The following is a 144,179-nucleotide window of genomic DNA, read 5'->3' as shown; positions in this document are numbered from 1 at the left end:
TGGGTAATGGGAAGATATCTTCCCACATACTATAATATCCTCCAGGGTACAAAGGACTTAACATTCCCACATCTAGCTGTTGCTGCCATCTGTGGACTAGAATTAGAAACATGTGAAAATTCCCGCCGCTGCCAGCAGTCACTATGGCAACAACAGATGGTGTACTATATGTCTGTTGTGCTCCATCTGGTGGCAAGTAGACGTCGTTTTGATGTAATTTCATGATTATTGCTTGTGTATCTGCAGACAATGGCATTTGTAAGTAACTCCACAATACTTATTCGATATTTTAATGCATGAAAGAAATTTGCTAGTAAATTCTAACACATCAAAAATATGTTGTAAACATGTGGTAAAATTTGCTCCCACGGCCCAAGTTGGTCATATGTCTGGCACTATTTCAAACTTTTTGTGTAGATGATATGTTTACTGATGTGTTAATAGGCATATTCACTTAGCTTAGGTATTTCTCATTGCAGAATAATTTTACCAGAGAGGAAGATGTGCTGGAATACCTCTTTTCACTTCCTGAGACTGAGTCAGTTTCCGACAATGTTTCAACTGATGAGGAAAGTAAAATACTGAGCATCCACCCACAATTTCCTCCAACTTTTCTACAACAAGTGCCTTCAGTAGGAAACAATGTTTCATTCCCACAGTCAAAAAAAATTCCAGATTTGAGTGATAGTCATGAGAGTGCTGAAACTGCTTGGGATGAAACACTGCCTCAGTGTTTCAGTGTTTAGACATAGCTTCTGTTAGAGAAAGCTTAGCATTGCTAAAGAAAGCATTCTCTAAAATGAATTGTCCATATGAGTATTTTCTTGAGATCTTCAATAAAATATCATTCAGAATACTGTCTAACAAACAAACTTGTATGGATCCCAACGGCGACACAATTTTCAACTGAGCTCAAACACCTGTAAGAAGGAAGATCTGGGTGGACACGACAGACTTTGAAATAAAAGCATTTATTGGGCTGGTTATCATTATGAGCATCCACAAATTGCCACATTTATCAAATTAGTGGAGTTCAGATACCCTTCTGCAAGCTGCATCAGCGTCGAAAGTGATGATTATAAAACAGTTCAAAAGAATTTTAGAAAACCATCATCTGAACTATAATACGAAGGCAGTGGGGAAGGGTGCTCATGGATATCAAACTATATAAAGTGAGATCCCTGACTGATGCCCTAAATGGTCATTTCTTAGAGGCATATAACCATTCAGGCAGATTATCTGTTGATGAAGCAATGATACCCTTCAAGGAAAGATCGAGCATAAAAAAATATATGCCCATGAAGTCTATAAAAAGGGGGTACAAGGCCTGGTGCCTGGGGCTGATGCTAAGACAAGCTATCTGCTGAACTTCGAGATCTATTGTGGAAAAGGGGAAGACAATATTGTCAATATTCCTCTTGGTGAAAGGATTGTACTTGAATTGTGTTCATCTTTGAAAAACAGTAAATGTAGTGTTGCATTTGACAACTATTTGAGAACGATATGAAGCCAGACAGCGATTGCTAAAATGGTGGCGCAGAATTTTTTATTTTCTGGTTGATGCTGCCATTGTGAATGTGTTTATAATGGATGCACCAGTCACAGGAAATGTAGAGCAGCTAACATTCCGTTTACAGGTGGCAAGAGAACTACTATCAGGATTCTCATAAAGGAAACAACGTCCAGCTGTATTCATTTTAAAAAAAAAGCAGACAGCATTGGTGTTCCTGATGAACTCAGACCTTTCAAATGAGAGTGAACGTCTGCCAAAGAAAATTGTGAAGTATAGATGTTGTTGTATGTGCAGTACAGGAAAAGAATTAAAAAGAATGAGAAAAATATGCTCAAATTGTAATGTTGCTTTCTGTGTAGATCCATGTTTCAGACTGCTGCATAACATTCAGCAATTGAATTTTTGTTAATATTTTGTGAGTAAAAGATAATCTAGCAATGATGTAAATTTTTTTAATTTTGTTTTGCAGTGTCAATTATTTACAATAAAAAATTCCTAAAAATTTTATAGTATCATCTCGCGGTCTGAGAGAAGCCATCTTCTCACATAAATTTTCAATATAATGGGTGCCTAAAATTTTTTGTTTTTGCACAGTATGACATAGTGGTTCATAGCAAGTCACTGAACTACAAACTGTCACCTGTAACAAGCTCACAAAAATGTGCCCACGAGAGGGTTAATCCATCCTGGACTTTAAATTGTTTGAAATTAGCAATTTGTTTTACCTTATACTGACCCAATATGTGTGTTACAGTTTACATCTCAATCACTGTTGCTTCACGATATTTGTACAATCTGACCGATGATCATTGTGAAGAAAGAAAATTAGAACTGACAGTAGCATGTCTTTAGTTTTAACAAGTGTTAATTTACGGTGTTTTAAATATCTAAGGGTAGACCTTTTATCATTTTTTGAAGAAAAAGTAAGACCAGATGTTTTATGTACTTGTGACCACTGGCTGATTGAAACAGAAGGTGACAACTACAGTTGAATTGAATATTTGGATATCGTACTGAATAATTACAACCCATGGTGGTGAGTGCGGTATGCCAATAGAAATCTTAGGCTAAAGGAAACTGATTTAAAAACTTTTGTACAGACATGGATCTTGCACTGGTTGCACTATTGATAAGAAATTTTGATCCCATTGTTATCTCTGAGCACATTCACCAGTCGATAACTTTGAAAACTTAGAACCGTATAGAACTGTATAGATGGAGAACTGTTTATCTTTCCTTATACACCTTAAGTCTCACATTGTATTGTGTAGTGATTACAGTGCATATACTGGTGGTGGAAGTACTAAAGAGATGGTATTTATAAGCGTAACAAACAGCCATGGGCTGTTTGTAGCAAACCACCTCCCAACAAGGAGTGACACCTGTATAGACACTTATCACCAACCTCAATACTTGAGCATGTAATATCACTGTATGCCCTAGTTGAACTATTGAGAGCAGATCACAGTGTGCAGTAATCGAACTCAGTGTGAAGAGCAAGAGAGGCATATGACACTCCAGTTACACATCCAGTAAAAGATTTATCAGAGAAGAGAGACTAAATGATCTGAAAGCAGCACTATCTGGTGCAAACTGGCAGAAGAAAATAGCAGAAATAGGGGTCAGTGACTCACTTCAATGTCTGTTACAAACCTTAAGAACAAATTTTGATTACATGTTCCAATAACTCCATGGACAATCCCGTATGCACATCACAAGGTAGAGAAGAACTATTGAGGAGAAGATATGGTCTGCACCTGAACTACATGAATTTGTTGTTTATTATTTGGAGACCATATGAAGAGTTGTAGAACTTCCAATTGCAGATCTACTGTATGTTACATGAACTGTAATTACTTACAAGTCACGAGAATTTACAGAGAGTGAGAGGATGGTCCAAAAAAGAAATGCAATGACAGATTTATTATGGAGGCTCATAATCCATATAAAGCAACTTGGTATCTGATAAATGAGCACAGGAAGAAACCTACTTCCACCAGAAATTCCTGCAGTACTTTGTTATAATAGTGAAAAATACCATGTTTAAGCCTCAGACCCAAATTTAGATCCTACAGATCATAAAAAATAGGCTTTTGGACTATTACACATTGGAAATAAGTACATCCTAACAACATCATAAAAACAGTGATTTCAAACAAGCGTTGAGAGAGTGCAGATATCTATGGCATGTTCTATAGAAAATTATGCTGGAGCTTGCTTAACCTCTACTCACAGTAATCAACAAATATTTTATCCTTCGCTGTCTTCCCAGAATTTCTGAAAATGGAACAGACAGAACTAGTCTATAAAAAAGGTTACCATGTGAAGTGTTCAGTTTCAGAATAAATTCAATAATTTCCCTTTTGGCTTAAGTTACAGTGTCTGTAAAGAAATACCAGATTAAAGTTGCTCTGAAAAAACTATTCCACAACACACACTGTGATGTTCATAAAGGAAAATTGACAATTACAGCAATAATGGACTTAATTAACACGGAAGGCAGGGCTTTGAAGACACTGACACTGTGAACCCAGCAAAGCATTTTACTGCACCTCATTTGACATACTGCTTAGTAAGCTGAAGTGTTATGTAATTGAAAATGTTGTTATAACAACTCTCCAATCTTATCTTGAAAACCGAAGACAGGTATGTCAGTCCATGGAGCAATCTCTCAAAAACAAAACTTAGAGCATGATGTATACCATGAATCTGATATAGAACCTCATCTGTTCCTTATCACTGTCAATGACAAAGTTTGTAATAACAACATGTTATGGTTTGCTGAAGATGGTTCAAATGGCTCTGAGCACTATGGGACTCAACTGCTGAGATCATTAGTCCCCTAGAACTTAGAACTAGTTAAACCTAACTAACCTAAGGACATCACACACATCCATGCCCTAGGCAGGATTCGAACCTGCGACCGTAGCGGTTTCACGGTTCCAGACTGCAGCGCCAGAACCGCGCGGCCACTTCGGCCGGCGTTTGCTGAAGACCCCATACTCTTTGCCAAAGGAAAAACTGCTGCACAACAAATTCTAACAATAGACGTGTTCTTTGAAAACATCGCAGAGTGATTCATCAAAAATAAAATGGAAAGAGATTTAGAACAAACATCATCACCTTATGTGCAGCCCCAGTAGCACTGGAGGCCAGGATTGTGTCAGCTAAAATTTGCAGTGCCACCCATCTGGTTTGACTTGTGACAAACAAGTGTTGTGTGACATCATGGTGGCATGGTGTATTTCAAATAAATTGTGTTTGCAGAGGGCATGTTGGAGTATGCAATGGTTCTCTCTAGGGTGAGATGTTTATGTTTCTAATTCAATTGAGAGTGATGCAGTTTGTACGCTGAAAGTATTTGTGGCAATTTGTTAGTTAATTATTTTGATGTTGGCAGTTATAGGCAATAGAATTGTTTTCATGATTGGAATTATTAGTGTGGTGTGTTACTTGTGATTGCAGACTGAAAAAGTTTCATTTTTTCTTAGTTACAGGTATGACAACGAAGTTCACAAGTAGATTACTGCATGCATGGAAACACTCGATCCCACCCATCTGCTTTGACCCGTGATGTAATGGTGGTGATGTGTGTGACATCACAACGGCACAGAGTCTGAGTTGGTTGTGTTTGTAGATGCCATGTTGTTGTATTTAATGGTGCCCTTTGGTGGTGGATGTGGATGTGCCGAGTTTAACGTGTGGTATTGGATTCATTTGAGTTTTGGTTGTCATCATGCTAATGTGGTTTTGAGTTTAGGTAGTTGGTGTGGTAACTTGAGTGTGAGAGTGTTTTCAGTGAGTTATGGTTTTTTTAATGTGTTTGGCATTTTTGTTCGGTCTGATTAGTTTGGCTATTGTTGTGCAGAAAAAATCTTTTTTATTGCTTTTTGGTTGGGTATGGATATGACAGTGAAGTTAATGAGTCAATCATTACATTCTGAGATGTGTGATCATATGATGCCTGTCATGCAGTTTCTGTAGAGGTTCGGACTTATTGGTGAATATGTTATGCATCGTATTTATGGAAACGACGTGGGTTGTTTTGGTCTTATTCTATAGTAATTGTGATGTTTTGTGTGTTGTATATTTAGGCAAGTCGGTTGTGTTTTAATTGATGCAGTGAATATGGGGCATTTGGGTTTTCGAGTTGTTGGCATTTTGGTTCCACTTTTCAGGGCTGTAGGTGTTGATTTTTTGGTATCGGTAGCTGCGGTTGAGCTATATGTGTCAAGGGAAATGTCCGATTTCTGTGGTTTTGTTGGTGTAGGGGAATGCTGTAATTTAATTTTTTTTATATTAATTACTTTGCGATGGTGAATATTTAGCTTGTCCCTGCCCTAAACCCCCAATTTTCCGTGGTTGCCCCATTAGTTTCAATTTATTTTTGGAGTAAGCTGTTAGTGTATCATTTTTATTTTTGTTCACATTTGATGGCGTGTATATGTAATGACATCACTGTCGTCACTTTGTATACACTAGACGTAGCAATTTCTGCCATACCTGAGATGTTATGGGCCAAAACAAACGGGTTGGAATCGGACGCTTCTGTAATGCCTACAGAATGACATGTTGAGCACGATTAAATTCCTACAGTTGTTTGGACTAACTGCAGATTATGTAAGGTGTCCCATTTGTGGAGAAGGTATGAGATAGAGCAAACTGCTGCATCTCAGACCACGTACCACTATACGCAGAGAGAGAGAGAGAGAGAGAGAGAGAGAGAGAGAGAGAGAGAGAGAGAGAGAGAGTTTCGTGTACTTCAAAATTGGTATTAATGCAATTTTTATGGATTTTAACAACTAATTATGTTGGACAGTGACCGATAGTTATCAACGCTGGTACTGCGAATGACAAAGCAAGGAGAGACTACAGCTATAATTTTTGCCAAGGGCATGCAACTCTACTGCATGGTTAAATGATGATGTCATCATCTCGGGTAAAATTCTCTGGAGGTAAAATAGTCCCCTATTAGTGTTTCCAAGGAGGGACTACTAGGAAGGACGTGGTCATCTGAAGAAACAAAACTGGCGTTCTATAGATCGGAGTGTGGAATGTTAAGATTATTTAACTGGGCAGGTGAATACAAAAATTTAAAAAGGGTAATGGATCTACATTTACACCTACATCTATATTATGCAAACCATCATGAAGTGCGTGACAGAGGATATATCTCATTGTACGAGATATTAGGGTTTGTTCCTGTTCCATTCACATATGGTGCATGGGAAGAAAGATTGTCTGAATGCCTTTGTGCATGCTGTAATTATTTTAACCTTGTCCTCACGATGCCTATGTGACCAATATGAAAGGGGTTGTAGTATAATGACTGAATCATCATTTAAAGTCGGTTCTTGAAACTTTATTAATAAGCTTTCTCAAGACAGTTTGCACCTAGCTTCAAGAGTCTGCTATATCAGTTTTTTCAGCATCTCGGTAACACTATCCCATGGGTCAAGCAAACTTGTGACCATTCGTGCTGCCCTTCTAAGTATACATTCAGTATCCCCCGTTAGCCCTATTTGATATGGGTCCTATACACTAGAGCAATGTTCTAGATTGGGTCACACAAGTGATTTGTAAGCAATCTCCTTTTTAGATTGATTGCCCTTCCCCAATACTATACAAGTAAACCAGAGTCTACCACCTGATTTACTCACCACTGAGCTGATGTGATCATTACATTTCATATTCTTACAAAGTGTTACGACCAGGTATTTGTATGAGTTGACCGATTCCAACTGTGACACACTAATGTTATAGTCATAGAATACTACAGTTTTTCATTTTGTGAAGTGCACAATTTTACATTCTGAACAATTAAAGCAAGTTGCCAATCTTTGCACCACTTTGGAATCTTATCAAGATCCAACTGAATATTTTTGCAGCCTCGTTTACGGAGTTCTTCATTACAGATAAGTGTGTCATCTGCAAACAGTCTGAGGTTGCTATTAATATTATCTGCATGACAACATGAACAGCAATGCTCCCAACACACATCCCTGGGGCACGTGTGAAGTTACTTCTACACATGGTGATGATTCTAAATCCAGGATAACAGGCTGTGTCCATCCTACTGAGAGGTCATCAGTCCAGTCGCAAATTTTACTTGACACCCCCATATGGCCGTACTTTTGACAGTAATCATATGTGTGGTACTGAGTGAAATGTTTTTCAAAAATCAAGAAATACTGCATCTACCTGACTGCCTTGATCCAAAGCTTTTAGTATGTCATGTGAGAAGAGTACAATTTGAGCTTCGCATGACTGATGTTTTCGGAATCCATGCTGATCGGCATTGAGTAGATCCAAGATAACTCGTTATGTTTGAGCTCACAATATGGTCCAAGATTCTACTACAAATTGATGTCAAAGATACTGGACAATAATTTTGTTGATCACTTCTACTATCTGATTGGGAGTCCAACAGTCCTTGGATCTTTGTTCAATTTTAATGATTTTAGCTGTTTCTCAGCACCACTAACACTGACACTGATTTCCCTCAACTTTTCAGTGGTACTAGGATTAAACTGGGACAATTTTGCTGGGTTTTTCTTTGTAAAGGGGTCATTCCATGTCAATTCAACCAATTTGAGAAAATGTTCCAGCTGATAGTCTCAGATTTGGCTGAAATTTAGCACACCAATGCTACCAAGTGTGGAACACTCATGTACAAAATTTTAAGTTCCCCTGCTTATTAGTTCCAGAAATATGACTTGTGAAAGAAGGTGGCGTGACCCGGAAATTGCAACCCGCATCTGGCAATCTATCTTCAGACCCAACTTCAGGTCTTAATAACTTTGGAACACTGCTAAAAAATGAAGAATATTCTGATAATTTACATGACAGTGATGAAGAGTATCAGCCACCTACAACCACTGTGGATGAGCAATTAAATACTACAGTGACTGCTCTTGGTTTGTCTCCTATGAAGACACACAAAGTTGGGAAAAGAGACAGGGCCAGCTATGGTAGAAGAAAACTACAAGAAGCTCAAATGGAATTAAAACACAAAATAGCTGACACACTAATGATGGAAGAGGAAGAACTATTTGCTCCAAAGGAACAGAAATCATGCCAGAAATGCTCTGATTTGGACAAAATTGTGCACGATTTGAAAGAAAAATGTGCCATATCCACATGCCAGAAATAGTAGCTATTCTCACCCTTGCACCTTCCAGCTGGTCTATTGACTACACTGCAAAGGAATTCAATGTTTCTACATATATGGTAAAGCAAGCTAGGAAAATAAATGCAACCCAAGGAGTGCTTCCACAACTTCAGAAGGCTCAGGGTAAGCAATTGAGTACAGAAATAAAGGTGCTAGTGTCGGAGTTTTATGAAAATAATGACTACAGCCGAATAATGCCTGGAAAAAAAGACTATGTAACGATGAAAATGGGAAATGTACACGTACAGATGCAACATATCAGAACTATATGTAGAATTCAAGGAAAAGTATCCCAATACCATAGTAGGTTTATCATATTTTTTCAATCTTCGGCCAAAATGGTTTGTGCCTGTAAGTGCAAGGGGCACACACAATGTTTGTGTATGTGAAACCCATCAAAATGCTCAGCTGATGTTTGCTGCTACAAAGGATTCTGGTTTGGATTACAAAGATGCAATGAAGCTGCTAGTGTGTGACATCAGTTCCTACCAGTGCATGATACACAGGTGTGAAAAGTGTCCTGGTAAGGCAAATCTTGCAGAAAACACGAATAACAAACTGTATGGTGAACTCCTTATGGATGACGATGAAATTGTTTCTTATAAACAATGGACACACATGGACCGCACAAGTCTTGAAACAAAGCAAAGTACAGTGGAAAATTTTGTTGAAATGTGTTGTCAAAAAATGGACAAACTGACACACACAGCTTCACAGCAACAGCACAATCGGCTTATCTTGGGTTTTGTAAGGATAATTTGAAACAAGATGAAATTATAGTAATACTAGACTTTTCTGAAAATTATGCATTTATAGTTCAAGATGCCATCCAGGGATATCATTGGGACAACAGTCAAGCAACTCTCCAGCCATCTGCGATTTACTATGGAGGTGAATCAGGTGATGTGTCGGTCATGAACCTGTGCGTTTTTAGTGGCTGTTTAATTCATGATGCCATTGCAGTTCATGCCAACATTCGCACTGTCATGGCATATGTGAAAAACAACCTGCCTCACATACATTTTGCGAAATACTTCAGTGATGGGGCAGCTAGTCAGTACAAAAAGTGTAAAAATCTCAAAAATTTATGCATGCATTAGCATGCTTTTCAGATTCACGCAGAATGGAATTTTTTCGCAACAAGTCATGGTAAAAATGTATGTGATGGTATTGGTGCTGCCATAAAGTGCATGGCATCACGAGCTAGTCTGCATCACCCTACAGAAGGTCACATTCTAACACCTCTTGAATTATTTTCCTGGGTACAGAAAAATATCTCTGGCATACAATCATTCTGTTTCGAAAGATGAGGTGAAATCAGTCTGAGAGTTGCTAAAAAGCAGACTAGAACACGTTAAAACTGTTGCAGGCACAAGGAGCCATCACCACTTCCCTCCAGTGGACTCTGACAATGTGCAGATGAGCAGACTGTCCGGTTATATCTATTGGTTCATGCACAACATGTGTCTTCACAGTGTGTCTGACTCAGGATTCAGAAGCAAAAGCAGCAACATCAACCAGGTTGCTATGTTACTGCTGTTTATGATGACAAATGGTACTTAGGATGTGTCACAGAGTGCTGTGAAGCAGAAGGTGATGTATCTGTGAACTTCATGGCACCAGCAAGATCATTTCATTGGCCACGTTTCGCAAACAGGTGTTGGATTCCTTTTGAACATATTCTTATGACACTTCCAGTTCCTACCACAGTGTCAGGAAGACAGTACAATTTGCCACTCAATGTACAGAGTACAGTAGCTAAAGTGTGGGAGAACTTCTGTTCGGAGCACAATCTACTGGTTTTTAGCAGTTAAGGTGCAGTAAACATTAATGATAGGTTGTGTTAACTTGTCTATATGTTGTTGCTTAGTGATTAAACAGTTGTGGGAGAGGATAAGAAGAGGCAGAACAGTTTACGATATGTTTTTACAAAATTGTGTTTTGGAACAATGGCCACATCACCAAATACATCTGTCAACTTCCATTGTACACAAATGTCTTGCAATAACATGCTGAAATTTTGAGATATATATCATTATGGTCTCCTTATGCAGTGTGTGAAATTTGGCTTGGATACCACTTGTCCCTTTTGTGCTACCACACTTCGAAAATCCATGTTTTTCAGGCAATTTTTCAAATTTTTGTATTTTCGTGTGCATGTAACTCAGTTTTTGTGACTGATATGGGCATGATGAGTTCTGTGTGTGTTTCGGCCACATTAAGCTTACCACAAAAAAATTTATACCCTTTTTGAGTGAATTATATTTGGCATAGAGGGCATCTACAATATGTACCTTTTAACGTATTACTTTTTTTAATCACATTTTGTAATTTTTTATTTTCCCTCAGAAATATGTTGTTGGTGTTTTGATTCATGGACTGTGTTCTCTAAATGGATGTTACTGGGTTGTAAAAATTTCACTGGACTGTGTGGAGTAGTTCCAAAGTTATTAAGACCTGAAGTTGGGTCTGAAGATAGATTGCCAGATGCGGGTCACACCACCTTCTTTCACAAGTCATAATTCTGGAACTAATTGGCAGGGGAAACTAATACTTTGTACACGAGTGTTCCACACATGGTAGAATTAGTGTACTGAATTTCAGTCAAATCTGAGACTATGATCTGGGGCCCCTGGTTGAACTGACATGGAATGACCCAACGGAATATCTGAAAACAGAGTTAAGCATTTCAGCTTTTGCTCTGCTACCCTCAATTTCAGTTCCTGTCCCATTCACTAGGGACTGGCCACAAACTTTGGTGTCACTAACAGGTTTTGAAAAACAACCAGAATTTCTTTGGGTTTTGTGAAAGATCATCTGACAATATTCTACTATGGTTGTCACTGAAGGCTTCACACATTGATCTCTTGACAGCCAAACATGTTTAATTCAGCATCTGCCTACCTATAGCCCTACACTTTGTTTTATACCTATTATGCAATAATCTCTATTTCTTTAGAAGTGTCTTTACAGTGACTGTATACCATGGAGGGTCCCTCCCATTATGAACTGATTTTCTGTGTACATATCTATCCAGTGCATAGTCAATTATTCTTTTAAACTTGAGCCATATTTCCTCCACATGCTTCTGCCCTGTGCTAATAGTTTCAAGTTCCTCACTCAGATATGGCACTACTGATTTTTAATCTAGTTTACTGAACATATATATCTTTCTGCTTGTTTTGGTTGTTCTTTGTACTTTGGTAATCACTGTTGCCTCAGGGTCACTGCTATCAGTTTCAGTGTGGACATCCCCAAAGAGATTACATCTATTTGTAGCTATTTGTTTCAATGCATATCCATCATGAGTGGGGTTTCGAGCTACCAGTTCTACGTAGTTTTCAGAGAAGGCAATTAATCATGTCTCACAGTAACAGTAACAAAACTGTAATTTTTCAAATTGATTGTTGGATGATTAAAGTCAACATCTATGATTATAGTATGATCGAGGAACTTAAGTACAACTGAAATGAGGTTCTCTCTAAAGTTTTCAATTACCTCAGGAGGTAAGTCTGGAGAGCGACTGAAGAATCCAATTACCATTTTATGCCAACCCCTCATACTGAGTCTTGGCCATACAATCTCACATGCACTTTCTATTTCTATTTCAGTGGATTTAAGTTTCTTGTCTACTGCAATAAATACACAACCTCCATTTCCTCCATTACCCATTACCCTATCTTTCTGACATGCAATTAAATTTTCCCCAAAATTTCACTGCTCTCATTTTCAGGTTTCAACCAGCTTTCTGTACCGAATAGTATGTGAGCTACACTGCCCCTCAGGAGCACTTAGAACTCTGAAACACTGCTGTGAAAGCTTCAGCAGTTAACATCTAGGATTTTAATATTCTTGCCTGGGTCAGGCATTTCTTTCAATCTTACACTGATACTTCTGAGTTTCCTACAACCACCATCATATTGATTGGATGGAGTGTGATCTAATCTAAAAAAAAAAAAAAAATACCCTGTCTGCACCCCACACCCAGTCAACTAGGATAGGTTGAAGTTAAATATAGTGGGACACAGTGAAGTTCGGTGGCAGGAGGAACATGACTTCTGGTCAGATAAATGAAGAGTTCTAAATACAAATGCATGTAAGACTAATCGAGTAGATATAATAATTAATAATCTAGGTAAGCCATTATGAACAACATAGCGAATGCATTACCATAGCTATGACAGAAATGAAGCCCGCATCCACTACAGTGATACAAGTTTATATGGCAACTAGCTCTGCAGATGATGAAGAGATTGAGAAAATGTATGATTAGATAAAGGAAATTATTCAGGTAGTTAAGGGAGAGAAGAACCTGACTGTGACGGGAGAGTGGAATTCAGTGGTAGAAAAAGGAAGAGAAGAAAAATTAGTATATGAATATGGGCTGGGGGAACGGAATGAAAGAGGAAGCTGCCTGGTAGAATTTTGCAGAGAACATAATTTAATCATCGCTAATAGTTTGTTTGCGAATTATCAAGGAAGGCGTACAAGATCTGTTCAAAAATTCTGGAACATTCACAATTTTTGCGCCAATGGTGTGTTGGTGCGAAATACAGGTGGCATCCCTGCACATGCCTGTTTTTAATGTGTAACTGCTGAAAATTTCATTGTTGTATATCTGTTAGTTATTGTTCAGTGCTGTACTGAGTAGAGTGTTGAGTCACACAGTTTGCGAATTTTGAGATGGCAGAGTTAGAGGAGCAACTCCATCTGCATTAAATTTTGAGTGTAATTCAAGAAAATATTTACAGGGAAACACCAAATGATGCAGGGAGCCTACTGTAATGGTTATTTAAGCCATACACAATGTTACCAATGGTTCACAAGGTTTAAAAATTGTTGGACAGAAGATAAAGATTGCCCTCATTCAGGATGCCCTTCAACGTCTACCGAAGATGCTCACGCCAGGAATTCATGCCACAAGGACAAACTGTTAATCGATGGTACTATCAGGATGTGTTAAGATGCCTGCGAGAAAATGTGAGAAGAAAATGGCAAATCATTGCTCTTGCATCACGATAACACCCGCACATTCATCCCTGTTGGTGCACGACTATTGCACAAAAAATGAATCCCGACAAGTTCCAGAGGACCTTTTTTTTTTTATTTCCAAAGTTGAAAACCCCACTAAAAGGATGAAGATTTACAATGATACATAAGATAAAAGAAAATTCGCAGACAGCACTTCACACAGTCCAGAAGAACCAGACCAAGACTGCTTCCAGAAGTGGAAACGGCATTGCGAGCGGTGTACCAATTGTGAAGGAGAGTATTTCAAAGGAGACCACACACAATAAGTAACAGGTAAGCATAGAAAAATTTTGAGGACAAAGTTTTGGAATTTTTTGAACAGGCGTTGTAAATGTGGAAGAGACCTGGAGACACTAGAATGTCTCAGACTGATTAGATAACAGTAAGACAGAGATTTCGGAACCAGAATTTAAATTGTAAGACATTTCCAGGAGCAGATGTGAACTCTGACCACAATTTATTGGTTATGAACTGTAGACTAAACCTGAAGAAACTTCAAAACAGTGACAAATGAAGGAGATGGGATCTGGATAAGTTGAAAGAACCAGAGGTTGTTGAGAGTTTCAGTGGGAGCATTAGGGAACAACTGATGAGAACGGGGGAAAGGAATACTGTGGAAGACAAATGGGTAGCTTTGAGAGATGAAATACTGAAGGCAGCTGAGGATCAAATAGGTAACGACAAGGTCTTGTAGAAATCCTTGGGTGACACAGGAGTTACTGAAATTAACTGATGGAAGGAGAAAATATAAAAATGCGGCAAATAAAGCAGGCAAAAGGGAATACAAATGCCTAAATAATTAGATTGACAGGAAATGCAAAATGGCTAACCAGGAATGGCTATAGGACAAATGTAAGAATGTAGAAGCTTATATCATTAGGGGAAAGATAGATACTGCCTAATTAAATTAAAGAGGTCTTTGGAGAAAAGAGAAGCAGTGCCATGATTATCAAGAGCTCAAATGGAAAACCAGTCCTAAGCAAAGAAGGGAAAGCCGATAGGTGGAAGGAGAATATAGACGTCTTTACAAGGGAGGCAAACTTCCAGGCAGTGTTATAGAAATGGATGAGGACATAGATGATGATGAAATCGGAGATGTGACACTGTGAGAAGAATTTGACACAGCACTGAAAGATGTAAGTCAAAACAAGGTCCCAGAGGTAGACAACATTCCGTCAGTCCTACTAATAGCCTTGGGAGTGACCACCATGACAAAAGTCTTCCATCTGGTGTGCAAGGTGTACGAGATGGGCAAAATACCCTCACAGATTTCAAGAAAAATATAATCATTCCAATTCCAAAGAAAGATGGTGCTGACAAACGTGAATATTACCGAACTATCACTTTAATAAGTCATGGTTGCAAAAGACTAACACAAATTCTTTACAGAAAAATGTAGAAACTGGTAGAAGCCGACCTCAGGGAAGATCAGTTTGGATTCCAGAGATATATAGAAGCACATGAGGAAGTACTGACTCTAGAAAATAGATTATGAAAAGGCAAACCTACGTTTACAGTATTTGCAGACTTACGGAAAGCTTTTGACAATGTGATTGGAATACTCTTTTTAAAATTCTGAAGGTAACAGGGTTAAAATATAGGGAGCAAAAGGTTATTTACATATTGTACAGAAATCAGAAGGTAATTATAAGAATAGCAGTATATGAAACAGAAACAGTGGTTGAAAAGAGAGTTAAGACACAATTGTAGCGTATCCCCGAAGTTATTCAGTCCGCACATTAAGCATGCAGTACATGAAATCAAATAAAAATTTAGGATGGGAATTAAAGTCCAGGGAGAACAAATAAAAAACTTTGAGGTCTGCCAATATCATCTCTCGAGGCTCTCCCAAGGCTATCACATAGGTCTGATGGAATGTCGTCTACCCCTGGGGGCTTGTTCTGACTTAGGTCTTTTGGTACTCTGTCACAGTCTTCTCACAATGTCGTGTCTCAGATATCATCATCATCATCGTCATCTCTGGCCTCTGCCTGCAAGTATGTCTCCATTCCACCTTTCCATTCTTAGCTTAGGACTGTTTCTCCATTTGAGCTCTTGATATTCATACCACTGCTTCTCTTTTCTCCAAAGACCTCTTTAATTTTCCTGTAGGCAGTATCTATCTATCCCCTAATGATATAAGCTTCTAAATTCTTACGTTAGTCCTATATAGCCATTCCTGGTTAGCCATTTTGCATTTCCTGCCAATCTCATTTTTTTTAGATGTTTGTATTCCCTTTTGTCTGCTTTATTTGCCGCAATTTTATATTTTCTCCATCCATCAATTAATTTCAGTATCTCCTGAGTCACCCAGGGATTTTTACCCGGCCTTGTTGTTTAAGTTATTCTATCTTCACCTGCCTTCATTATTTCATCTCTCAAAGTTACCCATTCATTTTCCACAGTATTCTTTTCCCTCGTTCTAGTCAATCATTCGCTAATGCTCTCTCTGAAACTCTCAACAACCTCTGGTTCTTTCAACATCCAGGTCCCAATTTTAATTTTTTATCTTTTTGCAATTTCTTTGGTTTTAATCTACAATTAGTAACCAATAAATTGTGATCAAAGAGTCCACATCTACCCCTAGAAATGTCTTACAATTTAAAATCTGGTTCCAAAATCTCTGTATTGCTATTATATAGTCAATCTGAAACCTTTCGTTGTCTCCAGGTTTCTTCCACACCACCTTTGATGATTCCTACACCAAATGTTAACGATGGTAATATTATGCTCTGTGCAAAATTCCACCAGGCAGCTTCCTCTTTCATTCCTTTCTCAGAGTACATATTCACCTACTATTTTTCCTTCTATTCCTTTTCCTATGGTTGAATTCCAGTCCCCCATCACATTAAGTTTTCATCTCCCTCAACTATCTGAATAATTCCTTTTATCTGATCATATATTTCTTCAACCTCTTCATCATCTGCAGGGCCAGTTGGGACATAAACTTTTACTACTGTGGTGGATGTGGGCTTTGTGTCTACCTTGGCTACGATGATATGTTCACTCTGCTGTTCATGATAGCTTACTCGAGTTCCTGTATTTTTTTTTTTTTTTTTTAACCTACTCCATTAGTCCTATTTAACTTTTGAATTTATAATACTGAATTCATATGACCAAAATACCTGTTCCTGCTTCCACCAAATTTCACCAATTCTCACTATATAATCAACTTCAACCCATTCATTTCCCTTTTTAAAATTTCTAACCTACCTACCCAATTAACATCCCACACTCCAATCCGTAGAATGACAGTTTTGTTTCCTCCCGAGTAGTCCCCATCCGGAGATCTCAGTGGGGTACTATATTAACTCCAGAATATTTTACCAAAGAGAATGCCATCATCATTTAACCATACAGTAGGCTGCGGCCCTCGGGAAACATTATGGCTGTAGTTTTCCTTTGCTTTCAGCAGTTCGCAGTATCAGCATAGCAAGGTCATCTTAGTTGATGTTACAATGCCAAATCGGTCAATCATGCACCTGAAATTAAGTGTTTTTTATTTCTGTCTGTTTGCATGTGTAATACAATGTCACAATCACCACACTGTATAAGCTCAAAATCGGGGTGCCCACTACGTTGATAGTATTTACTGGTCACAGATAACTGGTGGCACTGCAATCTCCAGTTATACCCAGGATAAAATTGAGGCTCTGAAACTGCTGGACTTCATGATTGACAGCAAACTGTCAACGAATGAGCACACCGTGTATGTGTTCTCAAAGTTCTCCCATGTGATATACCTTCTGAAAAGACTAAAGGGTGTAGTAGCTGACAAGTTTGTTATAATGGGACACAATGCAGGCTGCAATGAAACTTCTATGCTAAAAAAAAGGGGGAAAAAAATAAGCTGTGAGGTTCATCACATCAAGAGAAAGACTGGATCACTACAGACTATAATCATCTGGTTAGCAATAATGTTAATTTGCAGTTAGTGTGCATTTTGATGCGTCATCAACGTATAAGAAAACCATAAGGAATACATAACAGAAAACACACCCACAACAAGAGAAACATGGGTTTACCAAGAGACGAGGATAATCCCAAAAGTAAGGTCTCCCTTTTTTCTTTTTTTTTTTGTAAGTACATAGACCTGTTTATTTCTACAATGGTTTACATCAGTTTACAGCTTGAACATTTAGCTATTTTTTGACATAATCACCATTTCTGTTGATGCATTTTTGTAGATGCTGTGGCAGTTTTTGTATGCCCATGTCATACCAGCTCACTGCCATGCTGTTCAGAAACTTATGAACCTCTTCTTTCACCTCATCGGAGCTGAATCACTTTCCGGCCAAATGTTCTTTTAACCAAGGGAACAGGTGATCGTTACTGGGTGCCAAGTCAGGACTATAGGTTGAGTGGGTGATTCTGTTCCACTGAAACTGTAGCAGGAGAGCAACGATTTGCCGAGTGATGTGTGGGCGAGTGTTGTCATGGAGAATGTGTACGCCCTTGCTCAACATTCCTCTTCTCCGGTTCTGAATTGTCCGTTTGAGTTTTTTCAGAGTCTCACAGTACCTGTCAGCATTAATTGTGGTCAAAATGATTCAGCTCCGATGACAAGGTAAAAGAAGAGGTTCATAACTTTCTGAACAGCATGGCAGCGAGCTGGTATGACATGGGCATACAAAAACTGCCACAGCATCTACAAAAATGCATCAGCAGAAATGGCGATTATGTCAAAAAATAGCTAAATGTTCAAGCTGTAAACTGATGTAAACCATTATAGAAATATACTGGTCTATGGGAAATACGGAAGCATCCGATCCCACCCATCTGCTTTGACCCATGACGTCACAAATATGGCAGAAACAAAAACAAACACACACACTTTCCACTAGAAGCCTAATGACACTAACGGGACAAGTGCGGGAAATGGGGTGTTTTGGGTGGGGGGGCAACTAAATATAAACAAATTTAGACGCCTTGCGTAGCTACAACGTGTAAGTGAAGACAGCCATGCATGAATACCCACCCACCTCCCCAGGGGTCGTAACCCCTGCAACCCATAGAAGATAAAGATGCTTCAGTAGCTGATTAGTGTTTTTTGTCTTTTAAAAAAAAAAAAATCTCACGGGATAGAACGAACAGATCAGAAAGATAAATATAATAAACTAAAACAGAAATTCGAGGAAACAGATAATTAAAATAAGTAATAAGTGTTTTTAAATTTAAAAAAATAATCTCACGAGATAGAACGAACAGATCAGAAAAGTAAATAAAATAAGATAAAACAGAACTGGAGACAGCCACACTCAAACCAAACTCCGTGCCGTCATGACGTCACACACGACAACACCCTTACATCACGGGTAAAAGCCGACGCATGGGATAGGACGCTTCTGTCGACCCGGTCCATGTACTTACAAAAAAAATGGGAGACCTTACTTTTGGGATTACCCTCGTATAAACACATGGCAGTTTTCCAATAGTTGTTCTAAAACGTTCAACACAGTGCCTCAAGAAATACATCATCTGCTGCCAGGATTAATCAGAAGGAAAATTGTACACAACTCGAAAGAGCACCCATTACATTCTGTTGGAGAATTTTTCAATCGTGATTCAAGTGATTGGACAAATTGATATTGTTTTTCCATCTGTTTTATTTCCTCTTGTTGCAAGTAATTTTCTTTATATGTGATACAATGAAGAATGTTATTTTTACTCAGTAAAAGGATGCAGATCTAGTAACTATGTAATAAATGATTGTTTCATATTTTGATAGTACCACAATACGAAACAATCACACTTTTCATTCGGGGCTATCAAGAATTTTGTTGTAATAATTTGAAAAAACCACAGGAGGTAAAATAAACCCAGATGACTATGTGGGACGATGACTGACTGATTCTCTCCAAGGTCTTCCGACCTGATGATTTCTCATGGAATTCGATGTGACCCCCTTGTAACAAACTTAACACCGGTTAAATTGTCAGAAGTTCAGTTCTGCTCTAGCCATAAAGCTACTATTCAAGAATTAAGACATCATAAAAATTAAACATCATGCTAAAAAAATATTAAAAATGTATAAATGAATCCACATTAATGGCACAGTCCATGTATTATGCCTCTTTTGCACAACTCACCACCACCATGGCCAGAACAATGAGATAGAGTGCGGTGGTATGGACTGCAGAAGTACAATACTATTCTGATACAATCAGAGAAACTAAATTATCAATAATTATTTCCTGTATTTTATAGCAATATACAGTTAACTTTCATTCAAAATCAGAACTTTTTTAAAAATAATTATCTACCAAGAATGTTAATCTTGGCAAGAAATACTTACTCTCTTTCCATTATGTGAAAGACGAGGTCTTGGCATTCATTAAAACAATCAATTCCTACCATTCCACCTTCTCTACAAATTGCAGAAATCATTCTATTCCTTATTTCCTCTGGAATTCGAATACGGTAACGGGCATTGTGAGTAAAATACTTCCTAAATATTCTAACTGCATCATGCAAAGTTGCTTCAATGAGTTTTACAGCACGTGTTGGTGATGCTGCTTGATGAATTGGACTGACAGCTCCACTTGCCCATCTTGCCACTGTTCCACTACTTGATTCTTTTTTGCTTTCGTAGCCATCACCAATAGTCTGTAGCTGGTAAGTATTTATCCTACTGCCAGCATCAATGTCTGGGGTAACACAATTTGTTTTATTTTCAGAACTATTCGAAATATCACTGACATCTGAACAGGTCTCACCACAGTCCTTTAAATCTGATGGTACATTTTTGTTCGATGCTCCACTTGCACAACCAAACATATGTGAATGAGCATCATAATATGTAGTGTGTGAAGCAGTTGATAAAGTACTACTAACTATCAAAGAGTGAGTGCTACCCTTTGGTGCAGTGTTCGCACTCTCACTATTTTCAACACAATCCACAGACAAGCTGCTATATGCTGTTTGTAGTGAAACAACATTACGTTCCTCGTGGTGTGGCGATTCTTTGCTGCTGGAACACTCGGCCTCCAACATTTCCCGTGTCACCTGCACGTCAGGTGTGTCAGTTGAACATCTAATCTCGGCGGATGATGCTGCACGAAAACTTTCTGCATCAAGCCAAAATTTGATGAGTGCAACATATCCTCTTGCTTCCAAATACTGAATAAAATATCCCAGGGCACCTTTATCAGCCAAGACTTCTGCTAGAGTTTTAGATAAGCGTGAATGGGAGTTATTGCCTTTTGTTCTCTGGTCCGACTCGCCTGAAAAAATTACAAATATCAATTATATTAATAAGCAAGTAACAAGAAACATTGCATATTTCATATTGTCATCTCTAATTGTTGTGCAATGATTACACCAGCTGAAAGGTCTATTTGCACAAAACAGTACCTGCATTAAAAGTGCGTTAAAATACAGTACGTTACACAACGAAGAAGTACATAGGCCACAAACCTAAATCGCCAATTGTCAGTTCACTTTCGCTATAACATGACAAAGGCCCAGAATGCAAAACATCATTTGATACATCTCCATTGTATATGGATGGGTTTGGTGCATCGGTCGTCCTCGACGGAGAATTTGCGTTGGAATGACTGGCATCCTTCATCCCTACGAAATATATTGTTAAATACATTTTACAGTTCAGGGATTGTCAGCAATATTACAACAAAAAGTTCAAAATATAAAATTATTCTATTCGCTTGCAAGTGTAAACATTGATCATAAATATCCGAAATACTTATAAATATTAGTCTTTTTTTATAAATTTAAAGTCGTACTGTTATGACAAACCATTTTTCTTCCAAAACTGCAGCATTTTTCATCTTATTAATTTAACATTGACAACAGTGATGACGGTGTTAATTTCCTTTATTGCAATGTAATGAACACATCGCTCTAACGTATGTTCAAACCGTCCCATGATTATCACGCGCGTTTACATTCCCGTTGACAGCTAAATCAAGTGGCAAATAACACACATCAAAACACCGGATATGTTTAATTCAGCATTCCGAGTGCAGAATCGATATAAGAGATCGATAGATTCAAACAAACATTTGTAATTCTATTTGTTGATTTGCCATCTATACATTCTGCTTATGTTCAGCTGTGTAATTTTCGTAAAACAGCCACAGCCTGCAACAAATTAAACCCTTCCACATATAACGCTTTATTTTATTTTTTATTTTACCTTTTCCCATAAATAATGAACCCATTAAGAGAGTTTTTAAAGGATAAGTAAGACCATTAAACCTAAAGTTTTCAGTTATTTCCTAAATGTGTCAATTTAAAACATCAGTATTTATACGCCAGTGATTTATAACAGCTCTTAAGGGGAAGTGCTGTCAGACAGTTAAGCTGGGTTCACACACGCATCTAATATGGCGCCACAGCTTGTGGCATCGTGAGCTACTGTTCACACAGGTTGCAGCAAATCCTACGCAGTTGCCCAAGAGCTGGGCGTTATTTTGGAGTAACCTCTATCGCGGTTACAGTCATTTTTGTATAACCGTTATTTTTAACGGTTATAAATAATTGACAGTTATATTTCACTACCGAATACTCCAGAAAGGGTTACAGTTAAATAACGAAGTAGGTGGAATCCACCAGTTTAGTTATCAGTATAACTGTGAGTAGTGCAACGTGGCAGGAAGGTCGCATGAATCGAGCCATAACCTTAGCTAATTAGCTGTCCGGTACACTTCAGTTGAAGTTTGGATGGTTATTCATGTTTTTACAGTAATGAGGAGAAAAAATGAAGTATGGAATCCACAAGGTTTTGTTCGAGGACCTGTCCTATTTCTGCTGTATATAAATGGCTTGATTAGTAAAATACATGATGGAAGCACTGTACTCTACCGATGACACTAATGTTCTAATTAAATCACAGAATGAAGAAAATCTGCAGAAGGCTGCAACATCAGTTATGCATACCTTAATGCACTGGTTCAGGACCAGTGAGCTCATCACAAATTTTGAAAAAACTGTGGCAGTTAACCTCCACACCACAGAAAATCTCCATCCTGCAAACCCTGTTTTCACTATCAAAGTAAAAATTTATCGAAGGTCAGTCATACAAAATTTACAAGTATTCATCTTCAGGCAGATCTGCAGTGGGAGGTGTACCTAAACAATTTAAATAAGAGATTGAATTCACTACCATAGCTGTTAGGACCCCACTCAGGATACAAGCTGCTCATCAGTGCTGACAATGTACCATTGTAGTCTACAGTGGGTATTTATGTATGGAATAATTTTTGGGGGGGGGGGGGGGGGGAAATTGCACAAATTCTACAAAAACCTTTAAAATACAGAAGATGATTGTCAGTTTGATAAAAAGCGAAGTGCGCAGATTCCTGTAGATCCCTTTTTAAAACTCTCAAATGCCGCTACCTTGCTTGTACATATACAAAATACTAATTTTCACAAAAGGGAGCATCTTAAAAAAGGAAAATTTCTTCAGAAACAACTATGATATACACACGTATCAAACTAGTAAGATGAACCTACACATCAACACAATAAAAACAAACTTATGCAAAAACTATGTTATATAACCATTTGCCGTCTTACCTAAAATGCATCCCAAAATTAAATGCATTTAGAATAATGTTAAAACAGTTCCTGCTTGACTACTGCTTCTATTCTTTGTCTGAATTTATCGAACATCCTTATGAGTGAACCTCATTTTCCAAATTTTACTAATTGTCAATTCATAATATAGTCTATTACTGGGAAGGATTTGTCAAATCCACATTAGTTTGAACAACCAAGCATCATGGAATGTCGTCACAGAAAGGACACTACCCCGGGTAGTACCTCTTTGAGAGAATTTACCACTCTTAGGAGTGCAATCAGGACTACGAAATGTGGGGAGCCTGAACCTATATGCTTTGAAGTCACGACTATGCACACAAAAATCAAGGCAAAACACAGCTACTATTGTGGGACTTTGAACGTCAATTCTCTATTGAAAGCTGGGAAACACAAAGAGTCGACGATAATGATGGACAAACATGACATAACCATCTTGGTCATTGAAGAAAACAGATACCTAGATTAGTACACAATGGATATTAAATGTTACAGGATTTATAAAGGCAAAAGGATAGTCAAACTAGGTAAGAACATGCCTGCACTTGGCACAGCTTTTGTTGTTCGTAGGAAGGTTGTCAGTTCAATTGTCGTGTTCTTCAGCCCTTCTGAGACACTTTCTATCCTAACTCTCAGCTGTGGTAACAAAGGCACACACTGATCAATAGGCATGCACCAATCAATGAAGACAACAGACGCAATCCCGAGAAAGTTGAACAGTTTCAGGACCTTCTTGAAGAACAGTTAGAGCAAATACCACATAAGAACATAAAGATCCTACTAGGTGATTTTAATGACCAGCTGGGAATAGAACCGCAATTTAGATCAACAACTGGTAAGTACCCTACTCACAAGCATATTTACTAAACAGACCCTTTCGAAATGCCTTCACAAAAGAAGACAAAGTGGATATTCCAGAATTCGAATTGAGAACAGCCACCAACATGAGTAACGTAGAAGTAAATATCCTCGAAGTAGTGAAGCAACTCAAATCACTTAATAAATTCTCACGAAATGCCAATCACCAACTTTCTCCTCCGAATGCGAACATATTTTTTGACACCGACCTACATAGGGCGGAACGATCACCATGACACAATAAGAGAAATCTGAGCTTGTACCGAAAGATATAGGTGTTTATTCTTTCCGCACACTATACGAGATTGGAATAATAGAAAATTGTGAAGGTGGTTCGATGAACCCTCTGCCAGGCTCTTAAATGTGATTTTCAGAGTATCCATGTAGATGTAGATGTAGAAGATGACTAAAAGAAAGACTTGTCAATCTTTGTCGATCCTTCAATCTTCAGATAATGTCAACATTTTACAAACACAAGCCAAGTAAACAGAAGACTTGGCGATCACCAGGCAATGTGTGTGGAGAGAAGCAGATTGATCATCTAGCAATTAAGGAAATAATTAATGTTAAAGTACAGAGAGGTGCCCAGTTTGACTCGGATCATTAACTCTCCAAGATCAAAATAAATTTCATCCCTCTCAATAAGGTATTGAAAATTAGAAATAAAATTTATAAATATGACGTTGCAAAGCTCAAAATCAATCAAAACGTATTGGAACAATACCTTCAGCAACTTACATTTCAATCCCATAAATGGGTGGACATCACCTCCAAGATCCAACAAGCAGCTAATACTGCAATCCTGAAAGCTAAAAATAGAAAGCATAGTTGGTGGAATGAGGTTTGTGATGTGGTGGTGGCCCAAAGAACAAATGGAAAAAGTGGAACTCGACCACGAGATGTGAAGATTTTGATGTATTCCGTGAAGTTTGAAAATATGCAGCCAGAACTCTACGAAGGGCTAAGCGATCGTTTGAGAAACATCAGTTAGAACAAATCGATCACTATTTCAGAAAAAACAATGCCAGAGACTTCTATTAGATGTTCAAATCGAATTTGAAAGGATCCCAAGCCCCTAGTTTTTGTTTTAGAGACGAAAATGGAAGCTCGGCCTGACCAACAAAGAAAACTGCATGATCATGTCTCCTTATTTTGAAAACCTACTTAATTGTGATGAACCGAAAGAAAGATTCCCTGTCTGTGCTCTGATCCACAAACTACCCATCTCATCTCCACCTAGTAAAGGGAGATCAAAGATATCATCATCAAACTTAAGAATAATAAGGCAGCTGGAGAGGATTCAGTAGTGGTGGAAGTACTGGAGCTGGCAAATAATGAAACTCTTGATGTACCAGTCCCACTTTTTGAGGAGATCTGGAGAACTGGGTTGATACCAACTGAATGGCTGTCAGCTTTAATCCATCCTCTACACAAAAAAGGCGATAAAAAGAATGTCATTACCTATAGGGGCATCTCATTAGTATCTGTTCCATATAAGATCGTAACACGGTCCCTGACTTCAGCCGTCGCACGGACGCCAAAGTGGAAAATATTGAAATAAACGATATCGGAATTGAAAAACAACTGCTATCACTTAGTAGCGGAAAAGCATCCGGACCAGACGAGATACCCTTAAGATTCTACAGTGATTATGCTAAAGAACTTGCCCCCTTTCTATCAGCAATTTATCGTAGATCGCTGGAAGAACGTAAAGTACCTAGCGACTGGAAGAAAGCGCAGGTCGTTCCCATTTTCAAGAAGGGTCATAAATCAGATGCGAATAATTATAGGCCTATTTCGCTTACGTCAATCTGTTGTAGAATAATGGAACATGTTTTGTGTTCTCGTATTATGACGTTCTTAGATAATACAAATCTCCTTCATCATAACCAACATGGATTCCGCAAACAGAGATCATGTGAAACTCAGCTCGCCCTATTTGCCCAAGAAATTCACAGTGCCGTAGACACTGGCGAGCAGATTGATGCCGTATTCCTGGACTTCAGGAAGGCATTTGATACGGTTCCGCACTTACGTTTAGTGAAAAAAAATACGAGCTTACGGAATATCGGACCAAGTTTGTGATTGGATTCAGGATTTCCTAGAAGAAAGAACACAACATGTCATTCTTAACGGTTCAAAATCTGCAGATGTAGAGGTAATTTCGGGAGTACCGCAGGGAAGCGTGATAGGACCTTTATTGTTTACAATATACATAAATGACTTAGTTGACAACATCGGTAGCTCCGTGAGGCTATTTGCAGATGACACGGTTGTCTACAAGAAAGTAGCAACATCAGAAGACTCGTACGTACTCCAGGAGGACCTGCAGAGGATTAATGCATGGTGCGACAGCTGGCAGCTTTCCCTAAACGTAGATAAATGTAATATAATGCGCATACATAGGGGCAGAAATCCATTCCAGTACGATTATGCCATAGGTGGTAAATCATTGGAAGCGGTAACGACCGTAAAATACTTAGGAGTTACTATCCGGAGTGGCGGGAAAAGTTAGAGTATAGGATATTAAGGAAAATCCTAGGTAATAGGTGGGATGATGGACAATGGCGAATGAGAGCAAATGAGGACTTTTACAGCAAGGGAGAACCTATCACAGCATCCATTAAGAAGACACGATTGTTATTTTACAGTCATCTCATGAGGATGGACAGTGATTGACTAACAAAAAGAATATGGAGTTTCATCCAATCTAAGACAACAAGGGCAAGATGGTTCGAAGAATGTGAAAAAGATCTTAGGCAGATTGGTATCTCAGAGAGAGAAATTCCAGGCAGGAACAAATTTAGAAGATTGGTGAGCAACTATCAAGGTTTTGAAATGGCACAACGTACAAAAGACGGAGGGGACCATTATCTGAAGAGCATAAACAGGCACTTCTTGGTGTGCTCAGAAGATGCTGGCAGGAAGTCAAAGATGGAACAGGAACAAGACCTGGACACTAGAGTGAAGTTGGTTGTTACCATGCAGTCCATAGAGGCTCAACTTCGTAATAATATATATATATATATATATATATATATATATATATATATATATGTATATGTATATATAGTCTGTGTTGTGCTTATGATGCCATCTCAATTAATAACTTCTATTATCACATGTAGAAGCAATGTAGTACACCAACCTACATAATTATGCGTTTTCATTATGTCAAAAATGAAGTCAAAATGACTTCTGTATTGTAAATTAACTAGGTTTACCGTTGTCCTATATCACATGTACAAACAATGTACTAAATTGATTCTTGGACACATAAATAAATAAATATCGGTCGCTATTAGAAATATTATCCTTGAAGCTGCAACAGAAAGTAAGAGGAACCTCACCACAGCATTGTTTAAGTGAAATGTTAAAAAAGCACTGTTTTAATCATGATCAAATAAATAAGCTGACTAATATAGGTAAAATTCGAAGCTTAACTTCTTGTGCTGTTCACTTAATAGCATAAGTTTACAGCCACGTAATACAACAACAAAATTATACATAGCATAATAGATTTGTTTACTCTTGTACAAAATAAACCATTTGAGGGAAGCGTGAGTAATCCGAGTTTTATCTGAGATTTACAAAATTGCCCGATTTCTTCAGCTACCATGAGAGTCTTAATTGTTTGGTGGGGCAATGGCTAAATTACATTTCTCCAACAATTCAGTTTGTTGTGTTTATCTTACATTGAGCATTATTGCACAGAATTCCAGTGGGTGATTATTGTGTTGAACTTGTAAGGGTAACAGATTAAAAAGCTTCAGACGACATTATGAGACCATTTTTACTCTGCTGATCTAATTCTTTTTTAGGTATTCAGATTGTGAGAGTCTGAATTAATAGTATTGGTGTAGGGAATGCGAATTTGGTTAAGTTTTCAAGAATTTCTCAATAACAAAATTTCCTACCCTGAGGAATACTTTATCATTCGATTCAATGTTTTGCTTTTTCTTCCCCTCCCATCACACATATGAGGCAATAATAAACACTTCATCTGTCAATTCCATCTGCCTGCTTTCACTGCTTTTTCTTTTTACAATATAATATCATGATAGTTAACAGCCTGAATATGTAACAAACTAATTCATGGATATTACAGGTAAGCACTCAAAATGTAGGGTTAAGTTTTGCATGTAACACAACCTCAACATAGCAATGAGTCCACCTGACAAAGTCTTTTAGTGTTGCTCAATGTAACAGAAAATTAACTGACTCGAGCTTTTTGAAAACAAAAAAGCATATATTATTCAAAAATGTTCATGTAGTATGCGCAAGTACTAATAGGCCTTACTATAAGTAAACCTATACTTTTATTTAAATATCACAGACAAAGTATCTGACCTGATTATTGTTACAAGTGTACCTGTCTTCATTCCCAATACACCTCCATCAAATGGTTAATTCGCTATACATGTGTCTGAAGCAAACGTATTCCATTCCATACAATTCTCCTGTATAAAATTGATGAACCCAATAGTTCATAGAAAATGTTTCAAAGTCAATGGCCAAAAACTAATTAAAATAAAAAGCCCATTTGCAATCGATGTGAGCAAACTGAGAAAATATATTTTCTCTTAGTAAAGCTGCAAAGCTATGTTTTACCGAATTGCACAAGATTTTTTATACTCAAGTTGATAAGATACGCCTTAATGAGATTCATTTGATACAGCACCAGCTCTTTTTCATCATAATGATGCCAGTAAACATTAGGGATATGATATACTTTGAGAAGATGCTCAACCATCTTTAGATCACCTACAAGACTCAAATACTTCAGTAAGTGTAAAACCTGTAAAAATATTACAATATTTCATTACTTTCCATGTATAAGAGTGTTGCTAGTACTATTAACCTAGTGGCAAGAGCACAGAGAAAACCAAGAACACGAAACGAAAGTCATTAGGCTCTAACACAACCAAAGGCTGGAAAGAGAGTGACATCTGTTCCGGAACTATGTAACGCCGGAAATGCATATCCTCCTATTTCCATCTATTGTACTATTATTTTTTTTCCTTGTTTTGTTACCTCAAGATGTGACATTTCTGTCTCTTTATATATTGTAATTGTTTTACTGTTTGTATATATATATATATATATATATATATATATATATATATATATATATATATATATATATATGCACTTATGTCGATGTATAATTGGTTTGTTTCGTAAATATTATTTGTATTTTTACGCTGGGTCTTGCCTAGGGAAAACTGCTATCGAACGATTACATCGATAGGTCGTGTGAAGAATCAAAGTGTGTAGGATCTTTGATAGTGAACTCTGCCCCGTGGAGCGCGGGCAGAGCATGGCAGAGTCTGGCTGGAGTAGCGAGTGGAGCAGGTGTGTTGTGTGAAGCTCCCGCGAGTTGCCGCGCTTTCGGGGTTTGGCAGCATTTAATTGCGCTCGACTTGCGATGATAGTTTCTGACATGGTGTCGCGGACGGGAAGCATTAGCTGGCGCACATCAAGAGCCCGTTTCGTCTGGTGACCGTGTCGAGAAGAAGGCGCGCCAACATCCAGCTTCTGCAACAGCGACGACCGACAATGAGTGACTGTCGCCACCTCCTCGATCGACGGCTTCAAACCATCAATCAACCAACAAGGAAGACTAAAAGCACGTAAAGTTTCAGAACTGTATGGCAGACCTCAGCTTTTCAAACTGTTCAAATCGCAAAATTACAGCAACTTAGCATGAACCTTTGTTGCTCAGTGTCCCAATTGCATTGCCAAGCAGGGTCCCTTCCTTTTCCGAAATGAACCTGAGTGTCGTTGAAATTCAAACGTCAGCATTAAAATAATATAATTCAATTTCACTGCTTTAATTTCAAAGTTCAGTTAAAGTATTCATAGCTGGCTACAATATTTAGATTACACGAGCACAAATTAAGAGTGCGAGTTTTGTTACCGTATTTTAGCTTACCTGTGACTGCAGCTCAGCTTGGTACGTACAAAATTTTACTATTGTTAATTGTTCAGAATCATTTAATTCAAGTTCAAAGTTAAATCTCTTATTTCTAAATTGCGTAGAGTCAAGTTGCTTTTGAAATGATTGTTGAGGTAGTCCAAGACTAACCGTATTTTACTGAATTTCGATGTGCTTCAGAAAGAAAGCTCACTATTAACTTCAGTCACTAAATTAACTTTCGATTTTCCGGTTTTATTAATTCTTTTGCTAAATTATGTCAGAGTGTAGCGAAATTTATTACTTCTGACAAACTTTCAGTTTTAACACTACACGTGTCAACCTTCAGTTGCCACGCTTCTAGTGCTAATTATATGTGTAATAACCATTCTTTTTCAGTTACTATAGCAATTGTCCTTAGGACTGGCGACCGTAATTTCCCCCAAATCTCAAATATCTAATTACCGCTAGTTAATTGTTAACGTAACGGCCGCACATTTACTTTCTTTATTAACTTTACCCCTTTTCAAAATTAATTTCCACCAGTTTCATTTGCATTTTTCCTTTCATTTAGATGTAACCCTTTCCTCCCTCTTTACCGACAGATTAACTTCGGTGACGATTGCTTTTCCCAAATTTCCATTAGGTACACGTGGTTTAATTTTTCACTGTCATTAAGGTCGATAAGTGAGGGGGAGGTTACAACTACAAGAAATGGAGAGAACAGAATCCAGTTACTTGTCAACTCTCTAGAAACCCTGATGGCCAGCGGTTATTTCCGTAGCAGTGCGAAAATATTTTGTTCACTCCAATAACTACCCTCTCGGGAAATGTCACCACCTTTTACGGACTTAAACTGGAGTCATGAACACAGTTACCAACTTCCAGGTTACCTATGGTGGTACCCATTAACTGTCAGAGAACAAGAACTGTGAGCAAATACGATAACTGACAGAGAAAAATACCGTCCTCTGATGTTTATTTCCATAGTCACTCGAATTCGCAAATGTAAGTGACTCAAGGAAACGACTTTACATGTGCAATGCCTTTACTGTCGCCCCTATCAGCCGCCGCTCTGGCATTAACATTATTTAAATGTTTGTGCTGATGGCAGTGAGAGCGCTCAAAATAGTACACAGTACTATCAACAGATAGCACGCAGTCGCACAATTATTTCCATGGCGTATACAGCATCTTGTAGATGGTCTATCCCTCTCCATCATAGCCAGTTCTCAGATGAGTTGATGCAAAAGTGTAGTATGATCTTCAGTGAACAAATGGCACAGGGCACTGTTGGAAGTTATTGAAATAATTGTTAGTATCAGATGAGTGGTTATCACAGTAACTGCTACTACTCAGTAACTTGTTATTTCTATCAGTTACGTTATTTTCCACTGCTCTCAATATGGGGGTAATTGAAATCATACAGGAGGGTATGAGTGTTATTGTGCAGGTTATGGCCTTAGAGCTATGACAAGAGTTAAATACATGGAAGGCGATACGCAAATGTTGGATCCGAAAATAGAGACTGCACAGTGATAAGTCAGGGAAAACAATTACTTTTACAAAAGAAATAACGCACAGAGACGAAAATGCTGTGTACAATGGCAAGACATGTATACAGCTAGCTTACACACACACACATACACACAACACACACACACACACACACACACACACACACACACACATACACACACACACACACACACTGCTGTGGATAATCAAACATGGTTTGTTGTTCTTTTAGTTATAGAAGCTGCGGATGCGTTCCTGCCGACCATTGTTTTCACTTTTTTCAGAAATAAAATAAAAATACACTTAACTCGAATGACTTGCATCAGCTGTTACATCATATAACTGCGACAGAAACAGAATGCTGGTGTTTCAAAATACTGCCACCAGTAAGCAGTGGTGGCGCAACAAAATACAACCACAGTCCAACGTAACAGTCGCGACCCTCTCTACTGTAAAAGCCGTTGCCGTTTGACAGCTGGAGCGACAGTAGCGCTTCAAGCAGCGAGAAAAGAGAACGTAAGATGCGTCATAAGCATAATGTTTGTTATTCATCCCTTTCCTAATTTTAATCATTTTCTTGCCTCAAAGAGTTTGTGTAATATCAGAAGACATAGGTTCTTAAAAAGATTCTAAAATAAGCGCATGTAGGGACAACAATCATGAATCCAGTGGAAAGCTACAACAGATTCATGAAGAAACACTTGTGACGTTGGATAGAGCTACAGCTTACCACTTTGATATCAAAGGAATATAAACACACAGATTCACATGTAATATGCACAGATATGTGCCTCTATGTGCAAAAGGGATCGACGCCCCATTTGTCGTTCCGTAGGCCTACTGTGTTTTAGTCATTGTCGCTTGTTGTCACAAGTATGACGTACATCTTTATATTATTCTATGTGGAATAAGCAATTGCCAAATAGTGGGAGAAATATGCTGTGCGTGTAAACCACAAGTCCTCAAAGCCAATAACACTGCCAGATGTGCTGTCATATGTTAAATTTTTCCAATAGAGACATTTCATCCAATGACATATTCACTAGCTTATCAGTATGGATAAATGCTGTACCTTCTGCTATAAAAGGTGCAATACGTTATCATTTCTCCCACTTTTTATTTGTATGCCTTCCACATACGTCTGTAATGTATGTGCTAATGGAAGATAAAACATTCTGACAAAACCTGTATGCCTGAGTGCTGTAATATAACAAATTTAGAGCAAATAACTTATTTTAGATCTTTCCATTCTGCTGCAGTTTTCTCCTTCAATGGAAAGCCAATCAGGCCTAACAACAAGTCAAGAGCATCTTTTTTTTTTTTTTAATATTGGGATCCTATAGTCTTCAAAATTTGTGTGTCCTTCTTCACTAGATCCTTTTGATACAATTTCAGTTACTGACTGTACTTAAAATGATAGGCATATTCCTTTTCCCTTAAGGGGATACGGAATCGGATTTTGGGTTAAAAAATCGAATTTTTTTTATTGGCGTATTATATTCTGCCATGTTTCCTCTTTAAAATGACGTATCATACATAGCTCTACTACAATTATAACTATTTTATGTTTATATATTTGTGAGATCGGGTATTGCGCTTTAGTTATACACGTCTCTCGTGGCTGACCATGAACTTTTTGGCAGTACCTTTAAAGTGACATGAATTCAAATATCCCGGTTTCCAGCGACTATTTATACACTAGTTGCCCGAAAATGTTTCTCTCTGGTTTCCTCAAGTTACTCTTTGACTTTGTGGCGGGACTGTTTTGTAAACAGTGTGATATAAGAAAGTAGTAGTTGTTGAGTTATTTCGTATTTAGTGCTTCATTTTTCGCAGTGAAAATGCCTAGAGCTAAAGCAAAAGTATTTAAAAAGCGTGTGAACTGGCAAAAGAAAAGAAATAATGATTCATTAGCAAAGCAAAGCAGTTCATCATCATCACTGTTGGAAAATGTGAATCCACTTATTACTGATTTGCCGAACGAACTTACACCAAATGAAAACAGTGCTGCTCATAAAAAACTAAGAGATTTGGAAGAGAAATATAATTTACTTGATAGAGGGAATGAAGTTTTTGAACTCATTGATACGAATATATTGTGTGAAGCTCTTGAAAACAGTTTGTGCTGCAAAAAATGTCATGGAAACGTTTGTCTGAAAGTAGAATCCCATGTTGGCCTGGCTGCCCAGTTTAATTTAATATGCAGTGTTTGTAAATACAGCTGTAAGTTTCCAAGTTCGGTTTCAGTAACTGTAAATAATGGATACAAGAAAACTGAACTTTATAGTGTAAATATTAGGTTAGTTTATGGATTGCGAGCAATTGGTAAGGGCAAAGCAGCTGGTGATATGCTATGTGGTGTTCTAAATCTTCCAAGTGCACCTTCAAAGTTTGAAGCTTACAATTATGTACTAGGATCTGCAGTTGAAGATGTAGCACAGAGGTCAATGCAGGTTGCTGTGGAAGAAGCAGTGGAAGAAAATGACGGCAGTCGTGACCTCACAGTGGCGTTTGATGGCACGTGGCAGAAAAGGGGCCACACCTCCAACAATGGTGTTGTAACAGCAACTAGTGTTGATACTGGCAAGGTTATTGATGTTGCAATAATGTCTAAATACTGTAGGTGCACAGGCAGGCTGAAAAATGAACACAGTGATGACTGTATTGCTAATTATTATGGTAGTAGTGGTGGCATGGAGGTTGCTGGGGTGAAGAAAATTTTTCATCGCTCTTCACAGTGGTATAATGTTCGCTATGTCAAATATCTGGGAGATGGTGACTCTAAAGCATTCAAAGAAGTTTTGGAAAGCAAACCATATGGGAACAGTGTAAATATAAGCAAACTTGAATGTATAGGACATGTGCAGAAGAGAATGGGTGCCAGGCTGAGAAGGTTAAAATCAGTTATGAAAGGGAAAAAACTAGATGATGGGAAAACCTTGGATGGCAGAGGAAGATTGACTGATTCCATAATAGACCACATTCAGAACTGCTATGGCCTTGCAATCAGGCAAAATACAGGCAATCTTGAAGAAATGAGGAGAGCTATATGGGCTTTATATTTCCACACCGCATCCACGGATGAGCATCCACAACATGGTTTGTGCCCCAAAGGTGAAAACAGCTGGTGTAAATACAATAGGGGACTAACAACAGGAGAGAAATACATTCACCACCACAGTCTACCATCAGCCATCATGGCAGAAATAAAGCCCATTTTCAGAGATCTGGCTGACAGAAGTCTTCTGATGAAATGTCTTCACGGAAAAACGCAGAACCCCAACGAGTGCTTGAATAGTGTGATATGGCATCGTCTCCCAAAAACAGTGTTTGTCGGAATTAATACACTACATTTTGGTGTGTATGATGCTGTGGCAACCTTCAATCTTGGAAATATAACTAAATGCCAGGTCCTTCAAAAGTCGGGTATGTGTGTTGGTTCCCGTACGGTACGTGCTATGTTCTTTTTAGATCAGCACAGACTAAGGCATGCTGATAATATAATCAAGACATTAGTGAAAAAAGCAAGACAGGTGCAGAGGGGTGCCAAAAGAAGACTTGAAGATGATTATGAAGACTGTGAAGGGGGTATTAGCTACGGATCAGGAATGTTTTAATCTTCTTTCTCCGTTTCCCGTAAGTTTACTTTTTACTTCATCTAGGAACATTATCTCAGGTACTGGTCAACCTAGAAGTCTGAAATTTTTATGACGTAGTGACATAGGTCCCTATTACATACTGAAACAACGATTTTTTAATTACTTGATTTACAAAAGACTTAGGGGTGATAGTCTAGTAAAAAGCGATGGAAAAAATTTACTTAAAAATAAATGTACAATATCTCTGTAAGAAAATACTTTGACAATAAACTGTTGTTTCAGTATTGTTGTAACATATGAATGCACATACAGTAAAATTTTTACCTCTCTGTCTCCAGTAGTTTGTGAGAAAATGTTCCCTATAGTAGGCATATATTAACATTGCGGGGATAGGTGATTCCGTATCCCCTTAATAGCTTTCCACGAAAATTAGCGATCTGCACATTCTTGACACTACACACGCTTTTGCAAGATACGAATAACTGCACTTAATGTAACCAACTCATGTGAAAGCAGGTCAATGTTGACGATTCACATGGGTCTGGCACAGCTTTAGACGGATTGTTGAACGTTTGTGGCAGTTTCCTTTTCATCGTCAGTTGAGGTGGCTTATTTGGGACATCAAACAGTGTGACTGCTGCATTCCACACGAGTTTATTATTGCCTGGATTCGTGAACTGGTTTAGTTCGAAGTGTCGCGAACAAAACTTAACATTATTATGAAGGTAAACAGGAAATTTCTCGTAATATCTTCTTGTCTGCTATTCACTAGCCATTTTCCGCTCCTAAAACGAAACATAATCATTAATACACATCTTGTTTACAAGCGAATCCCGACAACACAGTTTAGTAACATGATATGTACCTCTTAGATTCCTTAGGAAACCTAAAAAAAGACAGATGTGGTGCCTTCTTCTTGTTATTGTTGCAATTTATTGCGTTACAGACACTCCCGTTGTTAAAGACCATCGTACAAATCAAAATAAAGAACTGTTAATCGCTTTAGCTTTTACGATCGCGCCGAACTCAACAGTTTTACGCTAGGCGCAAATTGAGACGCCCTTAGCGTGTGTGGTGCGGCGCAGCGCAGAGCGCATTTTTGTAACTTCACAGGTTCAAATGGGACCGCACAAATTGGGACGCGACGAGACTGGGACGCGACAAGCACGGCGCTGTGGAAGTGGCATAGTATCTCGTGCCGCACGCACGCAAGTACAGCGGGAGGAGTGAGGTGTGGAGTGGGAAGACAGTCCTGCCATATGCTCACTTCGGCATTGCGCATATGGGCATATCGGCCATCCGAAAAGTACGGCCTTACTGTGTACTGAATTTTATTATCACTGAGTATTGTTTCGTTTTTCACCATCTAAGTGCTCCATCTCGTTTTGCTAGTATATAATAGTTTTCAGTTACATGTATCTGTACAGTTCTTTTGTTTTTCTTTTGTCAAGAACAATGCACAGTTCAATAACTGGTGAGCCATTAGCCATGGGGATGTTTTGAGGGAAGAGACCAAACTGCGAGGTCATCGGTCTCATCGGTTTAGGGAAGGACGGGGAAGGAAGTCGGCCGTGCCCTTTCAAAGGAACCATCCCGGCATTTGCCTGGAGCGATTTAGGGAAATCACGGAAAACCTAAATCAGGATGGCCGGACGCGGGATTGAACCGTCGTCCTCCCGAATGCGAGTCCAGTGTGCTAACCACTGCGCCACCTCGCTCGGTAGCCATTAGCCACTGGGATTCTGTCTTCTGCCTCCACAATGTTTTCATACCGTAAGAAGGGACAGACGATTCATCGTGAGGATAGTGAATGAGGAAGTAAGGAATATTTTAAAATCACATGATCTAGAAGCAAGGCAGGAAAGTAAAACAAAGTTATCTACTTGCTGCCTGTTATGCTGTGATATCTACGATCTGTTGCAAAAAGTCGAAAAGGTATAATTTCCACAGATATGACACCTTTGTGCTTCTTGTAAAACAGGATCCAAGATATGAATTACACTATTATTGCCTGGATATGGATGTAATAAGCGACATTATACTAAGTACATGTGGACATCACATTTCCACAGCGAGCTAGAAACAGTCGAAAAGACCTCACAAATAACAATGGTTTAATTGACTCGCCATGCCGAGAAAAAACATTATACAACAGCCTACACAAATGGAAAAAAATGGTCGGTATTTTTACGAAAGTATGAGTATCCTGAAAAAGGGTGGTGATTAGATATATTTAATTTGATGAAATGTACTGCTGACAAAGGCAGATCTACTTTCATGACAATGCCTTTCGAACGATATGAACTCCTGCTCACACGCTACATATAGCTAGCTTCAGCATTTCTGTCGTGTGCATTTTTCTCAGCAGCTGATAATAAACTGACCATTGTGTTGTGTGACATATCAACTGTTTTATTCGCGAATCACACATTGTCCGTTTGGCAAGCCATAGGTGAGTAAGCAGCAGCTGCCATGTGCCTATCATTCCGCCTGAAGGGAATGCTCGTCATTATTTTAATACTCCTAAGATCAGGAGAAGGAATAAAATCCTTTGGTACGTTTCCATTTCAGTCGTTCAGCGTTAAAAATAAGATGGGTTACGGGGATTCAACCAAAATTCCAACAGAATTGGCAATTTCTTTTTGTGATAATTGTTAATCTTTTCTCTTTCGAAGAAGCGTCGCCATTTATGATAACGGTCTCGTTTCTCTTGTTGACAGGTTTAATTGTACTTCCTCTGCCAAAACACAGTTAATTCGCACAAACTCATCACACAGTAGCTATTGCGACAGAATTCAGAAACAGAGTGTCTCATTAAACAAGTAATTGGCAATAATAGAGTTCAATAGCTTACGAAAAACCTCGGTGACCACTAACACAAGAGAAGAAATTTCATTCTTATTTTCATACTAGTAAGCTCTTGTTTCAATAGCTGTCGATAACTCTTAACAAATTACAGTCACTGGAGTGAAAAAAAAAGTAAGCATAACTACTGACATATCGCCATAAATAAGGAAGTTCCTTCTGTTTACGAATTGGTAAAGTACTCTCCTCCTTGTCTGCTATCATTCGCCAAAATCTCGTTTCGATATCTCGAGCGGTGCAGGAAATATGAGGGATGTTGTGAAGATTTCAGCCGCGCGGGATTAGTCGAGCGGTCTCAGGCGCTGCAGTCCTGGACTGTGCGGCTGGTCCCGGTGGAGGTTAAGTCCTCCCTCGGGCATGAGTGTGTGTGTACGTTTGTCCTTAGGATAATTTAGGTTAAGTAGTGTGTAAGCATAGGTACTGATGACCTTAGCAGTTAAGTCCCATGAGATTTCACACACATTTGAACATTTTGAAGATTTCATTCTCGCTGGCGTGAGATCGGGAGTGAGGACGCTACATAGGATCCATTTTCTCGGAATCCGAGACAGAATGAAACTTCCTCCCAAGTTTAAAGAAAAATTCAACATGTTTGCTAAATTTCACACGCAGCAACATATGGTGTAATACGCACCAAACGCAAAATCATACCGACCCTTATTTTCCATTGCAAACTTTTCGAATTTTGCGTAGCGTCTTACTAAGATGTGTATATCGCAATAAGAACATTAGCAAGATGATGGGCACTTCGTCACGAACCTGACATATGTTTTTACTGAATAGTTTTTACAAACTCGTTAGAGTTGGTCGAGCGTCGGCAACCGGCGCGTGCAAAGTATATGCCGCGACTCAGTATGCGTTGGACCGCGCGACAGGTGCGGAACTTGCGCGTCATGTAGTGTCGTGTCACGTCACACGCTATACGCAATTGTACGTGTTTAGTAGTTACGTTGATTGAAGAACAAACCGATTTTTCTTGTTGGGCGGTCGGGTGAATCTGCTGCTCGCCCCTCCAACTTACCAAAAAAATTGTTATGTGTGTAGCGCTGTAGCGCCAAGTGCCCAACAGAAGTTTGCCTTCTCACAGTGCATGGTAATAAACGCTATTCCAATGTGGTTAACATGACAGAGTGGTGAGTGGACTAAACTTGAATGACACCATTTCAAGAGAAGTTCACAGGCTGAGATGCTTGTTAGACACATCGTTCCAGATTAATAGAATTAGAAATGCAAAACTGACGCACTTACTTCACTTTTTAATGAATTCATAATGGTTTCCTACGGCACACAGAGACCGTTAGAGAAATATAGTTGACAAATAAGTAAAATCCGTCAGCTCCCTGTACTTCGGTTTTGCGGTTTTATTTCGACATGTACCATATTCCTTCCACAGTTAAAACAGCTGCTAAATGCTTCATTCCTTGTGTATCTGCGATCTGTTACTGTGTTTATTCCATGATGGGCACAACCGTTTTTAGTCTTACTACTTCAAATTTGAAATGCGTTTGGGGGATATCTTTTGTATTACATACACGAGAAACACGTAATATTTACATGAATACCATTTGTTTTACTGGTATTTGTTTTGCGTTACCATATTGTATTTTCTCAGCTACAATAGTGACTTTGTACATTACAGGAATATTTTTGGAATGAAGGTTTTGGCAAGTCCTGCCAGTAGCTATCAACCTTAATATACCTAAGAGCCTCTCCTCATTGCTTACAGCTTCTCCCATCGCAGTATTGTTGTTCTTTTTCATCAAAAGCATTTCTTGTCCATTCTTAAATAATTTCAGAAACCGTCGGATCCCAGCTCCTTCAACAATAAAGTGTCGACAGAGTTCTTCCTATGAAGAAATTTTTTCTATCCTCACAGCTTTCTCTCGCCTTTTTCTGGCCTTGTCAGTTCTGAAACACGAAGGTAAATTTTTATTCTTATACCAAACAGCATTCGAGCAATACAAGCTCAACGAAAGTAAAGTAAACAACAAACAGACAGAAGCAGAAACGGGACAGTGCTGTGATCACTGCATCATGTTGGTCATGAAGTGTGGAAGCTGCCTACAGAGCTGGTTGGTTGCTCGGTCTGCCTGTAGATCGTTGCATGTGTAGGACACTTGAACCACATGTCGAACTACAGTTATTAGAGCTTTCCGGCCAAAGATAAGGTTTGTTTGTACTTTGTGTCTTGTCTAACCACAACATGGCAGCCACAAAGTGACACTAGAACACAAAAGAATATTATAACTGATTCTGTGCCATGTAAGTCTATTGTATCGAATGTTGCAGATTTTTGGAGAACAAAAATAGCTATTTCAAAACCAATGTAGGAAAACGGTGGCAAGCTGTTTCAAAACAAATGTAGAAAAACGGTGACAATTACGCTTTAAGATTTCAAAACTCAGGAATGAATCGACTGTAACAGAATCATCAGATGAATAATTCTGCCTTATTTCACTTATACTTTACTCATATGTATCCTTGTTTTGCCACAAGATGGAGCAGAATCCATTAGATGTGTTACTGTGTATGTAGAACTTTTAATTATGTGTATTCTATAAAATCACGTGTCTTTTAATCAAAGCAGACACCACTTTAATAAATTTTAAATCGTCTGTTCAGACATGCAACTAAGAATGAATAAGGCAAATGCATTTACATTGCAACTGAGTGTGATAAAAATGTGTGTTACAAAAGTGGGAATGTGTTTCTCTGCACACAACATTACATATCATGAAGATTACATGAAAGATGACACACACATGATCTATTTTGACAAAAGAGGTACACATGCAAGGAAACAGATACAGTATTTTGGGAAGAGTATTTCAGTGGCTGACAATCTCCTGCAGACGTATGCAGTAAACACACAATTCTCACAAAATATTTGTTGAATGTTAAATTTTTTGTTACCATTTGCAGAATAAATACACAAGACAGATCATAAAATTCGTAACTCATATGAAATAAAGTATTATTATGGCTATGTGGAAATCTTATAAAGCAGTATTCCAATCTTTTGGTCATCAGATAGATCCCTGCTTCTGGTTGTTTTGAGTGTTATAATCAGAAATAAGGAAATAATTCTTAATAAACGCGCATATTACACTGTGAATAGAAAAATCAATTCCATAGAGGAAAATATATCTTAAACCTCCTCCTAGGTACGTTTTCCACTACATCTACTCTGCATTACTAGCGCTACTGGAAATGCACTGTAGATTGTTTTGTCTTTCCAGCCTCTACTTTTATGTACCTTGTGAATCGACTATGTATTTGTATTTTTATTTATATATTAAGTATCCATATCATCAAATCATAGATGTAGGACATGGCTTATTTTGTGTGTCAACAGAAAATTTCAAACACATGGTACATGACAGTCAAATTAATTCTGAACCATTCGTTATTGTAAGAGTGAGAAATCATTAAAATAACACTACAACCTAATATATGGTACAATAAATTCATAAAATAAATTTTGCCCTTTGTCTCTTTTTAATAACAAATATTACCATTTGAAAAAGAGGCTGTCATTTTGTCTGTTTCCTTTTGCTTATAAGATGACAGTCGACCGGTTCATGTTGGAAAAGGCTGAATTGTCATCAGCAAAGTCGCCCTGCCTATCAAATTATGCTGCAAGATCTCGAGCTGTGAGGCTGTTGGCGTAAAACATCACTGTATTCTGGTCCAAGCACCTACTGGAGAAGATGCAAAATGACTTAGTTTTCTTTACTCGAGAAGGATTTGGGGCAACGGGAACTACCTTCTCTCAGCTCCCTGGCATTCATCACCACATAATTCCTGTGAGCAAATGAACCAGTACAATTTCTTTCTCTGAACATGAGAACTATATACTATATTATAAGCCCACACTGCTTTCCAATGCTGACTTCACCGCAAAATTGGAGTGCAAACTAGTATCGAATTGGGATGCCGAATTCATTCTCCCTTCAGCTAAGATGTGCACGTACAAATCAATAAGCCATGAGCGAATGTATAGAACCATTGTGCAGGACAGACCGGCTCTGCACTTTGATGCAACGGATGAGTGCTTAGCACTGTCTGTTCGGGCTGCCCACAGTCAGCTCACTGCCACCACTGCTGCTGTTGCTGTAGCTGCGCAAGGCTATTTGATCTCATCTGCCACCTCTGACCATTAGGCATAAGGTTACGTCGCCAGTATCTTGGTCAATTGCCACACTAATACAATGCACCATTATCATGTTGGTGTCCAACACTGCCACTCTGTTCATTGATCAAAAACTGTAAGTTGCGAACTTCCGTTTATGGGATAATATGCCACTGGGGCTGGTGTTGCATGAGGAGTGATACCAATACCTTTTTTTTCTTTTTGATGTGGAATGCCCACAACTAGGCCACATAGACAGCTAGAGATCATTGATATTTGCAGACTAGGATGAAACAACCCTAGATGGAAAACGAAGACCTGCAAAGGCATCTTACTGAGGCATGAAATGCCATGTTGCGAACATAACAGTGAATGAAGTCTCAGATGGGAAGCAGATGCGCTGTGAAGTGCAGGTTATCTCGAGTGAATGCATCAAAAGATGGTGGGTGCAGTTTTACTAGTGAGCTTAGACAATTTTGGAAGCAGAGACATTAAAATTCCCCAGAGCTTCACACTCACCAAAGCGCACAAAGTAGATAGTGATGAAGAAAAAGCATAGCAAGAAAACAAACAGGCTGGAAGAACAGTTTCAATAAGTTCCTGCTTAATTACATCACTTACAAAAGCAGAAATTAAAACGGAACTTGAACACCTCTGTGAGACTGGGGTGCATTGTGCCCTGTTCTAGCTGAACTTACGACTTTGAGGAAAAGATACGTCTTCTGGCAAACTTCTTAATGTTATATGAGATTCCTGTGGATGATGCTAGGCCTAGGGCATAGAAACTATACCACACACCCTGTCACTCACAACCTGCAGTAAAGAAAAATATTTCAGATTTACAAGAAATAGGAGTAATTTGAGCATCTTTCAGTCCTTTGGCGTTTCCCATAGTGATAGATTCCAAGAAACCAGTAACAGAGAAAACGCTTATGGCATTTCTGTAGATATGAGGGTGGACAATAAAGTCATGAAATGGGGTACCTCACCATCTCCAAGGACAGAGGACACTTTGGATCACCTTGACAAATGCAAATTCTTTGCCAGCTTAGATATGCACTACATCTAACATCAAATTCCTACAGGTACGAAAGGTCAGGAAAAGACAGCTTTCGTTATGTTCTCTGGGCATCATTAATACTTAAGGAAGCCATTTGGCCTTTAAACCTCTCCTGTGACATTGCAACGTTTTGTTGATATATGTTGATATATGGGGTTTAAAGCTAACCATTTGTAGGAGTTTACCTGGATGACATACACGTTTTTTCAAGAGTATGATGAGAGAGCAAGCAGATCGGCTAATAAATGTACTAACTTGTGTTAATGAGACTAATCTAAATTTGGAACTACAAAAGTGCAGTTTCCTACTAGGCTATATAATTTTGGCAGGCCATGTAAGATCAGATTCATGCTTACCAGACACAGTAGACGATTTTACAGTGCCAGAGGATATTAAAGAATTGAAGTCATTTCTCAAGTTAACAAATAACTATCCACACTTTGTGAAGAACTGTGCAGTCATTAAGAAACATCTCATAATGTTACTAAAGAAGGGAACTCCTTTTGTCCAGACTATACGAGTGCGATGATGAAACCGAAATAGATTCTTACAAGGTCATCTGTCTTGGCTTATCTGGATTTCACATTATCTCCAATCTTGTTGTGTGATGTTAGCAATATCATAGATGATTTTGAATCAAATACAAGACAAAGAAGAAAATCCAGTTAGCTATGCATAATTAATATGTGGCTTTATGGTGTTTATTGAGTTTAAAAGTTTTCAGTAGCAGCCTTGTTGGGGTGAATATGACTACATAAACAAACACAAGCCTGTCATTTAAATCAAACCATAAATGCCTTGAGCAGGAAAATTAAGATCTTACAAGTAGATGAAGTGCTTATTGCAGAATTAAAAAGGGCACAAGAATCTGATACTGATTGTAAGAAACTGCTTACAGCACCATTATTTTATTATGAGAGATGATGGAGAACTACACCACTTCGCCCTAGGAGTAATTACAGGATTAAATGCATTCACAAACCTTTAGCTAAAATGTCATAGTGTCATGTCTAAAGCCAGCCCTCAGGCTGGTATGGTCTGTTGTTATCAATGATCTTGCCACACAGGGTACATGAATGTTGTGCATGGTTGCAAAATGCTTTCTGCTTTCGAAATCGAGAAACTGCTGCCTTAAATAAGTTCGAGCGAAGTGTAGCACCTAACTAAAGCATTAACATTTATTTGGAAGAGAGGTCAGCAGAACAATGCAACCATGGCATGGATGCAGCAGCTTCATAACTCAAACAATGCTAGAAAACCACTACACCAAGTAGAAGAATAGGTAGTATTGCAACAAACTGCAATGAAACTGCACACAAGTAAGAAATTTATATGGTCCTGGTATGGACTGTTCCAGATATTGCATTACATGTCACCTGTGAATGTCGAATTACATCTACCGAATCAGAAAACTGTAGGCCATTTTGGTCGCTTAACCAAGTACGATGGTAGTGACATAAGATCTCGTGGAGGGATCCTGTTAAGCTCAGAAAGAATCCTTTGGCACAAAAGCCAATGTCCAGTAAAATTATTACACAGCAGCCAATGATTTCCTGTGGCTATAATTTATGTTCCGCTCCTCTGTACAATTTACATTCTAGGAATTAAGAACAGCTCTTAAGTCTTAGGTATTTTCTAAATGACTTTATTGTGTAAACTTATTGATGACTTTGTTGCTTTTTTCGCCTTAGTTAGCTAGAAAGTTTGGTTAACTGTTGATGCTTCCAAGTTGTCTATTTGTGCCTTACAGGTTATTAAGCACAACCTGGGCATAAATTTCTCACCACTGAACTGTTTGCAATGAGAACAGCCTGTCCACTGTGGACATCTGGTCTTTGTCAAAAGACACCAGCCATATGGCTGATGCCTTTACTCCATTGTGTGTCACTGTGTGGCAATGTAGTCTCTGTGGTTAAAAACAATTCCATCAGATTAGCAGGCCGCTATGTTAATAAAGCGTCATTATATTTATTTCTATGCTGAAGAGGCAAAGAAACTGGTCCAATGGCCTAACATCATGTAAGGTACCCATGAGCACGTACGCAGGTTTGAATCCTGCCTCGAGCATGGATGTGTGTGATGTCCTTAGGTTAGTTAGGTTTAATTACTTCTAAGTTCTAGGCGACTGATGACCTCAGAAGTTAAGTCGCATAGTGTTCAGAGCCATTTTTGAACTGCTCGTTGCAAGGCATCCCTGATATGCTACACCACTGGCCAATAAAATTGCTACACCAAGAAGAAATGCAGATGATAAACGGGCATTCATTGGACAAATATATTACACTAGAACTGACGTGTAATTACATTTTCACGTAGTTTGGGTGCATAGATCCTGAGAAATCAGTACCCAGAACAACCACCTCTGGCTGTAATAACAGCCTTGATACACATGGGCATTGAGTCAAACAGAGCTTGGATGACGTGTACAGGTACAGCTGCCCATGCAGCTTCAATACGATACCACAATTCATCAAGAGTAGTGACTGGCGTATTGTGACGAGCCAGTTGCTCGGCCACCATTGACCAGAAGTTTTCAATTGGTGAGAGATCTGGAGACCGTAGCGAACGTGCAGTTCAGAAGAGATCTCCACCCCCTCATACTCTTGTAGATTTAAGGACAACACTGCAACATTCATGGTGTCAATTCCCTCCATCACTACTTCAGAATTAGTCGAGTCCATGCCACGTTGTGTTATGACACTTCTACGTGCTCATGGGTACCTTACATGATGTTAGGCCAGTCGAACATTTTCTGTATCCAGAAAGTCCCATACAGGACCTGCAACATGCAGTCGTGCATTATCCTGCTGAAATGTAGGGTTTCGCAGGGATCGAATGAAGGGTAGAGCCATGGGTTGTAAAACATCTGAAATGTAACGTCCACTGTACAAAGTGCCGTAAATGCGAACAATAGGGGTGACAGAGACGTGTAACCAATGGCACCCCATGCCATTATGCTGGGTGATACGCCAGTATGGCGATGACGAATACACGCTTCCAATGTGCATTCACCGCGATGTCACCAAACACGGAAGCGACCATCATGATGCTGTAAACAGAACCTGGATTCATCCGAAAAAATGACGTTTTGCCATTCGTGCACCCAGGTTCATCGATGAGTACACCATCGCAGGTGCTCCTGTCTGTGATGCAGCGTCAAGGGTAACCGCAGCAATGGTCTCCGAGCTGATAGTCTATGCTGCTGCAAACGTCATCGAACTGTTCGTGCAGATGGTTGTTGTCTTCCAAACGTCCCCACCTGTTGACTCAGGGATCGAGACGTGGCTGCACGATCCGTTACAGCCATTTGGATGAGATGCCTGTCATTTCGACTGCTAGTGATACGAGGCCGTTGCGATCCAGCACGGCGTTCCGAATTACCCTCCTGAACCCACCGATACGATAAACCGCAAGCGCGATAGGCTACAATCCGACCTTTATCAAAGTCGGAAACGTGATGGTATGCATTTCTCCTCCTTACACGAGGCATCACAACAACGTTTCACCAGGCAACGCCGGTCAACGACTGTTTGTGCAGGGTCCATAGATTCATGATGTTTTCTCCATACCCGTACACATCAGTCTGCTCAATACAATCTGAAACGAGACTCGTCCAATCACCAACATGTTTCCAGTCATCAACAGTCCAATGTCGGTGTTGATGGGCCCAGGCGATGCCTAAAGCTTTGTGTCATGCAGTCATCAAGGGTACACGAGTGGGCCTTCAGCTCCAAAAGCACATATCAATGGTGTTTCGTTGAATGGTTTGCACGTTGACACTTGTTGATGACCCAGCTTTGAAATCTGCAGCAATTTGCGGAAGAGTTGCATTTCTGTCACATTGAACGTTTCTGTGTTTAGTCGTCATTGGTCCCATCCTTGTAGGCTCTTTTTCTGGCCGCAGTGATGTCGGAAATTTGGTGTTTTACCATATTCCTGATATTCATCTGGGAAAATCTGCACTTCATTGCTACGTTGGAGATGCAGTGTGCCATCGCCAGTGTGTCAACTTGGACACAATGTTAAAACTCACTTAAATCTTGATAAAGCGCCATTGTAGCAGCAGTAAACGATCTAACAACTGCACAAGACACTTGTCTTATACAGGCGTTGTCAACCGCAGTGCCGTATTCTGCCTGTTTGTGTATCTCTGTTTTTTAGTACGCTTGCATATACCAGTTTCTTTGGCGCTTCAGTGTATATTTTAATGCTTCCTTTTAACCACTAACCTCGTTTTGCTTTTCTACTAAATCCTCTGTGTTTTTTATGTGCCTCTACTATTGCATGATGTTATTATGAGTTTGCATTATTTCGCTATGTTGAGACATTGTCGCTAGAACATAATTGTCTGTTATGGTGACGCTATGTTCAAAGATTATGAAATTTGAAAACTTGTGTTACAAAATTGCAAGTCTCAAGCTACCATCACAATGAAGATTGCCGTGTTGTTCTGAAGTACTCTGCAAAAATAAGATCCCACTCTCCTCCAGACCAAATCACCTACTCTTCAGCTGCTGATAAATAAGTGCAACCCACCACCACCCCACACAACTGGTTTCTAAGCAGACATGGGCAGCACAATCTTTCTTTCTTTCGCTTACGCCATAGTCCCGCAGTGATGGCAGGGTTGGTGTGGTTACAACGGATTTGGCAATGATTGAGTTAGGGATGGCTGGAAGCCATTCATGCCACCACCCCGTACCCCCCAGGACAGAATCAGTGTACCCCAACTGTCTGCATGTAGTGTGAATCGTGAAATAGTGCGGACGTGTTTCAAATGTCTGCAACGTGTGTAACTGATGCAGAACGTGGGGACCAGCCCGGTATTCACCTAGCGGGATGTGGAAAAGCGGCTAAAAACCACATGCAGGCTGGCTGGGACACCGGCCCTCATCGTTAATGCGCTGGGCGGATTCGATCCGGGGCCTGCGAGCCTAGCCGAGTCCAGGACGCAGCGCGTTAGTGCGCTCAGCTACCCTGGTCGGTAGACATTGCCAGCACAATAAAGTGTCTTTAATTACACAAGAGTGGCATAGTTCAGTTTCTTGTGTAGACTTCATTTGTCCTTGGAACATACTGAAAACAGTCTATTGTCTTGTATGCAACAAATTCGACTGTTTATCATCCAGTTTCTATCTCATTATGAACTCCTTTACAACGTACTAAAACAAGATATGGATGCTATTCAAAACCAACTTAGTAAACAAATGCAACTTTAATTTTATCCCACATACAACAAACCATGTTTTGCAAAATAAACTCCGTTCATACCCAAGTAGATATATGACTCTTGCTGATATAGATTGGCGTACAATATCAGCCCAGTTCGATTTTAATTCCTCCTGAATCCTTGCTTCGTATCTCTGTGAATATATCAACACAACTATGTATCCCTCTTCCAACACCACTGTCTTGTAACTGCATTACTATGAAGTTGAAATGATCACCCAAAACTTATTCTTCACTTGCACATATCCATCTCTTATCTGAATTGGAAGGATATATGCCTCAAAGCCTCCCTACTCCCTATAAATTTACTGGCAAGTACATATATTGGCAAAACTGTTTAACAGTCAGCCAAGATCAACAGATGCATACACCTTCATATGCTGGAGAGTTTCAGAACTGCCAGTATAGCTCCAAATATACAGGTGAGCCAGATGAGACAGGCCACTGCAAATACATCCAGAATGGATAAATTCATTGAGGTGTGGTTTTCATCAAGTTATAGTGGAAAATAAAGCGGATTTCCGGACATCACTAGTAATTTCTATCCTTTACAGCTTCCACATTAAGATATAAACGTCGTACCTTCTAATGGAGATATACACTTCTTTCAGTAAAATTTGAAGGAAGCTTCTAAGAGAAGTTCAACGACATGACATGTATGGAACTCGATGAAATAGTAGCAACATAACAGTGCTGCAAACCACTGTCCCACTGCCAGGAGAAGAAGTTCCCCAAATATTTGCCCTATTATACCAAAGATGTAGGCAGTCACATAACTGAAACAAGTTCATTGTGTTCACCTGTGGACTTGAAGCACATTAAGCTGTGTTCTGATGTTGTAGCAATCAGACGACTTGATCGCAAAGCTACTGAGACATTCACGATATTCTCAACAGTAAAAAATGTGAATATCACTTATGGGGAATATTGTCTAACGATTAGAACAGCAGTGAAGCTATAAGCTGAAGAGTATCCAGATAGTGCCAGCACTCACAATCTGCCTTTACAAATATCATAGACACAAATTCTAGAAAATGGAAGTGTGGAGAATAAAATACACTACATTTCAGCAGCAGTAACACAAATTGCAAGTGTCACTGAGAGGCATCTTGAAAGTATGAGAAGGGAATAACCAAACGAGTGTTCTGTAAACACTAAATTCCATAGAATTTCATCCTCTTCACATTTCACTGCATCTACAGCTTCATTGCAATGAATTTAAATATTTGGCTTTACTTCTCAAATGTTACCTATGAAAAGTGTAGAGTGATACTTTAAATCTATGCAAGATTTCGTTTAAGGAAGAAGTATGGTTTACAAGTCAATCTTCACAATGTGCACTAATCGTCAGCTGAAAATCCATGCTGACTCAAAGATGTGGATCAAAACGAGACTCCTGGTCTATGAACATTTGGTGCATATTTTTCAAGATCTGCGCCACTGGTCGCCATATAATTGATGAGGATATATGTAAACATAAGTACCTCGAGTTCCTAATATATGTTGCTGCCACAGTTATTGGAAGACATGCAGCTGGACCTAAGGCAATCGGTGTGACACCAACATCATAGATGTCCCTCCCATCCCATAAAACACATAACAGAACCTCTTAAGAAACAATTTGTAGACCTTTGGAATAGTCGTTCACAAAATGCAAAATGTTCTATACGTTCACCAAACTTCTGTGTTTATATATGTAGCGAAAATTGGAACAGAACCCTATTAGCAAACACTAACGACTCTTGAAGAAATGAAACATGATAGTAGTCCATTAGCGCAATACTTTACTTAATATAAATGTTCCAACATTTGGTAGCTTTCACTTTGATTACCAGTATCATACTGAGTGCGACCCCCATACTGCTGTTATCCACACAAGTCGTAGCAGAATGAATATAGCCATTCCAGCTGATAACATGCCTTATCTCGCTTACAACGGATTTTCCAAGATGAACTGCAAAGTTAATGACTTTTATTTTTCTATTTTCATGAAATGTAATGTTTTAATCTCACCTAATATTGTTTTCATTAATTATTGCTATTATTTTGTGTTTATGTTTTATTATCATTAGCTATTTTTATAGTCTTTTGATTCAATTTATAACTTGTTGTGGTCACAAAAATTTGTATTGAAGGAATCACCCTTCAAGTGTTCATTCTAACTGTTACTCTTTGTTTGTAAGATGCATTAATGCAATCACATTTTGCAGAGGTGTCATTTTATACTTTTAGATTAGATTAGACTAGATTTACTTTCATTCCAATTGATCCGTAGTGAGGAGGTCCTCCAGAAAAGCAACAATACATGACAAATGTTTACAAGTAAAACAAATAAGCTAATGTACCATTCCACGGGTCCCAAGTGGAATGATCGTCATTTTTAATGAACAGTATATGAAAGAGTCATTTTACAAATACTAATGCACTGAATTTAAAATAAAAAAGTTTTTTTATTTATTTATAAGGTAATAAACATGTAATACAACTACTATAATATTTATTTACAATGAACACATTACTGCACTGAAATGGTGCAGAAGTTAGATTGTACTTACACACACACACATACACACACACACACACACACACACACACACACACACACACACACACACACACACACACACACACAAAATCAGTTGGTTTTACTGAGAAATTCATCAATGGAGTAGAAGGAGTTGGCCACCAATAAATCCTTTAGGCTTCTCTTAAAGTGAATTTCATTGGTTGTTAAGCTTTTTATGGCTGCTGGCAAGTTATTGAAAATGAGTGTTCCTGATTAATGCACACCTTTTTGTACAAGACTAAGTGACTTTAAATCTTTGTGAAGATTATTCTTATTTCTAGTGTTGATTCCATGAATTGAGCTGTTGGTTTGAAAAAGTGATATATTTTTAATGACAAATTTCATTAAGGAATAAACATAATGGGAAGCAGTAGTTAATATCCCTAGTTCCCTAAGCAGGATTCTGCAGGATGTTCTTGAGTTCACACCCCACATAACTCTTACTGCACGTTTTTGTGCCCGGAAAATATTAGCTTGGCTTGATGAATAACCCCAAAAAATAATCCCATATGACATTATGGAATGAAAGTTAGCATAGTATGCCAGCTTTTTCATTTTTATATCCTGTATGTGTGACAAGATTCGCATTGCAAACAGAGATTTGTTAAGACGCTTCAGCATTTCTGTGCTGTGCTCCTCCCAGTTGAATTTATTATCAAGCTGTAATCACAAGAATTTGATACTGCCCACTTCTTCTATCTTCTTGTCATCATATGTTAGACATATACTCGTGGGACACCCCTTACAAGTTCTGAACTGTGTGTAGTGTGTTTTTTCAAAGTTTAGTGACAAAGAATTGGCTAGAAACCAGAGATTAATGTCCACAAATTTTTCATTAGCTGATCTTTCTAAGACTACACTTGATTTGCTATTTATTGCAATATTTGTATCATCAGCAAACAAAACGAACTTGGCATCTGGCAATGTTACTGATGAAAGGTCATTGATATACACAAGAAAAAGTAATGGCCCCAAAATGGAACCTTGTGGAACCCCACATGTAATTAGTTCCCAGTTGGATGATGCCTGATAGCTTGATACATGTCTCTTTCCTAATAATACCCTTTGTTTCCTGCCAGAGAAATAAGATTTGAACCATTTTGCAGCATTTCCTGTTACACTATAATATTCTAATTTACTTAAAATGAAATTGTGATTTACACAGTCAAATGCCTTTGACAGATCACAAAATACACCAGTTGCCTGCAATTTTTTGTCCAATGAATAAAGCACATTTTCACTGTAAGTTTAGATAGCCTTCTCAATATCAGAACCTTTTAGAAATCCAAACTGTGACTTTGACAGTATATTATTTGAGATAAGATGGTTATAAAGCCGACTGTATATTACTTTTTCTAAAATTTTTGAGTATGCTGGCAACAGAGAAATTGGACGGAAATTTGATGCTATTTCTTTATCTCCCTTCTTAAACAGTGGCTTAACTTCAGCATATTTCAACCATTCAGGAAATATTCCATTGATAAACGACTGGTTACACAGATAGCTTAATATGTTACTTAGCTCAGAATCACATACTTTAATTAACTTTGTTGATATTTCATCATACCCACTAGATGTTTTTGATTTTAAAGATTTTATGATGGACATTATTTCTGTTGGGGTAGTGAGGGTCAAATTCGTATTATGGAAGTTACTTAAAATGTCTGATCTGAGGTATTCCATAGCAGCATCTACCGAACCTGACAACCCCATCTTTTCACTAACAGCTATAAAATGTTTGTTAAAAAGTTCTACAACACTATACACATCTGTCACCAATGTTTCATTTACTCTTAATGTTATTTGTTCCTCTGCATGTCTGGTTCTACCGGACTCCTCCTTCACCATATCCCATGTTGTCTTTATTTTGCTATCTGATATGACTATCTTTTCCTTGTAATAGATTTGCTTTGATGTCCATATTACAATATTTAATATTTTGCAGTATTTCTTGTAACGTGCTATAGCATTAACATCAGAACTGTTTTGGATTGACAGATACAGTTTTCTTTAACTCCCATTAGATAAATCTATTTGATTTTGTAGTCATTCTGATTGATGCTTAGAGAGGTTTAATCAAGTAGATAACGTAGTACCTTCTGCATGTTAATAAATTTTCAGGTTCACAACTTTCATTTGGTCTATTAAATAGTTACAACGTTACTTACAGGACGTAATCAGTGGCGCTAAGGAAAGCGAAATAATTTCTTTCACGTTGTGTTTTAATCTTCGTTGTCCAAATGTTTCAGTTGCTTTTACTCCTTAAAACTGTCTGTGAAACTAGCGTAGGCTACTTTTGCAATGCTGCCACTGTTACAGTCGTTTGCCAGCAACAGTAGTCACTGTGCAGTGATAAAACAACTATACATACACTTCAAAATATGGGTTGTTAAATAAAATTAAAATATTGTTACCACTGGATTTAAGGCATTACTGAGGCTGTAGCATTCACCTGTGATAAGTTCTTTCAGGGAAAGGGGAGGAGACATACAAGGTACCCCCAGGCCCCAAAACCAACAGACCTTTATTATTTGAATTTTACAAGGAGATCGCCTTTTTGTTCCTCGCCTTTCTGCCGCTACCATGACAATTGATCAGTTCACCGCAGATCGAGGTGAAACATCATTGGCAAAGCATACTTGTCAATCAGATAACACTACAGGACACCTACTTGGGAGGCTGAGGGCTCTTGGAGCCATGGCCGAAAAACGTTGCTCTCTTCTGTTCCAAACCACTACCAGATCTTTACCTTTACATATCCCATCTCTTCCGAGATGGGACTGGGGCTACTGGAGCTACTTTCTCTTGTTCTCCTGGTAATCCTCACCATGTAATACCCATGGGCAAATAAACCAATGTAGTCTCTTTTTCTGAACATGTGAACCATATATTATTTACAAGCCCACACTGTTTTCCAATCCTGTCGTGTTTTAAATAGGGACCTGCAAGAGGTTTCTGCATACTGCATTTTCATTTACCATTGCAGTCATCTCTTGTGGTATGAAACACATTTACTTTACCAGTACTTTGGCCCAACAACTAATCCCAAATTGCAGCAGTGACTCTGACTGAGCATAATCGACAATTTTTGAGAACTCCTTCATTGTACACCTGGTGGATATTTTTGCCATGTGTTATAGTACTTAGCTTATAATTGTTGTAATTGATTTGAGTGTCCCATTTCAGGTTTTCTTGCACACATGTTTGTAGAAATACTATGGAGTTAACCATTTCTAATTGTCTACTAAAGAAATTTACAGTAGGGTTAATGGATGTTTGTTTTGTATAGTACAAAGAAGCATTGCGATAGTATTAGTATTTTAACAATAAAGATGTAAGTGGTGAACCATTCTGTGATATGTGAAGTGCAATTTTGTACTTCATGTAGCAGGTCTGCAACAGTTTTGCCCTTTATTAATATATATTATTTAAACTGCAAATTTTATATATTTCTGGGAATTGCTGGATGCCTCTACGTCAGTAAAATGAAATGACTCCATGGCATTATTGGCCAGGAGACCCCATCTGGGGTTGTTCAGCTGCCTAGTGCAGGAATTTTTATGAGACGCCACTTCAGCGATTTGCATGTCAATGATGACGAAATGATGATGAGGACAACATAGCACGCAATTCTCTTCAAATCAGCCACACTGCCGTTCAGCTACAATTGCTCTGGTCAATGATAAACATCAAGAGTAACACTCAGCTCAAAATGGAACATTATGGCATAACATGATGTTTATAATATTCTCTTTTCTCATGTGTGATTTTTTGCTATTTGCTCCCTAACTTTCAGCTGTGATTTAACAAGTTTATGTGTAAACACCATAACTCCTACATAGTCCAATTCTGAAAACAGTGTAACCACCATAACTCCAACATAGTCCAATCTCGAAAGCAATGCAGAGCGATCTATCAGATAAAAGGCTTTTGTGAGATTCAGGGATACTGTTGATACATGTTTTTCAGGTCCATTGCGGTTAAGAGTCCTTCACAAAATCAAAAATGATAGTTTTTATCGACTCGTGTATTCTTTATCCATGTCAGGTACTTGATGGAAAATTGTTTTTCTTCATGAATCCAGAAAGGCCTGTTTAAAGTACTTTCTCCATTATTTTAGTAAAATTAATTGCCTAAGACTTGCACTATCAGGTGCCCGAAGCAGAAGATGTGCTTTGTTGCTGGCGTACATTTTGGCGATTTTTACTGAGATAAACTGACACTTCAATGTTCATTTTCGTTACATAAATTTAGAAGTTGTCTCACAATCAGCTAAGTAAAGAAGCAATTCAAGGCGCACTTTTATTTATACGGTATGAAAAAGCCGACATTAATAGTTTTCTTTATGTCAGACCGTGTGTTCCAGATTCGTGAGCCAATTTGAAATTCTAGATTCGCGTATTTTGCTGTTCACGCCTCCTCAGCGTAATCTTTCATTGACTGTATCAGTATGCATTTGTATTGTGATATATTGTGAAATTTCTAACTTTTGCAAGTGCCGTGATAAGCTCGTACTGTTATTGGCAATTGTAGGCTAAAAATTATTTATGCTCTTTTAAAATTTTTTGGAACAATTGTCCTATCCTCATTCAAAAAGGTGTCATATAATTTCACTGTATAATTACATGAGAAATATTTTATTTTTGAGAATTTTCGGGCGCTCACAAAACTATACTTTTGAAAATTTTCCCAAGTTACCGATATGAGTGTTTTGGATAACTTATTTAATAGAAAGTCACTATTTGTGTTTCACAGTTGCTGCCAAAGAATAGGTCACCCCGAATTTCGGTGTATATCAATACAAATAAACGTGTATTTTTGAGAATGTTCGGAAATTACCGTTGTACTATGCATAAACTTATCCATAGTATTAAATTGACTTTCATGATTTAGTTATTGTAGCAGATATTGTAACTGATATACTGCATTTAATTTAGTTTTCCCTTTCGAGATGAGCTTATATTATCTACATTTATCGTACATTAACTGTATTTTCGAGTTTGTTAGCGACTATAATTAACCTGAAAGAGTGGTAGGAAACTAGTAATTTTTAGCACAGGATTTTCCATTGCCGTAATAGCAATGTCATTTTGTGTATTTAGTTCAGTCAGCAGGCTTAGTTTACAATTATTTGTTGACTTTGCACCAGGCACAATACAGCACAACTGTGAATGCTGTTGTTGGTCACGGGATGAGTTGGTTGACTTTCGTTAGCAACTGGAAATCGCCCTGACTATATTCAGACGATTGTCAGCTGCTGAGAATCGGTGTATGAAAGGGCATAAATACAGGGTGACTCAAAAATAACTGTACATACTACTAGTGTAGATGAAATGTACGGATCAAATTAAGAGCACAATGTTAAATAATGTCTTGTCTGAAATCGCTTTGTTTCAGAGTTATGCAGTAGAGAATGGATTTCAATTGCAAGAGAACAACACAAAATTAAATCTAGCTCAGAAAGCAGCAGCATGAAGGGATGAATTTCATCACAATTACGTAGTGTATGTTTACCCCAAAACATGTTCAGAACGATGTCCATGTAGACACCGATAGCGTCGTGTTCGACTTCTCGCCGCTCCCGGAATGTTTCAGGCTCCGTTCATCTCATTCTGCTCATTTGCACAGTTGTTTTTAATTCCTTGCTGTACTTGTGCTACATTTCCGACTACAACACCATGCACAAGCTCTCTGAGAGAGCCCCAAAGTTCCCGGGGGATAAGATCTGGAGGATCAAGCAACTGGTCTTACACGACCTCTTGCCTCCCAAGTGAAATGTGAAGGGGCATCGTCGACATAGCAACATCAGTCGATTCGCAGGCAAACACGACACGCCATAAGTCTGTACTGGCCCATGATGTAACGCCTACCACAAATGACATTATGCATAATATAATTCGGAAACAAATCAATTTCAGACGAAACTTTATTTAACATTTTTCTCTTATTCTGATCCATAAGATACGCCCACGAAATGTGTACAGTTACTTTTGAATCACCCTTTATTCTGTGACATGTACAATTCCATGTGTTGTGTTATTCTTTGATTTTCAAATTGTTGAGTATTCCATACTTCATGTATTAGGGAATCTGATGTATCTATACATGCTAGTATTAATGTAATGTAATATGTGGAAATAAATCATTAACTCTCAGTAGTTAACTACATATCGATCTGCCATATCAACACTTCATTGAAACTGAGCCAGTGGGACTCAGTTCACTTGTTTTGGGGAAACCTGCTTTGTCCTGTGTTAAGTGCAGCCAAACGAAAAAGGTAGGGATCCATTAATCGTCGGGAGTTCAAACGTGTGGCGAATAATGGTATCCCTAAGGGAAATGGCAGCAAAGGACAGAAATGAACATAAGGTGCACTCGGCGTGTATCTCTGCCAAAGCTTTCGTAAGAAAGATTCTCACGCACAGCGTAATACGAGAATGTAATATAAATACTATGGTAATAACGCAGTCTAGTCCACAGTCTAATATAACAGTCGCGACACTCGCTGCTATAAAAGTTGTTACCGTTTGACAGATGGAGCGACACTAGCGTTCCAAGCGGCGAGTAAGGTGAACGTCAGACGCGTCGTAAGCATAATGTTTATTTGCAACCGTTTCCTACGTAATCTACGAAATACTTGAGTTATTTTCTTGCCTCCAAGCGTTTGTGTAGTATCATATTATCACAAGGCATATATGTTTTTAAAAATGGTTCTTAAATAAGCGCAAGTGTGGACAAAAACTATGAATCGAGTGGCAAGTTACAACACATTCGTGAAGAAACACTTGTGACGCTGGACAGAATTGCAGCTTACCACGTTGATACCAAAAGAATATAAACACACAGATTCACGTCTAAGAAGCACAGACATGTACCTCTACATGCAAAAGCGATCGACAGCTCATTTATCGTTCTATAAGCCTGCAATGTTTGTCATTGCCGCCTGTTACCACAAGTATGACCTTCATCTTTATATTATTCTAAGTGGGACAAGCAACTGCCAAATAGTGGGAGAAATATGCTGAAAACATTACAATGAGCTGATTACATTACATTTCACGCAAAACCAAATATTTGAATAATTTTCAAAAAATCTGTCAGTGAACAAGGTGCTAACAAAATAATGTCACCACAGGAAGGAAGCAAGAAAATTTAAGTGACTAACAACAGAAGTGACTGAAATACATACCAAAGAGGTCAGCAGCCCAAATGAGCCAACTTCTTTAGTTTATTATTTGCTTTCTTGTTGTTAGAAACTATGTCTTGATTGCAATAAACATCGGGATCCTACTGTCTTCAACATTCAGGGAAGGACATAAATAAACCGAAGGAGCAAAGTAATGATTTTCTCAGATTATCCAACATGTGGTTCGAAGCCAATGAGTTAACTATTAACTATGAAAAGACTGTAAATATATCCTTCAGCTTATCCAATGCTGATACTGAGTACACTTCTACCAAACTTCTTGGCATATACTTAGATACGAAATTAACCTGCCAGAGTCACATAGACAACATATCTCGAAAGCTTTCGTGAGTTATCTATCTACTGAAAAAATTACGCACCTGTGTTTCTGAAAGTGTGCTAATTAATTCTTATTATGCATTCTTTCATTGCCATATTAGCTATGGTATTCTTCTATGGGGTAATTCTCCATGGTCTAGGAAAATTTTTATTTGGCAGAAGAAAGCCATCAGGAGCATCTCTGGGATTACCAAAAATAACATATCATGTAGGTCATACTTCAAAGAATTACAGATAATGACAGTCCCTTCTCTTTTTATATACAGCTGCCTTTTGTATATAAAAGAAAACTTTAACAGCTACAACCTTAGGCAATCCGTTCATAATCATAACACTCGTCAAACATTTAAGATAGGCATACCAACAACTCGACTCAAGAAAACACAAGACAGTTATGAATACATGGGAATAAGGGCTTTTCAACACATTACCTGTGCAGGCACATTGTGTCTCTCTTAATATATATAAAAGTAAGACTAAAAAATGGCTGAAAGGCAAATCTTTTTACAGTGTTAAAGAATTTGAAAACTCTTCGAAAATAGACCTGACTTACGAAACATCTTGCAACTCTGTTTGTGCCTCTTCCTAAGCTATTTTTGACTCTGTAGTTCCACATTTAAATGTTAAACATGTGGAGAAATCCTTATGTATGAAATGTGTTCTTTTATTATGCACATTCTTTAAAATGCACACTTTAGTTATGTGGGATATCTTTATGTATCAAATGTATTCCTTTATTATGTATGTTCTTTTAAAATGTATACTTTAGCTTTGTGTGATACCTCACAATAGTTATATTTCTTAATATGTAAATTGTAGATGGCTCATGACGACATCTATTGCATGTAAATGCTTAAAGATGGATAAATAAATAAATAAATAAATAAATTCATTTGTCCTTGTTCACTTGATCTTTCTGATACAGTTTCTGTCGCTGTCTGTAGCCACTTTCCTTGTCCCGTAATAGTTTTGCTCGAAGTCTAGCGATCTGCACATTCTGACACTTCACACACTTTGGTAAGACATGAATAACTGCACTCAATCTAACCACTTCATCGTCAAAGCAGGTCTGTGTTGACTATTCACACGAATCTGGCACTGATACATGGAGAGTGGAACTGGCTGCTTCTGTATCACAGGACTGTTTTACAACTTTAAATGGATTGTCGAATCTTTGTGGCAGTTTCCTTTTCGTCGTCAGTTGAGGTGGCTTATTTGGAATGTCAAACAGTGTGGATACTGATCACGGTGCGCAGCTAGTTACAATATACGACATAGCTCCATTCAGCAGTACTAAACAGTCCTCCAAAGTAGTACGTTCAGTCAACGATTTAACAATTGCAAATTTCAGGGAGAGCCTACAGCAATTAGACTAGGGTGTGGTGTACCGTGAACCTGATCCCAATTTAAAATATAATTTACTTCATGACACTTTTGTAAATGCATTTGAAAACTGCTTCCCCAAGAAAATAGTTAAATATACTCGTAAGAATCCATGTAACAAACCATGGCTTACTAAGGGTATAAAAAATCTTGTAACCGGAAAAGGGAAATGTATCTGACAGCAAGAAAGAGTAGTGACCCAGAAACTATCAAACATTATAAAAACTACTGTGGTATATTAAGAAAAGTTATTAAAAAATCCAGAAGTATGTGTATCACATCTGAAATCAGCAACTCTGATAATAAAATTAAAACAATTTGGAATATTATTAAAAGAGAAACAGGTCAACCAAGAGCACAGGAAGACAGTATTACCATCAAATTGAATGAAAACTTTACGAACAGACAGTCAGAAGTTGAAAATATTTTTAATAATCATTTTCTAAATGTTGTGGATATAGTAGGAACCAGGTGTTCATTAGAAGATGCTAGGCTGTTAATGGAAGAGGTCACACCTATGCAATTTGATACAATTGAAATCTCACCCACTTCTCCCTTTGAAATTAGGAAAATAATAAACTTGCTTAAAAGCAAAAACTCACATGGAATTGATGGCATTTCCAGCAAAATACTAAAAGCTTGTTCTCAACAGATAAGTAACATTCCCGGCCACCTGTGTAATAGCTTTCTGGAACAGGGCATTTTCCCTGATAGTCTAAAATATGCTATTGTTATACCTTTGCATAAAAAAGGGGATAGATCTGATGTCAACAATTACCATCCAATCTCCCTTCTAACAGCTTTATCCAAAATTTTTGAGAAAGTAATGTATTCAAGAGTAGCTTCACATATCTGTAAAAATGAAGTACTAACAAAATGTCAGTTTGGTTTACAAAAAGGTTTTTCAACAGAAAATGCCATATATGCTTTCACTAATCAAATTTTGAATCATCTGAATAACCGAACACCACCCATTGGGATATTTTGTGATCTCTCAAAGGCTTTTGATTGTGTAAATCATGAAATTCTGCTAGACAAGCTCAAGTATTGTGGCATAAGTGGGACAGTGCACAAATGGTTTAATTCGTACCTAACTGGAAGAGTGCAAAAAGTTGAAAGAAGCAGTTCTCGTAATATGCAAAGATCAGCACATTCCTCAAACTGGGGAACTATCAAGAATGGGGTTCCACAAGGGTCGATCTTGGGTCCTTTGTTGTTCTTAATACATATTAATGACTTGCCATTCTATATTCATGAAGAGGCAAAGTTAGTTCTCTTTGCTGATGATGCAAGTATAGTAATCACACCTGGCAAACAAGAATTAACTGATGAAATTGTCAATAATGTCTTTCAGATAATTACTAGGTGGTTCCTTGTAAACGGACTCTCACTGAATTTTGATAAGACTCAGTAAATACAGTTCCGTCCAGTAAATGGCATGACGTCATTAATATGTATAGACCTTAATCAGAAGCATATAGCTAAGGTAGAATATTCAAAATTTTTAGGTGTGTCCATTGATGAGAGATTAAATTGGGAGAAACACATTGATGATCTATTTTCACTCATTGCTTGCATATGGCATCATATTTTGGGGTAATTCATCACTGAGGAATAAAGTATTTATTGCACAAAAGCGTGTAATCAGAATAATAGCTTGAGTCCACAGAACATCATCCTGCTGACATTTATTTAAGGATCTAGGGATATTCACAATAGCTTCTCAATATATATATTCTCTTATGAAATTTGTTATTAGAAACCACACCCAATTCAAAAGTAATATCAGTGTGCTTAACTACAATACTAGGAGAAAGGATGATCTTCACTATTCAAGATTAAATTTAACTTTGGCACAGAAAGGGGTGAATTCACTGCCACTAAAGTCTTTGATCACTTACCAAATAGTATCAAAAGTCTGACAGATAACCAACAAGTATTTAAGAAGAAATTAAAAGAATTTATGAATGACAACTCCTTCTACTCCATAGAGGAATTTTTAGATAGAAATTAAGAAAAAAAAGCTGTTATATTAACTTAATTATGTTGTCAAATTAACTTCATTATGTCATGTATTGGAAAATTTGACTTGTTCCACATGATTACGAAATATCGTATTCACGATCCATGGAACTAGTATTAATCAAATCTAATCTAACCACACGAGTTTATTATTTTCTGCGTTAACGAACTGGTTTTGTAACAAATGTAGCGAACAAAAGCTAATATTATTATACAGGTAAACCAGGTATTTTTTCGTAAGGTCATCTCATCTGCTATTAACTAACCATTTTCTGCTCCTAAAACGAAACACGAATCATTAATACACATGTAGTTTACAAGTGAATCCTGACGATACAGTTTAGTAACATAATGGTATATACCTCTCAGGACCCTTAGGAAACCTAAAAAAAGACAACTGTGGTGTCTTCTTCCTGTTGTTGCTTGCAAAAATCATTATAGAAATCAAACAAACACTATTCGCTTTCACGATCACGCCGAACTCACAATTTAACTTACTGGCCGCTTGGGGCGCTTCTGGCGCGGTAGGCAACAAAATCGGGGCGAAGTGTCACGACTGTTGTGAAGTGTCACGACTTTGGTCTAGACCATGGAGGTAGAATACCTCCATGGTCTAGACCGTGGTAATACGGGCCTATCCTTGATGTCTATGCTGCAGATGATAGAAGATCTGTGACTGGTACCCTATCGAAAAAACGACTAATCGAATGATGTTTACCTCTGTCTGTGATAACAGTGTGTCAGAGGCTTAAACTGTGGTTGTAGAGTGATGTAATAAATGCAATGCGCTTGTGGGTGGGGCCTGAATGGCAGCAATAATTAAAGGTATTTGAAGAAATGTCATTATTTTATTGGCATGTATGGTGCACTGCGTTTACTTAGATGACTGGCATGTGGACATCCACCGTTTGCTGCCTAACGTGTAGTGTTTGGTAGTTATTGATGTAAATCGGCAGAAGTTTCTATTCCGTGTTAGTTCAACCGCATAGTGCAGTAATTTTCATTTAATGCTTACTAATGCGCGTCCACAGTGCCTAATGTTAGGTAGAGACAAACGGGTAAAGTAGAATGGTGTGAAGGCTTGTAAGCATTTTTGGAGACAGAATTTCAGCTATTTCCCCATAATGGGTTCGTGGCAGATGATGTCGCTATTCGCTGTTAGTTCGGTGGTAAGATTCTGCATGTGAGTATTAAGAAGACATGCTTTGACAGTTGCTTTCTAAATGTAGGGACTTTTAACGAAATCACTGTATGTTGTTGTGCGCTCGCTCAATTACACTACATCCTTTCCTTCCACATCCTAGTACATGATCGCCAATTCCTGTAGCTCTGGTCAGAATGCTAATACCACATGGAATGTGAAGTAGCAATCCCACCCAATAGTAGCATTCCAGCCCAAGCTGTCGAAGTAGCCTGTCATGTGTGTTTGCTTGTGTGAATGGATGATGTGTGTTCCTCTTTTTTTCCGACGAATGCTAGGGTCGAAAGCTTATGTGTAAGTGTCTTTTAATTGTACCTGTCTGCAACTTGACATGTAATCACCACGATAAGTTACAGTGTAACAATCTCTTTTACTGCGTTGTTGATATTCGTATCTGTAGTTTCCATAGTTTTAAGTACAACTACGTGCATTCTTTTGTTTAGTTATGACCTCCATTCTTTGGTTATATTGCCAGTTCTGTAAAACCCCAGTTTGTCTAGAATAATATTTTTGTTCACACACAGGCTTTAAATTGGTCTCAGAAAATGCCAACCAGTGCCATTTTGTTATTTAATGCTTGCAAAATGCAGTGAGTGAACATGTAAATAACATTATCAAAGTTGATGAACAACTTATCTGAACTTCAGACTGTGATTACTGAAGATATTGTCACATTGTTACTACAATCACAACCAAATTGATAAGCAGGGTTATCACTGAAGTAAGTCACTTAGCACTGAAATCACATTTATCACAAACGCCAACAAATAGATAGAATGGAACTCCTGGGTGGAGCATGGTGCAATTTTTACAAATGTTAGTCATTCCAGAAAATACAAACTTAAGAGTTTCAAGAACCCCCCAGATAGCAAACAATTGCTGGTGGTAAAGTTTGAACTGGTGACGCACGGCATGCCAGGCAGTGGTGCTAACAGCTATGCTGCGTTGCATGCAATGCACCACATAACATTGCTGTGTGTCTGAGAGAAAGTGACTCACTGCTATGGAAATTCTCATTGGAGCTTACAACAGCATCCTGGATCTAGGTCTTGTAATGGTCCTCTGTATGCCAGCACTGGTGGACCTTTGCATTGCTACAGTGTTTCGCAATGGTCTATTTCATCTGTTTTCTCTCCACTCCAGATCTGATGGCATCTGTAAAGTTCTCACAGAAAAGCTGATTCTCATTGAAGTTGTTTTATGGTTTGAACTAGATCTTGTTGGCAGTTTGATAGTAGCTTCTTCCACAGTCCTTAGTGGTAGCAGAGCACGATTCTTTGTTGATGGCACTGAGCTGCCAATCCTAGACTGTTTTGGCTTTTCCTACATTCTCACATCCGGAACGAGTTGTCACTCCTCATGCCAGTTGAAGATCCTGCTGCCATTAACTGCTGTACTCTATTTCTTCTCTTACCACCTGGCGTATGACAGAGATAATATTGTGATGGTCTTCCACGGCCATAGGGACCACATTTGGGAGTTGGTCATACTTCTTTCTCCTGACTCTTTCCTGTTGCATTATTTCATGTACTTACGGTGCCTAATGAAGTCCTCATTTGTTGTGAACATCCTTACCAGAAGAGCATAGTGCATGTCTTCTATGACTCCCTTCATCAAATGTGAGATTTTGTCAGCTTCTGTCATATTCGTATTCACAATGTACCACAGGGCCAAAATGATTTGTATGGAAGGCTGTGTTGCTTCCCCATGACATTGATTTTCTGTAAAGCAAATTTCTTGCTGATTGTCTATTCGACTTGGAATTGATCCCAGAAAATGAGCTTCTCTTCTTTTTTCTCACACCACTGCTGGGCTGTGCCATCCATGTAGATTTCCATTTGCCACACACATCATGCTATTCCATCTGTTGTATTTGGTGATTTGGTTGATTCCTTTCAGCCATTTCACCAGGTTTTGGAAACATCTCTGGGAAACACTGATTGATGCATGATGTACAGCTGACTTGCCACTGTTTTATATTAGTTAGTTACCTGATATATGGGCTTTGGGAATGATGTACTGTATTCCAGTTACTGTCTGTCTGAGTGACAGATTTTACATTTCCTGATTGGAGCCAGGGTGATGTAGGTGTTTTGAAGTACCTTGCACCTCTGCCAAAAATTGTTGCCATAACCTTAATCACATCAAAATCCAAAAGCTGATGTCCCTTTGAAATACAGCACTTCGCACTGAAATCAGTATACCATGAACACCAGTGTACAGATAAAGAACTGAACTCGTGGACAGTGTGTGCTGCTATTTGTACAAGCCCCGAATATTTCATAATTTATTAACGTAACGAAAATGAGAAATTTTAAGAACCTCCGTGAAGTGAAAAATAGGAACAAACGAATAATTGCTGGTGGCCGGGTTTGATTGGGGGCCTGCAGAACACCAGAGAGAGATGCTAGCCACTATACCACATTCCATGCCACACAGTTCGCAGCAGAATTGGTGTTGCTCGGGTGGTATACCCTTCTGGAATACATCACCTTATCAAACAAAAAATTAGAAAATGTTGTCTGGATTAAAATGGGCAGCAGTTATTGCTTGCTCTTTGATCACATGTCTTATATACAGATTTAATGATGCCATATTTCAATATCAGTGGGAAAATGCCCAGAGTTAGTGATCAATTACATATTTCAGAAAAGGCGACACTAGTTACATGGGAACATAAGTCCTTAGCTCTGTGTTGCAAGTGCCGCCAAATTCAGATGAGCTTCTACTTTTGAGAAAATATGTATATAATTTCCTTAATTTCAGAAGGTGAGACATTTAAATGATTGAATTTTTTGAGAGTTGATTTTTCAACACACTGATTTTCGTCTTGAACTGATTATCCTTATTTTTTGTAGCACATTTAAGGAATGGTTGTTAAACATATCTACTGACTGTGGTTTGTCATCTGTAGCCCTTCCAGTTAAATCAGTAGTGATTTTATGTATTGTGGCCTATTGTCCTCCCTCTCATTTCAAATACGAGGGTTGGTACTTAAATAGTGGCAATTATTTATTTACAGCTCATACAAAATAGATACGTGTTTCAAAGTATTACTGACCTTCAAAATAGTTGCCATCATTGTGTATAACTCGTTGCCAGTGATGTGGAAGTTGTAGGTTACTCTTAGCAATGCCAGTTGTGTTAACAGTTTGAGCGGTACGGTCTATTGCCCAACGAATTTGTAGCAGTTCTGAAGCGAATGCTGTGAAGTGTTTCCTTCAGTTTAGAAATCTAGTTGAACTTACGAGGGCTTAAGTCAGGGGAGTGCAGTAGGTGGTATAGCACTTAGCAGCCCCATCAGTCAAACAAATCAGTAACAGCTTTCACTGCACGCCCTTGAGCATTGTCCTGCAAAATGATGGTCAGGTCCTACAGAAAGTGTCATCACTTCTCTCTCTATGCTGTTCATTTTTGGAACACAACCTACGACCAGCTTAGAGACAGATTATGTCATAGTGAACCCTATCGCTGTCTCCAACACCTTGGGCCACTATTTTGTGGAGATTTCGAGCTCCACTCACTATCACCCTGCCTTCCACCATTGGAAACGGGTACGTGCGACTCGGTTGATACCCTTCTCTTTTCAGAATCGTGGTTGCTACAATGCAGCCTTTACTTTGAGGGAGCTAGATCATGCTCTCACTTCATCCTGATCCTCTGCCCCAGGACCAGATGATGGTAACATTCAGATGTTGTAGCACCCTTTCTCTTGCGGGCAAGCACTTTTTCCTTCTTAGATGCATTCGCATCTGGCCAGAGAGCACATATCCCGGATACTAGCATGAAGTCACTGTCATAACCATACCTAAACCTGGTAAGGGGAAACACTTTCCTTACAGCTACCACCCCATTTCTCTGACCATCTGTGTGTGCAAGGGTGATGGAATGTATGATTCGTGCCCGACTGGTGTGGTGGCTAGAGTCTCGCAATTTCTAAATCACTGCACAGTGTGGATTTAGAGTGCACTGTGCTGCAGTCGACAGTATTGTCACTTTGTCAACCCATGTCATGAATAGTTTTCTGCGGAAATACTAGACTGTGCCCCTGTTTCTCAATTTGGAGGAAGCCTAAGACACCTGCTGGAGGACTGGTATCCTCCATTACTCTCTGCACGTGGGGCATCCATGGCTGCGTGCCCCATTTCAGCTATCCGTGGGTTCTGTCTTGTTGAACACCATTATGCAGGAAAATGGTGTGCCTCAGGGTACTGTCCTGAGCACCATCCTCTTTGCTATTGCCAATAACCCTATTATAGCCTGTCTCCCGTAAGGCATCTCTGTCACCCTTTTTCTTGATGATTTTGCTGCCTATTGCAGTTCTCCATGGGCTTATTTCTTTGAATGTCATCTTCAGCATTGTCTCAATCATCTTTACTCGTGAAACATCAACAGTGGATTTTGCTTTTCCACTGTCAGGACTGTTTGTATTAATTTATAGCGGCACAATTTGTTTCTTCCACCATCTTTACATCTTTACATGAGATCATGTTACCTAGGTTGCATATTGAGCACTGTCTTTCTTTTTTAGCCATTGCCATTTGTAAAGTGGTGATACACCACCACTTTGTGCTCATTGTCCTCAGCCATTGACGGTTCACCATTTCCTTACAGGATGCCTTTTTTAACTACTTACATTCTCCTTAGTGTTTGCTGTCTGAATTATCGGTTGTTTTAGCGAACGACATGTGGGCTACCAACAATGCTTTACTTTTTATCTGTCGTAGCAATACGGCTAAGGACAGTTCATCTTTATATCTGGACCTTCTTGTTGTCTCTGTGGAATATTTTATGGACCTTTCTCCAAGTCCATGTTTTTAGTAGTCCTTCCTTCTGTCGACAGGGCTTAATGTACAGTCGTTTTAACTCCTTTTTTGTCTTTGTGTTCTGCAGTTCTGACATGATTGCGTATGACCCTAGTTGTTTTGTTTCGCCCTAAAACAAAACAAAATGAAGCCACCATTCCTAGTCTTAGTCACCCGTAAGCCTTTGTGGGGTGGAACAGCGATCACTGGCTCTGGTAAAGACCTCAAAACCTTGCTGGCACAAGTTGATTGTTGCCCCTTAAATTATGGTGCCCCCACACACTTCACAGTGACACATGGGACTTATTCGGCCATTGATCTCTCCTTTTGCAGTCCTGGTCTTCTCCATCTATCACTGGAGGGCCCACCATGACCTTTATGGTAATGACCACTTTCTGATCTTCCTGTCCCTCCCTCAGTGTTGCTCCCCTGGATGCCTGGCCAGATGGGTTCTCTGTAATGCTGACTGGGATGGCTACATCACTGCTGTTGTCCTTAGCTCCCCATCGCAAGACAGTTTAGATGTGGCTCTTTTGCATACAATGGCAGCCATTCTTTTGGCAGCCAGTCAAACCATCGCCACTTTCTCAGGATCCCTCCGTTGGAAGACGGTACCCTGGTGGACCCCAGGATTGTTGTGGCCATTGGAGTTCATAGGCAGGTTGTCCAATACCATAAGAGGCACCCTTCAGTGGAGCACCTCATTGCCCTTAAAACGGCTCCATGCCCATGTTCGCTACCTCATGAAAGGACGAAAGCAAGAACCCTGGAAATGGTATATTTTTCACCATTGGATTACGTACCTCTCCATCACAGGTATGGGCAAAGATCAGACAACTATATGGATTCCAATCTCCTGCAGGTGCACCAAGTATTTCCATAGCAGGTGCCATTTATACTGATCCAGATGCTGTTGCCAAGTATTTTACTGAGTATCACACTCGTGCATCTGCAACTGAGTACAACGACTCCTCCTTTCGGCTCATAAAACAACGGGAGGAACGAATGCGCTTATCTTTTACTACTCACCATCTGAAGCCATACAGTGCTCCATTCAGTCAATAGAAACTCTACAGTGTCCTAGCTCATTGCCCTGATATGGTCCCAGGGCCAGATCGCAGTCACAACCAAAAGCTGAATTATCTCTGAATAGATAGTCAGCGTCACATCCTTGCTCTCTTTAATCGGATCTAGGGTGAGGGTATGTTCCCATCTCACTGGCGAGGAAGCACAATAGTTACACTACTGAAACTGGGTAAGAATCCTCTCGAGATGGACAGTCATTGCCCAGCCAGCCTTACTGATGTTGTCTTAAGTTGCTGGAATGCATGGTGAGCAAGTGGCTGTGTTGACTTCTTGAGTCTTGAGGTCTACTGTGCATCTCATGACAGTTTTCGCAAAGGCCGTTCCATTGCTAATAATTTGGTTCACTTGGGAGTCCACTATCCAGACAGCCTTTGCACTTCATCAGCAGTTCATTGCTGTTCAGGAGGCTTATGACACGATGTGGCATCACCACATCCATACTAAGTTACGTTAATGAGGTCTCCGGGTCCACTCCCAATTTTTGCCAATAACTTCGTGTGGCCCCATACGTTCTGCATTCAAGTGGGCACTTTTTCTGTCACCCCCCCCCCCCCCCCCTTCCTAATCCAAGAAAACATGAACCCACAGGGCTCTGTACTGAGTGTACCCCTCTTTCTGCTGTCCATCAATGGTCTAGCAGTGGCTGTGGGGTCTGTGGTATCGCCCTCCTTATATGCTGTTGATTTTATTCTTTTCTTATTGCTTCTGAGTGTCACTTACAGGGTGCCATATGGAAAGTGGAGTCTTGGGCTCTTACCCATGGCTTTGTTTTCAGCCAAGACTCGTGCCATGCACTTTTGCTGCCATCGTTTTCCCCCTCTCACACCCAGAGCTTTACGTAGAGATGATCAGTTACTTCTTGTATTTGAGACACACCACTTCCTGGGACTAGTATTAAATTCCCTGTTGGTGGCACCTCAATACCCTTTGTTGCCTCAGTAACACTAGCTGGGGTGCAGATCGCTTTACCCTTTTGCGGCTCTACAAAACCCTGATTCTGTCCCGTCTCAATAATGGGGGTCTTGCATATGGTTCAACATCACCCTCAGCATTGTAGATACTGGACCCCATTCATCATTGTGGGGTCTGAAGCAATGGGAGCCTTCTGGACTAGCCCTGTGAACAACAAACTAGTCACTACTGGATTCCCACCATTATCTATCAGGTGCCAACAACAGTTGCTGAATTATGCTACACGCATTCATAGCTTCCCTGAGCATCCCAACTACCGTGTCCTTTACTGTGGAAGGGATCTCCACCTCCCACAATGGCAACCCAGAACTGTGTTTACAATTGCTGAAGGTCACCAGTGTCTATTTGGAACTGCAACTTTTCCATTGTTGCCTCTGGTCAGGGAGACATCCCTTCTGCCCTCATGGCTTGTGCCCTGACCTAAGATTTGCCTCAAGGTCTCCTTTGGTTTAACAGATTCTGTTGATCCACTGATTTTTGCCATCTGTTCTTGGCTGTCCTTGAGAAGTAACTGGTTTTGGAAGTGGTATTCACCGATGGCTCAACAGTCAATGGACAGACAGGCTTTGCATAAACAGGTGCACAGTGTAGTGAACTCCACTGTCTGCCAAATGGCTGCAATGTCTTCACTGCTGAAGTGATGGCCATTAAATTAGCCTTCAGGCTGTAAACCAGTGCTACTTTCCTCACCCACTGGTTACGACTATACAGGATCTTGTCTCAGACCTCCATAAAGTTGGGCAGCCAATCATTTTTGTTTGGACTCCTGTTCATGTTGGAATTTCGGGAAATGAAAGAGCTGACTGGTTGACCAAACTGGCCACCAGGATGCCAAATCTGGAAATGGATGTCTCAGAACCGGACCTTTGGTTGTTTATATGCCATCGATTGCTGGAAGCCTGGAACTCACAATGATCTGCTCTGATATCCCCAGAGGACAATTTAGGAGACCACAACCATGTGACAGTCTTCCCTTTGTGCTTCTCTCAGCAAATCCACTGTCCTCTCTGTAGACTTTGCATTGGCTACACTTGGCTGACTCATGGCCACATTCTCAGACATGAAAATCCCCTCGCTGCCAATGTGGAGCCTCCCTGACCGTGGTCCACTTACGCATAGGCTGCCCTAATTTGTCTGCTTTGAGACGACATCTTAATTTTCCTGACACATTCCCTCTGGTGCTAGTAGAAGACACCAACTCGGCTCATCTGGTGTTAAGTTTTTCGTGTGAAGGTGGTTTCTATTTGTCCCTGTAAGATAAGGTTTTTTGTGTTATTGACTGCTTACGGGGTTGGTAGGGCACCCCTCTCCGCCTCCCCTCCCCCCTCCAGGGGTTCCACTGGCCCTTGCTGGGTGGCTCAGCCTGGCCACTGCCCTTTCCACCTTTTTATTCTCTTTGTTCTTTTTCATTTCTTATTTTTTTCTTATTAAGTCAGTTACACTTAGGCTTTCCAGAATTTGTCTTTCGCCTCCTTCCTTTGACGGCTACTCGTGGTTTGCCACTTGACAGATGAAGGGAATGATGACCAGCCGTCACCACATACTAATAACTGCTTGTTGCTGCCTGACAGATAGCACAGTAAGGAATCCATATACCTCATAAACAGTTCAAAACTTCCCTGTGGGGATCTGTGCAGAGTTACAATGAACACATTTCTGTGTGAAGATCACTAACCTACAAAATCTACTTTTTTCAATGTTACCTTGTGTTCTATGTTAATATGCATCAACTCTTCCTTTTCCCATTTTAGTTTTATGTAACATGCTGGAGTATAATCTCTTATATTTAACACTATGGTTATATGATGTGCTGATTACCACTGGATGTACCTGTCTTTTCAGAGCCTTCTGAATTTTCCAAACAGACATGAAGCTCTTATGTGTTGTTATTCAGTCCTCTAATATTCTGATGAAATAAACTACTGTTACTTTTCTGTGCATTCTGAAGCATTGTGTGGGGTGTTTCTGTTTTAACTTCTTTCACAACAAGGTGCTGGAATCCTTGTTCCAACCTAAAAATGGTACCCCTTTGACACCAGTAACCACAGGGATCTTGCTTTGTATGATAGTGTCTCTCTGTACATTTTTTTACAAGAATCTCAGCCATCCTACCTTTCCCTGAATTTGTTTTTACAAGAATCTCAGCTAGCGTATCTTTCCCCGATCATGCTGATTATCTTGATTATGCTTAAGGATATTGGTAAATTAAGCTGCTCAAAAGTTTGTCACTACTTTGACAACAGGTGTAAGAAACTTAAGACCACTGGTGTCACCGAAATGTCATTTTACTTCGTGTGGCTTTGCACTTTGCTGTGAGAGAATAAAAGAGAGTATTTGAAACACCTTATTAAATTTATGCAGAGTATCAAGAAATAGATGTGTATTATGAGGAATACTCATTCCAAGAAAAGTTGAATAACGTACTTCTTCCTTCTATATGCATTTTGTGAGTTGAACATTACAATGAAATTTGAACAGTGGCTTGCAGACAGCTGTTCTTTGCGCGCACCTTTCATTTCTGGAACAGCATAAGGAAAAGGGAATGATAATGACATAATATGTACCCTCCAACAGACACTTTAAAGTGGCATATGAACTAAAAATGTAGGTCTAGACACAGAAAACTGAAATACATGCTGACCACAAAGTTGGGCATAGAAGTGTTTTATATCTTAAACACTTGGCATTTATGTAATAATAACCTGGAAGAAGGATATTGTACCTCTGGATGCAACAACTGGAAATCACTGCTATTTGACCGCACTACCCTATGTCGATGTAAAAGTTTTAAGCCAAGAAAGTGAAGAGTAGCTGAAGATGATTGTGCATAATCCATATAAGCCATGTTCCAATTGGCTACTTGGTGGTAGTCTTGGCAATTGAAATTGATAAAGACATGATAGGCAGCATAATGTTGGAGCAGTTGTCATATGTACCAATCACACCAAAACTGCAGATTATTATTCCTTCCTCGGATGTCTATATGTGGATCAAATTTAATTAACATTGGATGTGTAGATGAAAAGATATGCATCTGCAAAGTTGGCCAAAATTATCTATGTGCAATTTTAGGGTATTTTTTGAGGGGCAACATCTCAACTGTGTCTAGTTCAACCCTTTTTTTTCTTGCCATAGCTGGAAAGAGCATGCTTTAAGCTTTCAAAGCTGGCTTTATGGATCTTGCATATTGATGTGTAAGAATACCTATCAAAAGTGGGGAAAATGGATTACTGATAAATACAAAAAATTAGTACAATTTGAAGTTGTAAATGAAAAAAATGTGTAATGTATTGTCTTTTAATAGTATAAGATTTGTATAAGATTTGCCTGTGGTTAGGGAATGTGACTATGATGATAAGAAGTGTTTTTACATTATTTTACAGTATGGAATATAAATATAATAAAGCCTCAGAAAATGTTCTTAAGATTATAAAATCTAAAAGATCGTAATGGAATGCTATGTCATTTTAGAACGTTTTAATCCTACAGTGCATTGTGGTGCCTATATGCATTGTCATTCAGTTTCCATTGGCATTATAAAGCAGCAATGGTTTTTAAGGCTCTGTCCTTGCAGCAATGATACAAGGGTTGTTCAACACACATTTTTAAAAAAGCCATTAATTTATGTAGACAAACGTCATTGTTGGTACTTCACATTTGATGTTTGTTCTTTGTGCCGATGAAGTTTCAAACCATTTTGACAGTTGACAGAGCTGTAGTACAGCGTCAAAGTGGTGTCTACAAATGACTCACATTATAAGCAGCATGCTGTTATTAAATTCTTGTGCATAGAAAAAGGGAGTGTGGTGAACATCCATATAAACATTTGTGTGCAATGTATGGTAATGCTGCAGTTGATAGGTGTACAGTTGGGTGATGGGTAAAGAGAGTTACTGCCTCAGGAAATGCAGAAACAGAACTCCATGATCAGCCACACTCGGGATCTCCTGTCGTAGCCACTGCTCATGACATGCTGAATTGTGTGGCTGCCGTTATTCATGCTGACCATTGCATCACAACTAGACAATTGACTCTACAGTTGTCGGTCAGCATTGGAAGTGTGTTGGCAATGATAGAGACTGCTGGATATTCAGAGGTGCTCATGATGGGTTCCACAAATGCTCACAGTGGACCACAAATTCAAAGAAAGGCCATTTCATCTGAATTGTTGGAGTGTTTTGAGACCGACGGAGAGGCCTTTCTGTCATGGATCATTACGGGGATGAAAGCTGGCTGCACCACTTTGCATGCTTGTACCAGCAGGGAATACATGCTCTTCCACAGTGTTGGCATATGGCCATAGAACGTGATGGAGACTACATCTACATATATACTCCGCTAACCCCCAAGCGATGTGTGGCAGAGGGCACAATTCGCGCCAAAATCATATCTCTATCTCCCCCCCTCTGTTCCACTTGCGGATTGCATGAGGGAAAAACAACTGTCTGAACGCCTTGGTACGAGCTCTTATTTCCCTTATCTTTGAATGATGATCATTACGCGATTTGAAAGTTGGTGGTAATAAGTAATAATATATGCTCTACATCCTTGGTGAAGATTGGATTTCGGAATTTAGTGAGCAGTCCCTTCTGTTTAGCGCGTCGTCTATCTGGAAGTATGTCCCACTTCGAACTTTCTATGAGATTTGTAACGCTCTCGCGATGGCTAAATGTACCAGTCATGAATCTTGCTGCTCTTGTTTGGACTTTCTTAATTTCTTGAATCAGACCCAACTGTCAAGGGTCCCATACAGACGAACCATACTCTAAGACTGGACGTAGAAAAATAGGACATGGACAAGACATGTTGATGTATATTGTCACCAAATTCTGACTCTTAACAATAGATACGTTCTGACAAAAAAAAAAGTGCGGGATTGCTTAGTGAATGACCCTTGTATATTGCTGAATCACCACTTTCAGTTGTTGCTAACATTACTTGCAGTTTTCACAGTGTCAGAGTTCTGTGCGGTTTAGTCTTTGGTGTTGACATTTTATAATCTTAGTGTTGAGTTCTGTGTGTTTGAATAATCGATAATCATTGTTGTAGCTGAAGATAAGCACTGAAACAATATGTTTTGATATGCTAATTGGTATATTTTATATACAAACAAGTCTGAATCTGCTATGCTTTAAACCAGAACATTCATGAGCTTTCAAAATTGCTTGTTACGGGTTAATAAACTGTTGTATAAAATGAACCAAGAGACCCTTGCACCCTGCTACTTTGGTGGATAGGATGGCACTGCTTGTCATAAGTCATTACCATTCTATTATGAAATATCACCAGTGGACAAGGAGCTTCCTCAACATAGGTCTGGGTTTGATTTTACTGAAGATGCCCAAATTTGTCCATTTGATGATGCCTTGTTGACAAAATTTCAATTCCTGCAGAAGACTTGCTGTAACTTGTTTGGTGAAGAAAAACACGGTATCAAAGTGGTTTTAACATCAGTAACTGTCTGATACGTTGAAGTTACTGACTAATGAAGTTTTTAAACCTGGTCAGAAAATTTCTACAAAATGTAGACATGAAGTGGCCCAAAATGAATCATTCCATCAGGATAAGGAAGAATCACCATCCACTGAAGACATGGATGTTGTTGATGCTTGCTTCACTGCTAATGCTTCATTATCATCACTTAGTGTCACCATTAAAGCTTAAACAGATCAGCAAAAGGGATTCAATGGGATACATAAAGTGCAAAGTTCTGAAAGCTCAGGGCAGCATTATTAAGGTAGTTGCTACAGCTGTTGGTGTGAGCCAAGTAGATATTGCTCAAATACAAACAGAAGAGTGCTAGAAAGGAAAAGATGTGGACATCTTAATTGAAGCCTCAAGCTTCAGAATTCAAAAAATTACAGGAAAGTTCAAATTTTGACCCTGGCCTGAAATAGCTGGACTATTGAAAAAAAACCACTAAATAAATTCCTGTTTCAAGTAAAATGGTGAAGTGAGCTAGGAGACTAAGGGGGGGAGATGGGATTTTGGCAGTACTTGCAAAACAGAGGGGAAAAAGCTCAATGTTGAAGTAAAACAAAATGTCCTCACCTTTTCTGAAGATGACGAGTTTTCTCGTTTGTCCTGACAAAAAGGATTGTGTTGCAGTAAGAATAAATGGGGAAAAGATTGTCAGAAATGCCTGCTCCTTTGTAACCTGAAAAAGTGTTAATTGCTTATTGTAAGCAATATGGAAATCAACTGAGGTTCTCAATTTTGTGAGCCCAAGCCAAAATTGTGTTCTACATTTGGTGTTTCTGGATCACATTTAGTGTGTGTGTGTGTGTGTGTGTGTGTGTGTGTGTGTGTGGGGGGGGGGGGGGGGCAATTATTGCTGGCATCAGCAACATCTATCCAAGACGACTGCAAGAATTTGATGAAAAAAACTGTATGCAGTTTGGAATCAAAAGATTGGATGCTGCCACATTGTGAGGAATGTCCAGGAAAAATGCAACTAGAGGCTTTTGTCAAAGAAGCTTTTAAAGACTATACCCTGAAGAAACCTTGGAATACAAGCAAGAGGTTTCTACTGACAGACACACATAACAGACATGTCAGAGGACTGTTGAAGATTTCATAGAGGCACTAATTTTGAAAATTACCAGTTTTAGAAGCCATCACTTTCTGTCAAAACACAAAAGTTCATACCTTAAGCAGCTACAAAGACACCTTGCAGAAAATTGATTAATTATATTGATGGATTTTGCTGAGAATTATTCATTTGTTCAAGATGCTATGCAAAGATTTCATTGGGAGAGTAGTCAAGCCATATCACATCCATCTGTCTCTTTTGGTGGCAAAGAATGTCAATAGTAGTGTCGGGTTCAGCTAAACTGGTGGCTGTCCGACTTTTGCTTAACGTGACTGAGGAGAATAAAGACCTTCAGTTCAGCAACAATAACTTTATTGCGAGCGCGTATCTGACGTCCGGCATGCATGGACTGATCGGAGTTAAAAAATTATTTCCGGCCTCTACAGAAGGATCCTTAATCCTGGGAAAACTTCCGTAGTTATTGGAGAGAAAACAGTACTCGTCCACACTAGCCAGGAGGCATGGAACTACCAATTAACTCAAAAAAACAGGTCTGAGCAGCATTGCTTAAACCGAAAGTCATAAATTTGCTTTCAAATAAACCGAAAGGCGTTATTATTGCAGTCTTTGGAATGTCGTCATTGGCCACCGGAATATGTGTATACGCTTTAGCGCAGTCCAGAACTGTGAACACCGTGGCACCATGTAAAGCGTGATTATAATCCCTCAGTAATGGAACAGGATATCTGTTCGGCACTGTTCGCACGTTAAGCGCACGGTAGTCACCACATGGGCGCCAAGCTCCACCCTTCTTTGGAACAAGATGTAATGCGGAGGACCACGGGCTCTTAGATGGTCGCATTATGCCCTCGCGAATCATGGTGTCAAATTCTGCCTTCGCTGTCGACAGTCGGTCCGGAGCGAAACGCCTAGGTCGGCATGCTACTGGGGGACCATCAGTCGTTTGAATGTGATGCACCGTTTCATGTGGTATGAACCTGGGAGCGTCGGGCGGCCTGGTCAAGTTTGGATAGTTAAGCAGTAATTCAGTGTACTCACCCTCCATAGCATGGACCAACTTGGCACTGTGCGTTGCAGTGTTGCGATGGAAACCCGTGACTGCTAAGCCAGTGACGCTGTCTACCAAGCGTGCATTCACGACTTCCGGCAGCAGGTGGTAGTGTGCCAGGAGGTCAGCCCTGACGATTGCCTCCATGACGTCAGCCACTATAAAATTCCACTCGTACGGGCAACGTAGACCGAGATTAAGCTCCTTTTTGCGATGGAAGAATTGTTGGCAGCCGTCAGACGGAAGGCAGTTGTCGGCCGGCAATGATGTATGGCTGTTCGTGGTATGATACTCAGGTCCGACCCAGTGTCAATTAAAAACTTTACGCTGGAACTCCTATTGGTAATGAACAGGCGCTTGGAGGATAACTGGCAGTCGGTTGCGCCTATTGTTGACCATCGGTGGTGTTTGGGTGCGAGCATGGCGATGTGCACTTCCTTGCCTGATCGCCGAATCGTCAGTGGTACCAGCACAACAGTACCTCGCCTTGCGGAGTGGTAGTACCGCTCGAAGATCTGCTTCTGGAACGCCGCAGTCTGTATCAGCTTCTTCTATTGTTGTTGTCACGTGCCAGCAGCGCACTGACCTGGGCGCACAAAAGCTCAACCTTGGCTGCGAGTGAATCATGGTCGGCCCGTGCTACAGACGCGGTACTATTTGTACTGTTGTCCAACGCCGTGACTGCGCTGACCTGAGCCGGTGTCATTGTGTCCTGAATTCGGTCTGCTTGCTGCACCACGTCATCCAGCGGCATGTCCGTTTGTGAGGCGATTATGGCTTTTATTTGCGGCGGCAACCTACTGCTCCACAGCGTTCTGAGTAGACTGTCTGGCACAGTAACGGTGTCAACTTTGCTGCGTAGATGTCTCAGGTATTGAGAAGGCTTCCTATTGCCAATTTCTTCCTGTGTCAGAACCTGACATATCCGGTCCTCTTGTGATGCGGCCACCGGTCGAATCAACTCTGATTTTAGCCTGGCATAAGCTCCAGTCTCGGGCGGTACTGTGATTATGTCCTGCACCTTGGCTGCTTAACATTGGTCGAGCTGGCTTACAATCAACGCAAATTTAGTTGCTTCAGCTGTTATTCCAGCGCAGCCAAAACTTGCCTCTGCCTGCACAAACCAGAGTACCGGGTTGTCGGGCCAGAACGACGGCAGACTGACTGCAATCCTGCAGACTGCCTGCTGTTCGGTCATTATGTGCTCGTTACTTATGTAGCTCATGCCTGCTTCTTCTTAATCACGTCGGTTTCTGCTTGGATCACGTCGGGGTCACCACTTGTCAGGTTCAGCTAAACTGGTGGCTGTTTGACCTTTGCTTAATGTGACTCAGAAGACCTTCAGTTCAGCAACAATAACTTTATTGCGAGCGCGTATCTGACAACGCCCAGCATGCATGGACTGATCGGAGTTACAAAATTTGTTTCTGGTCTCTACAGAAGGATCCTTAATCCTGGGAAAACTTCCGTAGTTATTGGAGAGAAAACAGTACTCGTCCACACAAGCCAGGAGGCACGGAACTACCAATTAACTCAAAAAACAAGGAATAATAATAATAATAATAATAATAATAATAATAATCAGAACGAATATAAAAGCTAGAAAACACAGCACCTCCAGAGTTTGGGGGCGGAACTACACAGACGTCACGTACAGTAATAACGATTGCACAGCACTGCACTGACACACGCAGAAACACCACACATACACACACTGCAAGCTTGAATTGGCGTGCGGCAGTGTCACTACAGTAGCATATTTATGATCAGCAACTTTCTCTGACATGATACCACTGCTGTTCATTCCTTTCAAATGAAGTTAATAGCATATTTAAAGACAAAATTGAAAACATTAAGAACATTTATTACATAAGTGGTGGTTCAGCTGCTCAGTATAAGAATTTCAAAAATTTCATAAATTTTTGTCTGCATTAGAAGGATTTTGGCCTCACTACCAAATGGATTTTTTTTTAACACGTCATGGTAATTCGTCTTGAGATGGCATTGGTGGAACAGCAAAAAGGCAAGCAGCCCATGCTAGTCTGCAGAAGCCCTTAGATAGCCAAATATTGACTCCATATGATTTGTTCAAATTCTGTGGTGACAGTATTCCAGGCATAAAGTTTTTTCATGTACCGAAAGAAGAGATTGAAAAAATTCAGTCTGATCAGGAAACAGTGTTTGCCATGAGACACACACTATCTGGAAAAAGAGATAATCATCAGTTTTAGCCAATTAATTATAATCAACTCAGAGTAAGCACCGATTCCAATGATACCACAACAGTCATGGTTCATGACTTCAAAGCAGATGAAGCAATTCCAGCAATCTCAATTGCAGACTTACAACTAGGACAATATGTTACATGTATGTATGACAATTTTTGATGTGTTGGAAATGAGTGTGTAGTTTTACATGAACAACAAGATGTCCTCATCGGCTTTATGCACCCACACAATTCTTCTTGTTCCTTCCTGCTTCCTGCTAAAGACAGCTGCTGGATTCATGAGGAGCACACTTTTGTGACTTTAAAAGCAACATAATCATAATCATCATCTGGAAGACAACACAGTTGTTCACAATCTGCACTTGACAAAATTGTAGAACTGTTTAACCAAAAATCGAACTGACTCTTTAGTAGTTTTGTTTTGCAAATTTTCTGTGGTGTGTATTAATTATACTTGTTTTTATGGAATGTGTTAAATTAATGTTTAAAACTGATTTATATACTGGTATAAAAAAATTAGTTCTGGGGCTTAATGAGCAAAATATTTCACTTTTCAATCTTCTGAAAGTGCTAAAATAATACCTTTTGAAATGTATTCTTACTCATCAAAATGCAAGATCCAGAAATTAAACAATATAGCTTTGAAAGCTTAAAACATGATCTTTCCAGCTGTGACAAGAAAAAAGGATTGAACAAGACACAGTTGAGATATAGCGTCCTTCCTCCTCCCTCCCCCTCCCCCTCCCCCACCAAAAAAAGTACCCTAAAATTTACATGTTGAAAATTTTGACCAGCTTTGAAGGTGCATATATTTTCATGTAGACATTCAAATTTGATTCATATGTAGACATCCACAAGCAAATGATCAAATGTTTTCTAGAACTTCTAAAAAAAAAAAGACTAGAAAACTTGGCACATTTGCATCTTCATATGTATTGCGAAAATGAGTAGCGTCTTTTCAGGAGCCTCCAAAAATTCAACCACTTAAGATACTGGGCTGAAATTTGGTATACAACCATCAGAGACCATATAGAACCCTCATACCAAATTTCTTTAGATTTGGATATGGTCAAGTGGGGATCCCTGGTGGACTGTGTTCCAGCAAAATTTTCTCTAATGAAGCTAGCATTTGAAATGATGGAGGGAGTAAATAATTGAATTGGTAATAATATATTTTTTCAAATTACACACTCAAATGCAAATGCTAAGCTCAGCAGCATCATTTCGTCCTTCTATTTGGGAACACTAAAATTTACTATCACTCCGTTTTGAAAACAATCACATGCAAATTAAGTTGTCAAAGAGAGAGTTTTGTCGGCATGCATAACACTATTTACAGAAGTAACAGACTGAACGGAAAAGCAGATGCAGCAGAATAATCATTAGAGTGAAACTGAGTGGGAGAGAATAAATATTTAATGACGACTTCATGAATTTTGGTATCAAAGTGGTTCTTGTGTCTCTAATTTTCAAGGAAAATAAGAAGGCAATAAATTCAGTGGTCTATGGGTATGGAAATACAGACAGCATACGATAGATTGCATATGCTTTGCCTTAGTGAGCCTAAATTTCTAATGCAAAATGGCTTATCTGCATTATGTGATACTATGTATGTTCTAATATGCCACAGTATCACATATCACACACTTTATCTCTATTAGGATACCTTCAGCTTGCCACCCAGGTAGCTGGATTACTAAGTGGCTTGATAATTTTGTGAACTTTCTGGAGCCATCTGGTGTTAATCCTTTTGTGCTAATACTTGGTCATCTATCACCCCATTCCACACACATAATGCAAATTCATATATGGAATTCATTGAACTGTTTAAAACACATTGTTCCCAAGAAATATAAGAGTGGGGTCAGAGAGAAATGAACACAGTGCATGGAATGCTATCCTTGGGCTTCTGAGGAATATTAACTTGAAAAAACGCTTTTGTATGCTCGGACTGCACTTCTCTTGCATAGTAAGTGTAGAAAATGTTCAAGGGGCAACAACGAAGAGAAAATTATTTTAGGGTGTACTTGTTCTCATGTTGGTCAATATTAAGTGTTGTTTCTGACAGTCTCATATTGGGACACAATTTCTATTTAGAAGCAGATTGACTATCACATAGATTTTCAGTTAACAAACATACAGTTACTTCAAATGTTGTAAAATAAAGTGGAGTAATGTTTCACATTGCATATGAGGCTAATATGATGCCCACCCACCATTGGCATCAATTACTGTCCTCACCTGACGAGGCATGGTGGTGGCAGTCAGTCTCTGGTAATGTTACATCGTTCGTGAGACTGCCATGTGTCCAGCGCTAGGTCACACAGTTTGTCAAGTGTGTGTAGGGCTCGTGTGGGCCAGGGTGGGTTCATGTGATGCTTCATTTTGGCCCACATATTTTCATTGTCCCTCAAGACCATCATTTAAACAGGCCAGTCGATGAGGTTGACACCAGTCTGTTGCGGAAACCACAGCTGAACAGACTAATGTGAACAGGCGAGTGGTCGTCTTGGAACTGAATTGCTCCATTGGGATAACGCACTGTCAGACTAGGCACCGTAACTTGTTTCATCGGTGTACACACAGATTCATGGTGAGATAACCATAAGCTCAATGAAATATCTCTGATCCACCTGATGACATCCAGCACAAAACAGTGATGTGGTCGACATGCCAATCTTGCGCCCTGTGCAATGCATCGTAACTTGCTCCCAGTGACCCATAGACCATCACCAGACCCTCATTTACTGTGCTAAATATTGACTCATCTGAAAGATAATGTGGTACCAGTTGTGGTCTACATTCAGTCAATGCAAAAAAGCCTATAAAGTTTGTGATCCTTGGGGAGGGACTCTTTATTAGCAGCCCAATGGACTCCATGGTGAGCATTTGTAAGCAGTTGTGAATGGTTTACAAGCAGCCAGTGAAATTGGTCTTCATGATTCTCTTCGTTGAATAGCTTTTAAAAATGGATGTTCCAAAGAAGTGTTAACAAACACATTGTCTTGTGGAGTTGTTAACACATCTTTCCTAAGTCCAACACTCAGTCAGCCAGTTACCCCTATCTTGCTCAATCATTTCAGCCACTTATGGGCACAGTGAGGCTACAGGTACGTGTGCACTGAAACCATTGTATTAGATGAGTACCAGGACACTGTCTCATGGTCTACATATGGTGAGTCATTCTGGCAATAAATGACTATTTGATATATCCAATCTGTGGCACAGTGTTATCGTGTTCAGCATACCTCAGCTGCATTTGTGTTAAGCTTGTAACACATCAGCAAACAATAAAATGTTATAAAAGAAAGTATGGTGTCTAGGAGATGAGAATCTTAATTACTTTGGAATTCCAAAGGCCCTGCTGTTGCCATGTAATTGTACAGATTTGCTGCAGGAGGAGGACTGATTTCCTTTTTGTACTATTCATTATTCCATCCTGGATTTTTCATAGTTTGATCTTACATTTAGTTTCTATGAATAAGAAGTGAAATGTAATGTTCACCTCAATAGAAGAGACTGAAAGTATATTACAGAATAATCATGAACTTGAATGTGGCTGAACTAAATATTCATATTGGATATTAAATTTGGCAGATTTGTTTCTTGCAGTTTGTGTTGAGTACTGTAGCAAATAAACATTACAAAGTATGCTGAAACATGTGAATTACTGTTTTGTTCATATGTGAGGTCTGTTATTTTGAATTTCATTTTCCAGACACGGGGGAGCTATGGACACGCTTGTTTGATCATAGGCCTTTTTTAAATGGAGAGATCAAATTTGTTCTGAGAGAATTTGAAGTAAGTTTTCACATGCTTTTACCTATGTCATTTTACTATTTTCGGATTTTCTGTGTTAGTAACAGTTTGCTCAACTATCATTCATGAAATGTTAGCAGTATGTTTAAGTAAAAGTATGGGAAGAATAGAGTACATAGCAAGTGTAATATTTTAAAAGTTACTAATGTTAAATACGTGAGAAGTGATCAATGCGTAAAGCATAGCTTTCATGTTTTTAATAGCTTACTTGCTGTTCAGAGCTTGCCTGACAGCTGACATGTCCCTTATCTTCTTTTGTTACCTTTACATTTGCAACATTTTATATTAAGCCTAAAATAAAAATGTAGTAGTGTTATAAAAGACTGTTGCTTAATATATTCTGAAGCAAGCTACAGCAACCAGAATAAAGCTGAACATTCTCAAACAATAAGAGATGGATTGAATCAAGTTGTTCCTTTCTCAAATTGCTCAGAATGCTGCAGTAGAATACGAAAGAGGCACGAGATTCAAGCTACTAATAATAATTAATCAACAGCTAAGGTTCCAATTCTTTGTACTCGCATTTCCCCCTAACAAAGGAATTATCATGAAGTTTAAGAAGCTAAACAGTGGAAAATCCAGGGAGGATGTGTGTGGGAGTTGCGTTTGTGAAGTGCGGGTGGGCATTTGCGGGGGTGGGCGTTTGCGGGGGTGGGCGTTTGCGGGGGTGGGCGTTTGCGGGGGTGGGCGTTTGCGGGGGTGGGCGTTTGCGGGGGTGGGCGTTTGCGGGGGTGGGCGTTTGCGGGGGTGGGCGTTTGCGGGGGTGGGCGTTTGCGGGGGTGGGCGTTTGCGGGGGTGGGCGTTTGCGGGGGTGGGCGTTTGCGGGGGTGGGCGTTTGCGGGGGTGGGCGTTTGCGGGGGTGGGCGTTTGCGGGGGTGGGCGTTTGCGGGGGTGGGCGTTTGCGGGGGTGGGCGTTTGCGGGGGTGGGCGTTTGCGGGGGTGGGCGTTTGCGGGGGTGGGCGTTTGCGGGGGTGGGCGTTTGCGGGGGTGGGCGTTTGCGGGGGTGGGCGTTTGCGGGGGTGGGCGTTTGCGGGGGTGGGCGTTTGCGGGGGTGGGCGTTTGCGGGGGTGGGCGTTTGCGGGGGTGGGCGTTTGCGGGGGTGGGCGTTTGCGGGGGTGGGCGTTTGCGGGGGTGGGCGTTTGCGGGGGTGGGCGTTTGCGGGGGTGGGCGTTTGCGGGGGTGGGCGTTTGCGGGGGTGGGCGTTTGCGGGGGTGGGCGTTTGCGGGGGTGGGCGTTTGCGGGGGTGGGCGTTTGCGGGGGTGGGCGTTTGTTTGACAGTCTTACTGTTGTGCCTATTTGGGACTCAGCATATCTCCTGTATGTTGAGTTTAAAAAGCTTAATATTTCATATAGTAAGGAAAGTTCTGGTAGAATGCAAATAATTTAGAAGTAAAGGAGACCAGTCACTGCATATCAAAGGTGTTGAGTTGTTGTCAGGCACACACAGAAGAAGAGGCATTGGGAAGGGTAGCTCTTGGCTTGAAGGAAGGCAGCAGGTTTGCTGGGGAGGAATTTAGGAGGCAGGGGTGCCGGGTGCAAGGGGTAGGCATGTGGTGCACTTGTACGGGTGCCTGTGGGGTGTCGTTCATGATAAACATTACATGGAGGTGTGGATAAGGATGGGGTGACAGGACAGAGGAAGAGGACACTGTTGGGTGGAGGGTGTGATGTCAATGGGTTAGTAAATGTTGAGGCCAGGAGGGTTATGGAAGCAAATGAATTGCTGCAAGGATAAGTCCCAGCTTTAGTCAGCAGCATTTTCCATCAATCATACATGCAACAAGTAATTTGGTTATATTGTAAACATGTTTTCTCAGTAGAAATGTGTGTATTTAGAACATATATGAATGGCTTTTATGGTAGTCTTGAACTTGGATTAAATTCAATATTTGAACCCATCCAGAAACTCATGTTTGAATAAGACAAGTTAACAAACTAAAATGATGTTAATTTGTTTTTAAAACCAATTTATCTATCAGTATCTTCAATTCACAGGGGCGATTGTCAAATATTTTTAATAGTTGAATACTTTGGCATGCTTTTCAATAAAAATAGTTAATTGTAGACTATGATAGTTTTTGCACATCTGTGATTATACAGACAATTTCATGTATTTCTCTTTTTCTGTTTCGTGATACTTAGATGCATTTTTTTATATATCATGGTTGTCATAACTATAGCTGGCAGCTGGTGCTATGTCTCAACTTGCTGAAATGTTGATCACAAAGTTATGTTAATCAATGTACAAACCATTTTGTTCCTTGACAAACATCCCAGTTTCCCTTCTTACTATAACTTTCCATTCTGTATTTTTTTCCTCTTAGAATTTTTATTTTATGAAATGATGGATGAGCATTGTGATTGTTTGCGAACGCTTGTCAATAAAAATAGTTAATTGTAGACTATGATAGTTGTTGCACAGATGTGATTATACGGACAATTTCATGTATTTCTCTTTTTCTGTTTCGTGATACTTAGATGCATTTTTTTTATATTTCATGGTTGTCATATTGAACACTTTTCATTATGACGGAATTATTAGAGCTGAAATAAGTACATTTTAAAGTGAGTTAAGTTATATATCATACCTTATATACTGTCAAGAGACTCTGTACATTCCTTCTAAAGCTGTCTGGTCTGTCCTGGTCTGTTGTTAATTCATCTGATAGCTTAGTAAATATTTGAAATTGGGTTCTGTCATGATATGTAGTTCATCTTTGTTGTATTCCACATTTTTGAGTAATACTTGTTCAACTGGTTGGATTTACTAAAACACAGTAGTTATGAGTCAGTGCAAATTGTGGCATCTTTAAACTACAAAATTTAACATTGATCACCTTTCTTTGATGGTGCTGTGGAGTGGAATTAATTCACTGACTGACATGAAAAACGCAACACTCAATAAATGATGTAATTATTGTGTAATTGTCTATTTAATCAAAGTGAAGCACTTCAACAAATTTTTTTTAGACATAATACATTGTTGGTACAGCTTTGCGAACAAGCAATGGGGTGTTGATTGTTTATTGCACTACCCTCAATTATTGTTTCCTGCGCAGCCTGGAAAACACACTACTGAATGTGAGCAAATAATGTTTTCCCACTCTTGTGCATTTATTGTTGTACCCTGAATTGTTCCCCTTTCAATCACGTGTTTGTAGAATCTTTTTGTATGATGTTGTAATCAGCTTTCTGCATTAAACATGCCGTGAAGTCCTGGACAAGCTGCAAAAGCTGTTGCTTTGATGGAAGATGGCTGCAGCATCCATTATGTTGCAGAAGTGTTGACAACTATTCATTTGTGGAACTGTACAAAGGCACAGGGAAACTGGAGGCTTTGCAAGGAGGGCAATACAGGCTTGAGAAGAGCAACATCAGAGAGATGACTGCTTCTTACAACTTAAAGTTCTCCGCAACCATCACACCACCCCTACTGCAGTACGAAATCAACTCCACCAGCTTCGAGAGGTCAGTGTTAGTGATAGTACCATTTGAACAGAACTGGAAGAAGCCAATCATCAGTCCAGAAGACTTGCTACAGGTCTGGAACTCACCAGAGACCATTGCACAGCTCTAGAATGTTTCACAAGGGAACATCTTGGCTGGACAGTATAACAATGGGATCAAGTGTTGTTCACTGAGTCGTGATTTGTCCTCCAATCACTTGACAGAAGAGAGAGGGTCTAGAGAAGGCCAGGGGAAAGGTATTCCCCTTGCACAATATCATCCAGGTCGCCTTTTCAGGGTGGATCTGTGATGGTGTGAACAGAAATCAATACAGCTGCAAGGATGGATTTGGTCTTCGTGGAGCATGGGAGCCTTACCACACATCGGTATGTGGAGGAAGTTGTTTCTTTCGCTCCATTTATTGGTTATGATTTTACAGTAATGCATGACAATGCATGCCCACGTATTGCGAGAATTGTGGAAGAGTTCTTAGATGAGCAAGGATTCATGTTATGGGTTGGCCTGCTTGAAGCCCTGATTTGAATCCCATTGAGCACGTTTGGGACCAGCCGGGGAGAAGAGCCTGTCAGCACTATCCAGATAACCTACAGGACCTACAGAATGCCCTCCTGGAAGAGTGGGATATGATTCATCAATAAGACATTTCCACATTAATCTGAACATGCCTGAAAGGTTGAATGCCTTCATTGGTGCAAGAGGTGGCACTACATGCTTTTGAAGATGCTGACAGGTCTCCTCAGTCGTCTCTGAGGTCTTTGAAGGAAAGTGTGAAGTGTGTAACTTCAAGACAGACATGCATAACCTTTATGAGCTTATTCAGAATTCCCTCGAATGTTCATCTCTGGCTTGATTTGCTAAATTTGTTTATAATCATCTTTTGTTTTTCATTATTGGATACTTAGATGGGACCGTACCATAATATTCCATCATAATATAGCAGATTAGTGTCATTAAATTGTCACAAATTTAAAATAAATTTCAGTTTTTGTAAGAAATTGAAGTGTGGTGTTTTTTGTGCCAGTCAGTGTATAAGGGGCATTCAAATGAAACCTGGTCACTAGTGTTAAGTAACAGTAATTATTTTATTAACTCAAAAATGTTGTTACACACAGTACACATCCTAAAAAATGGTCGCCAAAACTGTTGGCACATTTATCCCATTGCGACACTAGCCGGTCGATTGCATCCTTCAAGAAACTAGTTGGCTGCTGTTGGCTCCACGTCTGGACCCAGTCACACACTTTGTTGTATGTTGCGAATCGATGCCCGTGAAGAGCTTGTTTTAGAGGTCCAAACACATGAGTCACACAGTGACAGATCGGGACTGTACGGTGGATGGAAATTCAGCATTTCCCACTGAAACTGCTGCAATGTTGTCTTTACCGCATTGGCCGTGTGTGGGCGAGCATTATCATGCAGGAGGATAACACCATTGGACAACCTTCCTCGGCGTTTAGACTTGATTGCTTGTCTAAGGTTCCGTAAAGTGGCTTGATAACGCTGGGCATTGATGGTGGTTCTCCGTTCCAGGAATTTGACAAGCAGTGGGCCTTTGTGATTAAAAAAAAAGGACATCTTGACCTTACCAGAAATGGTGTGTACAGTCTTTGATTTCTTTGGAGGTGGTGAAGTCGCATGTTTCCACTGCTTGCTCTGATGCACGCTTTTTGGTTCAAAATGATGACAATACGGGAAAGACTGGCTGCGTTCCTCCTCATGATAATGTTGTAGATGACACAGACATCACCATTCGGGTATTGCAGTGTTCGGCGGTCAGTTGGTGGGGAACCCACTACCCGCAGATTTATTTGAAAGTTCAATTGATGATGCATTATGGTGTGGGCGGTGCCCACGCTAGTACCAATGGATCTTGTCCACGGTGATTCTACAGTTGTCAAAGACTAAAGCATTCACCTCTGCAACCATTTCTGATAAGCCAGTCCAGGACAAGCATTGTCTTCCAGTGACACGTGCCTTTCAAGGAATCGTTTGTACCATTCCACAACACTTGAACGAATCACTGTACTCACCGTACACAGCCTTCATCCGTTAGTACATTTCATGGCCTCCAACTCCCTCTGCCACCAAAAATCGAATCACTACTTGTTGTTCCTGCTTACTCACCTGCATGTTCGGTACTGGACGATAACTTGAGTGACCACCTTCTCTTCAGTGTGAAACCACACTGGCACTATGCATCATCAAACAGTGCACATGTCAGTCTCTACCACTAGATGGTGACACCATATCCGCAGTTACATGGTGCCACCTTATGTGTAAGGCAGAGGTAGATGAACTGACCAGTTTCATTTGAATGAACCTCATATTTTGTTTTTCCTGCAGGAAACTGTCAGAATGTGTTGATACTCCTGGAAAACCACCATGGCTTGCCAGCAGACAACTCTGCCCTGCAGATAACTTGAAGTCTGTCAATGTAGCCATCTTATACTTTGTGCTACAATATAGATAGAAGTTTTAAGTTAAAAGTACTATTCAGCAGATGGAGAGTATTCATTAAAATTTCATAAAGTATTCTTAGAGATTTCGCAATTATCAAACAATTGCAGATTAATGTGAGGTCTGGTTGAATTACAGGACAAGTTGGAAAATAAGGAAAAGAATGGCCATACACACACACACACACACACACACACACACACACACACACACACACACCCACTCACTCACTACAAAGTAGAGGAGAGGTTAGTGACAAAAGCAAAACAGTAAAATGAATAAAAAAGTAAATTAAATTTTTAAATATAAAACTAGAGTAAAAGCACATTCACATATTGTCTGCACGTACGTTTTACACACTTTCAACTGTGTTACATTTTGAACTTTTTTCAATTTTCCCTGTACAATACAGGTAAAACTGTCTCACTTAGGGTTTGCGTTCACAATGAACAGAAATAACTTGGCCTCAGAGTGCTAATTCCTCTCTTACAGATGGACGTACTGTTAGGTTTGGAGGAGTGTGCTTTCGTTTCCTATGTCGACCCTTCACTAACAACTGTACAATTGACAATCAGTTGTACAGAGCATTAGCATCCGCGTTGTCACTGTGATTGTTGTACCTTAATGAAGTATGCCTAAGTAACAATGCACATTTTACAACATTGGCTGACCATTGTTGCATGAACTGTAGTTAGTTGTGCAGTAACATCAGTACTGTTGAGAGTCCACCCGTGACACATTAATTTTAAAGTTTTGTATTTATGAACAATGAGTGGTCGGAGTAAGAGAAAATTTGTGCATGTGAATGTGAAACTGGAGGCTTTGATAAGACAAGACAAAAGAGAAACATAAAAAAATGCTGCTGAGTATGGACAGTTGGAGATTGATGTAGAAACAGACAAAATTGAGGAGTTTTCGTCAAACAATTGTTCTATTTTGCATTTCAATGGAAGTCAGTGAAGAAATCTGTGTATAAAAAATGAGGGAGGCTTTGTTCATTTAGTTCACTCAACAGATACCAAATGGAAATCCAATTTCAGTTCTTGTTCTGCAAGAAAAAGCTGTATTTTGTAGAAATGAGTTAAAGGAAGGCAAGGGAAGATTTTATTGCAAGTACAGGATGGTTGGGTAGGTGAAAGAAGCGATGCAATGTAAGGCAGCTTGAAATTCGTGGTGGAAAAACCTTCTGCAGTTTCTCAAACTGTTACACAATTTTGTGAGAAATTAAGAAAAAATATACAAGAAGAAATTCTTACTCCTGATAAAGTGTGCAACTGTGATTAAACAGAACTAAATTATAAAATGCTTCTCTCTAAAATTTGAGCCTTGAAAGAAAAAAAGGCTGCCCCGGGCTACAAAAAATGTAAAGAGAGGTTAACAGTTCTTGCTGCATTGAATGCAAGTGGAGATCATAAACCGAAGCTGCTGGTAATAGGGAAGTATGCTAAGTATAGAACTGTAAAAATATCACTGCTTCTGCACTGCCAGTTAAATATGTCTGCCAAAACTCTGCTTGGATCAACAAAAATATTTTTAAGAAGAGGGTTTTTGAAGTTTCTGTTTCAGAAACCAAAAGCTACCTAAAGCAAAAAGTGCTTGGCTTCCAAAGCAATCTCAATGCTTGGCAATGCTGGTTCACACCCTGATGAGGAAGAAGTACTATATGACAGTATTCACACATTGTTCTTACCCCCTAATGTGATGAGTTTAATACAGGCTATGGACCAAGGTGTTATATATATAAAAAAATCATTGTTTGCTTCGGATGCTTCTACACACAACAAAAGGTGAAGGAACCATCAGAGAATTTCTAAAAATAGCTATAATACAAGACAGTTTATTGGATAGCCTATTCATGGTCTGAGATAAAGGTGCACAAAAAAGTCTTGGAACCAGATTTTACAAAATGAAATGGATACCTACTGTACAGTCGAAGATGGCCTTCCATTGGCAGAACTGAAGAAAAAGCGGAATTGCCTGAAGAAATTGTACCAGTGATCTTTCACCCTTAGGGGGAAAAAAGGACAGGTATACATTCGCTCGCGCGCGCACACACACATATATCCATCCGCACATACAGACACAAGCATGACATTTGTAAAGGCAAAGAGTTTAGGCAGAGATGTCAGTCGAGGCAGAAGTAAAGAGGCAAAGATGTTGTTGAAAGACAGGTGAGGAATGAGTGGCGGCAACTTGAAATTAGCGGAGGTTGAGGCCTGGTGGATAACGAGAAGAGAGGATATACTGAAGGGCAAGTTCCCATCTCCGGAGTTCTGACAGGTTGGTGTTAGTGGGAAGTATCCAGATAACCCGGACTGTGTAACACTGCGCCAAGATGTGCTGGCCGTGCACCAAGGCATGTTTAGCCAAAGGGTGATCCTCATTACCAACAAACACTGTCTGCCTGTGTCCATTCATGTGAATGGACAGTTTGTTGCTGGTCATTCCCACATAGAAAGCTCCACAGTGTAGGCAGGTCAGTTGGTAAATCACGTGGGTGCTTTCACACGTGGCTCTGCCTTTGATCGTGTACACCTTCTGGGTTACAGGACTGTAGTAGGTGGTGGTGGGAGGGTGCATGGGACAGGTTTTACACCGGGGGCGGTTACAAGGGTAGGAGCCAGAGGGTAAGGAAGGTGGTTTGGGGATTTCATAGGGATGAACTAAGAGGTTACGAAGGTTAGGTGGACGGCGGGCGGAAAGACACTCTTGGTGGAGTGGGGAGGATTTCATGAAGGATGGATCTCATTTCAGGGCAGGATTTCAGGAAGTCGTATCCCTGCGGGAGAGCCACATTCAGAGTCTGATCCAGTCCTGGAAAGTATCCTGTCGCAAGTGGGGCACTTTTGTGATTCTTCTGTGGGAGGTTCTGGGTTTGAGGGGATGAGGAAGTGGCTCTGGATATTTGCTTCTGTACCAGGTTGGGAGGGTAGTTGCGGGATGCGAAAGCTGTTTTCAGGTTGTTGGTGTAGTGGTTCAGGGATTCCGGACTGGAGCAGATTCGTTTGCCACGAAGACCTAGGCTGTAGGGAAGGGACCGTTTGATGTAGAATGGGTGGCAGCTGTCATAATGGAGGTACTGTTGCTTGTTGGTGGGTTTGATGTGGACGGACGTGTGAAGCTGGTCATTGGGCAGATGGAGGTCAACGTCAAGGAAAGTGGCATGGGATTTAGAGTAGGACCAGGTGAATCTGATGGAACCAAGGGAGTTGAGGTTGGAGAGGAAATTCTGGAGTTGTTCGTCACTGAGAGTCCAGATCATGAAGATGTCATCAATAAATCTGTACAAAACTTTGGGTTGGCAGGCCTGAGTAACCAAGAAGGCTTCCTCTAAGCGCCCCATGAATAGGTTGGCATACGAGGGGGCCATCCTGATACCCATGGCTTTTCCCTTTTATTGTTGGTGTGTCTGGCCTTCAAAAGTGAAGAAGTTGTGGGTCAGGATGAAGCTGGCTAAGGTAATGAGGAAAGAGGTTTTAGGTAGGGTGGCAGGTGATCGGCGTGAAAGGAAGTGCTCCATTGCAGCGAGGCCCTGGACGTGCGGAATATTTGTGTATAAGGAAGTGGCATCAATGGTTACGAGGATGGTTTCCGGGGGTAACAGACTGGGTAAGGATTCCAGGCGTTCGAGAAAGCGGTTGGTGTCTTTGATGAAGGATGGGAGACTGCATGTAATGGGTTGAAGGTGTTGATCTACGTAGGCAGAGATACGTTCTGTGGGGGCTTGGTAACCAGCTACAATGGGGCGGCTGGGATGATTGGGTTTGTGAATTTTTGGAAGAAGGTAGAAGGTAGGAGTGCGGGGTGTTGGTGGGGTCAGGAGGTTGATGGAGTCAGGTGAAGGATTTTGTAGGGGGCCTAAGGTTCTGAGGATTCCTTGAAGCCGCATACTCCCGACGATCAAGTACCACGGTCATCGGGAGTATGTGGCTGAGGGACTGCGTCAGCTTTCAGACAACACCACATACAAAGTTTGCCAAGGTACTCCCATTCCTGATGTCCAGGCGGAGCTTCAAGGAATCCTCAGAACCTTAGGCCCCCTACAAAACATTTCACCTGACTCCATCAACCTCCTGACCCCACCGACAACCTGCACCTCTACCTTCCACCTTCTTCCTAAAATTCACAAACCCAATCATTCCGGCCGCCCCATTGTAGCTGGTTACCAAGCCCCCACAGAACGTATCTCTGCCTACGTAGATCAACACCATCAACCCATTACATGCAGTCTCCCATCCTTCATCAAAGACACCAACCACTTTCTTGAACGCCTGGAATCCTTACCCAATGTGTTACCCCCGGAAACCATCCTTGTAACCATTGATGCCACTTCCTTATACACAAATATTCCGCACGTCCAGGGCCTCGCTGCGATGGAGCACTTCCTTTCACGCCGATCACCTGCCACCCTACCTAAAACCTCTTTCCTCATTACCTTAGCCAGCTTCATCCTGACCCACAACTTCTTCACTTTCGAAGCCCAGACATACCAACAATTAAAGGGAACAGCCATGGGTACTAGGATGGCCCCCTCGTACGCCAACCTATTCGTGGGTCGCTTAGAGGAAGCCTTCTTGGTTACCCAGGCCTGCCAACCCAAAGTTTTGTACAGATTTATTGATGACATCTTCATGATCTGGACTCACAGTGAAGAAGAACTCCAGAATTTCCTCTCCAACCTCAGCTCCTTTGGTTCCATCTGATTCACCTGGTCCTACTCCAAATCCCATGCCACTTTCCTTGACGTTGACCTCCATCTGTCCAATGGCCAGCTTCACACGTCCGTCCACATCAAACCCACCAACAAGCAACAGTACCTCCATTATGACAGCTGCCACCCATTCCACATCAAACGGTCCCTTCCCTACAGCCTAGGTCTTCGTGGGAAACGAATCTGCTCCAGTCTGGAATCCCTGAACCACTACACCAACAACCTGAAAACAGCTTTCACATCCTTCAGCTACCCTCCCGACCTGGTACAGAAGCAAATATCCAGAGCCACTTCCTCATCCCCTCAAACCCAGAACCTCCCACAGAAGAACCACAAAAGTGCCCCACTTGTGACAGGATACTTTCCGGGACTGGATCAGACTCTGAATGTGGCTCTCCAGTGGGGATACGACTTCCTAAAATCCTGCCCTGAAATGAGATCCATCCTTCATGAAATCCTCCCCACTCCACCAAGAGTGTCTTTCCGCCCGCCGTCCACCTAACCTTCGTAACCTCTTAGTTCATCCCTATGAAATCCCCAAACCACCTTCCCTACCCTCTGGCTCCTACACTTGTAACCGCCCCCGGTGTAAAACTTGTCCCATGCACCCTCCCACCACCACCTACTCCAGTCCTGTAAGCCAGAAGGTGTACACGATCAAAGGCAGAGCCACGTGTGAAAGCACCCACGTGATTTACCAACTGACCTGCCTACACTGTGGAGCTTTCTATGTGAGAATGACCAGCAAAAAACTGTCCATTCGCATGAATGGACACAGGCAGACAGTGTTTGTTGGTAATGCGGATCACCCTGTGGCTAAACATGCCTTGGTGCACGGCCAGCACATCTTGGCACAGTGTTACACCGTCCGGGTTATCTGGATACTTCCCACTAACACCAACCTGACAGAACTCCGGAGATGGGAACTTGCCCTTCAGTATATCCTCTCTTCTCGTTATCCGCCAGGCCTCAACCTCCGCTAATTTCAAGTTGCCGCCCCTCATACCTCACCTGTCTTTCAACATCATCTTTGCCTCTTTACTTCTGCCTCGACTGACATCTCTGCCCAAACTCTTTGCCTTTACAAATGTCGTCTGTGTGTGTGTGTGTGTGTGTGTGTGTGTGTGTGTGTGTGTGTGTGTGTGTGTGTGTGTACCTGCCCTTTTTTCCCCCTAAGGTAAGTCTTTCTGTTCCCGGGATTGGAATGACTCCTTACCCTCTCCCTTAAAACACACATCCGTTTGTCTTTCCCTATCCTTCCCTCTTTCCTGATGAAGCAATCGTTGGTTGCGAAAGCTTGAATTTTGTGTGAATGTTTGTGTGTCTATTGACCTGCCAGCGCTTTTGTTTGGTAAGTCTCATCATCTTTGTTTTTATATATGACCATGGACAGTTTCTTTAAAATGTGACTTATATTTTTGCAACTTGAAAATGTGTGCCCATTTGTCTACATATGACCTGGGTACATACTATATTTTTTTATTTATTTTTCTATGATTATTGTTCTTATTTAACATTTATTCATGATTTACCCATTGATTTAGTGATATTTCCATATTATCTGATTATTTTTTTTTTTGTAATTTGATGTAGCCTCAGCCCCAATTAGCTTGAATTACTGGAGCTGTACTGTGTATTTTAGTATCCAGGCGACTTCTAAAATAACATAATGCTGTCACATTATGTGCTTTCATTTTGCCATGGGTAACATTATATAGTCTCCACTTTGTTCTAGTCTGTGTGTTGTTTGTGACAGTCTTTAGACTTGGAGTTCAGGGTGGTGCTGTCTTTGTTTTGTCATTAGAAGTTGGGTCTGTTTCATTTTTGACCTCAGCTGTAAATTGATTTTGTTTCTGGAAGCTCAGAAGTTCAGGTTCATCTTTATTGTGTACTGAAAATGTATTCTATCTTCAAATTACCTTGGAATTACTTCTTAGTATCATCTTTAGACTTTGAGTTGTTAAGAATTGTCAGTTGTTTTTTCTTGCATTTTTATGTTTTTCTGAAACATCCCTGTTTTTTTATTTTCAGGAGAAGAGATCAGATGGGGAAGTAGAAAAGCTGTTCAAAATACTTGAGTGTGTATCAGAGATTAAAGACACTCAGATTGAGAGAGTAAAATTAGCTTCTGATATTCATTTACCGAATCTGAATGGGAACCTGGAAGTAGCCGTGAGCATGTGTAATCGGATTCTTGAGAAAGAACAAAAACATCGTTCGGTTAGTGGCTACTACTGACTTAGCTTATTTTATTAATTTTAAGTAACTGAATGCTAGTTGTTAATATTTTTCTGTTTCCACTTGTCTTCAGGATACAACATTGGAAGCTAAGAGGGAAATTCGAAAGGCTGAATGGGAAAATTTTATAGAAGATATGGCTCAAAAATGTGCTAAAGTTGATACAACTTTCCAAGAAAAAGAACAAGAACTGAAGGACTTTTACTTAGACCTTGAGAAGAAGCTTCACATAACAAAATAAGTTGACCTGGTTTGTGTAATAAATTGTCAAAATGGGATCCATAAATGATCCTACAATAAAAATAAAACCTTCGAAGAAGCTTGAGAATTTCATAGTAGAGTGCTTAGGAGAGTGCAGTGATGTTTCAGAAGGAATTAAACAGATTCAGCTGGGTGAATATTCAGATAGTGAAGTTTTACTAAGTATTTCGGACATAAAATGGTTATACCAATATCTACAGCATGGAAGTGTACGGAAGGATGGAACAGTGGTTTATATCCATGAGCTCCTGGAAGGTAGTGAAATTAAATTACCGGAACTGGAAGTCATTCCTCGAAATCCAGAGCTAGAAGCAAGAATCCAAAAACTCAAGGTTGAGCAAGCGGAACGTGAATATAAGGCCATGACAAAAGCTGTTGATGGAGTCCGAGTGAGGCTACCGGAAGATTCCATTGGCTATCAGTGTAAGTCAAATTCTGCTCTTGAGTAGATTTTGCTTGCATTTTGGAGGTTTAGGATTTGTGAAGAGAGCATAATACGTGGACAACACTCGACATGTCAAATATTATGTTCAGTCTTGGATTTTTCATACAAACTTAACTCTTTATTGTAACAGATCTTTTAAACTCAGTGTCTTCATACCACCTTTAAACAACGCTGAAAAAAATCAAGCCACTCTGCTTATCAGCATTTCTTGGCCACTTGTAGTTTCCATCCTATGAAGCTATAAAATAGGCTGCATCATATAAAGAAAATGGTCATCAAACATATGAAAGTTGATTGTGTTTACGAAAATGTTAATTTGAGAAAGTGAGCTTCCTTGGTTTTGACCTGGGTAACATACTCATTTGATTAGTATTTTATTATGTTAAGAAATAACTGGATAATCACTATTTAGAATTGCTGTTCAGAGTCTGGTGTGCACTTATGGATGAATGTTTCACGATCTCATAGTAATACATACATATTACCAACTGAATACTTCTTTTGAGTTGAGGACATTATTTTAAGAAAGGTACATATCTTTGTAACACTGTTCTATATAGAGTTCCTGTGTTTTACATTGTTGTGTAATCTTTCTGCCATTTTGTTTTGAAAATATGCTTTCATTTTTACTTTATGCTTAACTATTAGTCATAAATGCAGTTTTAATTTCAACAATTTTAATAAGAACAAAGTCCTCCATCTTCCCTAGATGTTCATATGTATTCATAGGTAAAGACTGCTAATGGAAAGTCCTAGAGTGTAAATGTCAAACTAACGTTTCCTTTATATATTCACCTTCTTACATCATCGGACACAAATCCCAATTTCTATTTTGGATCAAATTTTTCATTTATGAAATATTCAGTCAGACTTACAGGTATGTAAACATATTGAAAACTGAAACACACAGTATTAATGTTCCCAAATAATATTTATTTTGTTGTGAACCAGCTTTCAACTTCCAGCCATCAGACAGTATGAGTGTGGCTTCTGTTGCCAGACTGCAGTCATGTGTGCATGAGGTGTGTGTGTGTGTGTGTGTGTGCGTGTGTGTGTGCGTGTGTGTGTGTGTGTGTGTGTGTGTGTGTGTGTGTGTGAGAGAGAGAGAGAGAGATATCTATTTTTTATTTTTTATTTTTTTATTTATTTTTTTTTTTTTTTTACTAAGGCCTTGCTAGCCGAAAGCTTATTTGTGACAGTCTTTTTGTTGTGCTCATCTGCGACTCAGCACCTCCGTTATATGGTGAGTAGTAACTTTCCTTCTCAAAATATTGTTATCAGACAGATCAGACAGTTCACACAACATTGAGGGCTTCTGACTGTACAAAGATTATTTCCAAAGATGTGTGAAATTGTAAGATTATGCATCTATACTAGAAACACAAAATAGTGGTGTTTCAATTTTAAATGGGCACAAAACAAGAAATAGTACACCCTGTGATCAAAAGTATCCAGACACCTGGCTGAAAATGACTTAAAAGTTCATGGCACCCTCCATCGGTAATGCTGGAATTCAGTATGGTGTTGGCCCACTCTTAACCTTGATGAGAGCTTCCACTCTCACAGACATAAGTTCAGTCGGGTGCTGGAAGGTTTTTTGGGGAATGACAGTCCATTCTCCATGGAGAGCTGCACTGAGGAGGGGTATTTATGTCAGTCAGTGAGGCCTGGCATGAAATCATCATTCCAAAACATCCCAAAGGTATTCCATAGGATTCAGGTCAGGACTCTGTGCAGGCCAGTCCATTACAGGGATGTTATTGTCGTGTAACCATTTCTCCACAGGCCGTGCGTTATGAACAGTTGCTCGATCATGTTGAAAGATGCAATCACCATCTCCGAATTGCTCTTCAACAGTGGGAAGCAAGAAGGTGCTTAAAACATCAATGTAGGCCTGTGCTGTGATAGTGCCACGCAAAACAACAAGGGCTGCAAGCCCCCTCCGTGAAAAACGCCACGACACCGTAACACCCATGTCCCTGAATTTTACTGTTGGCACTAAACATGCTGGCAGATTTTTGCCTCGCATTTGCCCCACACCCTGCCGTCAGATCACCACATTGTGTACTGTGATTCGTCACTCCACACAACAGTTTTTCCACTGTTCAATTGTCCAATGTTTACACTCCTTACACCAAGCAAGGTATGGTTTAGCATTTAGCAGCGTGATGTGTGGCTTATGAGCAGCTGCTCGACCATTAATTCAAAGTTTTTTCACCTGCTGCCTAACTGTCATAGTACTTGCAGTGGATCCTGATGCAGTTTGGAATTCCTGTGTGATGGTCTGGGTAGACGTCTGCCTATTACACATTACGACCCTCTTAAACTGTCTGTGGTCTCGGTCAACAGGTGAGGTCAGCCTGCATGCTATTGTGCTGTACGTGCTCCTTCAAGTTCCCACTTTACTATCACATTGGAAACAGTGGATCTAGGGATGTTTAGGATCGTGAAAAACTCGCAGACAGACACAAGTGAGACCCAATCAACTGACCACGTTCAGAGTCAATGAGTTCCGCGGAGTGCCCCAATCTGCTGTCTCACGACGTTTAATGACTACTGAGGTCGCTGATGTGGTGTACCTGGCAGTAGGTAACAGCACAATGCATGTAATATGAAAAACGATATTATGAAAAGGAAATTTTCTGCTCACCATATAGCAGAGATGCTGAGTCGCAGATAGGCACAACAAAAAGATTTTTACACTTAAAGTTTTTGACCAATGGACTTTGTCAACAATACACACAAATGCGCATGCGCGCACACACGACACGCGCACGCACAAGACACATGCACGAACAACTGCGGTCTGAGGTAACTGAAACCACATTCATGTTTTTGGAGGTGTCCGGATACTTTTGCTCACGTAGTGCATGTAATGATGTACTGAATGTTTTATATTCTACAGATATCACTGTAAGTCCCTAATCCTACTGTTTAATTGACCTGAAAATATTGTGCTGCACAAGTTATACAGATATTAAAATCTCTGTACTATACACGAACTGTCGTTAGAATATTGAAATAGATACAAAGAAGATATGTATCAATATGCCCTTATTGTATCAAAGATTAAAAGTATATGAATATAAATGGCGAAACAGTACGCTAGTTGAGTAGTGGCACAGGCTACTGTCGTATAGGGACAAAAATACGGAGGTTCCAGAATTTGCTGTAGTATTAGTTGTGTGCCTATATTTGATAGAGAATACTTTGTCTAATATCATAAGAATTAACATTAATTTACAGCATGCTGTACAAAGATGGATCATTGTTTTTTAGTCTCCAGCTTGATTCATGCTGAGCCTGTCTATTCGTTTTATCCGTATGTGATTGACCTAGTCATAATTAGCCCCTCAAACTGCAGGAATTCCTATAAGTTTACCTCTGTAGTAAAGGTGGTGTCTTGTCGTTAGTGTTGTAAGGGTTGTGAACAACAGAATATAAAATAAATATTATTGCGGAACATTAATACTGTGTATTTCAGTTTTTAATGTTAGTTTTTCTTACCTCACAGACCAAACTTATCCTCCTTCAGGTTAAATATGGCACTAACACTTGGTCTCTTCTCATATTCTGTAGTAAGTTTTGTGTCATATTTTCATAGGCGACCTCCTTCACCAAAATCATGAAATGAAATGACTATCTTGTGGCATACTTTCCATCTTTGATCAGTTGGTAATTAAAGTTTCTGTAATTGGTGTGTACTGACAGCCAGAATTTGCTATAATATTAGTTGATACTAAAAGATGTAGACTGTTGCTCTGTTCCAGACTTCATTCATCTAACCCAAGGCCCACCTGTTTAATATGGATATTACCAAAGCTTGCCATTCAGCGGAAATGTTAGTGCCTCATGAGCTGTTATTAAACACATTTTGGAGCAGATGAGACATTCTCCCAGTGTTAGATTCTCGGCTGTTCATATTCTCTGAGTGCCCTTTACTCTATCCAGTGTTTGTACCCTGCAGATAAAGTAACCCAGACTATTCAGGACACCCTTGTCCAACTACAGCAATTGGGGAAGGTGTCTTTCTGCTGGGTACCAGGGCATGTGGGAATTCAGAGGAACGAAAGGGCGGATCAAGCAGCCAAAGAGGCATGTCGTGACCGTCAGGTCTTTTGGTGTGCTATCCCCCTGCATTCTCTCACCTCGCTGTTGAGGTACAAAGTCCTCTGTCGATGGGAAGACGAGTGGCTAGAAGTGACCGACAACAAGCTCTGTATCGTCAAGCCCACAACTCGGTTGTGGCGTACTTCCTCCCAGCCACGTTGATGGAACGAGGTCCTCCTTACTCGTCATTGCATTGGCCACAGACCTATAATGCATCAGATTTTTACTCTGGCAAGAAGACCCTCTGATGTGTGGTGCTTGTGGCGTACAGATCACGGTGTACCACATTTTATTGGACTGCATTTTATTTGCTTGTTGACCAGCGGATTTGCCGGCAGATCTGCAGTCTATTTTATGTAATGAGCAAACTAATGTGGTTCGTGTTTTAAAGTTCTGTGAATTGTCCCACATTTTTAACAAGATTGTGGGGAGATGTTTTTAATGTGTCAACAGGGTGGCTGGCTCACCCAACTTTTTTGTAAGTGGTCAGCCAGTCACATTTCCCTGTGTTGTTCTTTTAGCTCTTCTGTGTGTTGTTTTCCATCTGTTTTACTTTCTTGATTAGCTATCTTCCCTCCTCGTTGGTTTTAGTGCATATGAGAGTGCCTGTGCAATAGGGAGATTGTATGCTCATTTAGAGTGAATGCGTGTATGACAATTTTAGTTTTTATCCACATTCGTTTAGTTCAGTAAATGTCAGGGCGCTGATAACCTCGCTGTTGGATGCCCATTAGATCCGAAAAAACACACACACACACACACACACACACACACACACACACACACACACACACACACACACACACACACACACACGATGCCCTACTAATCAGTGACTATCTCAACATCTTTGGGTGATGTTCATTAAATGATTATCCTGACATTTAGCCAACCACTCGAGCTGACGAAACCCCAGGAAGATTGTAAAACAGCTGCACTGAATGCGATCTGCTATTGCTTACAAAACATTCAGTTGATCAGGAGTACCAACTTTCTCTAACTAGCGCTAATGACACTCTTACTTATTATAAAAAATTGAGGCTTTTGTGGCACTTGTTGACGTCTTAGCTGTTGGATTCTGTCTCAGGATCTTGACTGGTATTTTGTGATTTTTCTGAGGTTTAACCAGCGTGAGTGGTTGGTGAAATATCACGAAAATCATTAAATGAACATCAATCAAAGATGTCGAGAAAGAAGTCAATAGCGATATGACTGCATCTTGCATCAAATGTTCTAAACTTTAATCTCTTCTTATCATCTTGATTGGATTTCATATTGCACTCTTCCTCAATGTTCTATCAGTATAAACAAATTAAATAAAATTTGGTTCAATTTCAGGCAGTCAGTGTACAATTATTTGTATTGTACAAAATTTCATATGAGATGGGTGTCAGTCATGTCATTCCACTGCTGAACCCATTGTAACTTCAGTCAGTCAGCCTGTCAGTCAGTCCTGGAAAGGGAATTAGTCACAAAATGTGTTGGTGCTGGGCTTAGAAAGGAAAAAAAAGAGAATTAGTAGCTGAAAACATTATTGATGTAGTTTCAACCGAAATTCATTTCATTTATATGTGCAACTAATTGCCAGATGTTATATGAGATGCAGGTTCAGAATACTTTTTTTGGCTTTCCTAAGTAATTAGTATCAGAAAATAATTTCCAGAATCGGTAGTGATGCAGTACCTGCAGTTTTGCACATATTTAAAGAGAAAATTGTTGATAAACTCAGCCAAATTTTCCACCAGTACTTAGCTTAAATTGTTCTACGTATTCAGTTCAGGACCAAGTAGAAATTACTCTTGCTTCTATAGGCTCAGTCCTGAGTAATCGGTTGTCTATGAAATGGCTTGGCTGTAACATGGATCATTATTGATTGCTATAGAGACTGCCTGTCAAAAAAAGTGAAGTACCCAGATGGGGAGGAGGAAATGAAATGAAATGAAATGAAACTACACAGGTTGAGAGGGTATGTGACCTTATTTCAGCAGTTCAAATATGAAGTCAGATTAACAGAGAACTTGTTAGTAGGAGCCAACTTGGTGCACACTGCTACCCACTGCCTCCCCTAACTTGGATGTGTGCATCAGTTTCATTCGGAAGGGTGTCATAAAGCCCTGGTATCCTCTCCTGAGGCAAGCAGGCTCACAGCTGTAATAACTGATTGTTGATATGCCTAATATTGAGATGGAGTTGACGTGCAAGTTGGTCCCACATGTGTCGAGGGTAGATCTGGGGATCTTGCTGGCCATGGCAGTACCTCAAACGATGGTAACAGTTCATAAAGTCACGGGCTGTGAGTGGGTGAGCAGTGTCCTGTTGGAAAAATGGCATTGTGATACAGTCGCATGAAAGGTAACATTTGAGTCTGTGGGATGTCTGTGATGTGTGTTGTGCTGTCAAAGTTCCCTTAATCACTACCCACCATTACCTCATTTCATACCCAATGGCTCCTGAAACCATGGCACCTGTCGTAACACTGCTGTGGCACTTCAAAACATTGGAAGAATTGAACCTGTCCTTAGGTTGTTGCCATACCTGCCACTGATAGTCATCCATGATAGTGCAGAACCGTGATCTGTTGCGGAATTCAGTGTGATACCATTCATTAGCAGTCTGTGCTTTTCAGTCATGGTGCCTCTTCAAATAAAGCTGTTTGTGTTGGGGTGTTAACAACAGTCTACACATGGGATAGTAATTCCAATGTCCAGATACTTCTAGTCTCTGACCAATGGTTCACAGTGAAAGTAAAAAAATGTAGATTAATTATGTTAAAATTATGAGACAGAATTTCTGGCCAGTGCTTGTATTCACAATGAGTGCTGCCTGTAGACACACAAAAATATGATATATCCTAGCATTTAGAACTATTAGTCTTCCTTGGGGAGGAGAGAGGGACAGGTTGGGTTGGAAATGATTATAAAAGGGCAGGTCACTTGGACACTAGACTGAAAGGGGCTCACATGTTGTGAGGAGAAGGGACAAAGATAAAACACCACTCAATGATAGTAGCACAGGTCATTTTACAAGTGACACCGTCTTTAACAGGATAGGTAATATTAGTGGCTGGACTGCAGCAGGGAGTGTGGGTTTATGAGACAGGTCTTGTGCCTGGATCGTCTGCTGTAGTATAAGTTGCAGGTGCAGGACTGGAAGTTGGGCTGGTACAGGGATGTTATGTAGGTATGTATGGTGGGTGACAAGAAACTGGATGGGCAGTGTAGGTAAAATTTTGGGTATGATGCCTCTCATTTCAGTATACAAGAGAAGACCTGCAAATAACAGTGTGATGTTTTTCAAGTTCTGTGTGATGTTGCTTGTTGGTTCACATAGCGGTGACAGGGGCAATGCTTGTTGTGTCCATGGTATTTCTGATAAAGCCCCCCCCCCTCCCCCTCCCATTGTTCTAAATGGTGAACACCTTGGGGAGCTCAGCCTACATTTGCTGGCTACAGATTTGACACATAAATTTCCAGAGCTGAGGACTAGTAAGTGTTGCCAGTCCTCTGTCCTGTAAACTCTGGACATGCTGCAGTGACCATTTTGCCCCAAGGCATAGAACATCGTATGTCACAAGGAAAGGGGATCATAGATTAACTGCTTGGATCATGACGTGGTAAAAAACTTTATTTAGTCATATAAAAACAAAAAGCAAAAAACCCTTCAATCTCAAGGTGTGTCGTGTATGAGGCTTACCTAGACAAATGGGGCTTTGTCTGGGTGGACACTTTTCCCCTTACTGCTCTTGGTATCGAGATGGAACCATTGAACTTTTGTCACCTCCCAGTGCAATGGGAGTACTGCTGAGAGCTTTCTCAACATCCAACACAGCAACAAGACTCCTGTAACCAATCCTCCTGGAACAGGAATTAGTTCAAATACTTCAGTAATAGAACACATGCTGCCAGGCAAAATGCGTTAAAACAAAAAAACAGGGCAGCTTTGAAAATTTCACCTTTCTAACATTTGAAAGGATTTATAGGGCTTTGCCATGCACCTTAAAACATTTAAAGTGATTTAGAAATGGGACTCTGTTAGTTGAAACATTTAGTTCTGTCGAGCACCGAACCGCCGGGCAGTAGAAAATTAACGGGTTCAGGACATGTGATCCTGTAAGAGGACCCTCCAGTGTGTGGTACTTGTGGTGTGTGCATCACAGTGCAGGATATTTTAGCAGACTGTTTTATATTCAGATAAGAGGGCAGCAGTTAATTTACTAACAGATTTGTCATTATGTTTTAGCTGAATGGGATGAATGTAGTGCAACTTTTAAGGTTACTTTCAATGTCTGATTTGATCCTTAAAATTTTAGGGAGAAATTTTTAATGGTGCCAGGTTTGTTGGTGTCATGGGGGGAAAAATAGAGCAAAGCATTTGTTTCTAAATTAGCTCTACAGGTAATGTCTGCCTGTGGAGGAGGCTATAGCATGGTCATCAGGATATTCAGAAAACATTCATTTCCCACTGCAGATGCTGTGTTCGGAGTGGCTTGGTGGAATTTGTGGAGGAGCATGGGTGGAGAGAGGTTGGAACCTCTTAAGACAAGGTTCAATGTGTGGTTTTGGCTTACTTTGGTCATTACGGGGAATGGTGAAAAAACACTTTCACTGAAGAAATGCAGCTCATTGAATGTCCAGCATGGTTAAATCTTGTTTTAGGGCTGCAGAAGACTACAGACTTCTGCATGGATCAGGTTTCTGGTAGATAGTTTGATAACTATGTTGGGGGGTGGGAAGTGCATTTAGAGTAATGTGTTTAATGAGGCTGGAGGAAGTTTGTGGATGTGTGAAAGGTGGAGTTGGTTAACAATGCAGGGTCGGAAACCTATGATGTTGGATGTGACTGTTGGGTCCTTTGATGGCTGTTAAACAGGTGAGAGTAGGGGATAAATACCTTCTATATCCCGCTAAGATATTTTGAGAGTGCAGTTCCAGCTGTTGAAGGGCAACAGCCCTAATCTCAGATATAGGATGCAGGAAACTTCTCACAAAGTAAAATAATTTTGTAATAAAAGCAGAGGCTGTTAGGTAAGGTCTGTGGTTGGTGGTGAAATGGCATAGTATGATGTCTTTAAGGAATAGGGAATGACAGAATTGGAAGGGTGAAAGTATTTGCAAAAGTGCAGATGGCAGAAGAGTACATGCAAGAGGATTTTTGTTTTGGAGATTTTACATTTCCAAATGTTGGTTAAATGTCCATGGTTATTGGGTGGTGCTGGTTGGAGCCCAAGTATGTTAGAAATGCAATTGAAAATGCAAAAAACCAATAAGGTAAATAATTATGAAAGAAGTTATTGTTGTGATAATAGAAAAGGGACTGAAATTGCTTAAAGAGGGAAGAGGACAGTATAGAATCTTCACAGTTTAAAAAGATTGAGAGTGTGCTTAAAGATGTGTGAGAGACTGTGTATGAGAACATAATTAAATATGTGGGATCAAGAAGCTGAGGTTGGTAGCTTGAGCCGAGGTAATATTACATAGCCAGAATCCTTTCTTCTCCCCTCCCCACCCCACCCCACATACAGTAACTGAGTAGGTGCCCTGGAAAAAAGTGGTAGCTTGTTCTAGACTTAATATTACAAGTTTTTTGTAAATCATATTTTGTATAAAGGTATATAGAGATTAATTTCTTTATTTTATTATTTTTTTGTTGCAGTGAAGCAGATAAACAGACAGCTAATAGCTGTTCTCCAGTTTGTATTTTCTGTGATTGCTGCCTTTGTTTTTGGATTTTTGGGAATCCAGCTGATTGTGGGAGAACTGGATTTTGGTTTTCGCCTTTTGTTAGGTGTAATTTGTGGACTTATTGTTGCTCTTGCTGAGATATATTTTCTTGCTAAAAAGCTCAGTGAAGAAGATATTTGTGAACCTGATCTTACATATGGTAAATTGCACCAGGAATAAAAACTGTTTTTTAATCATGTTGTCATTGTAGTACTCATATTTATAAACAAATAATAATTTATATTGTGTGATATGCATCTAATAGTATTGTACAGAATAAAATAAAATGTAATTTAAAATTAACATTCCCTTCTTCCCTTTACTTGCTAACTTACATGTAAATTCATTGCATCTGTTCAGAGATATAATAGGAACACTACGACTTTCTTGTTATTGATTTTAAATGTTGTTATAAATTCCCTTGATTATGGCATAATGAAGGTTATAACAAATATTACGATGTCACAAAAAGATCCCCTAACATAAGTGCAGTGTTGTTCATCAAATATGAGTATTTAAAGTAAGGCTTTCACCTGAAGAAAAAAAAATCATGGCTAAATAAATAAAAACTTAAGTGTAGGTGTTTAAGATTTATTTTCTAAAATATTATCTGCTATGGGCTCACAACAATTTTCTCTGATAAAAATGGAGATAATCATGAGTGGATTCGAGTGGCTTGCATCTTATTAACAACAGAAACTGAAATCAAAGTGAAAAATATAATGCTATATAGCTTAACAATGAAATAAATCAATGAGGGCATGTCCCATGTCTTTTTGTTATAGACCTAAACTATATAAGAAAGTACATGGGTGCTTTGCAATGCAATGAGAATTGTTTGTCATATGGTATGAGGCATAAGATACGTTTTTGCAGTTTCATAACATTAAGCAATAACTGTTAAGATGTTTAGAAAAGGAAAATATCCCATTATTGCAAAGATTTTACACAAAATTGCAAAATTTATGCAGTAATTTAAAATGACAATAGGCTGTCATAACACCATGGCATTGGGTGTTACTAACTAAAGGTGTAGTGTCATTTGCCTAACAGAAGTTGGATTCCTGCAATAAATTGAATGTATTCTGGGAACCATGGATTTTGATGGGGTGGGGCAGCTTGTGTGCCTCACTGATACAGATAGCTGTACTGTAGGTAAAACCACAAGGTATGGTATCTGTGGAGAGGCTAAGGTAACATACAGTTTCTCAAGAGTGGCTGCAATCTTTTCAGTAGTTGCAGAGGCAACAGTCTGATATAACAACAAAAATAATAAATTTTTCAAAATATTATGTAATTGGATCGATAACAGATTTACCCAACATGTAGTGGCAGGGGCATGAGGTATTAAAATTTGTGAGCTTTTGGAGCCAGTGATTCCTTCTTCCGGTAGAGGGCTGAAGGAGAAGGAAGGTGGTGAAGGAAAAGGACTGGTGAGGTTTGGGAAAAAAGGTAAAAGTTCGGAAAAGTCACTCAGAACTGTGGGTCAGGAGACACTTGTTGGATGGGACAAGAAGGAAAGATTAATTATTGGGACTGCACCAGATGAGACTTGAAAACCTGAGAGCTTAAAGGTGGAAGATAGAGTAACACTCAAGACAGAAATTGTTGCCAAAATATTGTGCACAATTTAATAGAAGCAGAAAGCTAAATACAGATTTCTGCTCTTAGTAACTCGTGCATGATGTTTTGGCAGCACTCTGTCTTGTGTATTACCCTATCGTCCACATTTAAGCTCTCAGGTTTACAAACCTTGTCCGGTGCAGTACCCAACAATCAGCCCTTCCTTCTCATCCAGTCTGCTAAGTCTCCCTTGACCCGGAGTTCTGGGTGACTTTTCCAAACTCTACCCCTTTTCCTAAACCACACAGTCCTTTTCCTTCACTTCTTTCTTTTCCTTCATCCCTTCTACCAGGAGGAGGAGCCACTGACACTGGAAGCTTGCATACTTTAATACCTTTGTGTGTGTGTGTGTGTGTGTGTGTGTGTGTGTGTGTGTGTTCTGTCACCATGAACTAAATAGATTCTTTATATACCCAATTACATTATAAAGGCAACAGTCTGCATGATTGACTAACTTGCATTGTAACATAAGCCAGCTTGGCCTAACTGTGTTGGTACTGCAGCCTGGTTGAAAATAGCCATTATTTCCCAAAGATATCCAGCTCTATTGTAAGGTAAGGTTTAATGATGACTGAAGCCATTTGGGAAAAATATTGCAGAGATGAAATAGTCCCCCATTCAGTGTACATTTTGGGGACTGCTGAGAAGAATACTGTAATCAGACTAAATGAATCTGGCATTCCAGGGGTCAGTGCATTGAATATCACATCCTTTAATTTTGTAGTCAGTTTAGAGAACAAAATCATGAAAATAGAAATCTCTGAACTGAAGTTATAGTGAGAATTATTTACTTATAATGGTGGGAAGAACTGGGCATATGGTCAGGTCAGTGCAAGGTTATCAATACAAAATCAGGTTGGGTAGCACAAGAAAGAGTAGGTCTGATTAAGATGATGATCAAGGAAATGTGAGAAAACTGCTATGAACAACATTGCGAACAGATGATCATAGCCAACCTAGACAAGAGGCCATGACCAAACTGTAAGGTACCATCATACACGTCTACTAGCTCTGAAGGCAGGGATCAGATGAAAATGTATTAAGAGATAAAAAATCAATATGTTAAAAAAGAGGCAAAAATTTGTGCTCAGGAGTGGAGGAGACCTCTAATTTGATGTCGGTAAAAAGAAAAGAGGGTAAGTAGTAGGTGAATGTGGACTGGGAGGAAAAAACCTAAGGGGAAGCTGCCTGGTAGACTTGAGTAAAGCACAATTGAACACTCGTAGTTTAAGGATCATGAGAAAAGGTTGTATAAATGGAAGAGACATAGGAAAACGGGAAGGTTTCAGATTTATTATGTAATAATGAGACAGAGATTTAGAAACCTGTTCTTAAACTGACCATGATAATTTATTATGAAATACAGATTAATAAAACTGAACAAATAGCAAAAAGACAGAAAATTAAGCAAATGGGATCTGGATAATTTGAAACTTCTAGAAATTTTGGAGAGTTTCAAAGACAGCATAAAGCAACAATTTACTGAAACAAGGGAAAGAAATGCAACAGGAGATGAATGGGTAACATTTAGAGATCAAATTATAAAGCAACAGAGGAAAATCTGCTCAAAAAAGACATAGTAGGTACCTTAAATGCTGTAAGCTATTTTAAATATGGTTATGAAGAAAACAGAAAATGAAATGGGTAAAATGAAATATAGACTACAGAAAATTACTGTAAGTTTGCAAAGAAAAAATGGTTAGATGAGAAATGTAAATGTGTAGAAGGAGGTGTGATTATAGGAAAGGCATACAACACATAAATTAAAGAAATCTTATGACAATTGAGAAGGAGAAAGTAGATGAAAATAAAGTGGATGCTATGGTACTGAGAGAAGATTTTGACATAGCGTTGAAAGATCTAAGTTGAAACAAGGCACCTGAAGTTGAATTTATTCAAAATTATTAGTTCCTCAGGAGAGCCAACCATCTCAGTACTGGAGTGTCCGAATGACATGAACTTATATCTCAAGAAGAAGACTGTGCTAGGAAAGACTAATGAGAATAATACCAAACTTTCGATTCAGTAAATCCATGCTTGCAAAATACTATCAGAAATTAGCTGCAGAAGGATATAATGACCCCTAAAAGCTGGATCTAGGGTAGATAAGCATGAGAAACTTGACAGTACTTAGTACGTTCAGTTGCGTGGCAAAAGCCCCCAAGATGACCGCTGCAGTGTAACACGTGTTAAGTTTGGATTGCGAAATTTAGTTGAATTCGAAGGTGCTCTCGCAGGTGGTGTTGTCTAGCACTAGTGGAAATTGTGTAAACCACAGTGTTCTGTGCAGTAGTGCTATTTTTTCTATACTCCACCAATATCTACGCTGAAGAAAATGGTAAACAGGAGAGTCAACAGCAGTGCGTCCAGCAGCGGGGAAGCAGCAGTTGCGGCGGGTCTGCTCTTGGGGGAAGGTGTGGCCGCGGCTCCCGGTATAGCGGAGCTGGTCTGCTCTGAGGTAAACGCTGCGCTTCGCGATAAAGACAATCTCGATCTGATAGCAGGCACTATATCAGATACTGTAACGGCAGCAGTATTGACCAAAATGCATGAAACTGTTAAGGCCAACCAATACTGCTGAAATTACAGCATTAAAAAAGTCTGTCTGAATACGAGAAAAAGGCACGAGAGTTGGAAGTAAAACTATCTGCCGCAACAGACGAGCTAGAACAGTACCAAAGGCGAAATAGTCTACTACTGTTTGGAGTAGCAGAAAATAAGGAAGAAGACACAGACAAACTGCTTATACAGGTTGCACATGAAAAATTAGCGTTGAAGTGACTAAGGCAGACATTGACAGGAGCCATCGGGTGGGACGAAAACTACCAGGTGCTACCAAACCTCGTCCAATAATAGTTAAATTTGTCTCATACCGAAAAAGGGCAGAGATATTTACCCAGAAGAAGAGATTAGCAAGGACAGTGCTTACAATAAGGGAAGATCTGACACACGAACAGCTAAAGATTTTAAACGGTGCTATATCCCATTTCGGTCTTCAGAATTTGTGGACTCAGGATGGCAGAGTAATCATTAAGACAGCAGCTGGAAAAAAGACAGTCATAAACATGGCAGAACTTAATGGTATTAAGTGAAGCGACTCGAGCCAAAAGTGCAAACTTAACACTATTTGCAAATTGTAACACCCCTATACTCATATATACTGTCTTGTAATTGTATTAAATTTTTAATTGTCCCATATTTGTACCTTCAACTAACTGTTTTTGTAATTGTATTAACTCTGTATTATTTTTTGTACCTGTAGCTCTAATGTTTACTTAATTTTAGTTACTGCTAATACTATTTTTATTTGCTCAATTTATTCTCTTCCACTCTGTAATAGTACTTTTGCAATTATTAGTCTCTCCTTTAGTTCATTAATCACCCATCTCTTTGGTTTAAATTGTTCATAACAAAAATCTCTATCAGTATCACTTTAGTAAATTTCAATCTAATTGTATCTTCCTACGACAATCACCATTAGTATCACTTTAGTAAATTTCAATTTTATTCTGGCTTCCTGCGATAATCTGTTACTAAGCTCACTTCTCTCTGCTGGCAGCATCGGCCTTTTAAATCGCACCCCTTTTCCTTATTTCCACCCCAAGCTGTTTCAAATACACTAATTACATTCCACCTCTTATGACAGAGGATACACAGTGACACACAGCCATCACTGTTTTGGTCATATTCTCCTTGCACCGAATACCACTACTCCATTTTCTATACGCCTGCAACCTCAGGAAACCTCTTGCGATCGCCTTTCTTTCGGCACTCGCGTAGTCACAAACAGGGCGTGCAAAATCTCGGACACCCCTGTGTTATGTCAGTTTGCAGAAGCAGCGGCCAGTGCCCCTCGCAGCAGGTAGTGCCTAACAAAGGGACAAACCAGTCTGCCACCCTACTCCAGGCTGCCCAGCGGAACGCGTCAGAACTTTTAGTAGCGCATTGCAACATCCGATCTTTACCTGCACATTACGAAGAACTTAGCCTCCTCTTCAACCAACTAAACTACCACGTAATCCTTTTATCCAAAACGTGGTTAAAACCACATATATCCTCTGCATCTATTCATCTCCCAGGGTACACATTTCTTAGGGCATACAGATAAAAAAAGCTAGGTGAGGGGGTCAGCGCATACATAAGAACAGATCTCAAGGCGAAAGTCTTATGTATGTCAAACCCTGCTGAAGAAAAAGAGGCTGAATTCATGTTCACTGAAATAAATATACAAAGTTGGAAGTTTTTGACTGGTGTTGTGTACAAGCCACCAAAAATAAGCTCAATGAGTTCCTTTCAGTCGGAATTACATTCATTTCAGTGTCAGTATGAACAAGTCATCGTAATGGGTGACTTGAACATAGGCCTGCTAAGAGACACTCCCTCCGCAATAAGCCTAAGAGGATTGTTTAGTTGCAATAGCATGAATATTCTTCCATTACAACCTACACACCATACGGCGCACAGTCATACTCTTATAGACGTAATAGCAACAAAACAGACTAACAAAGTAAGAGATGTTGGTCAAACTTCGGCCTCAGGCCTCTCAGCACATGATGTAATATTCCTGGCCTACTCTGTGCAGCCCCCAAGGATCAAATCACGTTACATAACTTGTAGGAACATGAAACGTATTGACCTTGACGCTCGAACAGCCGATTGCTCAGAAATCTCATGGCATCAAATACTCAGAGAACCTACAATCGATGGCAAAATTAATGATCTTGGTGTTAAATTCACTGCCCTCCATGACAAATATGCACCTGTACGCATAATCCGTGTAAGAAAACCTCTAGCCCCATGGCTGAGAGCTGAATTACGTCAAATGATTACTAATAGGGATGCTGCCCACAGGCATTTCAAGGTAGACCCGAAACCCAAGCATTTCAAAGAATATAGAAAGCTACCAAACAGTGAAACAATGCATTCGCAATGCTAAAATCAAGCACGCTCGCTCCCTTGTATGCAGCAATCTGGCGCCCACGGCTCTATGGAACAATCTCTGTAGCTTGGGGGTCGGAAAGGCAAAATCGGAAACTGCTTTTCATGTCTCGGCTAACGAATTAAATGAATTCTTCTCTGCACCTCTGAATACCCACACGGCTGATAATTACCGTCCACAAGAATCCCCTAACTGGATTACTAACAATGATACCTTCCATCTAAAACACGTAACAATAAATTCGGCAAGGAAAGCAATAATGAGAATATCTTCTGATGCGATAGGCAATGATAGTATCAGTATAACCATGATTAAGAATGTTGCCGATATCTTAATACCTGTCCTAACTGACATATTTAATTTTTCCTCGTGAACAGAATATACCCCACTGCATGGAAAAGGAGCACAATTCGACCCATCCCTAAGATCGAAAACCCGCAACTGCCTAGTGACTACTGACTACTGACCAATTAGCATACTGCCTGCTGTTTCCAAAGCACTTCAATATATTGTTCACGATCAATTCACTGAACACCTGCATGAATTCAACCTATATGACAAATTTCAATCTGGTTTCCGTAAACATCACAGCACAAACACTGCTTTAATTAAAGTAACTGATGACCTGAAATATGCCATCGACAGCCGAAAGGCAACAATATTGATGCTACTAGACTTCAGCAAAGCTTTTGACACTGTTAACTTTGAGATATTGCTCAGAAAAATGCAACAGCTTAATTTTTCAGATAGTGCAATGAGATGGTTTGAAAGCTTAAAGACAGACAGCAATGTGTTGTCTGCGTAAATCAAAAATCTTCCTGGGCACGTCTCCTCGGGAGTGCCACAAGGATCAGTCTTAGGACCACTTTTGTTTTCTCTATATGTCAATGATATTTCCTCGGTTCTGTCCTCCTGTAAATATCATTTCTATGCCGACGACCTCCAGCTCTACCTAAACGTCAGACCTGAAGATGTAAGCACTGCAATTGCTCAAATGATTAATGATCTGTCTTCAGTAGTGACATGGGTGAAAAACCTGGGGCTTAAACTAAATGCAAAAAAGACACAAGTAATCTTAATAGCCCATCAGAAATTAATAAGTTCAGATTTCTGCGAACGGCTGCCTGCTATTCTGCTCGACGGTATTCCAATACCATATCAGAAAACAGTTAAGAACCTGGGTGTAGCTTTGGATGAGCATCTCAACTGGGCAGAGAATACAGTTGCAGTGTGCCGAAGACATCCGCTTGTCTCTATGTTCTCAAAAAGTTTCGGAATGTATTTCCACAGGATTTGAAATGCCAGCTCGTGCAATCACTCGTTCTACTGAACCTCCACTATTGTGATGTAATTCAACAAGCATGAGTAGTGAAAACAAAAGACGGCTAGAACTAACCATGAATGCCTGTGTGCGTTACACCTGCAACATTTGCTGATATGATCATGTTAGTGCTTCATACTCACAGGTAGGGTGGCTGCGGCCAGACAGATTGCATGACTACCACACTCTATGTCTACTTCACTGACTCCTTGTCGCGCAAGCACCCCAGTACCTTGCTTCAGAGATTAAACGCCTTTCATGCCATCATAATCGTAACACGAGGTCACTCTTATTTGGTGTCCTAACTGTGCCCACTGTCAAAACAAAAACTTTTGCAAACTCCTTCTCAGTTGCCACTGCCCGCCTCTGGAACAAACTGCCCCTTACCTTGTGCAAAATTCAATTCTTTGCTGCTTTTAAGAAGAAGTTGAAGCATTTCCTACTATCATCTTCATAATGTTTTCCACTAAATTAGTGTACATGGCCAATCCTCTCCTCTGTCAAATAGCAAAGCTAGTGTCTCCTATCTTGCACCTTTCTCTTCTTCCTCTTCGTCTATCTCTATTAGCCACGCAATCTTCTTTTCCTTTATATTTTCTTAATTATGTTTCGTTGTGTCTCTATTCTTCTCCTCCCTTCACCATCAGTCTCCCTCCTACTCCCTGCTGCTAGCACTCCTATCCAAAGTCTGCCTCTTTCATAATGCCTAATTATAACAGTACTTATCATCTACGAATATAAACTCTATATGTATGTATTTTTCCAAGTGTGCCTTTGTAATTTTTTTTTTTTTTACTAGATGTAGATTAACATGCCTACTAAAACATATGAATGTAAAATAAGTAGAATGCCTGGTTAGATGTAAGAGAGGACCTGATGGCCCTAATCTTTCCAGGTTAAATAAATAAAAATAAATAAATAAAAAATCTTCTGCAGCAGCTATTATAACTCAGTTATTGTTTTTTTGCTTTCTTAACATTAAATTGCAGTAAGAGTAATACGAGGAAAAATACTAATTGAAATACTGTACTTACTTATCTTAGAAGGCAGTTGAAGAAAGGCAAACCTGCATTTATAGCATTTATATACCCTTAAAAAAAGCTTTTGAAAGCTGACTGGAAAACACTATTAAAATTGTGTTAATAACTTTTGAAAGCATGTTAGGAACAACAGCGATCTATTTCTTATTTGAATGAAAATAATCAGTTAATATCAAAAATGCTATTTTATTTCGCTACTGGTGACCAGTTTCAGTCTAAGTAGACCAACTTCAGACCAGAGGATGACAATGAATAAAATTTCTATAAAGGAGGCCAGGAGTTACCCAAATAAAGTGGAACATGTTTAATTTAGAAATCTGCCCAAACCGTACAAATATTTCAGTCGTGATGGATTCAATACACTTTTATATGCTAATTTTTGTGTATAAAATGGAACATACCCAATACGGAAATGGAATGCAAATTTTAGGATTTAATTAATAATTCATTGGATAATGGGGAAAATAGTTTATACAGGACTACTGTATTACAGTATACGTTAGTAATTCACAACTCTACAAGGACACTACTTTTAACTCGAAAACTGTACAGCCCTTACAATGCTGTTAAGCTTTGAAAAATTGAGAAAAGAGGTTTGGTGCTGTGGGAGTGGATGTCAAACCATGCCGTTTTGTGCAACAACAAATGAGCTATGCGTAGTGTTATTACATCAAAGGAAATGACATGTTCAGGAATGCTTTGTTTCTCAGTATTCCTTGTTTTCCATTATTACTGACAGGTACAGACTCACATGGGAACATTTTTGTGTGCCTATGAACACTCCACTGCAATCTGCGCAGTGAAAGAGGTAGTTGTTGCTCCGTTAAACAGTCTTACCCAGCAAGGTCAAGCATTCCAAAGAAATACACTACCTGCATTATTTTCTGCCAGTTTCAGTAGGCTAGTAGCACTTTAAGTGATAACATGATGTCAAACAAAAAACATATCACTAAAATGTAACTGAGAGATTAAGCTAATTGAGGCAAGTGAGAAAGACACTCTCTGTGCATGAAGAAATGTTGCCTTTCAAATGTGTAAAATGTGAATTTGTTACTTTAAGAAACAAGGTAAGATCTGGGATGAATGTGGAGGATAACAGATGATAAAATTAAAAGAAAGGCAAAGAAGTTGAAGAAATTAACGAGATAGTGTGGGAATGGTTTGTAAGTGCAAGGGCAAAAAACTTACGTCTGTCTGGACCCTTTGTTGCAGAGTGAGGCTCTGAAAGTTGCCAAAGAGCTCAGAAATATGGAGTTTAAGGCATCCACAGGATGGCTGGACAGTTTCAAAGCTATGCACATCATGTGGAATGAAGGGGAAGCTAAGGACATGCAGGAAAGTACAGCAACAGCATGAAAGGCAACACTGGGCAACCTAATTGCAAATTATGACCCAAAACATGTTCAGTTCTGTTGAAACGGGACTGTTTTATTACACACTGTGATCAAAGTCTCTTAGCAATTCAAGGTGAAAAGTGCACCAGTGGACAAATGAGGCACTGAGAGCACAAGCGGACTAACCCCGGAGAAGTCAATATGGAGGAAACAGGTCTCATAATACGGGCCCACAAATAATGTATGTTTGTGATACATTGCAGCCTTGTAACATGCATATGATGTAACTGTGGTTTTATTGAACAATATTTTGACATAGATAAATTACAAAAGTACTATATAGTAGAATATTAGCAGTTTTGTTGTGGCTTAGTCCATTTTCGCTCCAAGTAGTTGAACATTCTCAATGACAGGTCCGTTAGTACGCTGATGCATGTGACAATAGTATTCATTACTAGTATACATTGTACACATTACGTGTACCATTTTACATTGGTTTCTGTAATGTTACGCATTGTGTTACATTTCAAAATCATCCACAGGCAATGTTTCTACAGCATTTGATGACGTTCGTAAAGTTTTGTAGAAATCATGATGAAGTGGAGGTACATACGGAAGCAAACTTAGCAGATCCTTCTTTTTTGCCTCTGTAATTACATTTCCATTAGGATAAAGCAGTTCGAGATTGCTGATGCATGTGGATGTTCGTTTGGCCACATCAATTTCCTGAAATGGCTCTTGGTTTTGGTTCGAGTATTTATACAATATTTTGAATCTGTTGGTTGCTTCATACCGCAGCCACTGTATGTTCAACCATTGTACTTTACAATTGCCAGAAGACATTTTTCGATTCGTGATGTTTCTTTCGAGTTGTTTTGTTGAAAAGAAACATTCCGCATTCATATTAATTACCTTGAATGGATTCCTTTTTCTGGCACTCACTACCACATCATTCCAGTGTTTAGGACGGTAAATATTAGGAAAATACTTTTTTCGTTTCTGAACTAAGCCAAAATCCTGATCACAGGGCAGGTACGAGTGTCCGCTAACTAAAAATTTATGGTCTATTTCCTTCACAGAGAACTCTGAGCTGTTGACAATGTATTGGCACAGTACAGCAACCTTTATGTTTCTATTCTGGCCTCCGCACTGATCAGAGTACATAATTAGTTTTTCAGTCCTGACAAAATTGCGTATGAAGTACAGCAAACAAGAACCAATTTCTTGTGGCCCTCTCGACGCAATGGATTCATGCCACAGAAACATGTATACATCATCATTGTGCATATTGTGGATGCCAAAGCAATATGTCCACAACTGACGTTTGTAATAGCAAACTCCAGTTGAGATGATCGGTGTAGGCAAAGTTTTCATCAAATCAAATGTTATCACTGTAACGTTACCATCTGATTTGCTAAGCAATTTATCACCATGTAAACCTGCCCGTGCATACTCAGCTTTTTGCTGATGGAATTCACGTTCTGCAATTAACTCCGTCCTCTCCTTATCATTATCGGCAGCTGTTATTTTTACCTGCAAAGCATCACATGTTCGACAAGAGTCGGACACTGGTGGATGAAATGACAAATTGAAGTTTTCGTAAAAAAATTTTGCGGAAAATAAAATGAGAAACGGGCATTTGCTCCTCTGCACAGTACAGTGAATACATGACTGATAAATTTAAATCTGGTCCTAAATACTTTCTACCGTTATTTTTATGATACGCATAATGGCTTTCATACGCCGGGAATTTTTCTATGAAACGTTTTACTACATCAACTTTGTGGCGAGGTGTTTTATTACCAGGTTCACCTTTACCTCTACCATCACGAGGAGGGGTGGCTTTTTCCCCTTTATTCTTGAGTACCCTATCGATTCTTCCAGCAGATACGGCTAAAGTATTCTGAAAGAATCTTTTGCACACCCTCGTTTCAGACCCATTTGAATTGAGCAAGTAATACAATCTCGTCTTCTCCCTACGTTAATGTTGCTGACCTACGTAAGACCGTGCTTTATCAACGACTTTAATCATGGTAAACAGGAAAGCCGACTGCAGATCGTGGCTGCCTAAATTATAAAACTCATTGAACACTTGTTCCTGCTGTTCTTCGTTGATGTGTTTGTGGCACTCATACCGGCACGTACACTCGCTGATTTTCCGCAATTCCTTTCGAGGTACAAGGTTACCCTTACGGTTTACATACTCTTGACCTAGAGCTCTCCGTTCTTTCCTAACGTTACGAAGCCATTTATCTTCGTTTCTAAGGCGCTTCTTTCCTCGGCTCCGTACCACGGCATCGTCGTTCGTCTCTGGCACGTCCTCTGGAACAGTTGTTGCTGCAGCCGTGCTCGCTCTCGCGTCTCCCGGCACTTCCCCATCGGACGCAAACATCTCTGTAATAACAATATCCATCCCTCAATGTAATATTAACTACACTACAGTAATGGTCAACGTGTGCATTGGTATCCACAGGCGAAGCAATTGCTCAACACAACTCGGCGGGCGGTAAAACATTGTTGTACACATAACATTACAAGTGATCGTTACTTGATTACACAAAATAGCAATACATAAAGTATTGTTTGTATGTCATTCTGTTTTCGTATGGAAAACAACCTGCATTTTCTGAACAAAGTGTTTGCATATGAACGCGTTAGTGTACAATCGACAATGTTATCCGCAAAAAAGGAATGGAACACAATACAAACTAACCTTCCAATTGCTCCTCCACGCTTTTCGCAGGGGCTGCCATGCTGATCAACTGAAATACACGTCCACGTGGTCACTGGTCCAATACGTTGTTCCACACTAAATACACAAGTCTTTCGTTCGCCGGCGTCACGCGCAATGGCAGTGGACGGAGAGCATAGAGCACAAATGGACTATGACGCATAGTCCACTCCTGCTCTCAACGGTATCTATCGGCGGTTGAGTGCAACAGCAATGTTTACGTTGCTACATTAGACAAACCTTCAGATAAACAAACAGATCAACATGCATTGCATAATACTCGTATACTGTTATCACAACATGTCAATACCTCAAATTCACAAAAAGTGTGGGTTAGTCCGCTTGTGCTCTCAGTGCCTCAAATGTCCAAGGAAAGGCTGACTGTACTGCTGTGTGGATTCATGTAGGTGAAATGGAGAAGCCACTGGTGATTGGAAAGGCAGCAAGACTGTGTTGTTTATAAAACATAGGTGTTAGTAATCTTCCAGTGACATGGTGAAGCAATAAAAAGACATGGACGGTGAATGGTCTTATATAAGAATGGCTGGGCTCTCTCAATGGCAAACCAAAAAAAGAAAATTGCCAGATTCTCCTTTTCCTAGACGATGCAACCAGCCACCTGAAAGTAAAGTTACCACCAGTGAAGTTGGCTTGGTTCTTGCCAGGTTCAACCAGGCTCACACAGCCTATGGACCATTGGGTTATTCACACATTCAAGTCACTTAATAGGTGATTATTATAAGAGTCTTTTATGCTTAGTGTTGAAGAAGTTGAAAGTGCTTTTGCACTTGAACTGAACTGTCAGTTTCTGCCCAGGATGCAGTACATTGGGTTTGCTGGGCAGTAAGAAAATGAAGTCTGAAACTTAAAAAGTGCTTCAACAAAGCATGCTTTGGAGGTCAAGAACAGGCCGCTTATGTGGTCATCGAAGCTCAAGAAAATGCAGCTGAAATTGCTGAATTAATTAAAATATGAAACATTTCATGTAGTCCAGATGAATACAGTCGAAGTGATGACTTTCTGTCAGCTCATTTCACTATTATTTCAGTAACAGTTTTAATAGAAATCTGCAACAAATAACATGGTCGGGAAGAAACATAAGAAGAAAAAGAGGAGCAAAATAATGTCCCTAGAAAAATTAATACGCCTGATGAAACTATGTATGCATAAACAATGTCATGCAGTTTGCAGCACACCCAAATTGTCCTAAGCTGTTGCAACTATTGTATAGTGCAAAAAATTACGTAGGAAAAACAGTTTTGAACAGAAAGTCGAACAGGTTTTCCTCCTTGATATGTGGTGGAAAAAGTGAAATGTAAAGCAAATAAACACAGGAATTATATGCATTTATTTACAACAATAAACAAATTTAAAGTTTGAGGATACAGAAATGTGATATTATTGATCAATTAGTGTAATAGTCTAGTGTATTTTTATACAATATACAGTAAATGAACATCTACTGTGCAGGAGTGAGGGTATGTACCTATGTGCATATTCAAGGGAGGAGCTGCTCAACTTCTGTGCTGTCAGATGAATGTGGTACAAACATCTGCACGTGGAGAGATGTGAGGCTGTTACATTGTACTTTGTGTTTGTACAGTGTCTGTGGTTATAGCTATAAACTTTGGGAGTAGTAAAAAATGAGTGTGTTCTCCGTGCTGATTAAGCACACATGCTTCATTTGGAATACGTAAATTTGGTGTCTAATAAAGTTACCAAATGCAACAACTGCTCTGCATCTCTGTTATATATAGGCATAACATAACAATTCAGGGGAGCCTATCAGTTTACTTTCCATACTGCAGTCCCAATCAGTTAAGTTGTACCATACAGTGAATGAGCCTGATTGCATTTAATTAGCATGTGAAGGCTGCATATTTACCTTTTCAAATGATGTGGAGTACCTCTCTCTTGTGCAGAATTTTTCATTTTTGTCTAACTTGCAACTATTGTTTCTCTCCATTTCTCTGGTCCCAGCAACTAATTAGTTAATCAATAATATAATGAACAATAGAGCAGTGTTATTATTGGTCTTTACTCAGCAACTTCTGATACTTACTGGGTTAAAAAAAAATACTTAATGACTGATCTTAGTATTATATAACAAAAGATTGTGATGGTCTTGCATGTTAGTTTCAGCAAGCCTTATGGTCACAGTTCGAAGACAATCCTGCTTACAGTGAGACGTCATGCACATTAAAAAGGATAGGTAGTAAGCATATGATGACAGTAAGAAGAATCAAGTGAGTCAGGACTGAAGAGACGAGTGTGCCCCCCCCCCCCCCCTTCCCCTGAATCAAGGATTCATCACATGAAAGTTATCTACTTACAGTCTGGAATATTGTGATATTCGTCATTCTTATAGAATGGACACTGCCAGCATCCTGTCTATGATCCTGAAAGACATTGACTGTTGGCTGTGACAAGTAATGACGTCAGCTCTTCTGCTCTTGCTCTGAAGACTACCACCAACTGAGCCTGTCAGGTCATCAGACTGCTTACAATTAAAAAAAAAAAGATTGTAGCATGTTGTTCATATCACACTACTTGCACAACCTGAGATTTTTAATCAAGATTCATCTTCTCCTTGTACATGAGCTTCAGATTCTACAAATTCCATTTTGAATTGCTGTGCCAAAAATACTACACAAAATGATGACTCTACGGGCCATTCTTTATGAATTAGAGCCCTCATCCCAACACACCAGAAACTTTCACCTAATATTTACAAGCCTACTCACATTTGCATCCCAAAAACCTTCAACCCAATTAGCAGAAGTGTGAAGTCCAGCCGGCCAGAGTGGCTGAGCGGTTCTAGTCGTTACAGTCTGGAACTGCACGACCGCTATGGTCGCAGGTTCGAATCCTGCCTTGGGCATGGATGTGTGTGATGTCCTTAGGTTAGTTAGGCTTAAGTAGTTCTAAGTTCTAGGGGACTGATGACCTCAGAAGCTAAGTCCCATAATGCTCAGAGCCATTTGAGCCTTTTTTTTTTTGTGTGAAGTCCAACCCTCTACCAAAAATTTTGAGAAGTTAAAAGTTTTTGATGTTGCAAACGGGTTGCCCAAACTTTATTGTTTCAGTGGTTTCATGTTCGTGTATTGTATAATCCCTTTATCATATCATTAGTGGATTACTCAGTTCTAAAACTTTTCAATGCAGAATATCCTTTATTCTGCTGCATTTAAGAACCTCTTGTTTAATTAATTCTTTTTATCTCCTGTGATTCTTCTGCAACTACATTATTATTTGGACTTTAGACTCAGCTGAGATGCAGTCCCAGTTAAGTTCTTCTTCTGTCTCTTCCAGTGGGGCTATTCCTGTTGTTGGATGCATAATAATCTTGAGTTATTCTACTTTTCCCACACAACTAGACTGAGTCATTCATAAATAAATGACACAGATCTTTCATTACCCTTCTGAGAGAATCAGTTATTGACCATTTTTCCCTATGTTGAAAACCTGTTACATTTCCATAAACTTGTAATCCGTTATCCGATAACTGTCACTCTTTCCTTATGCTGTGCTAGTATGAGTCTTAGTCGTAGGAAAGGGGAATTTTGTTAAAAATTCAGTAAAGGTGCGGTTTTGCGAAGAAGTCTGGGGCCGCTGACATTGTGTGGTAATAGTCAGCAGCCAGTACACCAGACAGAGTAAACATGCCACGGAGCTGCAGCGGCGTATTGCACGTACAATGTGTTTGGAGTGAAGCAACAGTGAGGCAGGGGAGCTGCAGCATTGCTTTAAGTTATTGCGATGTATGAGGCGGGACAGTAGGCCAGAGCCGGGAGTGTGATGTGTAAATGGCTGACGTATGGGAATTTACCCCGCCATAGTTTCTGTCTCTCTCTGACACTAAGCAGTGTAAATAGTCAGGCACTTTAAGCTTGAGAGGTGTGTGTGCCAGGCCAGTTGAGAGTCGGGTCGGTCCTGTGCTGGTCTACGCTTATAGGGGCCAGTTTGGCAGCGATTTTGTAAATATTCTATGTAAATCTGTACTTTGTTTCTATGTACTTGTTCGTGCTGAATTCCACCTCCGTGGACACAACACTGGGGCGGGACAGAATGGCAGACGGGTACTTGGAGATTGCACAGTGTGCCTGAAGGAGGGCAGTGACAGTGGTTTGCAGTGGGTCCAGGATGGGCCACATTCACTTCACAGGGTCTGGGCGAGGCGTACACTGCGGGAGGCGCAACAGCGCTGCAGCAGTGTCCGAGACAACAGCGGTGTTGCCATCCGGCAATCACCACTAGTGGCAAGTTGCGGCACTGCATCCCGGAGGGCGGCACGAAATACAGTGCGGTGGGTCCCGGCTTCAGCTCGGCCATCTGGAGTCCCGCGTTCAACCATCGACACCCTGCAACACTTACCACCTGAAGATGTTCCTTTAAGGGGAACTGGAATGTCCTATCCCGACAATGTCAAATTTAGTGACTTGAATTCACTGTATTTCAGGAACCACTATAGCCATTGACATGAAACCTTTACAGGACATTAAACTGTATGTTCTGAGTCTACTGAACTACAATAATTGCATTTCAGCCACTGCTTTCAGAAATACAATTTTTTAATTACACAGTTAAAAGTTTGTGTACTTTTTTGTATGTTATCCTAAATAATTTTAATTATGCATAATATTATGTTCTTCTTTTAGTTCAGTGGACTCAGGATATGTATGTTATTACTCCCTGAAAATTTGAATACTCTACTGGAAGTGGTTTCTGAGATTTAGAGAAAAATGCAACAGAAAATGTAAATTTTCATGAACAGCTTCTAAAGTTTCAAAAGACTGTAACTCACTTAATATATGCTTAATTTTTTATTTTTAGTCACTCAGAAGCTCCATGCACTAAACGGTATATCATCCTCTTGATATTTTTCCAAGTCTTTTCTTCTTTCTGGACTTCTTAGTGGCCAACTGTGCTGCTTACTGTGCTTTATCAATGCGAACCTTGTCCATCCTTTCAAGTTCTCTGATGCACTTTGCTTCAGGATTAATTTCCATATGCTATAGCACTTTCACCCGACCAATGTTGCCACCATTAAAAGCAATAACAGCATCACTGATCCCCCCCACTTTACTGTCTTCATTCCAACAAAAACATTTTTTGTTAAGTGAGTCCATATAAGATTATTGAACAACTCATTGGGATTTTGAGTCTGACCATGCAGACACTTCTTCAGTAATTCAGGATTTGCCAGGTCTCTGTAAATAGATTTTATGAAATCCATGACTGCTGCTGGGATGGAATGTTTGTGGCTGTATGAACTGTTTGAGTATTGGGCATTGCCATAATTGCACGATGAATCAGGTCCAGGAGGGCAAAGGTGGTGTACTGGTATTTCATCAGTTGACAGCAGTGGAAGAAGGTAGCCCATACTGCCTGCTTCATTTTCAGCAAATCCTCAGTATTATTTCTAATGGCCATCCCATAATACTGCTGTAGCTCATCAATCATTTTGTGTGTCAGCCTGCCTCTTATGGTTTTGCCATCAGAAAGTTTCTTATCTCTCAAACTTTGTTTCAACTTCCTCAACCTGGTGCCCATCTTCTTCTGGACATGACCAACACATTCCTGTCTACAACCCAGCAATCCACAGCCTTCTATATAAAAAATTACCAATTTTATTAGATCTTGAAGTAATCCAGATAAAAATTTTAACATTTTCAACCACTGTAGATTATATTTAAAAAAAATAAAATACTTCCCATGTGAGTTTATAAGTGATATATATATATATATATATATATATATATATATATATATATATATATATATATATATATATATATATATATATATATATATATATATATATATATATATCATTTTATTTGGAAAATTGGAAATTTTATAATGAGATAAAAGTCCGAAAATGTGAACAATTTTTTTTTCCATTCTAACACCTCTTAAGTTATTAATAACTTATAGATAGTAGTTAATTTTACTAGATTATAACACGTATAGTTTAACACAGCATTCCAACCCTAAGAAAATGCATTCAACACCACCTCAGTCCAGACAGTGGCCCATAGAGGTCAACGCCAACAAATTCCCATAATCCTTTAGGAACACTTGAAGGTGGCATCTATTTTTTTTTTGTATATGTTTCTCAGTTCCACAGAACTCTTTTCAACCTTCTGAACGTATTCCTGAAATAGTAATATTTTCGCATGTATGTGTCTCGTTTCTTTGGCGTGAAATGTGCAAATGTGCAAACCCTGCACTCATTCATTTATGTATCATTACCACTATTTCTGTCATTTTTTATGATAAACACAATAACCAATTCCTGTTTGGCACATTTTAAATAAGGTTTACATAAAATCTAGTTGGTCCAAAGGGGTTTCCCCCTCATTTTTTAAATAAATTCAATAGCCTGGAACAAACTTTGTTAGGTTCGTGCAAAGCAAGCAGTTCCTTACCTGGCAGCTTCCTTTTTTAATGGGTCACCATTAAAAACAAAACCCACCTTCCTCCATATCTTCTACCATTTGTATAATCTTGCATTCGTATAATCCCACTGGCAATTGGTATGCAGCATGGAATTCCTCTTTCACATATTTGAGTTGGAAATCATTTTCCATTTTGTCAGCCTACTATTTAGTTATTTGTCAGCCTGCTAATTGTAAACTTTTCATTAAAAGTGATAATGCTCATAATACTTTTATTGTCAGCAAGCATGTATTCGTAGGCATCTTCAGACAAATAGTTGTTCTTTAGAGATACCCCGTAGGTATCAAAATCAGATTTTAACACCATTGACTGCTTAATATAATAAAAAAAAACCTGAAGCCACTGCTGCTACCTTAATTCTGTTGCAGCTCGAAACCACTTTTTGTAGAACGAATTGTCACTCAGTAAGGTTATTTTGTACAAGTGGATCAATCAGGTGTGTGTGCTTGTGGTTGAGTGCATGTTGTATGAATGCGTCACTCACCGGCACCAACATTGTCATGGACTGCTGGCACTTCTTATTATTGACACCTGCTCCAGTAGTGTGTGTCTGACCTCTGCAGTCCAGCAACCTGTGAAATAAGATTTACAAGAAACAAATAACATTCCACACACAAATTAACACACAATACTGTTCAACACTTTGGAAATAATGTTCATTTTTTGTAAGAGAGTATGTGACATATCTTGATTCTTTTTTTGTGCGTAAACTTTTGTACTATTGCACATACAGACTGGTCATGTTGAGTACAAGCTCTTGAGATTTAGTTGTCAAGGCTGGTCTATGGCTGCTGTGAACATAGGATAATAACAAGAATAAAACTTGACAAAATGTCTTGCCAAACTCTTTCGGCCGTGGCAGGTTGGTGTACCAATGGAACGATTATCAAAAGGTCCTGCTGCCACTTGAGTTTCGGGAATGTCGGTATTCCAAATCAAATGAAATAGTACAAGGAGTATCAGGGAAACTAGCCAGTGGCTTCAGAACCGTGAGCATGCATAGTTACTTCAGCACCCAAACGTGGGTAAAAATAAAATAACATGGGCCTTTTATTTTTGAAGAGTAAGTTGTGTAACTTTAATAGTCAAAGATGGGTTAATGTAGTTAAATAAGAGCAGGTGGGATAAATAGAGTTATCAGAAGTGTGCCAAAAATGTGAAGAGCAAGTCACCAAATGTTTTACTACAGAGGACTAAAACAAGTGGAAGTTCATGTGTACACTCGGTTTTAAACAAGAAAATTAAAAATATCACACACTGAGGAAATCTCACAAAATAACAATTTATGTTTCAAAAACAAATGTGAGATATTCTCTCCATCAAGCTGCCCGCATTCCGCCGAGGAGGTAAGAAAACTTCTAGGAATTAAAGAAACTGGTAAATGACAGAAATCCCACATCAGGCTTATAATGGCGGATTTTAATCAAACAATGGAAAATCTAGGATGGAATGTAACAATATTATGAAAGGAAAGTTTCCACTCACCATATAGCGGAGATGATATCTCTCTCTCTCTCTCTCTCTCTCTCTCTCTCTCTCTCTCTCTCTCTCTCTCTCACACACACACACACACACACACACACACACACACACACACACACACACGACTGCAGTTTCAGGCCACTGAAGCCACACTCGAGCAGCAGCACCAGTGCATGATGGGAGTGGCGAGTGGGTGGGGGTAAGGAGGAAGCTGGGGCGGGGAGGGGGAGAGAGAGTAGGGTAGAGGTGGCGGACAGTGAAGTGCTGCTTAGGAGCGCTCAGGGATGAGGTGGAGAGAGGGTAGGAAAGCTGTGTCCAGTTGGGAGGTTAGACGTTGGACAAGGGAGAGGTGGGGAGGGGGGCTTGGTAGCGGAAATGGAGAGAAGTAAAAAGACTGTGTGCAATGGTGAAATGAGGGCTTCGTATTGCAGGAATGGGAACAGGGAAGGGGCTGGATGGGGGAGGATGATGACTAATGAAGGTTGAGGCCAAGAGGGTTAAGGGAATGTAGAATATATTATGGGGAAAGTTCCTACATGCGCAAGTTGGAAAAGCTGGTGTTGGTGGGAAGGATCCATATGACACAGGCTGTGAAGCAGCCATTGAAGTGAAGGATGTCATGTTTGGCAGCATGTTACTAACTACCAGTCACCAGTTCCATACCAAGAAGTCCCTTCCATACAGTCCAGCCACCCATGGTCTTGCATAATCAGTGATGAGCGGCGCCTCTCGAAATATACTGTCTCACTGAAGCCTTCACAGACCCTAATTACCATCTCACCTTGTACAAAAACAAATTACCGGTGCCTTATCTGTCCAGTCTCCCAACACCTCCCAAAGTCTCACCACCCGGCCACAGAGGACCATTCCCCTCATAACTCAGTACCACCCAGGACTGGAGCAACTGACTCACATTCTCCGTCAGGGTTTCAATTACCTCTCATTGTGCCCTGAAATGAGAAATGTCCTGCCCACTATCTGTCCCACCCCTCCCACAGTGGTATTCCGCCGTCCACTGAACCTACACGAGGTACCTGTCATATGATCTACAAGTTAAGCTGCAACCACTGTGCTGCATCTATGTGAGCACGGCAACGACAACGAATGGCCGCTGACGAACTGTGGACCACCCTGTTGCTGAGCACGCTGCCAAACATGACAGCCTTCATTTCAATGACTGCTTCACAGCCTTTGCCATACGAACCCTTCTCACCAACACCAGCATGTCTGAATTGCTCAGGTGGTAACTTTCCCTGCAATATAACCTATGTTCCTATAAACTTCCTGGCCTCAACCTTCATTAGTCATTGTCCTCTCCCATTCAGCTTCTTCCCTGTTCCCATTCCAGCACTACACAGCCCTCATTTCACCATCACACCCAGTCTTTTTACTTCTCTCTTTTTCTGCTACCCCCTCCCCCCCTCGTACCCTTCTCCCTTGCCCTCCGTCTAACCTCAGGACTGCACATAGCTGCCCTACCCTCTCTCCACCTCTCCTCATTCCTGAGTGCTCTCCAGCAGCACTCCACTGTCCGCCACTCCCACCCGCTACCCTACTATACCTCCCCCTCCCCGCCCCAGCTTCCTCCTTACCTCCCCCCCCCCTCCACAATTGCCACTCCCATCATGCACTGCTGCTGCTGCTTGCAGTGTGGCTTCAGTGGCCTGAGACTGCAGTTTTGTGTGTGTGTGTGTGTGTGTGTGTTTGTGTTTGACAATGGCCTTACTGGCTGAAAGCTTTATTTGTGACATTGTTTTTGTTGTGCGTATCTGTGACTCAGCATCTTCGCTATATGATGAGTGGCACCTATCATTTTCATAATGGTGGATTTCAATGTGAAAGATATACGTTCCTCCTGAACATTTCTTCCAGAAGAGAACAAATAGAAAATTTACTTGGTTGGCCCACAGCTCTGTCAGGAGGTGAAATTCTTATTGCTACTGGTAGACATACACAAAACTACAAGAATCTGTCATAGATTTTGGTGCTATTAGTATCTTGGGGAAAAAGGTGGCGTTAGACAGGTAAATTTAGAAAAGAAGGACAGGTCACTCCGATCCCGAGACCCACCTGTTGTGAGGATAAGGGTAGACATAAAATTTTACCTTCTTCTCAAAATACACAAAACCAGCCATCCTTACTGTCCTATAGTAGCTGACTTTAAAAGTCCCCAATGAACCCATCTTAACTATAGTTGACCTTCATCTCCAACTCATAACACTGTGTCTCAGTCTTACGTAAAAGGCACCAACCCATCTCTGGAACATCCCAGATCCAGCCTACCCCTGTAACCCTCATTGTCTCTTATTAATTAAACCTCGCTAGCTTGGCCACAGAATGATTAATGATAATCGAGAACCGGTTTTACGACTGTTTTTTTTTTTTTAGCCACTTCCTTTGTGGATGAGTTAGTTTTCCTTAAGATTCCTTCCTTGAATATCAGCATGGCATCTGCTTTTACTACAATTTGTTTTATGTTATCATTCCACCTTTGGTTGCTCCAGATAGTTATTCCTAGGTATTTTATGGACTTTACTGTTTCCAGTGATTGTTGCTGATAATGTAACTGAATAGTACTGGATCTGTTTGTGTATTTAAGTGCAGTATGCTGGACTTGTTTTGCTCAGAGTCACCAGTCAGTCCCTGCAACAGCCATTGATCTCTTGCAGGTTTTCCTACATTTCAAGACAGTCTTCTGGCATTGCAAGATTCCTGTAGGCGTAGGCAACAGTATCTTCTCTGAATAGCCTCATGGAGCTTCCAACATTATTCACTATATCAGTTATACGTATTATTAACAGGAATGGCCCTGTAGCATTCCCTTAATGTACTCTTAAAATAAGATTTAGGTATGTCGATTGCATACTGTTAAGAACAGCATTTTGAGTTCTATTTGCAAGATAGTCCTGAATCCAGTCATAAACCAGGTCAAATACCTGGAAAGCTCATATTTTGTGTAGTAAACTGTAGTGTAGAACTGTACTGAATACATCACTGAAGTCAAGGAGCACTGCATCAACTGATGTGCTTCCAATTTTAGGGATGACCATAGTGAACTGTCTCTCACAAGATCTCTGTTTATGGGAGCCATGTTGATTTGGCTACATGATAATTCTGTTCATCAAAGACATCATCATGTGTTAGCATCAAACATATTCCATAATTCTGCAACAGACTGAGGTCAGTGATACAGGTCTTCAATTAAACAATCTGTTATACAACTTTTCTTGAAACTCGTAGTGACGACTTTTCTCCAGTCCCTTGGTACTCTTTGTTGCTCCAGCAAGCCACAATAAATTGCTGCTAGAAGGAAAACAAGTTCTCTTGCACAGTCTCTATAGAATCTCACAGTATGTTGTCAGATCCATATACCTTCCATCAGTAAGCTATTTTAGTTGATTTTCTGTTCTACAATCATCCATCTAAGTATCTCCCATTGTAGGGTTTATGGGAATCTTATTGTGACATTCCATGGTGAAACAGGTTTGGAGGATGGAATTCAGTATTGTACTGAGTAACTGAATAGATGATTTTAATTTACTTACTGACTTTACATACGGCCAAAACTGCTTAGGGCTTTTAGTCAGATCGGTTGGCAAAATTTTACTTTCAAATTCCCTGAACACTCCTCACATTGCTCTTCTTACATTCATTCCATGTTCATTCAGCTTGTGTTTGTCACCTTGACATTGACATCATGTAAATCTGTGATAAAGTTCCCTTTGCTTTTTTTTTTACCAACTTTATAATATGGCTATTGATTCATGGTGGGTTTCTTCCATCCCTCGTGAACTAGATCGGCACATACTTGTGTAAGGTGCATTATACATTGCTTTTGCATTTTATTTGTTTTTGCTTATGGTGACCATATTTTCTAGACCCAAATTTGGGCTACATCACAAATTTTGGCTCTGCAAAAAAGTAAAAAGAAACTCAATTAAATGTAATAAATACAAAATATCATTTTATTTCTTTTACAAAAGCACATTAGTTTGTACTTTATTAGTATCTTCTAAGAAGATATGTGAGCAGACCAACTTTATTTATCATTTCTGTGAATTTTCTTCAGCATATCTGTATTCATCAACAGCATATAAAAAAATTCAACACAAGTTTCATCACCATTCACTCTAGTCACTAACAATGTTTTCATAGTTTTACAGCGAGCTCTCGTTTGTCACTGGTACATGCATTATCCACGTCGAAGAACACCCTTCCAGCAGCGGCATTAGTGTAAGGAAGGCAGAAGAGAAACTTCTCTGACCTGAGTAAATTTGAGAATGGCACGATTCTGGGTGAAATGAGAACTCATTTCAACACATCTTTGAGTTGGCAAAGTGTTGTTAGCAGTCCATTTATTGATTTTCTCACTGGGTAAAAACTGATACAGAGTATACATCATACATTTCATGTTTTGCAAAGTGAACACATGCCACAGTTTTGAAAACTAGAATAGCAGTACTTTTAATTTCATCCATTAAAGTTAACCCAGCTGTAGGATTTCAAGTTCTGTAAACTTTCTTCAGTCCACATTTTTAAGTAGGTAGAACAGTTTCATAGAAAAATACAAGGCATACAACTTTGCTTCCTCCGTCTGCCAATAGGTGGCGACAATGGTAAGTAGCGGTCGAAAGAAACAGATTGCAGATGTCAGGCAGTTAGCTTGGACCTCTGTCAACATAACCTCATTCAAACATTAGTCGATTTGTGTCTGCATTATAAAGTTGTTTTTGATTGAAAATGCCACTTTATGAGCCTCATTCTCGTCATTTGAGGGAGATGTTACTGTTTTGTTTCAATATGAAGGAAACAGTGGCTGAGTCTCATCGAATGCTTCCAAGTACGTATGGTAACGATGCTATTAGTGAAAGAATGTGTCGTGAGTGGTTTGAACACTTCAAGAACAGTGATTTTAATGTCGTAGATTGGCATAGCGGTGGAAGAGAGAATGTTTTCGAAGCTGCAGAATTGGAGACATTGCTGAGTGAAGACTCATGTCAAACTCAAGAAGAATTGGCATGATGAGTGGGAGTGACACAGCAAGCCATTTCAAAACATCTCAAGGGTATGGGCATGATTCAGAAAGAAGCCGAGCTGAAACCAAGAGATGCTGAATGGCATTTGTGTGTTTGTGAACAATTGCTTCAGAGGCAAAAACGGAAGGGATTTCTGCATCGCATTGTGACTGGGGATGAAAAATGGGTTCATTATGATAACACGAAAAGCAAAAAATCATGGGGATATCCCGGCCATGCTTCCATGTTGATGACCAAACCCAACATTCATGGCTCCAAGATCATGCTCTGCATTTGATGGGACCAGCTCAACGCCGTGTACTATGAGGTGTTAAAACCAAGTGAAAGAATCATAGGTGCTCGTTACCAAATGCAATTAATGCATTTGAGCAGAGCATTAAAAGACAAACAGGCAATACAGCGAGAGGCACGATAAAGTGATTTTGCAGCATGACAACGCTCGACCCCACGTTGCAAAAGAGGTCAAAACATACTTGGAAACATTAAAATGGGAAGTCCTACCCCACCCACCGTATTCTCCACTCATTGCTCCCTCTGACTATCACCTATTTAGATCAATGGTGCATGGCCTGGCTGACCAACACTTCCAATCTCATGAAGAAGTCACAAATTGGATCGATTCGTGGATTGCTTCAAAAGATGAACAGTTTTTTTGGCGCAAGATTTGTACAATGCCTGAAAGATCGGTGAACATGGTGGCCAGTGATGAAAAATACTTTGAATGATGCATGTATAACCAATTTGTTTTACTAAAGCCTCAAATGGTGTGGAAAAAATGGCAGAAGCAAAGTTGTACACCTTGTAGTACAGCATTACGATACATTTTTTTTATCTCTGCTGGAAACAGTCCTTTCTCTGTTTCAAGCTTTTCAAGAATTGTTTTAACTTCTGAGGAAAAAGAAAAATCTTCAGAACTCCAGGACAGTTTTCAAATAACTCACTGGTCCGTGAGTAACATGAGACTGGTTGAACCTGGCGGGAAACAAATCAACTTGACTCTTCCACAAGATTACTCATCATCCACGCCTTTTTAATTGCTTCGACATATGACTGTAAGCTTACTGACATCTGTTTATTATTATTTTTTAAGTAGTGAGGTTTTACCCCATTTCCAATCACCAATGGCTTTTGTTTCCATGCAACAGATGCCCTTTTTACCTGCATTGCTAGAAAGTTTGAAGGCAGTGCATGATAAAACAGTTATGTCTCATTGGCATCAGACATGTGTTTTCGATCATAATTCGCAATTAGGTTGTCTTCCATTCTACTGCTAAACTTTCCTGCAGATCCATAGCTTTCCCACATACTTCGTTCCACTCAATGTTGTGTCTAATTTTGAAACTGTCCAGCCATCCTGTGGATGCCTTAAACTCCGTGTTTCCAATGTCTATGGTGATTTTGACCCTCACTCTGCAATGTGAGCCCAGGCAAGGGTAAGTTTTTTGCCTGTGCACTCACTAACCATTCACACATTATCTTGTTAATTTTTTCATTTCCTGTCTCCTCCTCCTTTCTTTTCATGTGCCTGTTGACTTTCATCCATTCATACTGTATCTTGTCCTTGTTTCTCAAACTTTCATAAATTTATGTTTAACCACATTTGAAATACAACATTGTTCTGCGTGTAGTGTTTGTCTTTCTCACTCACCTTGTTAAGTGTTAGTGACACACGTGTTTTTGTCAACATCATGTTGTCATTTACAGTGCTACAAGTCATCTGAAACTGGCAGAAAATAATCCAGGAAGTGCATTTCATTGGAATGCTTGACCTTCTTGGCAAAACCTCTTTCACGTAACAACATTGTCAGGGCTGCAAGATCTTTGCATTGTCCTAATGTAGACATGAACAACTAAGGTATAGTTTAATACAGCGGTAATGTATAAGCCGTTTTCCTGAATTATACAGTGAATTAATTATTATATCTTAAAATATGCATTCCGTTTCTGTGTTATGCACATTCTGCTTTATACAAAAAATTAGCACATAAAAGTGTATTGAATGCACTGGGGCTGAAGTATTTGTCTGGTTTGGCCTGATTTCCAAATTACACCTCTTCTGCTTTGATCAAGTTTTCTGTATAACCACATTCCCAGACAGGGTTCTGAAAAAGAAGTCTTGAAGGAACAGTGGACATTTCTTTTGATTGTGGGCGTATGATTTAGTGGCTCAAACACTTTGATCACTCGTTGAACAGCAGGCAATAGTGCTAAATGTCTTGTTTCAGAGTAACCCAAAATCATTGCAACGTCTGTTTCCACAAAGTTGCAAAAGTTCTTCATAGTTTCAACTCTCAAAGAGTAAGTACAGAAATATTTTGGAAACTACCATTTGAGCATCTACAGGCAAAATATCAGGGGCTGCTCAAACAATATTGTGCAATATAGGGCCAGCAGACCCAGCCTGTGTCACTCTGTGGCAGAATTGCACTTGCAGTTCAGTAAAAAAACATTGTTCTGACATTTTCTTTCAGCACATTCACTTATGAAGAAAACAAACTAAAATTCTGTCATGTAGAAAATTATGGCAAGTGCAAAGAAGTTAATAACAAAGAGAATATTGTAAAACATTCAAAAATTTCTTTAAAAGTTGGTACAGCTTAACAGATGAAACATAAACGTATGATTCAGAAGTAATATCAGAAGAGGCACCTACAGCCATTCAGTGTATGAAGAATGTGCTAGTAGCTGATTCTATATTAATAACAATTGTTAAATCTGAAGGAAAATTAATGCAAAAATAACTTGTAAAATTATTTTCACTGTAAGAAAGGCATTTCATAAAGCTGAAACCACTTGAAAGAAACTTCCTGGCAGATTAAAACTGTGTGCCCGACCGAGACTCGAACTCGGGACCTTTGCCTTTCGCGGGCAAGTGCTCTACCAACTGAGCTACCGAAGCACGACTCACGGCCGGTACTCACAGCTTTACTTCTGCCAGTACCTCGTCTCCTACCTTCTGCCAGGAAGTTTCATATCAGCGCACACTCCGCTGCAGAGTGAAAATCTCATTCTGGAAACATCCCCCAGGCTGTGGCTAAGCCATGTCTCCGCAATATCCTTTCTTTCAGGAGTGCTAGTTCTGCAAGGTTCGCAGGAGAGCTTCTGTAAAGTTTGGAAGGTAGGAGACGAGGTACTGGCAGAAGTAAAGCTGTGAGTACCGGCCGTGAGTCGTGCTTCGGTAGCTCAGTTGGTAGAGCACTTGCCCGCGAAAGGCAAAGGTCCCGAGTTCGAGTCTCGGTCGGGCACACAGTTTTAATCTGCCAGGAAGTTTCATATCAGCGCACACTCCGCTGCAGAGTGAAAATCTCATTCTGGAAACATCCCCCAGGCTGTGGCTAAGCCATGTCTCCGCAATATCCTTTCTTTCAGGAGTGCTAGTTCTGCAAGGTTCGCAGGAGAGCTTCTGTAAAGTTTGGAAGGTAGGAGACGAGGTACTGGCAGAAGTAAAGCTGTGAGTACCGGCCGTGAGTCGTGCTTCGGTAGCTCAGTTGGTAGAGCACTTGCCCGCGAAAGGCAAAGGTCCCGAGTTTGAGTCTCGGTCGGGCACACAGTTTTAATCTGCCAGGAAGTTTCATATCAGCGCACACTCCGCTGCAGAGTGAAAATCTCATTCTGGCACTTGAAAGAAGTTGTAAAAAAGGGGGAGGGGGTAGGATTGAGCTATAAATATGTCAGCCGGCTGCCTGTGGCCAAGCGGTTCTGGGCACTTCAGTCCGGAACCGCGCTGCTTCTAAGGTCACAGGTTCGAATCCTGCCATGGGTGTGGATATGTGTGATGTCCTTAGGTTAGTTACGGTTAAATAGCTCTAAGTCCAGGGGACTGATAACCTCAGATGTTATGTTATGTAATGTGTTATGTGGTTTATTCATCTCGTTACATACAATTTTCAAATCATTTGATTTGATGTAGAGGAGACATGTCAAGGTTTACAAAAGAAACTTTTTTCACTTTTTTAAGAGAAATACAAAAGTTTACATTATATTTTACATTTCTAAGTTACAGCTACACATGTACATAAAATAATAAATGTATTACAATCCCTGTGTTCAGATTGTGAAGCTGTCCTCAATGAATTCATCGACAGAATAATAACACTTTTCCACCAGGAGAGTAAAGAGCAATCTTTTCAGTGAACCAATCTCCATTTTAAATATATTACTGCCTTTTATTTTATTGAAAATTTTTAACCCCATATACTCTGCCGTTTGGGCATAAAGTTTTAAACGATGTGTTGGGAGTTTGAAGTTATCTCTGTGGCGAGTGCTGTAGTTGTGGTCAAAACGGAAATTGTCTAGTGTATGTTGATTTCTATGTAGGAACACCACCATCTCATATATGTAAAGTGAGGGGATAGATAGTACTTTTAAATTTTTTAACAGTGGTCGACAGGATTCCCGTTTTTTTGCAACACACATGTTTCTAATTACTTTCTTTTGTAATACTAGGAGCCTAGTGACATTTGCTGAATTTCCCCAGAAGATTATGCCATAACGAATAACTGACTCAAAGTAGCAGTGATAAACTATCTTTCTGGTATCCATATTTGTGGCACCTGACAAAATACACATTGCAAATGCTAAGTTGTTCAATTTATTTGCTAAGTAATCTATGTGTACCTTCCAATTTAAATTTTTGTCAAGATTTAGGCCTAAGAACTTCACGTGGTTTGCTTCTGTGATATCCTGATCATTGCAAGTTATCTTTATTTCACTCCTTTCTACTGATTTAGCTTCAAATTGCATCATTTTGGTTTTAGTTACATTTAGTTTTAGTCCATTTTGATAGAACCAAGATTCAAGTTTTTCTAAAGTATTTTTGGCTTTTTCTGGAATATTTTCAGATACCTCATTTTCAATTAGAACTGATGTATCATCAGCAAATAAGACTGAATGAACATCAATAGCAAGTGGTAGGTCATTTACGTAAAAAAGAAACAGATAGGGACCCAATATCGAACCTTGTGGGACTCCTTGGGGAACTGTTTTCCAGTCTGATGAATAATTGGTTTCATTTGAAGTTAAAATTACTCTTTGTTTCCTCCCTGACAGGTAAGAGCTAAACCATTTTAAAGCAGTGTCTCTGATTCCATACATCTGTAATTTGTGGAGGAGTAATGCATGGTTCACTGAATCAAAAGCTTTAGTCAAATCACAGAATATACTTAAGTCCCATAGTGCTTAGAGCCATTTCCTTAAATATGTCAGTCATTCCTCCATGTGTAAAAGATATTCAGTGTTCTTTTAGAAGAGACATTGGATTTATGCAGGCAAAGAAACAAGATGACCTCAAAATAGATGCAGCATAATGGACCACCTGCAAGCCTTGAAGAAAATTAGAGAAGGGAGCAATGAGTTAGAATTACCACTGGGTTTGAATACTGGCAGTTCTAAAGAAATATGGCATTGATTCAAAGTATGTTAGGTAAGTGAAAAATAAATATGCCAATGATAAATCTTCATCAATATTTGTAGTGGGAAAATTAGAATTGATGGCAGTAATGTACAAGGAGATTCCACTTCACCAAAACCATTCTCAACCATCCCACAGGAATTTTTCAAATTCCTAACCTGAAAACAGGAGTAGTAGTATGTTCTAATGAAAACATGTGAATGATGTTTGTGTTGCTGATGACTATGTATTACTTTACCCTAGTAAAGTTAAACTTGAACAACCAATAGAAACATTTAATAGAGTAATTTATAATTGACACATTGGAAAGAAAAGAAAAAAAAAATTGAATATGAGGGTACGGAACAAGATGTTATTTTAAACTTAGGGAAATCATTAAAAACAATGATTTGACATACAGCAAAAGAAATAAAGAGAAGAGTTAAAATGGTGTGTAGTGATATTAGTAAATTAACTAGAGTTTTACAAACCAAACTTCCAATGTGTATGACATGGCAAATTTACAGTCAGTGCATATTACTAGTTTTGATATATGGCAGTGAGCCAGGCATTGTTTTTAACACAAAAAGTATGCAAAAAACTGAGGGTTGCTTTCCAGACAAAGTAGAGACTATGATTTGTTAGGAGGAACACGAATTAAACAAATGGATCAGGAAAGAAGTTTGAGTTCAAGGTGTAATTATAATGAAAATGAAATGTAGGAAAATGGGCAATTGAATGGTAGAAGGACCTCACAATCTAAGTTCTGAGTGACTCGCCCACTCTTTCCCTACTTTCCCAACCAATTTCTCTTTGCTCCCTGATGAAAGGACAGCATCTCCTGAAAGATAGGATTACTAATTTGTACTTTAAATATTGCTAATTGGCATTAATAGGAGACACTGCACTTCCAGAAGGTAAACACTAGTCAGCCTTTCTTTCTTGTTGAATGTACCACAAGTTTTTGTAATTTTCATTTTTCGTTTATGGTATTGCATTTTCCAATTATGTTTGTTTTAACTTAAATGGTTTTAAGAGAAATTTTGTCTAATTATTAAATATACATATTAAATGATTGATTAAGGTTGGTATCTAAATGTTACACTCAATAACTTGTACATTATCATTTATTTTGCTATAGAGGATACCATATATATATATATATATATATATATATATATATATATATATATATATATATATATATATAAAGATTTTTTCCCTCAAAGCACATTATCTTTTTTTCCAGAAATAATAAAAAAAACCAAATAGTTAGTGGTGTAGAACTATGACGAGATATTTTTTTCATGAACTGCTTGATTTGTCAATAAGGAATACTAACAATTTTGACTGTAGCAACGATATTCTTTGTGTTGTTTCTCTATTCTTTGCCTTATTCATTATCCTGAGTTTCAATCAAGAAAGCTTTTGAGGTAACTTAGAAGGTATAATTATATTTAGTATGGTACTGATGCATATTTACTCTGTGTCTAATGTCATTTGTAGTACACATATTAAAAATGGTTAAATGTCAGTCTTATTCATAAAACTTTGTTTCCTTTGGAGGTGTCATCCGTTTGGTTATGTTGTTGTTAGCATTAGAAATCAGTTTGAGTCATGTAGTTAAAATTAAAGAGCTTTCATTTTGTACTGAACAACAAACATAAGTTTGGCTCAAATTAGATATTTTTTCTTGAAGCTAGTGTTCCTTCGTAGTTCAATACATGGGGCAATATTTTGTAAAGAGCCTGTTCTAATTTGGATGAACAGGCAAATTGTTAGTCTCAATAGTACATTAAAGCACTGGCTCATGAATGTGGATTACTACAGTAGACATTTTAAAATATTTTAATGAGATTTATGTGATACATTTTATTTTCAATTCCACACAGTCATGCAGTACCCTACACTCATATGGCAAATATTTTACCTTCTTGCAGAATTAAGTTTAAACAGCTTGTGAACTTAGGTCAGAGTTTAAGAATGTTTAATATGTGAATACACTCCTTATTCATCTCACTTTATAGATCATATTTTAATACGATTTAAAGTTCACAAAATCTTTGAACCCTTCATGGAACTATGTATGTCTCTTCATCAAGTGAGTTTATATTGTAAAGCTATCTTGGGAATTTCTGTGCTGTCCCTTCATTTATGATGTTCTGTTTATACCTCTATGAAAAAAAACTTTCAGAACTGTGGACAAGTAAGATGCATATTAACATTCTCAAAAGATGTTCATTTCTGGGGCAGACACTTAATTATAATTATATCACATTATCATCATTGATAACAATGTATTATTACTGAAGTATTGAGCAGATTAACTAAGTCAATAGTTTAGACAATGCTCGAGGCAATTTTGTAGTTGCTGAAGCTCAATTTCATTGCATTTCCAACTGTGGCAATATTAATGTCCCTACATATCTAGCAGATAACGTTTGCCACAATGAAGTAAAATTTAACAGCAATCTAGTTCAACAGAAAAAGTAGAATATTTATGAAATTACGTATTTTATGCCAGTCTAGTGTTCACAAGACTATTCCTTGTATGTAATCTAACTCACGAATTGTCATACTCTCTTCAATTTTAGTGGCATCAGACGTTTTCATCTGGTGATAAACTTCGGTAATCATCTCATTAAATCAAATGAACTGTCTGTACAAATCAAATGAACATTATATTTCTAAAAAAAACTTTAATTTTCTTTTGTAAATAATGATATCTTTTGTAAATAATTATCATTTTCTATCATAACTAAATCTAGAAATCTCTTAGTGGTTATCATTAACAGAACAAGGATCTTTACTCAAGTACCTGACACAAAATGGAATTGTGTGTAAGCTACTAAGAATAACTCATCTATGGAAATGAGTATGAGGAATATCAACAATCTGCGTTATCTTTAAGTAGTTTTGTAATATGACCTGCATTAGTAATGGTGATGGCTGTTTCTGGAGAAGCACTGATTGTCATTATTAGTATGTACCAATGGAAAATGAGCAACTTATCTTGAAACTTGGAACTGACTTGGGAGCAGCACAAGAAAAAGTTTCAGAATTGCATTTTGCAGTAGCAATATTAGGGCTAAATCAAAAGTCTTGGCTACAGTCAAACCTTTGAAATCAGTAAAATGATTCACAAGATGCTGTAAGTCTGATAACTTCAGTAAAGCCAAAAAAGTTATGAAGCAGCCTGACAGCACATGGGATAAGGTGCAAGGTTAAGGCTGAAACAGGATGTTTTTAAGGTCAAGAAGGAGTTATTGCTAGTTGTTAGTCATGGAAGAGTAAAGTCAGAACTGGTACAGAATTATTTGAAAAATAATTATCACCTAACTAATATTTTTAAGCCTATCGTATGGTTGAGCAATTAGAAGGATGTTGGTAAAGATCATCTACAAACAATAGCGGATGTAGACAACAATTTGGGTCACATCCTCAGTTATACAATTAAGGATGACATTATCTACAACACTGAGAATATTACTCATATTAGTGTGAAGGCCATGTCACTTTTTGAGCAGTATGATAAACCCTGGATGAAGCACTCTATGGAACATATTAATGCAGAGCTTGTGAGTGAGGAGGATATTCACACATGGGTAAGACCCAAATACATTAGTGATTTCCATTTTGTCCTATTGACCTTTTTAAGAAAAATCGTCCATGAGGAAGAGTTTCAGAATAAATATACACTGCCTGACAAAAAATGTAAAGCAGCCATATGTGGAGGAGGAAACAAAACAAAACTTCACAAGTTGAGAGGTTTGTGATGGTATTTTAGAGGTTACAAAATTGACTCAAATCTGCACAAGACTTGACAGTCTGAGCCCACTGGTCAGTATGACATTGCATCCCGTCTGGCCTGGAGGCATGCGCTGATTCAGCGGGGAAGAATGTCATAAAGCCATTGTATTCTCTCCAGCTATCCCACAATTGCTGTAACTGGTCATTGATGTCCTAGATAGGGAGGTGACATCTGAGCTGGTGCCACACATTTTGGTTATCTTGCTGGCCAATGCAGTAGCTCAACAATATGGAGACAGTTCATAGAGGCATGTACCCTGTGCGGATAACCATTGCTCCATTGAAAAATAGCACCACAATACTGTCACATGAGAGATAACACATGAGGATGCAGGATGTCTGTGATGTACCATTGTGGTATCAGCTTTTCCTCTATCACTACAGGCCATAGAATGGAGTCATATTCAATTGCTCCCCACACCAAAATGCCAGGAGTAACATTGCAGTACCTGTTCAAAACATTGGATGAGTTGGCACTCTCACCAGATCACCATAATGCTTGCCAACGTTGGTTAGCTGGTGTAGTGTAGAATCTTAGTTCATCACTGAACACAATCCAATGCCATGCATCAGCATTCCATGCTTCCCTGTCACCACACCGTTCTGAATGCAGCCATTTGTGTTGGAGTGTAAATGGCAGCCTACGCGTGGAATGGTAATTCCTTAGTCCAGCTGCTGCCAGTCTCCAACCAATGACACAGAAAACCTTAGGCAGTACATTACATGTTCTCAGATGGAAGATGCAAATGTGAAGGGGTGCAGTCCTCCTTTGTGATGCTCATGACAGACTGGAACATACAGTCCAACATCAGTTGACTGTCACATCTGAATGCCTCACAAATGTGGGTACTGTGTAATCTGACCAGATGGCCAGATGAGGACCCACACTGAGACCTTTTTCAAACTCTGTCAGATGCTGATAATGCTGTCACACTTGAGTATGTGGCATCTCTTTATCCATCACGGTGATCACTCAGTATCTGATGATGATCATGCGTTCTACATACTAACACTAAACAACACACACAACACACATACAACACACTAAACATGAACAACACTAATCCATACCATTGGCCATTCCACCTGTCAAGAAAGGCAACTTAAATCATTTACATGCCATCCAATGGAGTGTACAATCAACAGCACAAAAAGTGCCCTCCCCCCCCCCCCCCCCCCTCACCCCCTGAATTCCAACGTGTAGGCCACAAATGTCTGTATGCAACCAACATAGTATAGCTATTTACATGTCCTCTTAAACTCCCTGCAAGTCATTTGACCGTGCACAGTGGGTACCACAAGAAACTACTAGAGAATGCTTGTCTTGATGACAGTCAGTCCAAATGTAAACCAATACCGCAATACAACTAATATTAGAAAACACATTATTAGAGATGAGACAGACCTTAACTCTTGTAAATTAAACTTCATTACATAAGTGACTTTGTTTGTCTGACTGATCGATACTTGACTAGGCATAAAGAGATGTAAAACACTGAAGTGTTCACAAGTATCAATTTACAAGACTGATTGTCCAAACCTGGAAATAAATGACAATATGTTCAGCACTGAACTGGGAACCCCATGAAGTTTATATTGTCCCTAAGAAGTAACCATGAAAGATACATTATAATGTTCAACACACAAGTGTGAAACATCATGAAGTAAAGTTGTGATGGATGGGGACTAGAACCCAGAGCCTACATGAAATGTTAACAAAGCACAGTCAGATGTCAGATATGAAATATTTTCACCAATAACATGATACTGGAACCTGAAATGAGAATACAAGTGATTTTTGCCTGGCAGGATTTGAATCTGGCACCTTTTGCTGTTGCCTTATAGCTATGAATAGACATGAAATACTTATCGTTTCTATACCAGTAGTGAGATTTGCACCTGAATGGCTAGACACAATGCAACAAATAGTTCTGTACTGCCTGG

General features: G+C 39.5%; 3 protein-coding genes across 4 annotated transcripts in view; 2 read left to right on the top strand and 1 right to left on the bottom strand.

Moving 5' to 3' along the window:
• The window catches only part of LOC124794541 (A-kinase anchor protein 10, mitochondrial), a 116,607-nt gene extending 94,926 nt beyond the window's left edge, over positions 1-21,681 (bottom strand). For both annotated transcript variants that reach the window (XR_007016586.1, XM_047258102.1), the window contains exons 1-3: positions 21,471-21,681; positions 21,132-21,287; positions 20,011-20,938 (exon numbers count right to left, since the gene is read on the bottom strand). Coding sequence is in view for 1 of the 2 variants with exons in the window: in XM_047258102.1 (XP_047114058.1) it covers positions 20,011-20,938; positions 21,132-21,287; positions 21,471-21,495 (1,109 nt within the window). In the remaining variant the exon portion in view is untranslated. The remainder of the gene's footprint in view (positions 1-20,010; positions 20,939-21,131; positions 21,288-21,470) is intronic.
• Positions 21,682-62,576: 40,895 nt separating this feature from the next.
• On the top strand, positions 62,577-96,773 carry LOC124788399 (biogenesis of lysosome-related organelles complex 1 subunit 5). Its single transcript, XM_047255668.1, has 4 exons — positions 62,577-62,772; positions 83,558-83,640; positions 96,326-96,514; positions 96,606-96,773. Exons 1-4 carry the CDS (start codon positions 62,754-62,756, stop codon positions 96,771-96,773), a joined length of 459 nt encoding a protein of 152 aa, XP_047111624.1. The 5' UTR covers positions 62,577-62,753.
• Positions 96,774-96,804: 31 nt separating this feature from the next.
• Positions 96,805-107,371, top strand: LOC124788388 (transmembrane protein 199). The gene is made up of 2 exons (XM_047255657.1): positions 96,805-97,216; positions 107,001-107,371. The coding sequence occupies exons 1-2, from the start codon at positions 96,805-96,807 to the stop codon at positions 107,246-107,248; spliced, it is 660 nt and encodes a 219-aa protein (XP_047111613.1). The 3' UTR covers positions 107,249-107,371.
• The last annotated feature ends 36,808 nt before the right edge of the window (positions 107,372-144,179 follow it).

Source organism: Schistocerca piceifrons, chromosome 1, assembly GCF_021461385.2.
Source record: "Schistocerca piceifrons isolate TAMUIC-IGC-003096 chromosome 1, iqSchPice1.1, whole genome shotgun sequence".
Taxonomy (NCBI): domain Eukaryota; kingdom Metazoa; phylum Arthropoda; class Insecta; order Orthoptera; family Acrididae; genus Schistocerca; species Schistocerca piceifrons.
The sequence above is the reverse complement of the archived record's forward strand: the minus strand, read 5'-3'. Positions and strand labels throughout refer to the sequence as shown.

Bases quoted from the DNA above. Each gene is read 5' to 3' on its own strand.
- LOC124788399 (XM_047255668.1), top strand. The intron at 83,641-96,325 runs GTAAGTTTTCAC...TTTTATTTTCAG, and splicing joins TTGTTCTGAGAGAATTTGAA to GAGAAGAGATCAGATGGGGA. The intron at 96,515-96,605 runs GTTAGTGGCTAC...ACTTGTCTTCAG, and splicing joins AAGAACAAAAACATCGTTCG to GATACAACATTGGAAGCTAA.
- LOC124788388 (XM_047255657.1), top strand. From the start codon at position 96,805: ATGGGATCCATAAATGATCCTACAATAAAAATAAAACCTTCGAAGAAG. The intron at 97,217-107,000 runs GTAAGTCAAATT...TTTTTGTTGCAG, and splicing joins AGATTCCATTGGCTATCAGT to TGAAGCAGATAAACAGACAG.